At 51.6% G+C, this 117,938-nt stretch overlaps 1 protein-coding gene and 1 long non-coding RNA gene across 2 annotated transcripts; one reads left to right on the top strand and one right to left on the bottom strand.

Moving 5' to 3' along the window:
- Positions 1-16,692: 16,692 nt before the first annotated feature.
- LOC311195145 lies at positions 16,693-20,169 on the bottom strand. The gene is made up of 3 exons (XR_014617485.1): positions 20,088-20,169; positions 19,914-19,989; positions 16,693-16,968 (listed from the first exon to the last, which is right to left on the bottom strand). It is a non-coding gene; the product is annotated as an uncharacterized lncRNA (long non-coding RNA).
- Positions 18,967-96,980, top strand: JADE2 (jade family PHD finger 2). Its single transcript, XM_084268494.1, has 12 exons — positions 18,967-18,975; positions 25,851-25,908; positions 28,882-28,967; positions 40,103-40,260; positions 58,374-58,543; positions 69,237-69,448; positions 73,734-73,901; positions 74,385-74,501; positions 80,796-81,257; positions 86,467-86,584; positions 92,584-92,712; positions 94,639-96,980. Exons 2-12 carry the CDS (start codon positions 25,851-25,853, stop codon positions 95,514-95,516), a joined length of 2,556 nt encoding a protein of 851 aa, XP_084124620.1. The 5' UTR covers positions 18,967-18,975; the 3' UTR covers positions 95,517-96,980.
- The last annotated feature ends 20,958 nt before the right edge of the window (positions 96,981-117,938 follow it).

Genomic DNA, 117,938 nt, shown 5'->3' on the forward strand with positions numbered 1-117,938 from the left:
ACAGTAAATGCTAATAACTTAAATTGCAAACCTGTTTCTTTTGGTTATTTGCTGAATAATGGCTATGCAAAGCTCCCTGTAAAGCATCTACAGAATCACAAACCTCAGCCCTGTGCCACATGTACAGGGTGGGCAGTGATACCCTGCCCAGCTCTTCAGTCAAACAGCATCATCCCTAGTGCTGCAGCAGGGCTGCTTCAAAGAGCCCTCCAAAGCCTGTAACATAAAAAGCTTTAAAATAAATTTAAAATATTTAAAAAAAAAGTATTAACTCTTCCATCCCAATTCCTTTTGTGGATAGGTTTAAGGATTGGCTAAGGAAGTGTGCCTGTTTGCAAGGTGCTGGTATCTCTGAGATCTAAATGGGATAGTTCAAAGAACACACACACGTGAGTTAAGTAGCTTAGCCTTTAATTTTATTCACACTGGAGTAAGCCATCATGAAGTATTTTCAGGGAGCTAACAGAAGGAAAGCAATGGCTTTATTTAGCTGAGTCCAGTGGATGGGAAGTTTCAAAGGTGTAAAGTTCTAAAGGGCTGAAAACAGTTGAAAATAATGGGTTGGTTTTTCCATATCTCAATGCCTTCTTATTTTTTTCTATTAATTTTGCTCCTATAATGTGTGATGGTGACTCAGTGTGAAAGGTCTGTAACAATGTTTTGTAGCTGTGAAGTGACCAGATAACCAGTATTCATCCTCTGCTCTAACCTGGTTATAAATGTTCAGCACATAGCCAGAGATGGGCTGGAATTGATAGAGTAAAATAAGAGATGGAGAGAGGGCTAAAATCATGTCCTGAGGAATGATACACCCAGAAAACGCTGCACCAGATTTAATGGAAATTGGAAATGGTGTGTAATAGTCCAGTGATGTGTGGAGCTATTTAATGGGATAGCTGGAACCCCATCAGCATGCTTCTGCACTTCCCCTGTCCATGTAATTGCACCTGCTCACAGGTATAATGTGAATATTTTTGGGATCTTGCTTAGCCCCAAACCATTTCTGACACTTCTCAGTTGTCAAAATAGGGCTCAGGCTTTAAAACAGCGGGGCTGTGAGCGTGCTCAAGTGGCAAGTCTGGTTTCCTCTCTTAGCAGGGACCTCTGAGGACCAGATTATAAAACTTGATGTCTCTACTTACAATAATAAACCTATTGACTCAGGGCATCTGGGGGCATAAATGCAATAAATTTGCCTTCCACTCAACAGCATTGGCCACATCACCTCTTGCTAAAAGGAAAAACCTTCTGAAGCAACCAGGAGCCCAAAAAGCAGCAAAGTGGAGAATGTACATAAAAAATCGCTGGCTTGACAGTATCATGCAGCCCTGTCCCCATCTGTACCCAGTTCTCAGCTATTCTCCACCTTCAGCCAATGGTAAAGTCATATTTATTTACTCAGTTCTGCTGTGTTAATGAAAAAGCCACTTAAAACAAATAGAAGGAAGGACATTTGCAACCAATTACCGTATTGCTGATCAGTCAAACTGTGCTGGAAATTACACGTTGAAGCTCAGCCCAGGCAGCTGATCAATGACCTGGTAGCTTGGCACCAGTGCACGCTATCAACTTACTAAATCAATGTAATTTGGGTTGCTATGCCAGAATATATATATGCCTATTCAATATGACATCAATATTATATAATGATGGTTAGAAACCTAGGGCCAAACACTGCTCTCTTACCTCCTGTGCAGCTCTGCTGGAGCCCACTGGTGCTCGGCAGACAGGCAGGGTGGAATTTGGCTAGCTATTCTTTAAATATACCCTGAGGCATCATTTAAAATCATGTTTTTTAAAGCCTTTCTGTCTCTTTTTTTTTTTTTTTTTTTTTTTGCAACCACAAAGGAAGTTAGTCCTCCAGTGTATAATTCAGGGTTGACCAAATTGCCAGCCAGCGATGTGCTTCTAGGGGGAAGACTCGCTGCACACGCCGGGCGCTGGAGGGGGTGGTGGAGAACGGGTGCTTTCTCCTTTGGTGGCAGATGCACATCTTGGCTGGTTTATGCCCAGCTTCCTCTTCTTAATTAGTCCTGACATTTTAGCTACTGTAGTAGAGGTTTGGTTTAGAAGTGGATGCAGAAAGCAGTGGGGTTTTGCTGAAAACAGAGTTTGCCTTGAGTACAGGGGAAACCGGGTCACTTCTAACCTCCTGGAGACTTTGCAGGGGGCTGGAGCACGGAAATACAGGGAACTTCTGGAAGTGTTGGTGGTCACCAGCTTCCACACCTGACATCAACAGTTTCTGTGCTTTCATCTCTGGCTCTTGTCCAGTGAGTCTGATCTCTCATCGCCCTCTCGTTCTGGGTCTGAAGTTCTGCAGGCACTAATAACCACAAGCACACAACATACAAACACATATATATTTGAGGCAAGGATCCTTCTTTCGTAGTGTGATTTGGTTTGGCTCAGGTTTAGCTGGGAGCAGTGGGAGGGAACAAGGAAAGGAGGAAAGAAAATCTTAGTTCATCAGTTGGCCGGCTGTAGCCATAGGTGGGTTTGGTAGGGTTTTTTGGCAGAAGTGAGTTGTAAGGATAGTTTTGAAGGGGAAGGATAGTTTTGAAGGAGGAGAGAAGGAGTGGCTGTTCAGATTTTATCAGGAAGGTTTTTCTCAGGCTTGAGAGAGGCTGCGCTTAGGGAAGAAGCTGACAGATGGGTTATAGAGGCTGGTGGGGCAAAGGTTATGGGCTGGCTGTATGGTAGGTAGGCTATCGGTTCAGCGAGGTAAGAGGAGATGTGGAAAGGTAACAGGAATAAAGAGGAGAAGGCAAGAAGCTTGTAAATTATGTAAACGAGGGACCAGAATGATTGCTGAGTGAATTGATGTGGTCTTGAGGGCAGCTGCTAAAAGTGAATATTGCAGTAGGTGATGTGGGAGGAGAAAGGCTGGGAGGAGAGTGGGGGTTTTAAAGGAGAGAAAAGGCTTCAGAGATGTTAAGGGGAAAAAAATAAAAAAGGGGGAAAAAAAGAGCAGGTTTGAGATGCTATTCCAAAGAAATCCAGCCTGTGCATGTGGTAGATGAGACTGTGGGCCTGTGTGAGTGGGAGGATGGAATATCACCTGGGTGAGAAGGGAAGGGGGATGAGAGGGCGGATAACACCAAGCCACCTACACCTGCTTACCGGGATGGGAGGCAAGCACAGAGCTGGGCTGATCTACATGGCTGTTGCAACTCTTTTTGGAGTTATTTCAGTATTTTTCCAGTTTATTCTATGAATAACAGTGCTTTATTTTTGTATCAGTGCTGATTCTGGGAACTTGCCCAGCATCACAAAGTGTAGGTGACTGCGGGTGGCTGTCCCAGCTCTTCAGTCAGCCTGATTCTCCATCGTCTGACACCAACTTCATGCAAACAAGGAACCATTTGCTATTTCCAGAAGTTCGTGGCAGAAAAATACTCTCGAGAAAATTTTGTCCTGTGGTGGTTTATCCTTTCTAGCTCTGGCCATCACTCAAATAAAAAAAAGGCAGTGGTCTGTGGAAAAATGAGAAATAATTAAAAAATAGATGCTTGCTTCTCTTTTTCCAAATCACCAGACCAGTTTACCCATTCCTGAGAAACGATGCAATCAAGTAGTGCTTCCCTTCATGTCCGCATGCAGAATAATGCCCAGCTGATTTTTTTTCAAATCATATAGTTTTGTATTTGTCCTGTCAAATGCAGAGGATAATCAGCTATTTTCTTTCCCCCACCTCAAATATCTAGAAACGTTAAGTAGATTCGTTTTCCTTTATTCATTCATTTAGTTGGGAAAAAAAATCCTGTTTATATTGATTTTTCAGGGTTTTTTCAGTGCAAAGCCAGGGTGTGAAATAGTTGAATGTGGGTGAGGGATTATGTCAGCATATATGACCAGTTAGACTTGGAGAGCACCGTATCCCAGCATGGGATGATGAAAAGAAGGTGGAAATCCTGGATCTAGAGACATCAGCAGCAATACTTCCTTTAACTTTCATTTCTTTTATTAGATGGGAGTAAAAGAGTAATTCCAAGAGCAAACACTGATGTCTCCAAAGTGAGTTGCTCCTTGCTTTATGATCATCTTCAAATTGGAAGCCATCTTACTCTGGTTTAACTCACCCACACCAACAATAAATGCATTTCTGTGGAGGAACCTTCCTCCCAACTCAAGCTATGAACTGTGTTGGATTTCCATGAGGAGTTCCCACACTGTGGATGAGGTGGGATAGCAAGGAGCAGCACTCTGCTCTGCTAGCAAGGATCTCTGTGAGGTGATGCTCTGGATCACCCCTGTGCTCGTGTGGCCCAGCTGTTGGGGAGGGACAGCTCTCTGTGCTAGAGGCATCTCCTCCCACAACTCTAAGGCAGCTGTGGAGCCAGGAGCTCTCCCAAGGCTTGGCAGAAGCATCCATGTATGGACACCTATGTGCTGCCAGCCACTGCTTACAGTCGATGATGAGGGTGAAGCAATGCAGCCTCAGACTTGGATACCCACCAGCTCCTGATGCTGTAACATGGGAAGACCTGCAGGAAGGTGATCTGCTGAGGAATACAGGTGATCTGCTGAGGAATACAGCCCCAAATGGGCCCTGCGACTGGTCTTTGGACTTGGATGACACGGGAGGATGGGCATCTCCAGCCTCCTCACCTCCTGCTATCCCAAGTGAGGTGGTAGCATGCTTGCATAAGCAGCAGCTGGGTGAGTAATACCTGCCTCTGCAGACATCAAATGCTGCGAGTATTTTGTGGTAAACCTGTTGCTGCTCTGGGCGGGGAGGATGCACTTTACTCCGCAAGCAAGGGATGAAAAGCCTCTGTGGCAAGGGCTGGGCTTTGAAAGCAACTGAGCCCCATCTTCTGCACAAGCAACTGTTTTATTATCAAAATAACTGATCTCCCAAAGCACTTAATGCCACTGCCAGCAACAGAACGGGGCTGGTGCACGCTGCAGCCTTTTGCTGGTGCTGCTGGGTACCTTGATCTTGCTCCACCGGTGTATTACCATTAATTGCAATAAAAGGGACTCACCTGTCTAGTTTGCTTGTTCAGGTGGGCTCAGGGTGAAAAAATAACCCCCATCAGGCACCTACCCTGTATATATGTGACCTGGAACAGCTCTATGTGCCCAGGTACTAAGCTAAAGCTGTGACGTGGAACTGTGGTTGTCAGCACAGAACTGAGCCAAAGAATAAACTCGACTTGCACCTCGAAGATCCGTTTCTAGACAAGACCATTACTTCAGAGCTGGGCGGCGGATATAGCTGTGGGTGGACCATGAACCTGGGTGCTGGGTTATTCCTGGCTTTTGCCTTGGCCACCTTTATCATCGTGTGCTTCTGTTTCCTTATCTGGAGATAAGGACACCCGTGCCTGGATTAGAAGTGTTATTAAGGAGCTACATTATGATTATAATTATTATTTTACAGGCTGAGCAGTATGTGGAAGATGGCAGTGCTGCTGCTGAGCTTCCTGTAGGAATGTGAGTGTTTGCAAAAGGGGTGAAGGAACCACACAGGGGGAGTGTTTTCCTCATTCATAAGCCGAGGAAATGGATTATCTGTGAAACAGCCAACAGTTTTTATTTACTGTGAGAATCTGGATCTTGCTCTCAATTTCCCATCAAGATAAAACGCAGGCATTTGGTTAAAATGGTAACTTAATGCTCCAGAGGTTTAATTACCACTGCTCTATAATCAGAAAGAACACAGTGCAGTCTGCAGCTCCCGACTTCGATGGGGAACGCAGCCCCGCACAAGGCAGGCAGTGAAAGGGAGATATATCGCCTGTGCTTGGACTTTGTGGTGCTTCCCATTGCTGAACTGGCAAATCTGCTAGTGCCAAGAATTTTCTTTCAAACCTCAAGTTCTCCCTTTGCTATTACCAAACTCTGGAGCTCTTTATTACTGGGTTTGAACTTTCCCTGTGTGTAAGACCTATAGATGTAGTACAGGATTAAGGGAGTTCACAATGCTGGAAACTCAATGTCTGGGTTTTTTTTTTCCCCTCTAACAGCAGAAAGCACTGGTTTGATCTGGTCTCCATAATGGGCATTATTGAAACTTTATAAGGTTGGAGGAAGTGTGAAGAAGACCAATGTATTTTCTGGACTGCAGCTGATGCGATCGCTGTCATGGGATGAAGCATCCTCGTTCCCCCATGGCAGATCTGGGTGCTTTTCATCTTCAAAGACCTCAGGACCAGGTCAGACACAGGGCCAGCCTGGCTCTTACTCTGTACTGTTTTCCCTTTGCAAACCAAGATTTCTTGTCTCCAGGGCGTTTTCTGAGCGAGGTCATGTGGCTGTGCCAACTGCTGCTGGTCCCTGTGAAAGCCCCACGTGTGCTCTATCTCACCTGTTACTTTCCAAGTCGGGTTTTCACCCAGTGAAGCCTTTACCTGTGCTGCTGCCTGGCACCAAGGTGGCTGTATCCAAGTAAATCCAGCCAGCACAGGACCACAGCTGCATTGCCAGCAGTACCTCTGTCTCTTGCCCAGGGCTGAGCCTTGGCTTTACACCTCAGGATGCTCCTGAGCTCCTTCCACAAAAGCCACAGTAGCAACCACAGAAGTTGCTCTCAAAACTAAACTTTGCTACAACTTCTGCTCTCTCTACGTGAGGGTTAATTTTTCTCATCATCACCAGCCCCTTATAAAAAGCACATTTTGTATCCTGCCCTTACTGACCTGTAGAAAGAAGAGATGCCCTATTAGCAATCCTTGTCCAAACAAAGCTCTGGCATGGTTGCTGCCAGCACTTTCCAGCCCAGTACTTGTTTTTCCACGCTCTTAATCTTAGAAATTGAATTGAGTTTTGATAAAAGTGACTTCCTGGATATTGCATAACAGTTTGGGTCTGGCAGGAGGGAAGACAAACAAACCTGACCTTGAACTTGGGAAATTTCCTCCCAGCAGGTAGGAGCTACCGAAAGTCTGTGCTCATCTGGGAAATGCTGGAGGGGACTCTGGTTTCCCTGCTGCCCTGGGACAGCTGCAAAGCTTCCCTGCCACAGCTACCCTCTGCCCAAAAGAAAAAAAGCTTTGGAAAATGCTTTGGATCCTGCCCTGGGGAATGGAGAATCCCCTCAAGGAGCTGCAGCAGGGAGACAGTGGCGTGTTCTTCCTTCAGAAAGGAGGCAGAGGAGGAATCCTGTCCATATCTGGCATGGTTTAGCCTCCAGGGATTAATTAAAGGCTTTTTCAGGGTTTTTTTTTCTTTCAAACCTCACAACATGTGTCTCTGCCTTGCCGAGTAGGGAGAAGGGAGAGGCATCTTCCCTGGTGAATCACTGGCCTGTTTCAGTTCTCAGGTTTTACACTGCAGTAATATTTTTTCCTAAGGGAATACCACAGGAAGGGCAAACCTCTGGCTTCTCACTGTTGGAGCATTACATCATCAATACAAGCTGGTGCTCTGAGTGGTAGGAAAACAAATTTTCCCTGGATTTAGCAATCCTCCCCCTTTCCTTGGTGCTTCTGCCCCCTTTTCCCTGCCCATGGGTAAGGCAGGTGAAGGGGGTGGTGGAGCCAGTGCAGGGTGGGGGATCAGGGGACTGGGAGCCTGTGTGATGCTCCAGGAGCAGGGAGATATCCTGCATCTTCTGAGCTGCTGGCAGTTCTGGGACTGCAGAGTGATGGGGCTCTGAGGCAGCAAAACCCTTTCTTTTATGACTCAGGCTTGTGGTGATGGATGCAATGGGGAGGCAGGAACTACCTGGCTCTTGGGGCCCCATGTGAAACGTGGGGTGGGGTGTCATTCACACAGGTTTCCCAGTGCCAGAGAAGCATGGGATGGGGGAGACTGTTTTTTGGGCAGCATCCTGGAGAAGCACCACAGCTTGTGGGGCAGCCTGCCCCAAATGTGCACGTGGTGCCCCATCCCTGGGGTCCTGCAGCCCCTCCGGCTGTGCCCTGGCTGCAGTGTTTGTTTTCTGACCCCATTACCTATTCCAGTTGGGATTTCAGCTGCTTAGGCTTGATTATTTTAAACCCCCTCTATCTGATTATCAGCAGCCCAGCCAGGCCAGATATGAAGATTCCTGGGGGATCCCCAGCAGCATCGCAGGAGGATAATTTGCCTCTCATTTATGCTCTGGGAGGGGTGGGGGAAGCAGCAGGGCGGGGGAGGGAAGAGTTACAGGGGCAGCACAAGATGGGGAAGGCAGCTCCCCCCACAGCCCCTGTGCTACAGCCTCACAAATCTGAGAAACTTTGCTGCAGGACTGGTTACTTTGCAGGGTGATGAGCTCTAGTAGGTGCCCACCACCGCCGGGAGGTATCGTGACAGGTACTATAGCACGTGCTCACCTGCATCAGCACATGAGGATGCTTCTGAAAGCAGAGCTGGCAACATGGCAAGGTGCTGCAGATTGGTACTGGAGCAGGAGTCAGGCAGCCTCTTGCAGCCTTCCCAGAGCTGTCTTGCTTTTGCTTTCTGTTATTTTTTCTATTGTTATCCTGAAGCTGTCCTCCTCCTCCTCCTCCCCCCAGCAGGATGAAGAAGCCTCCAGCTGGCCTAGGAGGCTTATCAGCTCTGTCTGGCTGGGTGTTAGCAGTCTATTTGCATAAGTACCTGTCCCCGTCATATGCCACTTGCCTTTGTGACTCACTGTATTTGTTTATTTTTCCTCCAGCAGCCAGGCTCGCTGCTCCCCGAGGTACCCCAGGGCAGATGCCACCACCCCCAGGCACTGCAGGATGCCCTGAGTGCTTGGGCCAGGGTGGACACCCTCCCTGCTGCACCCTGTCCTTCTGCCCTGCGGGACCAGCTTGGGAATTAAATGTGTAACTCCTTTTCTCCTGGCTGTCAAGATAAAATTAAACTGGTGCACACACATACCCACACCTCCCCATCCCTTTCACACCTCAGCAGCTGTCCCTGGCTGGGGACAGAGCAAGGCGTCCCCTGGGACTGCAGCCCCAGCTGGTGTTCCAGGGAAGGACGATGCATCAGGATGTGTTGCTGTGTCATGGGTAACTTTCATCCCCATGTGAGCTGGGATCCTTAAAGTCCTTCCTGAACTCAGGTCCTAGCTCCCAAGGCAGAGGTGGTGGAGCCGACCTGACCTTCTCTTCTGGATCTGCTGTGCTGATGGAAGTCACGCTACAGCTCCCTTCCAAGTGTTGGTGGTGACCGTGGAGTCACCTCCTCAGGTAGGAGCTAAGTGGTCTTGTTTCTGCTCATTAGCTCTGAAAGGCTTTCCAGCCATAATCAGAAAGTCATTAAACTTCCCCTGCCAGGTACAATTGATTTGAAGATTGCTCCACTACAGAGGGGGGGGGTGTTGTATATACAGTGTCCTAAAGTCCTGGCATGTGGGAATTGTTGCTCCCAGGTAGGAGAGGTCTGTTTTCAAGTGGAAAAGGTACATTCAAATCAATATCTGGTGCATCTTCTGTGGTGGGGCTCTCATCTTGCCCGAGGAGATGATGGTCCCTCTCTTGTTGCTGTGAGACTTCATGAATATGATGCTCAGCCTTGAGGTCCTCTGTGCTCAATGTGAGATCCCCTCTGCACAGAGCTACTGCAGTATTTTCTTCTGAATGTGGCCCAGAAGCCTGTCCTGTGGTGTGTCATGCTTCCCTCCACAGCTGGTGAGCCAGCAAATCAGCTGTCCATCCATCCATTCATCCATCCAGCCATTTCTTCTATGTGAAAGGTATTTTAGACACTTATTTCTGGCATTCATCATATCATTCCTTGTGTAACGTGCTTCTGACAATGCAGCAGTTGAGCTGTGCCAGGTATGCATTGCTCCCCTGCCTGGGACAGTGGATGGAGGCAGGTGGGTGAGAAGAATGAGGGATTTGGCCTTGGTTTTGGCTGTGTCTGCCTGGGTGTGATGCTACGGGGCAGGCTGAAGCGTGCTCTGCCATGGAGAGGGATGGGCAAGCATGGAAAGGTGGATAACCAGCAATGCAGTGAGAATATAATCACAGAACTTTACAGAATTTTGGGGGTTGGAAGGGACCTCCAGAGATCATCCAGTCCAAACCCCCCCCCAAATCGCTGATGGGGAGTCAACAGACTGGATCACCTGAAGAACAATGCAGTGTGCATCAGGGGGAGGAACAAGCAGCCTATACAGCACCTGAGCGAACCAAGAAGGGGCTAGAAGAGGAGCAGAGCCACAAAAGGATGAATTCCTGAAGCCAGGAGAGGACTGTGGGAATCTCGTTCCTCCCTTTAGAAGAACCATGCCCAAGCTGTGGGCTAGCGCTGCTCTCGGAGGCGTTTGGGGGTGCTGAACCCACTCTGGCTTTCCCAGCCAGCCAGAACAGTATCTGGTTTGTGACCAAAATTCAGGTGCTCCCAATTCCCCCACCTCCCCAGCACCAATGCCTGCATGCCCATGGACTAGAGAGGTCACTGGGGCTTTATGGAATAAATGTTGTAGCTGCAGCTCTCTTGAAGTCACAGGCAGACTTTGCTCCTAACACTACAGCTTAAAATGGGTTGAAAATTACAAATCCCATAAAATGTGGATTACCTGGCTACGTCAAACCCAGGATAACAGAAATGAAATTAGCAGGATTACTACCTGGGCGTTGGATGAGGTGGCTGCTCCTCCTCCTCTTCCCCATCCATCCATCCATCCATCCATCCATCCATCCATCCATCCATCCATCCATCCTCCTCCTTCAGGAATCCCACTTCAGCAGGGAGGCAGTTCATGTGGTGGGTCCCAGTTGTGTTGGAGTGGTGTTTTTCCTGTCCTGGCAATGCCAGCAAAAGGGGTGGTGGTGTGAAAAGCGCATGGGATAGGATGGCATGGCATGGCATGGCATGGGATAGAATGGGACCCAGCTGCCTACGTGGTGTGCATCTTGCTCAGCAAAGCACACAGTCCATCTGCATGAATGGCAGCCTGAGCCTCATTTTTTTTAGTAGATGAAAAGACTAGATCAATGTCTTCAAATTTCAGAGGAGCAGAAGGTGGAGTTCTGGGATCCGAAATCTTATTTACCATCCCTCTCCCACAGCCCTTTGTACCTTATGCTAATAAACAGTGCTGCACATGCACAGCTTGATCCAAACCCCACGGAAATCAATAGCAGCTGCCAGGTGCTCCATCCTTTAAAATCAGATCAGATCATGAATTTAGGACTAAAACAGAGCTTCTGGAGCTGGCTTTCAGATCCCATTTTCAAAAGCTGCTATTCACGCATCCTGTGTCGGGTCCATAATCAGACCTGATGAACTTTCTTGAAATATTGTGTGAAATATCCCAAGAAACCCCCCAGTTTCCATCTTGATCTCTTTGTCCTCAACCAATGAGCCTCATTAGCAGCTCACTTCTCCTTCTGGCTACTCTTGGATCTTTCCAAACTCTCAGGGCCCATCCCATGTGCCACCCACTCTGCCTGCAGCATCCAGGCTAAGTTGGCTGCTTAGGAACATCACTCAGGTGATGGAGTGTCCATGTCAGCCCCCCCCCTCCAATAGTTAAAACCAACCCCGTAAAGCAAACCCTCATCATTTTATTTATGACTTTTGGATGAGATAATGGTTTCCCACTTTGAAAAGAAAGCTTTCTACTTCAACATTTATTTTCTATAAATGCCTTGGCATTTATATTGCAACAGAAGACTATTCAGTGACATTATCTGATAAATACCACATTATACAGCTGCAATTTACAATGCATATATTTTTAACAGTGCTTCTAAGCTAAATTAAATGCTCCTAAAATATGGTACTTATGGAAAACAAATGTCTGTTCTAGCAATTTTGTTTTTCAGGGTGCACTATTTTTTTTGAAGCCAGATACCATCTTTATCCTGTCAGGCACTAAATTATGCACTTGCACTTTCATAAACTCTCCCCTTGGGAACTTAGTCAATGAAATGGAAATGTCTTTTTCACACCCTCCAACTCCAGAGAAATACAGGGAAATAGCCAACTCGGTTATAAACTGAATGTCTAGAGGGATTCCATATAAAATATGGATTAATGCAGGCTGGATGCATGCATTGTTTAGCATGTGTACCGTCCCCTCACGTGGCACGTTGAATTGTGACTCATCTTTAATGTCTCCTCTTTTTTTTTTTCTTAATTGGGAGAGTAATTGCATGTTCTGTGGTGGGATCTGCAGGTGGGATCAGACACCCAGCTGTTAACCTCCTTGGTGGGAGGAGGAGAGCTCTCCTGGCCTCCTCAGGGGAGTAAAACACAACTGATTTTACACCTAGGCGGATCCTTCCCTGGGTTGCGAGGTGGGAATGGGCAGGACAAGGGCTTGCACTGGCATGTCCTGGCTTTGGGGTAGCCCTTCACATGGAGGTGGGGGGAAGAGATACTTAGGCAGCTGGACTAGGTGATGCTTGTAGGTCTCTTCTAACTGAACTCTTCTAAATCCATGATTTTCATCCTCTGTCACCCAGAACTAGAGACTTTGCCCACAAGCTCTGAGGAGCCACATTATCCCATCACCCCATCGAACATGGACACCTGGAAATGCCAACAAGAAGGGAGCAAAGGAAAGCAGGTGGGGAAGTGTGCTGCTGCGGAGTCTGCCATGGTGCCCAAGGATATGTCCAAAGCCAAAGGAGCTTCAACAGGCCTCTGGCACAGGAGCACCACTGAAGCCATTCAGCTACCCACCGATGGTCCTTATTTCCCCACATCTACCCTTTAGGGCCCTCTGAAAGCCCCAGTTCTTCCAGTCTGGGGTCTGCATGAAATGTGTGATGTATCAGATGCGCTTTGCAACAGGAGTGAACTTAAACAGAGAAAACAAGAGCAGCAGCAACAAGAAGGCATCTTGAAACTTGGCAGAAAAAAATTCAGTGCACAAAACCCACAAGAACATCAGCATCTTTGCACAAAACCACTTACAGATGCATTCCTTCAAGGTAATCCTTTCAGACAGAGGCAGGCTGCCATTTCTTTGAAAGATATTAAAGCAGCTGTTGCTAGAACATAGAGAATTTTTGAGCTATCCATCAAGGGATGGACATATGTAATGCTCTATTTTTTTTTGTTTGTTTACAGTTTATTTTGATACCAAATTTCCAGCTCCTGAAGGTAATTGAGACTGCAAACAAAATCTCGCTATCCGCTGATCTGCCAAATCAAATTTTCTTCTCCTCTAAGTATAGCCTTTTTCCCTGGCTTCAGAGAGGAAGAGAATTATGCAGAATGAATGAGAAAGAAAAGGGATTAGTTGGTATAATGGCCATAGCGGCCATCTCTCCCTTGATCTTCCTGGGGTAGTTCGTTCTTGAAGATGGGAGTGATTATCATTGTGGTTTAGGATGGAGCTTGTTCTTTCTCCTTCTACTGCACCTGCTTACCACCTCCCAAATCAACATGTATTTTAATAAATCTAAGTACCCTGATTACAGCTGGGATATTGGACAGCCCTACTTGGGATAAGGTTTTCATCACCTCTGGGTTCCCTCCCTGGAATGGCCATGTACTGCTCTGGTCTTTATTAGAAATAAAAGTAGCTGTGAGGTGGTTTTGACTTCTCCTGGCTCCCAGAGGGCTCAGAAGAGGAAAATAGGAGACACGTGTCTCCTGCACTGTTTTCCAGTCATGGGATGCTTCTGAGCATCTCCCTGCCCACTGAAAGACTGGTGGTCTTCCAGTGCCCAGCATCACGGCCAGGTGGGTATCGCAGCAGCAACAGGCTGAGGGAGATGAGCTGCCCTCATGATTCCTCACTAGTTAACATGAGTAAATAGATCATTTCTAAAGGTCTTCAACATCACATTGGATTTTCATTGTGTTTGGGGACTGCTCACACTCCCTTGGACCTGTCCTACCCATGGCTGGTGGTAACGTACTGCGGTAATCAAATGTGATGCCAACCAGGTAACTGAGTCTGAATCTTCCTCTCCCAGGAGATCTGTCTGCACAGAGGCTTTTCACTGGTCTCGGATCTCCTTGAGAAGTTTTATCAAACCCAAGTGTTGGGAGATGAGCTATTCCATGTTGCAGAATGGCTTGAGGAGCAAGGCCATGAGCCTATGGAGCAGTTGTCCAAGCAGTCGCCTGTGTAGTTTAGCAAGACTAGACCCCACACTGTCTTGGTGAGAACAGAAGGGTCAACAATCGGTCAGCGTATTCTTGTGCATCGTGCAGCAAGGCCACAAGATGTGGGAGCAGGAGGTGTGATAAGGATTCAGTGTTCCTGGGGCTGAGAAAGAGACATGATTCACAGGCTACCAGATGGGTGGAGTATGTAAATGTAACCTTTAGTTAAGAGCCAATTAGTATACAACAGGTATAACACGTGGTAGGAATAGTATAAAAGGAAGTGTGTGCTTGCAATAAAGTTGAAGCTTGCTTTATCAACCACACTGGCTGGCTGCATTCTTCCCTCTCGTGGCAATTTCACACCCTTATTCTCCCAAAGTTGCTCTAACAGTTGTGTAATCACCGCTCTGGGGTGAGCCAATGCACCCCTAAAACCAAGAGACTCCCACCCAGCGTGGGAGCAGCCCCAAGGCAGTGGAATTGATGGGTCTGTGGCACTTTTTGGGGGGACAACTCACATTTAACGATGGGATTTAACTCCTCCAAACTCACACACAGCTCATAAAGACTCCATCCTCCACTCAACATCATCCATTAACTCCACCTCTGTGCTCCTCATCGAAAGGTTGCCTATCTTTTTCTTCTAGGTTTGCAAAAATCAGCTCTGGTGAAGGAAGATGAAAGGGAAACGATGCTGGTTCCTTCCCTGGAGAGCGTATTTCTTACTTGTTGCATAACTGCTTATTTTAGCATCAATCAGCCGAGCCTTTGTTGTGTAGACAATTCTGTCCTTTTAGAGGATTTGTGTCGTATTATTTCTTCCAAAATGTGCTTTTTTTGTTGTTGTTGTTGTTTTTATTATTAGATTTATCTCTTCTCTTAGTGAATGTCAACTGACAACACCCTGTCAGAGCCCTCCCTAAGCGTTACACAGATGCCCTGGTATGTAAACCATGCCTCATATGCATCATACATGACATGACCTCTCTGTAGAGCCACCCATCAGGTGTTCTCTCTGTGCATTTCAGATGTATGTGTTACTTACACAGGTAGGCAAGCTTTGTGTAAGTGTGCATAGATGGTAGCCAAACACCTACTGCTCCTGCCCAGTGAAGTACTCAGAATGAAGACATGGCCCAAATTTTCTCCATCTGTGCCCTTTTGTTGCAGCAGAATGAGGTTTTTAATTGCAGGTTCAGATACTATACACACCATGGTGTACAGTGTGGGAGATGGGCAGCCAGGGGCTCGGCGATGCCGGCTCGTCCCTAGTGTTCAGCACGTGATCCTAGGCCTCAGCTCAGCACATTATTCACATGTCTGGCCACTTTGGGATTTCCCAGCAAGAGGAAATACAGCTCAGGTATCTCCATGTGCAGATTTCAAAGCAGGACGAGGTGCTCATCTTTGGGATGGCAAAAATGCATCTGGGTTTGGTCTAGGGGTGCTTGGGACCTGCCAAGCACAACCCACCCACACCAAGGAACTGAGCTTCACCTTTGAGGAAAGAAGCCTGAGAGGGGATCTTATTAATGTTTATCAATATCTGAAGGGTGGGACACAGGGGGAAATGGCCATCCTCTTCTCAGTGTCTGTGGGGACAGGACAAGGGGCGATGGCCTCAGGTTGGAGCACAGGGACTTCCAGCACCAACATGCGGAAGGACTTCTTCCCGGTGAGGGAGCCCTGGGACAGGCTGCCCAGGGGGTGTGGAGTCTCCTTCTCTGGAGAGATTCCAGCCCTGTCTGGACACCGACCTGTGTGCCCTGTCCTAGGGACCCTGCTTTGGCAGGGGGTTGGACCCACTGATCTCTGGAGGTCCCTTCAAACCCCTATGATTCTGTGATCCTGTGGTTCTGTGAGCTGCAGACTGGACTGGGACTCACTGTGACATCCTTTAGAGGTGGTGCCCAGGAACCCTGGAGAAACAGCCCAGCGGGTTGGAAGGCTGTAATCTGCTCTTCAGGACCAGAGCAGGGACGTTGGCAGGTTCCTCTGCAGACAGAATAATTCATTTCCTCGTGGCTTTTTCCTACGGCGCTTTCCACTACACTGCATCAGTGCTCCAGCACCTTCATTAATCCTCCCCAAACACCCGTTATGAAGATGGGTCAGGGTGACACCGTGGATGGATTAAGGTCAGTTTTGACTAATTCAGGGTACTCCATCTGAGAGGAGTGGAACGCCCGCTCTCTCAGAGCATTTAACATGATACAGCACTTCATACATGCAAGCGCAGCACCCTCTGCTTCCAGCTGTACAAAGATGGATGTCAGCAATTCAGGCTAAAGGTTTTGAGCTGCACACTCGAAATGTGGGCAATACAACCAACCATCAGCATCCAAAAGTTTGGCTTAATGACTTTGTTAGCGTTACAAAGCCTGTGGCAAGGGCAAGGAGAGAATCTTCCTCCTTGGGAGAGTTTTATCCTGTGCCACAGTCAGACTGTGGCCACATCCCGCATCCCGCAGCCCTTGCATCGCTCCCCAGGCAGTTTTTGGTTCTGCAGATAAGACCTGGCCAAAATTTGTTTCCTTTTTGACTTCCAGAGCTGGTAGGTGACATGCAGGTGCTCCATGGAAAGCAGACTCTTGACTATAATTAAGAACTGAATTAGAATATGTGTGCAAAAGGAAGTCTCCCTAAATCGGTGCAGTGTGCCTCCCGTTGGGTGTTTCTGATGTTCTCACCAGGTAACGAGGCAGTGACCTTCCAAATATCCCTGAATGCAGCCTGAGGGGTTAGATGGGGTGGGATCCATAGGTTCTGGCAATAAATGTGACTGTGTGCCAGAGCAGGTGAGGTACCTGGGGCTGGTGGGGACCAATGGAAAGGGGACATGCTCATGTATCCCAATGCTCTTTTACTATGAGGAAAGGCTTTGTAACTGGGAACTGAAGTTTCTCATTCCTTGGGGGGATGCTGAGTGGGCTCTGAGCAGCAGGTGCCCCAAGAGCAGCTTCCTCAGCCATTTCAGCAGCCGGAATCAGGCATGTTTTCTGCTGCATGTTGCGAGCTGCTCTCCTGCAAAGAAGACATGGCTAAGTTGGGTGGGTTTATCTAAGAGGTTACAAAAAGCCACGTTATGCCAGATTTCAAGACCCCACTTCCAGAATTGCAGTCCCAAAACAAACCCACAGTAAACCCAAGAATGACCAAAGTGATGCTCCTCTCCTCCTCCTTCATCCTTGGAAGAGTCAAAGGACTCAGAGAGTTTGGAAAACGTCCAGCACTGGCTGCCAAGGCAGAAAGTTGCAGCCTAAGTCATTCAAGTTTGGGAAATTATTGAAAGCTAGAACCGGGATGTAGAGCAGGGAGCATCCCACCACCTTCGCTGTGGTGGTTCTTGCTGTGGTCCCGATGCCTTTAACAACTGGTAACTCAGAGTTTTAGAGCTGACAAGCTTCACCAGGTTTAAGAGATGAGTTTAAGTCACAGCTTGCGACTGAAAGACTCAGGTTTAACCTGAATTTTCATCTTCTGTAGCAATGGTTTGAAGCAGCACAAAGCAACTCCTGCAATTGCTTTTACAGCAAAGGCCTCGGGGAGGTTGTTAAGCTGCACCCACTGCAGCCCCTCGCTTGTTACCGATTTAATCTGAGGCACCGTTTCTATTGCCACGGCCACACTGCCGCTGGTTTTAATCCTGGGGAGAACAGCCAAGCACCCCTGAGCCCACAGTTCCCCTTTGGAGAGCACATGGCGGGGTCACCCCGGGGCGGGGGGTGCCGCTCCGCCCCTCTCCGCGGCAACTCTGCAAAGTTTGTTGGGGGTTTGTTGGTTTTGTTTAGGGTTTTTATTTTGGGGGGTGTGATCCCCTCACACCGCACCCTCAACCCCTCGCGGGGAGGGGGGGGGGCTTTGCTGGTGCCGCCGCATCCCCAATCCCACCCGCCGCTCTCCCTTACGCGGGCGCTGCGCGCCTCTCTAAAGCGGCCGCGTGTACCAGCGCGGCCCGCGTAACCTTATCCGCGGAGCAGCGCGGACTCCCCGCGGCCCTCCCCGGCAATTCCCACGCCGCCCGCCCCGCGGCCGCGGAAGTTTACTACGCGAAGGGGGGGGATGGGGAAGGGGGGGAAGAAGGAGGGGGTGTGTGGGGGGGAGAGAGCGGCTCCGCACCGCGGCCCCCACCCGCTCCGCGATGGGCAAGAACCGTCTTTTTGACGCAGGAGAAATGGCAAATTTTAAGTACGTCATTAATATGGCGCCAAAAGGGTGGTTTTCTTTTTTTTTTTTTTTTAAGTATAAGCTTATTTTTTTTTTAAGGTTGCAGAGCCGCGTCCCCGCGTACGCGTGTGCGCAGCGCGGAGAGGGGGCGCGGAGCGGGGAACGGGGAGAGGAGGGAAAAGAGTGTGTGTGTGTGTGTATCTGTCTGTGTGTGTGCAGGGCCAGCGGTGCCGGCGGGACGCCTGCGGGGCGAGCGGGCTCCGGGCGTGCGGCGCTGGGGCTCCGGGCAGCGCCATGGGGCCCCGGCGACCGGCGGGGGGGTGAGGAGCGGGGCGGGCGGGCAGCGGCGGCGCGGCCCGGGATGGGACCCGCGCTGGCCGCACCTGGCCCTGCTGCCGCTGCGCCTCGGGAAGGGAGAAGGCGCAGGAGGGAAAGAAATTGAAGATTTGGGGCGGCCGGCGAGGAGGGAAGGGGGGGTGGGGGGGGGTGGAAGCGCCGCCACCATTATCCGTCCCCGCTCCGAAAGTCGCTTCCCCGCCTCCCTGCCGGAGCCCGAGCGGCGGCGGGGCGAGGAGAGCCTGAGGAAGTGCGGGGTAAAAAAGAAAGAGAAACAGGCGGGCAAGGGCTCGCCCGGCCGCCGCGGAGCGGCCATCTCGGCTGGGAGCGGGGCCGCATCCATGGAGTTACCGGGCGGCCGCTCCTGAAGAGGGCCCGGCCGGCGCGGCCCCGGCAATGACACCGGATTGAGCCGGCGAGGGGGCTCTCCCGGCCGGGGACTGCGGGAGCATCCCCCGCCCCCCGCCTCCTCCCCGCCCGTAACCCGAGAGACAGCCTCAACTCTTGGAGGACACTCTCCTGGCAAAGGTAAAGGCTCGGCGGGGCTGGCGTCGGGAACGGGCTTATTTTGCAGTGGATGGTTATTTTGCAGCTCCCCCTGCTTTGCTTGTATTTATTTTATTTTTTAATTTTTTCTGCCCTCCCTCCCCCCCCCCTCCTCCTCCTCCTCCTCCTCCTCCCCCCCTCCCCGGGCTGCGAGGCGGGGGATGTGCAGCATTTCCAGGGGTGGATTGCGCATGTTGGTCACTCTTGTTTTAAAGTGTAACGAGGGAGGCAGCGGGAATGTAAACAAGAACTTTTAAAGGGTCGGGCTCGCAGCTTCGCCTTTTTTTTTATTTTCCCAAATTAATGACTGCGGCAGAGGCTGCCCCGCGCCCTGCCCGCCTTGGGGGGGAGGGGGCGCGAACCCGCGGCTCCTCGGGGCGATGTGCCGGGCCGGGGACGGGGGGGAGCTCCACGGGTACCGGGGCTCCGTGCCCGGGCAGCGCTGCTGGCTTTGGGGCTGGGGAGCGGCGGGCCCGCGGGCGCGGAGAGCTGCGCGGGGCCGGGATGGCGGTGCCCGGGGGCGTGGCGGCTGCCGGCTCCCGCCTGCCCTCTCTCCCTCCCTCCCCTCCTCTTCGCCGCTCCCGGCCGCGTCGCCTCGGGGCTTTCCCCGCCGCCTTCCCCCCTCCCTCCCCGCCCCGCCGCACCGCGCTGCTAGGTCGCCGGGCCCGGGTGGCGGCCGCCGCCCCCCTCTCCTGCATCGCCCGGGCCCAAAAACATCCCTCGGCCGCTCCCCCCCGCCGTGGCCCTGCTGGGCGTCCCGCGGGGCGCTTATCCCCTCCCTCCCTCCTCCCCGAACCGGCCACCTGCCCCTTCCTCCGGGCTCCCTCCCTCGGCGGGGGACGCGGCGGCGGCCGGTCCTGCCCCTTCCCCACCTGCGGAGCGGGGCAGCCTAAAAGGATGCTGGGCTGGGAGCGCCTTACCTGCCGCCCTGTTCCCCTCCCACCCCTCCTGTTCCGCGCCGGGGGATGGAGGCAGCGACCTGGAAGTTGGGATGCGCTGCAAAGGCAAGGGAGGGGGGATGTGCTGGATTGTCAAGCTCGGGTGCAATTTTGGGGGGGGGGGGCGGGGGGGGGGGAATAGGCGTATCTCCATACCTGTACATCCCGAGCGCTTTTTGAGAGGGAAGAAGGGAAGGAGGGCATTCAGGGGGGAAGATTCCCAGCTCCTTCTCTCAGCACCCACAGTGAAAATTGTTTACTTTCGGGTCTGAACCTGGACCCTCCTACCGCTGGGACATGTCTAAGAGGGGATTTTGCTTGGGAAAAAAAAATCAATGATCTCAGCCTTTCTCCCAGGGGTGAGGAGCCCGGCTCTTAGGAATGGTATTTGACCTTTAAGCATTTATTGGCTACTGAGGTTAAAATAAGCTTGAGATGGGAGTAAAAATAGCTTGCAGAAAGGTTAAATCAAAGGTTAAATTTGTTTTTCTTAGGAAAATTGAGGCTGGTGTCAGAAAATGAAGGCTTGGAGCAAAGGATGGGAGAGTACCCGTTAGGTCTGTAGGCAGGGAGATGCAATTAGTTTGAAGTATTGCTGGCTGCTGATAGTGTTTGACACCGAGTTCTGGAAGTCGGTGGACAGGTGGTCCTCAAACGAAGGTGTTTTAAATAAGGTCTGGTCTTTGCCTTCCTCTGGGTGTTTGGTACAAAGACCCGAGTGCCCGGAGCTCCTGTTGATTTTCCTACGAGTTGAGGATGCTCAGAGACCTGCAGGATGGGGCAGCGGCATGCGGGCAGGGAGCCGTGTCCCTGCCCTTGTCCCGTGTCCCTGCCGTTGCCCTGTGTCCCTGCCCGTGTCCCTGCCTGCTCCCTCCTGCCCAAAGGCAGGGGTGGCCTCGAGTGCCCGCACTAACCTTTCTGATTACCTGTGCTCTGTCTGGGCTTGTTGAAGAGAGAGAATGGATAATTAGAGGGTAACAAGTCAGAAGAGGCAAGGAAAGTTATAAATGTGAGTAGTAAGGGAAAAAAATGATCTTGTAGATGCAGAAAAAGGCAAAGCACAGGAAGTAAAGGAGGGCTTGTTTTGTTTTAAATTTAAATGTGATTGAATTTTGCCTCAGGGGAGCCAAGACAGCAAGCAGAGTGGCAGTGGAGAAGAGCAATGGCTCTCTCTTCACCTGGGCAGCTGAGTTTTTGCTTAAGACGTGGGAGCTGACAGCATCCTGCGGAGCAGTGGGAGGGCAGGCGAGCAGGGACAGGCTCCCGCTGCCCGGAAAGTGAGTGTTCCTGGGTACCAACAGCATCTCGCCTTTCTGGATTTACGCTTCGCGGGGTCACCAGGGCATCCTGGCTTTCTGGCTCCCCACTTCGCAGGGTTGCCAGGGGAGGTTAAGGGAAGAGCAGCACGCCTTCCCTTGGGGGTGCAAGGGGCTGTGCACCGAGCTGTGCTAACTGTCTCCTGGCACGGTCCATCCGCATCTTCGGTTGAAAAGTTTGCTTTTCTGTTATTGTGAAATTGGGGCCGTGCCTGCGTCTGGGAGGGGGGGGGGGGGGTGGGGAGGGGGGAGATGGGGATGCTGCTGCTCTCTTAGAACCTCCTGTAACAACGCTTCGCTCCCAAATTGTTAATGAGAGCAGGCAGTCTGATGAGGACAACCCTCCTACGGTATGAAAGCTGGGACCTTCCAGCTCTCCACCCTTCTTCTACTTTCTAACAACCTGCTGGTATTCCTAGACAGAGCAAAGAAACAGTTAACGCGGGGTGTGTGTGTGGGAAGAATTGAGAGCAGCCCCCCGACTCTGCATCACCCATCCGCGCACAGGCGGTGGGACAGGGAGGTCGGTGCTCGGGGGGGGTGGGGTGGGGGGGAGTCCCCGGGAGCTGAGGGGGTCCGGGCTGGCCGGAGCGGTGCGGGTGCCGCTGGGGGCACTCGTTTCTGTTTGTGTTCCTATTTCTGTGCTGGAAGAACAAACAGGGAAGTGGTTTTTTTCTGCAGTCTCATTGCAGCTCGCAAACAGCACAGAATTCAGCCGGTGTTGCTCAACTGTCACAGCGTCAGAGGTGACGGCGCGGGGGGGGGGACCGAGCGCGGCGCATCCTTAATGTGCGGATGCTGGGAAGAGGTGATGCCCAAATACTTCTTATTTTTCGATTTATTTATGATTTTTTTACGGCAACTTCTGCAGGTTTCTGTGCCCTGCGTGCCACAGGCGTGCCTGCATTTCCCTGGTTCTCTTGCTGCAATCTGGAATGGTTCGTTCTCGCAAACAGCCCCTTGCACATGGTGCTGTGATGCCACCAAGAGCTCCAAATCCCACGTGGACTTGGATATTTGCGGGGAGCTGGGAAACGGCGGTGGATTCCCCAGAGCCCAGGGATCCTAGAGGGGTTTGCAGAGGGCGAGGGGTTCACCCGAAGCGGTTTGTTGGCTGAAGGGCTGGATTGAGGCATTTTGGTTCATCACTGAGGGATGTCCAGGTGGGACAGGAGCTCAGGATCCGGGCACATGCATCTCTCTGTGTGCTGAAGACTACTTTTGCCTCCAAGTCTCCCACGTTACTTGTGCTGGACAAAATTGCATCTTCAAAAGCTCCTCTTCATCCCTCCCCTACTGGGAGGCAGGACCAGGCAGCCTGAGGCCATCATCTCAATTTTATCCCTCAGCTCATTTGTCCAAGGGCCTAGTGATTTACATTTGTTTAGGCTGATGGAGGGCCATCATCTTCCTCGGTTTAGCATTTATCTGCCTTTCTCAGCTTGAACAAAGGCAATGCTGAACATGTGTTAGTTTGCAAGCAATTCTGTTTCTGGGTTTCCAGGCATTAGCACAGGGCTATGCCTGCGGATTTGAGTTGCAGACACTTCAGGGGGATGTTCATTTGTTTATAAAAGAAACCCACATCTGTTTCTGTTTGAATTTTGTAAAGCAGGCTCACATAGAGATCTTTCTCTTGGCTTCTGGCACTCTAAAAGCTAGATTTTGGGCCAACTTCGACCTAACAGTGACCTTTTCAAAGTATTAAAATTATTAATTTTTATTTGTTTATGACTCTAATAATGATGCCATGCAGAAAATGGCTCAGTTAAAGGTGAAATTACCTTCTAACGTTAAAGAAAACTGATTAATTTTGGAGCAGAGGCTGTATTTTGTGAAGACTTTACATTGCTTAGCACCACCCCAGCTGAACTGCTCCTGAGAGCTTGCTCCGGGCGAGGCTTGTTGGGGCCCTGGGAGCAGAGGGACGGGTGTCGGGTTTATAGCCCTGCTTCAGCTGGGGAAATGACCCAATTACCCTTCATCTTCAGTAAATTCCTCTGCAGACTACCGGGCAGTTTACTACTGTTTGGCTGCTCAGGAGGACGAGTCCCTCAGGAAACAACAACATCTCCTTAGGAAACAGCATCTCATCTCCTTGGTGCTGCCCGGAAGTTTACCGTCTTCAGAAGAGATCTGGTGGAGTTCTGTGGTTTTGGCCCCAAATTTTCCTTCCTTCGGGCTCACAGTGTCTGTGCCATCCCCTCCCCAGGCAGTTGCCTTTCCCTGTTCAGAGATGTCTGCATCTTGCTCAAGCCAGGAGTTCATTCAGAGCGATTTAATGCAGTTGGGTTCAGAGGATGCTCTCTTGGGTTCAGAGGATGCTCTCTTGGGTCCCACCATACAGCAGTGAAATGATTTCCTGGCGCAGGGCTGCTGTTTTACCCACAGTGTGAACCACTCTCTATACGTATATAAACTCCTATGGTTGCATATTGAGCAGGGGGAGGTGTGGTGTGTAGGGAGGAGTAGGACAGGGACCAAGTTCAACTGAAGGGATGATCGGTGCGTTGTTCTCAGCACTGAAACCAGCCCCAGTGTCCTGACACCTGTGCTGTGTGTTACTCATACACCTTTCTCCCTTGCTTGGAGGGAGATTGATAGCAAGGAACTCTGTCCAGCAGTAAAGGCAAGGGTGGGAATCGCTGGGAATCCCACTGGCTATCAGCATTCCTTTACTTCAGCTCACGGGTTTCTTTTCCCCATTGATTTTGATTTACTTAATCTCTGACTAGTAACTCCAGAATCAATAAAAGCACAGGTCCAGCTTTGTGCTCTGAAAGCCCATTACCACTTCAGACCACTATAAGCCAGCTTAAAAGGTTCAGGTAGAATTTCCACTAAAAGTAAGCAAACTGCAGTTAGGGCTGTCTCCAGCATCATTTCCCTCCCAGCAAAATCTAATGGCTACTTGGATCAAGGCTGTTTTAATAACATCTGTTTTCCCCTTGAGTCACTGGGGGGAAAGTATTGATATTGCCATATTCTCCAGGAACATTTTTAATCATGTTTTGACAGGGCAGTGCCTTAACCACAACACGGATAGTTGGAATGTTTACGGTACTTTGTAGTATTATCCCTTAAAACAGTGCCATAAAACATGAGTATATATTGTCAGATACAGGTGTTGCAAAGGGTTTGTATGCTTATATGGAAGTTTTCCTGCTGTTGGTGAGCAAAAGCTGTCCTGTCTGTGCTGCTAGTACCTGCTGTGGCCAAACTGGTGTATTATTGTCATTCCCACTTGCATTTGCAGCACCAGGAGTATAATGTGCCATGTTAACACCTTTAGATTCTTACAACATCCCTCAGAAAGTACTGGGGAGATATCTATGGGATTAACGTTGTTTCCTGTGGGTGTATTTTAACTCCCAGTCTGTGGGTAGCCCTTTCCATCTAGAGCTCCCCAAACCCTGTATCGGGGGCCACCAGCAGACACAGGGGTGTTCAAAAGTTCAAATACCTTTTTGCTTTCCTTGTCCTTTCTTTTTTTAGTCTTTTTTTTTTCTTTTTTTTTTTTTTAAGTACCTCATGGTGCAGGGACTTGATTTCCAGCTCCGAGCGCTCGGTTCCTGAGGGCTGAGTTCAGGACAACCTGCTGATTTCAAGCAGTAGTTCCGTGGCTTCTTCAAAGTCACAAAGCGAATCAGCACCAGAGCTTGAAACGGGTCTTCCACCCTCCTAATCGGTGTGGAGGTACCTGCTGCCGTGGCTCTGTCTCTGAGAGGATGGAGAAGTTATGGCAGCTGCACAGAAGCCGCTTGCTCACACTCCACCCCCTGGGAGCTGTGGTGCTGGTGGGGGGCTGCAGGACCGTGCCGGAGCAGGCAGAGCAGCGCTGGGTGATGGGAAGTGTGCTTTGGGCTTGGCTAGCACACGCTGGCTGTGTGACAGATACATCAGAAGCCTTAAAAGAAATAGGGACCGCCTGAGTGGGAAGATGAGTCAGAGGGTAAAACCCAGGTCTCTTCGGACGTGGGGGTCCTCTTCAGCGCAGCGGTACTCGGACTTCCCCAGCAGACATACTGAGAGTGCACAGAGTTTCCATTCTTCTATCTTCATTTCTTAAATTTACAGCCCGGGGGGATGGGGGAAGGTGTGTGTGGGGGTGTTTGCAGGTTGGTTTTTGTCCAGGAGTTTTGTGGTCCGTGGTGAGGCATCCTCTGCCATGGGGCATCCTCCCATCTGCTCTGGGGCATCCTCTGCCTTGGGACATCCTCTGCTGCAGGGCATCCTCTGCGGTGGGGCATCCTCTCGCATGCACCCTCCCCTGTGATGCTCTTGCAGAGGGAGAACCGTTTGGTGCGAATCCCTCCTAGGCAAATTGCCATGCAGGGCTGAGCGATCCAGCCATACTCACTGGACCTCCTGGGAGTGGGAAGAGCTGGTAGAGAAGCACAGCACCCTGAAAGTTTTTTAAAAAGCCCTGTGAGGATTGTTTTCTTCCTTTTTTATTAAGCCCCTGGGTGGCTGTCTGCGGTGAGGGTAAGTACTGCCTGGTGCTGGGGTACCGCTGTGTGCAGATAGTTGGAGATAAGAGTGATTTGGTGCTGAGATGAGCTTCCTGGGCATTAAGTGTAATGTTCAATTTCTTTTGTTACAGATGGAAGAAAAACGGCGCAAGTACTCGATCAGCAGTGATAACTCAGACACCACTGACAGTAAGACCTTTAATTCAAGGCTTTGAAGGAGATAACTAAGCGATTCACCTCCAGCAGGGAAAACGCTTGAATAATTACTTTGCAAAGAGTGGAGGAAACTGCATTTACTGGGAAGTCTCCTGCACAATGAATGGTGTGCTGGGGCTGGGTTTGTCAGAGATGCAGCAACAAGCTGATATCAATTTAAAACGCCCGGCTGTGGCTCCTCTTAACTGATGAGAGTGTCTCCCTCGTGTGAGGAGTCTGGGTGAGGGAGAGCTGCTGATTGCAAATCTGCTAACGAAGCAAACACCCTTTTATAGAGAAGTTGCCCTTTCTTGTGAGCTACAGCCTGGGGCTGGTGTTAGCTCTTGAGGGGGAAAGGGATGTTTCTTCTAGAGTCGGGGTAAAACCAGAGCGTTCCCTTCTTGCAGGCTGTGGGAAAAAGAGGGATGAGGCTCAAGCCAGCAAAGCTTGCAAGCCCACGCTTGCTTTTCAGCATCTACCTCACTTCATCCTCATTCAGGAAAGCACAGAAGCATGTGCTCAACAATAAACATGTGCGAATGTGCTGAGTTTTGGCTATAAATAGAGTGCTTTCCCACTTACTCCAGGGTTTCACCCACTGCAGACATACCGCAGTGCCTCAGCGTTTGGTACCCTCGAGGCACCGGTCTAATCCCTTGTCTGGGCTCCAGAGGTTCCTACTAGTTGCTCTTGGTTTCTTCCTGATGTCACAGTAATTTCATCTGGGCCGTGCTGGGAATTTGCTCTCCACACTTTACAGGATCTGGCTGCTGGATATCTGAGAAGGAAAGGGACTTTGCTTAAAGACACTCAACTTCTGGGCCTTTTCCTAACAGGATGATGGGGAGATTACAGGGGGTTATGGAAAGGCTGATCTTGCTGGGGTTTGGCAGCCGTTCCCACAGCTTTAGCCAAAAAAAATTGTCAGCATGAGCGAAGTTCGTGCTGCTACAGCCGACGGGAACCTGCTGTTTGGCTGTTGGGGGGGGGGGGGGGGGCACCTCCTGCTAGAACCCCAGGGTGGTGACTTGGGGGGCTTGAGCTGTGCCTACAGAAAGTGTGTTGGACTCTCTGTCAACACATCTCACTTCTTGTACAGCACAACATCTCTCACACAGAACGGGGTTTGTTTTGGAAGCCGGGCTCCCAACTTCCATCTCCTAATCCCCAGGTGCTCAAAGGCTTAGGGAGCCGAGCTGTGCTAGCTGCCTTCTCTGCCTGTCGGGGCTAAGGCGTCTGTAATCACAGCATTAAACAACATGGGCCTTATCTCTATTGGGCTGGGATATTTATGCTGCAGGTGATATCTAAGCTGTTGACAAATGCTCTCCTGCAGGATAATTGTGAACAAAGGGATGACCTTCTTTTTTTACTCCTCTGCCAGGAAAGGATGGTAGTGGCATGTTATCTGAGTCTACGTAGTTGTTGTAGCACCACCACCACCACCGTGCTGTAGCTTGAGCAGAGGGGGTAAGGTGGAAATTAGTGACTCAGTCTCTCAGTGTAAACTGTGGATCCGCCGCTGGAATGCTTTGAGCGGCGTGCCAAGTATAGAGTGGTGTTTCCCAGCAGCTGCAGGGACCGCTGCTGTGGGCTTTGCCTACGCAGTCCCGTTACATCCCGAGATGATAAAAGCAATGGGTTTATGTGGAGCCCACTTTTCGTGGCATCTGGCTTGATGCCAGGGTCAGAAAAACAGCTGTCGCTCAGCAGTGACCGATGCCACCTGATCTGCTCCTCAGTTTGTGAAGTACAGGAAAGTTTGTCAAGTAAAGAGTGCAGGGTGAACCAGTGCCTCTTCCCCTGAGAGGTTTGTCTGGGCTCATGAGGGATTCCCATTGCTTGAGCTGGCAGAGGGAGGGATGTTTCCCATCCCTGGGACCTGTTGTCCCAGGTGGTACCGCACCTGGGACAGCCCCATACCTGGGACAGCTTCGGTCCCTCCTGCCAGCCTAGCTCCTGGTCAGAGCCCTTCCTGAAATCCTCCTGTGCGTGGCTGCATTGTGTTTGGCAGTTGCTGTGTGCATGACAGTGTTGCCTCCTATTCAGCCATCCAAGGATAAAATCAGTGTTAAATAGGCCTATCGGTAGTTAATTTGTTGCACCCCCACAAAAACATGCATATAGTGGAATTTGGAGGGCTCCTGCTATGCAGCAGAGCCAACTGTCGTCATTCTTATTAAAATAGAAATCTAATAATTAGTTTATTATTACCCAACACATACAGTGTTGGGGTTTTTTAAGTGACAGTAACACCTCTGGGTTGGAACTAAAGAGTAGTAGCTTAATAGTCCCAGCACATCTCAAGCTTTGGCTGCCCTTGGCTTGTGGTGGTCCTGCTCCAAGATGATGAGAGTCCATTCATAATACTTCTAAAATAATGCTGAATCCCAAAACAAACACGCTCTTACTACTGAGAAGTGTAAAGTGCCTTCCTGCAGTGTGTCCTCTTGTGTAGCTCCCACTGGAACTGCACAGATGTGGAAGTTACTAGTCCTGGCATGGGCAGGGGAGTTTTACCTGCTTCAGGCAGCATTTTTGACTACGGGGTCTGAAGTCCTTGAGCAGTTCAGATGCTCATCTTTAAGCAGCATTGTTAGAAAATATTGGTCTTATCTCCTTAATTCCCAATTCCAGGAGTGCTAGCCCTGGCTTCTTCTCCCCTAGAAGCTGTTCTTACTCATGGCTTTGGCTTTGTAATTCTGACGTCTGCATTTGACAGCAGTAGTGTTAAATCTCAGAGGTGTCTCTTTCGTCATCTCCAGCAGCAGGAGGGCGATGTTAATCTGTTCTGGTGAAGTAGGCCAGGATGTGCACAAAAATAATGCCATGTCAAGGTATTATCGCCCCTTAGTGCTGACCCAAAGTGCTGGTTGAGGGTGTAGTAGTGGCAGTGGGTCTGGTGACAGAGATAGGATGAGACTTAGTTGCTTTTCCAGGTGACACATCTCTGTTGTCTCATTGCAGGTCACACCACATCTGCCTCCAGATGCTCCAAAATCCCAAATACCAAATCCCCCTGGTCACGGCAGAAGGAGAAGAAGCCCTCTGAGGTACGTGAGCTTTTAGGCTTTTGCCAAAGGAGAGTTGTGCCCCGGGGGGCTTTACTTGCCCAGATGTGGTGGCAGGCAGCATGGTCACAGCTGGCTGTGGGCAGAGGGTGCCAGGATGGGGCGTCCTCTGAGAAGCCACATCCCCACGCTGTGAAGCCACAGCTCCCACCGGCTGAAGGACGGTGACAGCTTCATGCTCAGCTCTGCCAGGAGGGAGCTAGCGGAGGTACCTGGCGGGCATCTCGGATGAAGGGTGGGAGGCCCTTGTCCCTGCTCCATCCCTGCTGATGCAAGTGGGAGGAGGCTGATTTTGTTGGGTTGGGAGGTCCTGCAGTACCGAGGTGCCTCTGTGCTCAGGGTCCCCATCCAGATGTCCTTTCCTTGATGGCACAGGGCACAGCGCTGGTGCTGGGGCAGGTGGCTTGGTGGCATGAAAGCTCCTCCCTGTGAGTCAGTGGGAGGTGTCCAGAGCCATGAAATGAGAGACAGCACAGCTGAGTTGGAGGTTATGTCCTGTTGGGTCCCTCCTGTCACGAGGCTCAAGGGCATTAAGGTGTTTGACCTTGCTGCAGCAGTTCCCTTCGCTCCAGGTTGGTATGGGCAGCACTGCCCACCCTGGGGAGCATTGCTCTGGCTGCCCTTGCCAGCTCTGCGGTCCATGCTGCTGGGTGGGATCAGGAAGAGCTGTGTTTCTCCAGGATCGTGCTGGAAGGGGCGATGCTGTGCCCTGCTTTCCCTCACATGCCTCAGATGCATTTCCACTAGACGTGGAAGCTATATCAGGCACGAGCTGCTGTTGTAGCAACTGCCGTGTTTGCTTTTGGTGGTCATCTCTGTTTCAAGAGCAGTGTGAGCAAAGCCAGAGGGACATTGTTCCCGCATTCCCTCCCCTCTGGACCTGGGTCACCAGTCAGACAGAGCTAAGTTTAGAAGCAGGTGAAGCTGGCCAGGCTAACGCCTGCTCCCTGGCTCACAGCTCCTGTCCAAACCCCCATGTTGCTCCTTTCCTGAGGCTGTGGCCCAGCGAGCACAAACCTCTTGAGCATCCTCCCTTGGCGTCAAGGTGAACAGAGATTTTGCGGTTTTCCTGTGGTCACTGTGTGTAGTTGTTATTGCTGTGACGGATTTACGTTGATAGATCTAACATGGTGACAGTGGACAGGGACTTTAACAGCTCGAGCCCCTTGTGCCTTGGGTAGGGAGGGGCTGAGGAGCTGTTACTGGTAACTGGAAACACACCAGAGACCAAAGAACCAGGGATGTGGGTGTCACTGGCTGCTGACAAGGCTGTTAAGTGCTGGTGGTGGCATTTTTTTTTCATTATGGATGTGTCTCTTGCAAGGGGTGAGGGGGTGTGTCTGGCACCTGGATCCCCTGTTGAAAAAGCAAAGCATTTTCGGGTGTCTCCTCCTCCTGGGATGCTGCTACCCACCCTCTGACATAGCTGCCTGTGCCAATGTGTCTGAGATGTCAGATTAGCTGTGTCGGTGCCTCCTGCATAGGATTCCCACAGAGATGCCTGCCCAGCATTAGACCTGGTTAGATGGGTGAGGATGTGACTCATGCGTCACCAACAGTGCCATATGTGCCATCCTGCTGCTGCCCAGTAAAATCCTCCCCTAGAAGAGCCTGTGTTGGGACTTTTCTTTCTGCATCACTGGTACAGACGCACTTTTCCATCTTTAATATGAATTAGCTCTATCAGCCAGCTGAGAGTTTGCCTGCCTGCTTGTGAAGTTCCTGGATGGAAGTCCAAGCCAAGACTCCCAAGTGAAAATGCTTCTGTGCTTTGTGAGGGATGCACAGACCCAGATGTGAGCTTTGCTGCACTGCAACAGCTGGAGTGAAAACTAGATCTTGGTCCATGACACCCAGGGAGACGTCAGATGTGGGACCGTGGAGGCCAGGCTCGTCCCTCTGCTTCACTCTTTTGTTATGCCCAGAGGATGGTTCTCAGTGAAATGTAGCTCTGGAACAAATGAAGTGGAGCAAAAGCTTAACAGTGCTGGGCTTAGCAACGGTTGGGACAGAAAGTGAACCCTGGTAACATGTCTCAACTCAGACTCTGGGGGAATTTGGGGAGGTGGTGTGTAATTACTCAAGCTGGAGTTTGGCCAGGGTGCTCAAGCTGATAAACCATCTTTTACAGAAGTGTGGTGGGAACCTGAGCAGATCGGGCTGGTCCAGGTCTCAGCTTTGCTCCCCTTACCCAGTGTCTGTCCCGTGGCTGCTGGGATCTGGGGCTGTTTGAATCCAGCTCCAGGAGAAACCCTGGAGAGGGTGGACTGGCCCTGAGCTTGGATGTAGGTTTGCTCCACATGTAAGGTCCAAGACCTGTATGTAATGGTTTGGAGATCGCTCTGGGCAGTGCTGGCTTATGGATCTCCTCAACGACAGCATCTTCCACACTTTTTCACGAGTGGCTTTTACAGTGAGCACCCAGGAACTCGCCTGGTCCCTGTGTGGGATCCACTGCCTGTCATCTGTGAAACGCAGCAGGGCTTGGCATGTCCCAGGAATGTCTCGCAGAGGCACTGGAGGATGTCTGGCACAGACTGGGATGGGCATCAGATCCTACTGGAGTGAGCATCGAGGAGTGTAAAACACAAACCACACTGCTGCCAAGCTGCTTCACATGGGACGGCCAAGTACCTTTCTCTTTGCTATCCCACCTAGGATGGACACTACAGGAAGGCAACAGGGAGGGCACGATGACTGTGTTATCAGGTGTTGAAACCCCCATCCCCACCCCAAGCAGCCTGCCTTCATTTTGGAGCTGGAGAAGCCTTTTCAAGCAGTAACTCAAACTCCAGGTTTACATGTGGCTTGTAGGTTTATGAAGAGCAGAGCTGTCCAGGTGCAGAGGGTCTGAGCATGTCCCAAGGGGCAGCGATGCTTGAGGACAGGCTGGGGGATCGGGGGGTTGTGTGTGGGGGGAACTGCCAAGCCCTCCTGCCCCTCTCAAAGTCACGTCCCTGTTTTCTCTGTGAGCTGCTGTCTGCAGCGTTACTGTTCCATAGTTATTAGCCGGGTCAGGGGGTGATGTTTGTTATGAAAGACTCTGTGAGAAGGGATTAACTATACACATTAAAAACCACCCGATACAAGGCATCTGGAAAAACAAGCTTCTTAACATGGAAAAGTACTGAGCTGTTTGTAAACATCCACCAAGGGGGCCACTGCCAGGGAGGGTGATTATATTTATCTGTCCCTGTCACGGGGCTCTGCCCGGGCTCTTTCCTGACGTGTCCCAGGCACCAGCCCTCTGTCTCACTGCCTCTCTTACAGAGGTGACACTTGTCCCACTGAGATCTCAGGGCTGGTGGTGCTTATGGTGCCCCAGGCTCTCCTACCTTGCCCTTACCCGGAGGCAGAGGATGGATGTGGGTGGCTGCCTGACACCTTCTTGCATCTACAGTGATAGCAGTCTACCAATCTGGTCATTTTAATTAATCTCATTAGAGCTATCGTTTGTTTCTGAACCTGGCCTCAAATGGAGCGTGGTGGCTGGTACCCATCCCTGGGCACCGGCGGCTCGCAGGAGATGCTCCAGCAGCCAGAGGAAGGAGGAGGCTGCAGGGAGGTGGATGCTTGCTCAGGTCCTCCCTTGTCTTGGATGCTGAATCTGCAGCGGGGAATAAGATGTGCCTGAAGTAGGGATTTCTGCAGCTTTTAGTGGCGCATTAGTGCAATCCTGCCCCTGGCTATGGGCTGCTGGGGATATGAGCGCAAGCCTCGCTGCTTAGACTGCAGTCATCAAGCCCTCTCTCCTGTTTCTGACAGGGAACAGTTGTCAGTGTCTAAGGAGAGAATATAAGAACAAGGCAAGTGTGTAATGATAGTCGCCGGCTCTATCTGCCAGCTCCCAGCCATCAGCAGCCCGGGGACTCCCTCGGATGCTGCCTGAGTCACTCACTGCCTGAGCTGCTGTGTTAGTCATTAGCTCCTGAGTATATCGGGGATCCAAACCCCCCCTGCAATGGGTCGCACTGCCAGAATATATTGGGGGGTGTGTGTGGGGGGAAGCAACACTACTTTTTTTGAGCGGAACCCCCTTCCAGCTGTTCCTTCCCAAAGCTGAAGAGCCTGGTGCTCAGCTCCCCCATGGGTGCTGCTCGTCTCACCGGACATCCTCATCGCCTTTCTCCCTGGGTCCAGGCGAGGGGACTGCAGCTGCAGGCAGGGTTCAAGATGAAGGGGAAACCACAAGTTTATACAGTTTACGTTATTTTCTGCTGGCCTTGTTTAGATATTACTTCCGTGTTTTGAAAGATGGCTTTTTATATCCCTCCAGAAGAATTTAACCCTTTCAACAAGCTTCCTCATCAGTTCCCTTCTAAAAAATACTCCTTACTGTGTTAGATCTTGGGTTTTTTTTTTTTTCCCTGATGGCCCAGTTTGATGTGAATTTAGTCCCTGGGCTCTCTGTGCCTGGGGAAGGGCTTTTATGAGTATGGCCAAGCAAGACTGGACATGCTTCTGCTGGGCTGGATGAGGAGAAAATCCATCTCTGTTGAAAGATTTGACTGCAGTGGCTTTGTCACTTTTCCCAAGCCAGCATGGGGATAGCAGATTAATGCCATTGTCTTCTGAATGCTGAGAAGGGCCAGACAAAAATGCTTCTTGTTCCTATTTTAAATTCTGTTGTTCATTGAATCTTTAACATTCAGCATTTCGAGAGGAAACGAGACTAGATGAAGAGATAGCAGGCTGGCTCCCAAACAAACACCAGAGTAAGTCTTTTTTTCCCCACAGGCAGATAATACCCCTGCTTACAAACACACACTGGGCATTGCTGTGTTTCACAGCCTTGCTCCCAACTGTTGCCGCTCCTCTCAGTTGGGAAAAGGCTGGAAAACTGTGATATAACATCAAGGAAATGGGGCTTGAGGAGCAGGGCTGGGCAGCAAAGGTTGTGTCTGTTGAGGTGCCAGCTCAAGCTGATATGAAGACAGTTTGTACAACCAAAAAACTATTCCCAGGGCTCCCATTATTCCTGTTGTTTTCTCTTTCTCTAAAAATCCTTGTGACTCATGAGCTACAACAAACAATTTTATGCTTGAGAGGGTGAAGGGCTAATAGCGCTGGCTGGAAATGAGAGGGGAGCCCTGCAGACAGAGCAGCTGGAGGCTCCTTTGGTCCTGGTGTGGGTGGAGGAAGAAAAGGGGGGGCATGACTGGGGGTTGTACGTGGGATGTGGCTGCCAGGATGGCAGTTGGAGGAGGAAAAGGGTGTTGAACCAAAACCTGAGGAAACATGGTACCTTGGTGTCAAAAAGCACTTGTACATCCTTCATGTGGTGACCTGCTGGTGCTCGGAGTGGTGCTCAGAGTGATGCTCAGAGGTTGCCCATGCAGCATCACACATCACTGTGTCAGGGGAGGATTGCAGATTTGTTGGGCTATAAGAGGGAGCAGACTCTGGATGCAGGCTGTGGCCAGTCCCTGCCCAGCTCTCCCATCCATCCGCTCCCTGCCCACTGGTGCCCAGTTTTGAGTGATGGGCGCAATTCCTCATCCACTTCATACCAGTGCTTTGTGTGTGGAGTGCTTCAGAAAGGGTTTTGTTGTTGTTGTTAAAACTCCTCAGGGATACAGATGTTTTTGTGTATACACACAACTGCATCCCATGCCAGGAGCAGGGCTGGAGCTTGTCCCTCTGCCCCCAGAGCAACGTTTAAAAGCCCCAGGGCCAGCTGGGTGCAGATGCAGGGAGAAGTGTGTAGCACAGCTCCTGCTGGCTCAGAAAGCTTCATGCATGGGGTGCTGGCCCCTGTCTGTGTTTGGCTGAGCTGTGTGGTCCCTCTGGAGCTCGTTTTCACTCAGGCTGGTTGGCAGCAGGCACTTGAAGCCAGCACCCACATTGGGTGATGCCGAAGCCGTACTGGGTGCGATCATCCACACTGGGTCCTGCACAGCAGTCCCTGGGCTGGCTGCTGGTTTAGGAGCTAATTAAAACCAGTGCTAGACGAGTGTTTCTTCTCGTTTTGATTTAAAGCCCAAAACAGATACAGCTTTCTGGCTCTCACCCAGGAGCTGGTTTCCTACAAGTGGAAAGTCGTTACTGTGGGGTCTGAATCCGGTGTTTTCGCATCGGTATTTGGGGCTGAGGGGATCATTGTCAGGCTCAGACCCATGGAGCAGCAAGTTGAGAAGCCAGGCCCTTGGCAGAGCACGTAAAGTGGGAGCTGAAGAGCAGTGAGATTGCTGGGCTACTCAGAGGGGTTTGTGGGTGAGTGAAAGAATCTGGGAATCAATATGAGGATTTTGCAGAAAGGTGGTGGAGAGGCTTAGAGAGGGGCTCGTCAGCCATGGAGGAGAGATGGAGGAGGAGGAGGAGCCAGGGGAGACCACTGCTGCAAAGTCCTTCGTTAACCACAACATTTCCAGTGGCCAGGTGTCTCTTTCTGAGGTTGTCCAAGTGTTGGAGAAATCAATGCTGGTCCATGGGAGAGCTCCTGGAGATGCCCAGCACCCGTCTCAGGGGTGTGAGGAACCTGGTGGGTCTGGTGGGTGAAGCAGCAGATCATCTGCAAGTGGACATGGCTGATGCATGAGGTACCCAAATCCACCTCCTGCCTTGTGGGTCTCTGCCACAACCACAGGAGCATCTTCCCCATGCCAGGCTGGAGTGGAGTGCAGGGTTAGGATGGAAGATGGGGAAGATGGGTTACATTTTGTTAGCTCAGGGCCATTTTTTAATTTTTTTTTTCTCTGGGAGAGAGAAAATTGATGCAGCTTTTGCTTCACAACAGCAAATTACAGAAATAGCAAAAAATATTGATGTATTGTTGAGGAATGTGATGCCTTTGGTGTGCCAGTGACTTGTCGTGTTCCTGGACCACCGAGACCATCTGTCCTGGGGACGACAGTCTGTCCAGTCAATTCAAACTGGTGGATTAAAAGGATGGGGAAGTAGCAGACACTGGTAATACAGGGTTAGCTGGCTGGTGAGATGTAACTGGCCATGAGTAAGTTAAAAGCTTTGTGGACCTTGGAAATGGAGCTGTCCCAGAGCAGCTGGACCCAGAGGACCAGGCTGTGGCTGGCAGCGGTGGTGCTGGGACAGGAGGGGTGAGCTTGACTCCATGACTGTCCAGTAGTTCTTTGGTCCAGGAAGCAACAGTCACCTGGAAATTGTTTCCTACACAAAAAGATCTGGATGGGACCGTGCGTGTGATCAGACAGGTTGTCGATGTGGCTGGTGGGACAGCAGGAGCAGCAGGACCTCTGTGGTGGTGGCCTGGGTTGCTGGGGACAGGTCAGTGTCCTCCTTGGGTGTTAGAGCCTGGTCCATGACATGAGGTTGATGTGGTCGCACTGGGGATTAACCTCATGTGTGGATGTGAGCTGGGAAAGCCAACTGGGAAGCCACGGCATGGGGCTGGTGTGCAGAGGAAGCTGCTGCATCACTTGCTGCTTTTATGCTGTATCTGATGGGTTTATCCATGGCATAATATCCCTGGACTCCAGCAATCCCCTGCTCTGTGGGCTGCACAGGAAGGCAGAGGTGGGTGCGGTGGGACCTGTGGTAGGGTGCTGGCATGGTCCTGCCATGGGTGCCAGGCCTGGTGATAGGGAGCAGGAGGTGGATTCACCTCCTTGCTGCATCTCCCAGGGGGATGTGTGGTGCCTCCCTCTTTTCCTCCTCACTGTGAAACCCTCCTTTGTTCACCTGAGTGGCTGTCAGGTCAGCCGGGACTGAGAGGGAGTGTGTCTCCATGTGCCTTTCTTCTGCCTGGGGTCTGAAACTGGATAAGCACCCTGACTCCACCTCTCCTGCCTTTTGCTTGGATGTACAAAGGCAAAAAAATCTCAGGATTTTGCAAGTCCATCTTCTTTTTCCCCATCTTTAAAGCTGACACTAGCACGGGGCGAGGCCGGTCCCTGGGCATCGGTGGGGCGATGCGTCTGTGAGCATCACTGAAACCTGCTGGAGGTTTCCAAGCAAGCAGAGGTGATAAAGTCTACGTCTCAGTTTGGCCTTCCCTGTCGCCAGCAGATCGATCAGCAATAATCCAGGTCCTGCTGCCAAGCTGGGAAGGGGATGACAGAGCCTGGCTAGGGCTGTGGCGGTGACGGGGGGAGCAGGGAGCGGGGCAGCCTGGTCTGGGAGACAATTTGTCAGCTCCTGAGGATGGGGAGAAACAGTAAACACTCCTATTGAGGGAAAATTGCTTGTTTTCTAGTACCCAACTTTCTGTTCACCACCAGGTCCTCGGTTCATCAGTGCCCAATTTATCCTTTATTTGGTTTTCATAAATAATTCAGAGGAGTTTGAGTAGAATAATTGAGTCTTTTCCCAACCCTAATCCCAGACAATTCAAAACAAAAAGACATTTAGATTACAATTTGAGCGTATTAGCTGTTGGGAGATTTCCAGACAACTGATCTGCTTTCCTTTTTTACAATTTCTGTGCTGTTCTATCGTTTCTGAAGTGTTCAGCTTTGATAGTTAATAATTTGAGCATTTCCAGTTCTTCATGAAAAGACAGAGGCATCTCTGCGATAAAGCGCGGGCGTGCGTGGGGGGCTCTTGGATGGGCGAGCTTATCTGTTTTCCAAGAAGGACTAAATAAATGAAGTACTGAGATTGCAAATCCAGCCTGCCATGTGCCTTTATCATCTTCAGGGAAATAGATACAATCGTGCTTATTGGGCTTAAAATTAAAATTTAAGCTTCTATGCTGATGTGAGGCTGAAAAGCCAGAAGGGATGAGTTTGGGGAAGACTTAATGCAGGGAAAACACGAGCCTGGGATCCACACCGTGCAGAGAGGGGAGGAATTGTACTCCAGGCTGGTCCCATTGCTGTGTTTTCCAATGCAGAGGCTGCAGGATGCACGCAACTGTTTGCTGGAGATGTGCTAAAGATGTTGGGAAGCACTGGTGGGGCTGGTCCTGATGGTTCGGAGCGGTGGTGAGCAGCACGGGATGCACAGCCAGCTCTGCCCATGGCATGCATCAACCACAGCAAACAGCCCTGAGAAATGACGGATGTAATAGCTGTCAGGAAAGCGAAATCCATTCAGTTTCTGACGTGAGAATCAGATGGAGCCGGTTTATTTCCTGCTTCTGGATGGCAGCTCTTGGGGGGTGTGTCTGAAACAGTGTTTGCTGTGTCAGTTCTGCAGGCGGGGCAGAGTAGAGGTGCCTCTGTGCTCCTGCCCCAGTGCTGGCAGCTGCAGCAGGGAGGTGACACCAGCCCCTGATGCTGCCCTTGGCCACGTGTGGTCCAGACATGGGGGAGCATCTTGTTCACCACAGCAAAGGGGTTGGAGGTGGGAGGGCTCATTTGGGCATGTGTTGTCCTCATTGGAGGTGGGCATCAGAACCAGGAAACAGAGATGCCGTTTGACATCTCACATCTTTGACATCTCTTGTTTAATAACAGCTGTATTTTTCCCTCTTTTTTCCCTTATTTTTTTTAATTTCTCATGCTGGCAGCGAACTTAAAGGTTCCTGTGGCATCTGTAACCATTCCTTTGTAGCACACAGACACTTAAAGGAAATTGATCTTTCTCAAACTGAGCCTAATTCTGACTGTAATATGTAGGTTGTTAAATTATGTTTATTGAAGGATGCGCTGAGCCTGCATCTGGCCAACTCAAATCAGGTTTATATAGATGTAATGAAAAATATCTCCAAGCAGATACACTGGGAGGGAAGTACCAGTAAAATTCAGAGAGGTCCCAACATAAGAAAAGTTGTTTATGTATTGTATTTAGCTGTAATTGGATTAGCAGCTGAGACTCTTGAGGATTAAGCAAACTGACCTAAATACTGGTCTCAGTGGTCTTAGTTAATGCCTGGTTTCCTGCATCTCAGCTGCTCAGGTTTCCCAAATACCCTGCAAAGCGTGTTATCTTCGTATCAAAAGTGTAAAACCATATTGTAACGTTTGGTGTGGGTCTGGAGAAGCAGTACTCACTTGGAGAATAAATAGACTCTGCAAACAGATAAGTGGTGTCTGACAGACACACCTGATCCACCCCAGCCCCATGGACGGTACCGCCGAAGTCGTGGGATGGAGTTGGGCAGCACGTGATGGTGTCCAGGTGTGATTGCTGGCACTGTGCGTGATTGCTCTGGCTAATAGATGGTAGAGAGGAGAAATCATCCATTCTCATTTAGCCTTTATTGTTGTGCTGCGAGAGGCAGAATTGCTTGAGTCGTGGGTGACAGGAAACCCTCTGGATGGAAAACCTTATTTACTGTGAGGGGGTTTTGGGTTTTTTCCAGTGAGTTTTTTCACTGTAGTATGTCAGGGGAAGGCTGTGCGGGGCCAGAAGTGAGATAGAGAATGAGCCCAACCGCTGTCCAAGGGGCTGGAGGATTTTCATAGAGGAGGGGTCCAGTGTCGATCTCACAGGAGCTTTATTGGGTCAGGGTAAATCTGACTGTGGGTGTGCAGGCAGGCACCTAGGTCATCAGTTAGCTGGGTGTTTTCCAGCTCTTATGTGACCCTTCCTGGCTTTGTTTCACCTTTCACTCCTTGGCGTGCAGGCGCCACTGGAGCAGTCGAGCCCTGATGGGATACCTGCTGCTTTTGGCTGTCCCTGCTTGGGGTGGTGAGGTGACATGATGGGGACATGACGGTGCTGGGGGCAGGGAAGTGGATCTGTGTTTCCTGCAGCGTCACTCAGGTCAAGCATCACTTCCCCCGGTGAGGCTGCATGTGGAGAAGCCCTGGCACCGCACATCCCATGCGTGTTAACACACCGATTCCCTAAGAGAAAGCAGCTTGTTATTTGTTTAGTTTAATGCTAATTTTTGGTCCCTGTCTTGGCCAGGCTTGCACCCTGTGGCTGGATTTCATGCCTGGTTACCAGACCTCGGAGGGGGTTGCAGCTGTGGGGGGCTTGAGCTCTCAGGGCTGCCTGGCCAAGCGTGGGTCATGCCTGTCTGCACACCTTGTTATCCCCAAATCCTGCCCCAGCTTCACCACAGAGGTGACATAAAGTGACACCCTGTAGCTGCATTGTTTGGGACGCAGGCACCTGCCATGCTGTCCCTTGGGGACCCTTTCCCCAGGGCACCCTCCCCGGGCGCGCGCGCACCCGGCACCTGCCTGTCCCCTTCACCCTGCCTGTCCCCTTCACCCTGCCTGTTGGATGTTTGGTTGTCCCCAATGCAGGTTTTCCGGACGGATCTGATAACGGCCATGAAGATCCCAGACTCCTTCCAGCTCAGCCCTGACGAGTACTATGTCCTGGCCGATCCCTGGAGGCAGGAGTGGGAGAAAGGTGTCCAGGTACCAGCAAGCGCTGAGGCCATCCCCGAGCCCGTGGTCAGGTAAGTTGAGTGGGGTCCCTTCCGTGGGCTCTCCTCCATGGGGTCCCCTCTGCCTGGCAGGGTGCACACCACCTTGGATGCACAGCACTCCGGGCTTGCACAGGGATGCTCAGGGACCTCATGCCACACCCTGCCATGGCAGTTGATTTCTCAAAGTCCCCCTTTACCTGCCTGGCTTTTCTTGGGTGCCAGCAAGGAGCTATGCCAGGTGGGCCAGCTCCTCCTTGTCTCTTGGTCGGGGAGTTTTAAAAAGATAAAGGGAGAAAAAACATCCCAAACCAGCAGATAACAACCCAGAACGTCTGGTTGCTGCATCTCCCTCCAGAAACATGTGGCTGTGCTGCTGGTATTTCACAGCAGGGGTGCAGGTGTCAGCCCTTACATTAAAAACTTCCCTCTTTACCACGTGAGCTGTTTGTGCGTGTTGGAAACGTGATGGGTGTGCTGAGATTTGGGGCTTGGGAACCCAGCGTGTAGACAGGCACCTCCGAGACCACGTGGAGATAGTGTCTGTTGGCCTAGATCAGCGTCTCATTAGCTGGTTTAAAATAGGGAACTGAGTTTTAAAATAGACACTTAAACAGCTGCTCTGGCAAAAAAAGAAACTTGCGGGAGCTGCTGCTTGTTTCCTGTATAGGGGGGATTATCCCAGGGCAGTGGCCATGGGGGGAAAGTGGTGCTGTGAGTGGGGAGCTGGCTGGGACCCCAAAACTTGCAGAATCAGGCCCAAAACCTCACAGGGTTTGGGGGAGCTTTGCAGCTCTCCTGATGCACACCACGAAGCGAGCATCCCCGGGCACGCGTCCCGTGAAAGCATCGTGATGCCGGGGCTGTGCGTGGGAGCTGTGGGGGGTGTTGTGAAGGGTTTTGGGCAGGGTGTGAAACCCAGTGGAGGTTCCCCCTTGTCCAACAAAAGTTTCCTTCAGCAGCAGGGTCGGCAGCTGCGACCGCAGCTGCCGACCCTGCTGCTGAAGTAAACTTTTGTGTACGCTCCCCGTCCTCCCCCCTGGGGAAAACAGAGAAAGAAATGAAACTTTAATGAGTCTGAAGACATCAAAAGGGAAGTTGTAAAGGGGGCTGTTGAGTTGATTTAATCCTTGGGAAGAAATAAAAAAAGAAGAAGGGGAAAAAAAGGTGGGGGGGGTGTGGAAACACCCCCACCACCCCCCCAGATTTGTGTGGAATATCTTTTTATAGTTGTCTTTGATAGCTAACTGCAGTCTGGACTTGCCAAACGCTCTGCTCCCCAGCTAAGGATTCACATCGGTGCTGTTGCCAGCCAAAAAGTGATAGCCTGGGGTTGGTGGTGCCCCTGTGATGCCAGCCTGAAGAGCAGGGTGCCCACGGGTGCTGCTCCCCGATGTGCTGTGCAATGGGGCTTTGCACCCTGGATCTCTGAGCCGGGGGGCTGCCAGGGCAGCTGCAGATGTGTCCCTCTGCTGTTCTCCAAGCCCTTGTTTTTGGGGGGTCTCGCCTCTTGCCACGCACTGGTGCATGTCATCCCTCCCAGGTGCCCATCCCACCCTGTCCCAGCCCGGCACCAGCCCTTTCCTAGCATCTTCCATGGTTTTTTTGACCATCTCTGTGTCTCCTCTACACCAACTGGCTCCAGTCATTTTAAGCTTCCATCAAAGGCTGTGTTTTCTGCAGTTGTGAACGTTTTCTTCACCATCTTCTAGGCTTCCCCTGGTTTTGGCCCTGTCACCACAGGGACATGCCCACAGGCTTTGGAGGGGACATCAGACACCACACCGCAGCCTGGCGCTGCCCACTCACCTTGAGCTCAGGTTTCACTTCCACCATCAGATCCCTCTCTGAAGAGCTGCCTAATTCCTGGGGTTATTTTGCTCATTGGATTATTTTCAAGCTCAGCGCCCTTCCATGACCCTTGATGAATTGCCCTTCTCAGGATTTCCAGCTCTTTCTTCAACTCCTCAACACCATTTTGAGTCCAAACCTTGCTCTCCAAAGAGTTTGTGACTTCCCCTTCATTGGAGTTCCACTCAGCATGCTAAGCAAGCCTACCCCCATTGTCTGTGTGAAGAAACCCAGCCCCACAGAGCTCTTGGCACACCCCATGGACACTGGGGAGCATCTCCTGATAGGGAGTTGAAGTCAAGGTGGGTCCTCCCTTGCTTCTCTCCTGTCCACCCACCGCAGAGGTCCCAGCCCATGTCAGGTGGTCCTTATTCCATGTTATTTTCTGCCTGTGTTCATACAGATCACTTAGTTACATGTTACAGTGTTTTTTTCCCCCAGCTTTGTTTGGAAAGGTGGACAACACATGCCATCATCTTCTGGTCTTTGGAAATCTGGCCCACTCTTTGTGACCTCTCAGAGACCCTCGTTAGCGGCTCCATCACTCTCAGCTAACTCCTGGTTTCTGCAGCCCTTCTGGGGTTGCGACGTGCCGCACACACCTCAGGCTGCTCCTCCCAGGCCACTCTGGCATTCCTGCTGCTTACCCACAGCAGCAGCTTCCTCAGAGGTGTTTCTTCTCTTGTTGCTCCATCTGTCCATCCTGCACCGCGTCTCATCTGCCTGAGCCATCCCTCTTTGCTGGCAAAGCATGGCCTCAAGGATTTTGTCCTCAAACTGAAGCCTCTTCAGGATATTTTGCCTTCTCTGGTGTGATGTGAGTAGTAGGAACAGCTCCTTTTACCGCAGCTTCAATGGTTCCACCTGGCTTGTGGCCGTGATGCGCATCCCAAGGGGACAAACGGTGACACTGCCAGATCTTTTTAAATCAGGACAGCATCTCTCCACACAGACGCCAGAAGGCACAGCAGAGGTGGGTAGGCTCCTCCCAAGCAGTTCTCCCTGCCCTCAGTGTTTTCCCACTTGGGTCACAGAGGCGAGAGTCAGGGCGGGAGGGAGCTGGTTTGGGCTGCCAAGGACAGATGAGGATTGCAGTCCCTTTTGTACCTCTGGTGTCAGACACCTCCCCTTGCCCTCCTTTGGAGACATGTCAAGTATTTCTTCACAAGAGATGACTATATTTCATCTGCCTAATGAGAGCAGCCTCAAAAGGCCCTTACAACTCCATTAACCTCCCTAATTTAATCGCTTTAGTTTACCCCATCACCATCCTGGCTGTACCTCGCTGGTCCCACCCACGCTGCTGCTGTCCCTGCTGCCCTGTGCCTCCCACTCCCAAACTTTCCTACACAACCAAAACCATCACGTGAACCTGCTGAGTCCTCCCTGGGTCAGATATGGGCAATCCAAATTCCTTCCTCTGCTGAAAGAAGTAAAGCCCAGTGCTGATACTTTCCATAGACTGGGAAATTCAGAGCCCCAGAAGCTGTCCCTTGCTGTCGTGGGGTTTTGCTTTTCCCAGAGGTGTTACATGTGGGTGTGATGGACAGTCCTGCCCTGGTGTTTGCAGCAGCAGGGGATGGATGCCCATGGTAATCCTGTCCTAATGGTGGCACTCCTGACAGGCATTTCCATCTGAAATTCCTAGAGGGATGCAGGGAGGGGGGAAGAGAAGCCTCTAAAGCCTGGAGAGCTAGAGAGCAGGCAGGCATTGCCTGCAAAATAATCTTCATCCCATGACCCCCCAGGGTTCTGATTCCTGGGCTGAGCAATCAGGTTTTTGCCATGGAGGGTGTGAGAGAGTCACTTCCCACTCCAGAGCTGGAGCTCACCCCCCAAAAGGTGCTTTGTATGCAGCCGCTGCTGCTCTTTTCATCTCCCGCCTGGGCGCTTGGAAACCAGCTCTCCCTACCCTCAGCCTGCCTCTGGGTTTTGTGCCTCCAAAGCTGAAAATTAGATGGGTTTTTTTCAAATATTTTATTTTTTTAGGGTTTTTTGGTTGGGTTTTTTTTTTTTCCTGGAGCTCCAAAATGTCAAAAGCTGGGGGGGAGGCAGGAGGAAGGAGTTGGGTTTTAAGGAATGCTCTCCCCAGAAGGCTGCCATCTCAAAATGCCTCCACAAAGAGCCACCTTAAACTCGAGGGTCCTTTCTAGGTTAGCAGAAATCGCAGTGCAGTTGTGAGGAAGGTGGTGGGGGAAGAAGAGGTGCAACATCTCCGGGCTCTGTGTTGTCCTGGGAGGCAGGGATGCAGCTGATGACCACACCGGGCAGTGCAGGAGATGGGCTGTTTCTTCTCCACAATCATTTCTGGCTCATTGCTGCTGAAAAGGGGTTTAGTTTGTACAATAATGTGCCTGAGAATCGCCCAAAGCTTTAGGGGCTCCAGTGTGGTGAGAGAAGCTGCTGGCAGCAGGGTGAGAGCAGGGGAATGAGGAGTCGGGGTGTGTTCCCTCCCCGTGTGTTGAAGGGGGACTGGCATCCTTGGCCTGCATGTCTCCAGGTCACCCACCCTGGGATGTGGAGGGTGATGACACTGCGCCCCGGTGATGACACCACATCCAGGTGATGACGGTACGTCCCACCTCTGCTTGAACCTGTGGCCAAAGGATCTCAGGCTTTCCAGAACCAGAGATCACAGCCTTACAGCTCCATGTGACCTCTGCAGTTATTTTACAAATGGGTAAACTGAGGCACAGAGATATCTACCATGAGTCACTGGTAGAGCCAGGTATGGGATTGCTGGTTGGTGCAGGGGTACAGCTGGGTGCTGGATGCAGTATTGGAGCATCTTGGCACAGCTTGAGTGTAAGGATTACACCAGGTGAAGTAGCAGAATGAGTTATCACAAGGGTCTTGGAGCACTGGGGCTGCGGGTACCACTCCTGTTGTGAATGGGAAAGAGCAGCTTTAGATGAGTTTTGTCTTCCCGATCACACCATGATACACCCAGGAGGGAAGCAGGCCTTGCTGGTTTCCTGCTGGTGCTGGTAGGAGACTCTGGAGTCTGTTTCACAGAGTGGGTGTGAAGGGACCCAGCCGGGCTCATCCCTACCCTCAGGCGGCAACACCGGTACCGTGCACGGTGCCGTGTTGAGCTCACTCAGCAGAGAGCATCACTCATAAAGCCGTGGCACCTACACGTGATTTCCTCCACCTGTAGAGGCTTTAATTTCTCCTTTATTTACTGATTTAACATTTTTGGCACGCGGCTCCTTCCCGGGGCTGACAGGGATGCAGGCAGGATCTCGAGGTGCCTCTTGGATCTCGCATCGGAGCCACATTAGTATGTGCTGTAGATTCTGTTCCCTGCGAATTTGCACACAGCGGGAGGACGAGCAGGAAGGCTGCTTCTTGCTGGCAGGCTTCCCAGATATTCTTGGCACCGCAGATCCCTACTTGCAGCGTGGCTGCGGCCCTGTTTGAAGGGAAAACAGAAAGTGCTGCGGCAACACCAAGGCACAACCTCTGCGAGTACCAGCTCGGCGATGGCGGTGGCACCGGCGCCGTCTGCCACGTCGGCACGGTGGTTGTGGCACAGTCGTGTCCTCCTCCCTCAGGTCCCTCCCCAGCCCCTCTCCACCAGCGCAGGTAAAGCAGCTCCTGGCTGTGCCCGGGTTGTGATGTGGAACTACCCCATGTCCACCTCCTCGGAGCTGTCTTGTGTTTCGGTCAACTCCAGTCCCACCAGGAGCTGCCCCAACATCTCCAGTGGTTCTTTGGGAGGGGTGCAGGGTCATCGTTTGTGTCGTGGTGTTGCGATACCGGCTTTATCGCGACAGGGAGTGAGAGGAGGCACGTGGAGAGGGTCTGCTCACAGGGAGCAGCGTTGGAGAAGAGCATACCAGGGTGGGGAGGAGAATTAACTGGAGCACCAGTAATGGGTGTTAGGAGCGGGACACGTCCATGCCCATTTTGCCTCCTGCTCCCAGTGAGCGGACAGCTTGGCTCGTCCCAACGAGCTGGATGCTGCGTGCAGAACACCCAGCACAGGGAGGAAGCAGTTCCAGCAAAGGGCAGGGGGGAATAACGCCAGGAGCGATGGTGTGCCATGGTGGTACTGCTGAGGTACCTGGCAGTGGGGTGGCACAGTGCAAATGTCTCAGCAATGCCTGGACGTCACCTCTCCCTCTTCCTCTGCGTGCGGCGGGAGCCCTGGATGGCGTCCAGGCTGTATCCTTGCAGCAGCACAGCTCCCAGCCCGGGCAGGGCTTTCTGAGGCTTGGTTCTCAGCGTGTACCGTATGAACCAGCACACTTTGTTCTCGAGTGTTGAGATTGGACTTCCTTTCCTCGGTCGGCGATGCAGGATGGCTGTTGACTCATCAGCAGCTTCCCTTGGGCTTTGCTGCAGAAGGGGCAGGCAGAATTCTGCAGCAGTTTGTGTATCTTTTGGAGCAGAGCTTATTTTTTTTTAACATGATCTGTCTCTTCCTTTTTTTTCCTTTCTCTTTTTTTTTCTCTTTCTTTTTGTTTCAGGGGTTTTTTTTCTCCCCTTTCCCTCCAGTTCATCATGAAAAAACATGTGAGTGTTTGGGGCTTGCAGATGGCACGCTGGCAGTTTTACAGAGCACTGTTTCTTGGGTCAGTTATCCCTGTTCTGTGGCTGCCTGCCCTTAAATAAGCCTGGAGTTGTGGTACGCTTCAGAAATAGAGATCTGAGACTCTGCTCTGATCAAAAGCAGTACAGATCCTGGCTGCCCTAGGCCTGAACGTTTAGATCACAAGCCCAGGGACATGGGAGCACAGGGAGAGGAATGCTTGCTGCCCACATGCTCTGCCCGCTCCCGGGGACCCCCGGCGTGATGCCTGCCCAGGGGTAGGATGGGCTTGTTGTTGGCACTGATGGGGGACAGCAAAAAAACCCCCACATGATATAATACCAGTGAGTTCCCTTTACAGCTTGGCTACTGGGAAAGCAAGGTTTCCAGTCGCATCTGCGCAGGCAGCCCTTGTCTCTGCAAGTGTGGCAAAGGGATGGGTTGTTTTCAGGGTGGTCTGTCCTGCTGGTCTTTTGGAGGTCCGATGGGGTGAATTGCCTCTGTAGCAGCGGCCGGTCACTGGCTCACAGGGTCTGGGCAGTGCAAAAGGTGGTATCAGTGCTGCAGAGGGTGGCTGGTTCGTGCCCCGTGCCTGTGAGCACCTTGCAGAGGTGTTTTACTTGGTTACTTTGATGATTTCTGGGTTACAGTCTGCTCGACAAGGTCTGGTGTGGGCTTCCAGTGAGCCATCACCTTTTTAGTTTGCTCTGGGAAGTGTTTTAATCCAGGCTGGGCTGACCTAGTACCGAGCCACTTGGACTTGGGTTTTAAATGTTTGCTAATCCTCCCAGTGGGTGCCTGTGGTTTATACTGGATCAAGCACACAGAGAGCCAAGTCTTTCAGCAGTAAATGTACAGAACGAGGGGGCTTGATTCCCTCTGCTCCGTAACCAGGTTCGTGGCTCAGGAGCCTTTGCATCTTGCTTCATCACCTCTGCTCTCCATCACCCCACTCTCCATCTCGAACCGGGAATGTAGGTTGGCAAACAGCAGTGGGTCTCCTGGCCGCTAATTACATCATCTCTTGGGAATTAAGTGCACCTCGTGTCCCCTGTTGAACAAGACAAGAAACTATTACTCTTAAGTGCCCTTCAGAGTGATGGGAGGACCAGGACAGCCCGGCAGCGATGAGAGCTGCTCGGTCCTTGGCTGGCTGTGGATAACGCTGTTGAATTTAGTTGAAGCCTGTGTTGCTGGCAGGTGAGCTTTACCGTGTTCCTGGGACCTTGGTGTGGTGGAGCAGAGCTGGTAGGTGGGTTTTTTCTCATTGTGCTTGAAAAAGAACTGGAAAACATACCAAGACCAGTGTAGCTGCACAGCAGGACAGTGCAGGGGGCAGCCGGATCCTCCTGGTTTTGTGGGATGGGCTTCAAGTAACAGCATCAACACCCTTCTCACGTGTCTCAGCGTTAGTGCTGTGATCCAGAACACGTTAAAAAAGGCTGGGTGCTGCCTGTTCAGATTCCTTGAAGCTTTGCTTCCATGGGGTTGGGTTTTGTGCAAGGAGACCTGTGTGATGGCACTGTGCTAGTCTCAGGAGTAATGGTCTTTGTCCCCTTGCCTGTGTTTGGAGCTTTGGGATGCTCGGCTCTGTTAGCAGCAGGGTTGGGGGGATTTGAGCAATTCCTGAACCACTGTGACTCGTGCCTGCAGCCCTCGCTCAGAGCATGGCAGGTGCAGAGCTGCTGCCTCCTCTGTCTCTGGTCCCCGTTAGTAGGTTGATAGAAACACAAGTGGAGCAGTTTGCATCGCTGAAGTAATAGTGGAAACATTATCTGGCTGAGATAATTAATTCCAGATGCTTTAACATTAGTAGCTTGGCTTAAGTTACATGAAGAAGCAACGTTTTTCGCATTTTTATATCCAGAAAACATACGCTCAAGTGTCCCTGGCTTCCCTAGCAGCAATTCCAAGATACATGTTGTGTAAATGGAAATGAGCAGAATGCTAGCAGCACGCTGGCTGGGTTTGCAGGGGGTTGGCATGCAGCGTGGGTCCCCAAAGGGCCACCGAGCAGGTCCGCAGTGTTCTGGGAGGTGAATAGCACCCATGGGTGATGGTGCTGGCTTTGTCCTGCTCGCTGATGGGGAGATGCTGCTTGAGCATCCTCTGCAGCTGCCCTGGGATTGGGAGCTGCTGTGTTTTGCTGGATTTTGGAGTCAGGAGAGCAGCACAGGCTGTGTGTCTCCTCCCAAGCACTGGTCAGTCCTCTCTGGCTGCCTCCCATGCTGCTGTCAAAGCTGAATGGCACCGAGGGGAGAGGAATATGAAGAAGCTCCTTGCACAGCATCCGCAGCGTGCCATTTGCTCACAGCCCAGACGCTCCTTTTGTCTGCTCAGCCAGGAGAACATCTGCGTGTTGTTGTTCCAGCCAGCCCACCAGCAAACCACTGCCTGGCCAGCGCTGCCGGTCCCTGCAGCTGAGGGGTTTGTTCTGCACAGAAGTTCTGCAGATGAACCCCACCATGAAACGGTGCCTATCCTCTCCTCCCCAGACACCACTCTGCAGCTTCCCAGCTCCACACCCCAGGCATTCCCTTACCAGGTCCCTTCTCCAAACTGCATCAGGGTGATTTTCTGGGCAGTGAATCAGGGTTGAGAGAAATAATTAATTTGTTGAGCTGAATCTCAGTGAGATTTCAGCTGGAATATAAATGGGAGAAAGAGAAGGGACATCAGTGCTCCCAGTCTGTATCTAGTCTGCTGAGTATCGGGCTTTTTATATGGTGATAAACAGCTCAGAGACAAAATTGGAAAAGCTGTCTGGGTTTAACAAGATGGCTGTTTAGTGCCTCCTGTTCACTTGTTTTCCTCTTTTTATCACATCAAAGAAGAGTGAATCACTTTCTCCTTAGAGGATTACATTATTCCAGAGGCCTGGAAGGACCCATTCTGGTTACAAGCTGTTACTGGAGGAGGTACTACTTGGAGAGGGGAGAATGGAGCATTTTTCTTACTCCACCTGTTAATTGCAATTTGCAGCTTCAGCTACATGTCTGTAAAACTTCCAGAGCCTGCCTTGATATAAACCATCAAGTGCCAGCACACGCTAGGGGCCACCCCACTCTGTCCTTGACATTTTGCACAGGAATGGAATCGTCACGGGGCGGGAAGGGGGGGGATTTCCAAACCCAAACAGTGAGACCCTGGATGGTCCCGGAACCAGAAGGAATTTCCCAGCTGAGACGTGGGCACGGTGTTGGGAACTGTGGGTGGTGAGGCTGTGCCAGGGCTGTGCCCTGTGGAGCTGCCTGCTACTGGTAGCTGTAGGCTCCAGGTAGCTGAGGGTGTTTATGAAGCTGGTAATGATCATTTCTAATAGTCGCTGCTCGAAAAGCACCGAGGGTCTGGGGTTTGGCTGGAAAAAAACAGCAGCTAAAGGGAAGGCGGGTGGAGCTGAGCCGCGCTGTCCTGAGACAGTCCCTGCCTGGCAGAGGATGCTGTGGCCCCTGACACATCCCGGGGTCCCTCACACATCCCAAGATCCCCGACACATTTTGGGACCTGCAGCACATCTCGGGGTCCCTGATGCATCCCGGGATCCTGGATGGACACATCTGCAGCGCAGGAGGGATGGGGTGGGCAGCCTGCGCAGCCACCCAGGCATTACGTCACCTGGAGCCACACTCACTGGCTGCTGGTACCCGGAGGGCAGGACACTGCTGCAAGCAGCCTTAACCCCTTCCTGAGCATCCTGCGTGCCTCTTGGGGAACACAAAGGGACATTCACCGGGCTGAGCGTTGGCTGTCGGTGTTTGGGCAGGTGGGGGTTGCCTTCTGTGCACGGGTGCTCCTGACCCAGGAGCTTGGTGGATCCTCCAGAGGCCACATCCAGCTGCTTTGTTCTCTGCAGGAAACTGAACTGGGAGCTTCAGAGCTGAACTGGGTGTTTACCAACTGCTAAGGGAGCCGTTACTGAAGGTTTAGGTCATAGCAGGGGTGGTGCCACCCCCGACCCAGTCTGTCACAGCCATTAGGAGTGGTGCTGAGCCCTGCAGTGACACTGGGATGCTGGCTTCAGCGTGGACATACATGGGAAGGGTTGGTGTTACATTAGCTCCATCAGCTATTTTTCCTAGAAACGTGCTTGTTCCAGCCCCTGGCACAAGGATAGCCTATGGATGGCATGAAGCAGGGTGGCAGGCCAGGCCACCAGACTGGACAGCCACTGCAGGTCCCCCTGCCCCCTCTTTGACCCCCAGGCTCAGCCCTGCACCTGCAGCCGCTGTTACATGCATATGGATTCCTGGGAATTCGCACAGGCTGTTGCCAAGTCTTGAGGGCTCTTGGCTTCAGCAGCCAGTAAGGAAATACTGCAAATTCTTACTTTCCAGAACAATGCAGGCCCAGCAGTGCCCACTAAAACTAGGGATTTAATTCTGTGGAGGTTCTTGTTTGTTTTCAAGACAAGGGCTTGGTGCTGGGGGCCTGCCCACATGCACCCCCGTGTCCCTGCTCTCCTCCCTGGACCAGCCACCTCCATCCTTGCCACTGCTCCGTCATGCAGGAGGATGTGCTGACAGGTACTGGGTGCCAGTGATCCCTCCCATGGTGTCCCAGGTCTCTTGTTTTGGGTCTTCTGCTAGTGGCTTGTTCTACGGGTGAGGGCATGATGCCCATAGTCCTGTGAGCTCTTGAGGTGGCAACTGGGATGTCCCCAATGCTACCTGGAGCATCTTCGGTCCGGGAAGGGAGTGGCAAAGCACACGGCACCCCCTAGCACCAGGATACCTTTAGGCTCATCCAGCTGCTCTAGCCAGCTTTCATACCGGTCTAAACATCTGGCCAGTTAATTTTAAACCTAACCCATTTAATATCTTCTTGGCATTCCCTTTCTTCTTCAAACCCAGCTTTGGGAGTATGGTTTTTGGCTGATGGTTTTACAGACCTTCATAGGAGCCATAAAAGTGAAGTAAGTAGGTGTGATGTGGTCAGTAAGTGTGGACCTGCACTGAGGGTCACAAAATCTTGTTTGTGGGTTGCAGCTCATTACTGTGACCATCCACCATGCCTGCAACCCCATCCTTCACCCTTATGCCACCAGGCTCTCTTTTCCTAACATCTTAAATTCCGCTCTGCTGTTGAGAAGCAATAGTGCCTATAAAAATCTATTAGCTTAAGTTCATAAGAAGATTGGGCATCTGGTCCGAATGGCCTGCTAGATACTATTGTAATAAACAGAAAATGAAAATCATCCCTTTAAATTGCCTTTTTAAAGTCGTTGTGGGCCACAGAAGAATTCCCCTGTGAGTGGAGCTGGCAGTAAGAGCAGTATCAGCATCCATGGAAGGTTGCTGCCAGAGTTATCTTTCCACTGACTTTCCTAAGCTGATTTATTTATGGACACTGGACAGGACTAATTTAGCCTGGGATGCAGGTAAAGAAGGGATGGCTGGGTAAAGCCTTCCTTGTAATAAAATTAAGTATTTTCAGGATAAACTAGGCAGGATTAATTATTTCTATCAAGTATATTAAAAGGGAGCATGTAGAAAGAAATGCCTTCTCCCTTCAGCCAAGTGAAGCGTTCAGTTTACAGAGATGATTAACCATGGGAATTTGCTGAGTAGATTTTACTACTGCGTAATCTTCTCCAGGGAGAGATGTGATCCTCAAGAGTGTTGGGGTCCACTTACTCCTTCTCCCCGAGTGCCCTTGAGACCCACTCTCAGACTAATGGCCTCAGGTTTGTTGTGCTTTTCAGGCTGATCCCAGTTTTCAGCCCTTTGCTGAAATAAGCCCTCGACTGATACAAATATGTATTTTTAAATGCTGTGTCTCTGGCTGGCTGGATAAATACAGGAGTAAACACTCCTCTGGTGTAACTGAGCTGCTGCAAATGGTTCGGTGCTTGGTAGAGGCTTTACCTCTGTGATGCTTTGCCATGATGGAGAGCTGCAGCATCTCGGTGGTGGCATGTCCCCAGCAAACACCAGTATTGGTCACTGTGATGGGAAGACATGTGGTCCCACCATCAGAGCCCTGCCTGGAAAATGAGGTGTCTCAGTAGTGTGCTGTGCAGTGAGGGCACGCATTGGCCTGGTCCCCAGGTGCTGGGGACTGCACTGAGGTGCTAATGGGAAGCCACCTTGCTGGAGTGCTCTAGCTAAGGACAACCAAACCCAGTGATGAGGAGTGACTTAGCTCGTGGCCAGGACCATGCTGAGATGCAGGTAAAGCCATTGTGCCACCACAAAGCCGGGCAGGTCCTTCCTTCCCAGCGCTGCATCCTCCATCGTAAGGGGCTGAAGGGGGCAAGCAGGACTTCAGGGGTCACTTGGGGGGTGGAGGGATGGTGTGGAAGGCGGAGGGCCAAAGCATCTCATTGCTCTGAGCAGTTTGGTGGCATAGCTGAGGAGCAGTTGCTCAGGGCTGTGTTTTTGACCCACGAATGGCATCATTTGGGGAGCGTGGTGCATGCTGTGCTCTTCAGCAGCACGGTTTCCTCTTTACTTTCAGTACAAGGGGCATTTTACCTGGCTCAAACATCAGGGTCCAGCAAAGGTGTTTCTGTGTGATGCTCTAACTGCATCACAACCCTCTGTAACGCACCTGTGTTGTACTAATGAACTTCCAGGCTGTGCCATTAGCTTCTGTAGTGCTCTCATTTCCCACCTGGCCATGATTCATCCTCTGCCACCTGCCTGTGACGGTGTGTTTGAGACATGCCCCATTGAGGTATGAGCCACCCCAGCCTCATGACAGACACTGTCCCTGACCCAGGGTCACACTCGAGACTTTCTCTTCTCTCAACACCCCCTGCACATCGCAGAGCCTTGGGAGATCTCGCCTTGTCCACGTGCCTCATCACCCATTGCATACTACCCAAGACTCTTTTTGCTCTGGTTTAGGTTTCAGAGAGATGGTTTGGGGCTTTTTGGAGCTTGTTCTTGCTTTTTGTGCATACCCCCTCTGGTAGGGGGTTGCATGGACATGCTGTGCAGGGGTCTGCTGCCATAGGAAGTTGCCAAGGATGCTCGTGTGTCACCATCATCATTTATCTGGAGCATGCCAGGGCTGATAGAACTTGGGGCTGAGCATGTCTGACCGTCTTTGGTCCAAGTCTCAGCCTCATGAGGGTCCCTCTCACTGCTTTGCTCTTCACCTGGATGCTTCTGCTTTGAAAAAAGGAGGAGATTTTCTACAGAAGCCAAGGGAAGCCCTTCGGTACCGATAAAGGGAAAGAGGAAAAGTGGTAATTGAGGTAATTAAGAGCTTGACTCTCGATTTCTCACCAAGAAAGGAAAAAATCAATGGAGTGCCTGGGTGGCCACGTTAATGCCTTCGGCAGGAGGGGGTGTGGGTGCTCTCCCAAGCAGAGACAGATGCCAGGACGCAGCACAGCCACACCACTGGCTCTCGCTGGGGATGAGGAATGGGTGTTTTTGCCAGTCCTTGAGCATGTAGCTGCATATTGCCAGACCCTTCTGGGCACCTGCTGCCCAGCACAGCCCCAGGAGAACGCTGGGCATCCCTTACCTCCCACATGCCACACCATGGGCAATGTCTTGTCATCCTGAAGCAGGTAGGAAGTCCTACATCTTCCCCGCCACTGGAGGCTGGAATAGGAGAGGAGAACTGGAAAGCAAGACCAGAAATGAGGAAGGCTTGGTTCCTGTGGGATCATCCTATGGGATGCCGGAACCCAGGGCATGAAGAATATTAGCACATAATGCAAAATTCACCATAAAAATGGTGTAGACATCCACACCACCCAGCCAGGGTTTTTCTTCCATGGAGCAGCTATTTGGAAGCTCGGATGTTCCAGAAGGGAGTAAGCCCTGACCCTGCACACAGGGGAAGCCCTGACGATGTCTCTGCCAGCCCCAGTGCTCGCATCCCAGTGGGAGATGGGCAGGAGATGCTGGTGAGGGGCAGCCTCCACTGTTTGTTCCCTTTTTCTATCTGTTCCTGCATTGTGGAGCACAAAGCAGCACAAAGCTTATGGCTTTCCAGGCTCCAGATTCCTTGATGTTATTGTAGGTGAGGAGGGGTGCACAGCATGGTCTGCCCTCTGTTTCTGCTGTAAAGCCAGGCATGAGTTTTTCCAAAGGATTCCTCTCTTGTGTTAAACTGCAGGCTCTCTTCCTTCCCCTATTCCTGCTAGCCCAAGGCAACTGTCTCTGCAGTCATTGATCTTCATGTCTGAACGGGGAGAAGCAGTTTGCAGGTGTGTTAGCGTGTGTCTAGAAACATCATTGTACTCACTAAAGCGAATCCGGGAGTCGTGGGGAGGCTGTGCACCTCCACACATCACATCCTGCTCGGGTTTCCCAGAAGGATATAATGCCTATGAATATGTAAAGGGGCAGAGTCAGGAGGATGGAGCCAGGCTCTTCTACGGCAGCGATAGGACTCAGGGCAATGGGTGCAAACTGGCACAGAGGAAGTTCTGTTGGAATGTCAGGAGGAACTTTGTCCCTGTGAGGGTGACAGAGCCCTGGGACAGGCTGCCCAGAGAGGCTGTGGAGTTTCCTTCTCTGGAGACATCCAAATCCACCTGGATGTGTTCCTGTGGGATTGAGTCTGAGTGATCCTGCTCTGGCACGGGGTGGGACTGGATGAGCTTTCGAGGTCCCTTCCAATTTTTAACGCTCGGTGATTCCGTGAAGCTCAGGGTGTTCTGGGTGAGCCCCTGGCAGCCTCCTGCACCCCTCAGGGTGGGAAGGACAGTGGTATGGACAGGCAGAGCTGCTTGGCATGGGTCTGGATCGTTTGCAGGTCATGACAGCCTCATGTATGAGTGCCGCAGGTGAGGCCGGGGTTTGATCTGGAACAGGCTTCCAGCAGGTCTCTGTAGGGTTATACAAGCTGTTGGCTGTATCAAAAAGAATGCAGTTATCTCCAAGGCAGCAGGTGTGGGAGTCACAGCCTGGGGCCTCCCGAGTGGGCAGCGTCCCCAAGAAAGGCACTGCTGTCCATATGGGGGTGCAGACCCGGCGCTGGAGTCACTGGTGCAGATCAGGTGTAGGTACACTGAAGTCCTAAAGCTCAATAGAAATGTGTCAGTAGAAAGTGAGCCCAAGAGGAGCAGGAGAGCCTGCCCAAACACATCAGGGCTGCCAGGCACAGGTGTCCCACGTGCTGGCAGTGTGTCGGCTCGGCTCTTAGAGCAGCTGCTCAAACTGACAGCAGAGACTTCTCCTCTGTCATGAACAAACCAGTTTGGAGGGGTGGCTGGCCATCACCTCGGTCATAGGATAGTGTGCATGGTGCTAGAGATAACCCACAGAGATCTCTGCAGTCACCAGCAGCGCCCTTATCAGACTTAAGTGTGTTTCTGTGGCTGCCAGTACAGCGAGTGACCTGCTCAGGCTGCTCCTTTGATGTGTACACAGAGCATTAATCTTTCCACTTCTATATCAGGCTGAAAATAGCATCTCCTTTCTCCTGCTGTCCTGAGCATCCCTGGCTGGCCCTGGGTCAGACTGTCACCTGTTGCAGTGGACTCTTCAGTGAGCAGCTTGTGTAACTCGGCTTAACAAAGGTTTATGCACAGTCCCCAGCTCTTTCCAATGGGAACGTTCATCGTGGTTGGAGGAATTTACTTGGTTTTCCTCAAGAGCTTTGAGCTTTCTCCTGTAAGGCCACTGTGCCAAGTCCACTGCTGATCCACCAAGGGCCTGGGGCTTTGCAAAGCTGAGCTGGGCCTGGGCTGGTGGGAAGGGGAGGTTCAGCCCTTGGACCAACACATGTTGCACCAGGGACTTGGCATATTTTAAGGGGCTGGGAGCTCCTGAAGCCTGACCAGAGCATGCCTCTAGCTTCAGTGTTATTACTGCTGTCTGCTTTAAGTACAGACATTTCTGAATCCCCAAGCTCTGTCCTAGATTACAGTGAGCTTGTTTCAAAATCCAGGGACTCTCCAAGAGCTCTTTTTTCATGGGGTTATTTTCAGATCCTGAACTCAAATTTGGAGATGTCCTCAGAGCAGTGGGGCACATCTTTATTTTTGATTTACTGGTGGGGAAAGTAAGGCAAAGGAGGCAAAACGATCCCATCCCCTTCCTTGATGTTTCCTTTTCTGAGCAGTCAAATTACCGCTTCTCCTGCTGGTGGCTCTGGAAGTTCCTCTAATGGTTGTGACTGCAGGGGACAGCAATTCAACCACGTGTCTGGGTCTGGAGAAACTCCAGGTTCATTGTCCGACCCTTCCACGGGTTTCCTTTCCGACCTGGGGCAAGGCAGGCTCCAGACCTTGGAGCACCTGATGCCACAATTCAGCTGGTTACGTGGTAGATGTGATGCCCTTGCCACGGACATATCACAGAGCACGAGGCACTCGATGCTCTGACATTCCCTTGCCTGTCGGGACACAGGGGAGACACAAGCCTTGCAGGGACCTGTGGGCTTCCCAGCTGGTGCAGGAGCAGGGTTGTATGCTCAGGCTTTGCATGGCAGCGGAGCTGTTGGAAGGGGGTGATGTGCTGCAGCCGGTTGTTGTTGGCTTGGTTGTTTCTTTGCGGTATCTTTCAGTGTTGACAGGCATGCTGGGAGGTGGTATTCCAGGGGGGAAATGTGAGCTGCACGGATCTGCAGCAGGCTCCAGCTCCCAGCTTTGCAGAGATCTGTCAGCTGGCACCACAGCCCGCTCTTGCTTGCGTGTCATCACATGTGACACTGTTGACGTGCACATGGCGAGTGTCACGCGTATTGCGGCAGAGCTGCCAAGGGAAGGCCGAGTAGCTGACGGCGAGCGCCTGTTTCTGTGCTGAGGGGAGTTTGCAGCAGATGAGGCAGCTCCTCTCTCTCCCTGCACCCGTGGTTGTGATCAGAGAGCGCTCAGAGCAAACCTCACAGACCACTGTGGGACATTCTCCGTCACTGAGCCCGCTCAAGCGCTGCCCAGCACGGTGTGAATGCGACACCGAAGTCCACGTCCCGCTGAAGGTGTCCCCTGGCAGCCTGTCTCAATGTGGGGATCAGTCCCAGGGGCTTGGCTGGAGGATGTTTTAAGTCGGGGTCACTCTGCCTGCACGGGATGCCCTAAGGAGTGGATACCTGTGCAGAGTGAGTTGAGCATCTTCTCTGACCAGATCAGGACCAGGATCTGATCTCTGTTGTGCCTCAGTAAATTAGCAGTAATTGCTTCTGAGGAGTTCCTGGTTGGAGGAGTCACTGTTGCTGTCAGTATTTGGACCAGCGTATCTACTGGATCTCATTTTCCTTGTGTAAGGAGTTGGTTTATGTAGCACTTGCTGTAGGTCCAGGCAAGGTGCCATGGACCTGTCCTGGGACCAGTTCTCATCATGAGCCCATGGGCCAACTTTGGTGCAGTGGGGCTGGAAGCAGCAAGCCCAGCCAAGACTGCCCTCATCGTCAGGGAGAGGTCAGCAAGCGAAGCTGGGCATCTTCTGGTTTCCAGACTGTAACAACTCATTTTTCCTGCCATCAGGTCCCAAAGCACGGGCAGCCCGGTGGGGTTGGAGCTGCCCTCCAGCAGGATGCGGGCTGGTCCTCAGCAACGGGCATGATGCTGGAGCCATGCTGCCTACCCGGGACACTTTTTGCTGGGGGACTAGGAAGACCACAAGCTCCCAAGATGGGGAGCTGGCAGCAGGGGTGTGCGCAGCATCTTCTGCTGCCCAAGTCAAACCATCACATAATGTGACCAAACCAGCAGTCTCTGGGAGCGTACTTGTGTCCAAGTGGGGGTCCTCTGAGCATCTGAGGCACAGGAGATAACACCAAGCCCACAGCAAGAAATCAGATGCTTTTGTGAGTTGTAGCTCTTCCTCAGCCTGTCCTTCTTTTCTTTCAGGATCATACCCCAGCTGGAGACCTCCCCTTCACAGGTTTCACCGAGCAGCCTGCCTGGCTCCGAGATTTCAGAAGCTACGAGAACTTACTTGCAAGGAATGAGCCGCTATGACCTGGACGAGCTTGATGCTTGCTGGTTGGAACTTGTTAACATGGAGCTCAAGGAGATGGGTGAGTACTGCTGTTGGTTTTCTCCTCTTCTGGGCATCCCAGAGTGGGCATTCAGGCTTTTTCAGTAATCGTATGGAACAGAAGTCCCTGAGGAAGAAATCTTTATTAAGGCTCTCCAAAAGAGATTGTGTGGATTGCTGCATGTAGGGTCTTCAGTGTGTCTTAGTGCTTCTTGCTCACATAGGGGTTTTGGGACATGGTGCAAGAAGAACAGTGCAAACTGAGTGATGGTAGGACCAGAGCAGTGTGTGCCCTGTGGAGCAGGGGTGTGACCTGCAGAAGAACTGATAGATCCAGATGACACAGGACTGTGCTCTGATCACGTGGCCATCGTCATCTCCCTGATCCCTGCAGCAGCATCTGTACTGCAGGAGGAGGTGTTGGTTGAGACGGGTGTGTTGAGCCCGACTCCTTTTCTTTTGGCCACATCTGAAAGCATTTCCCCAGCGCTTCTCCAGCTATAACCAGGCAGATGGAGTCAGAGGGAGGAGGATTTCCTAGCCATGTAATTCTCAGGAATGCTGGTCCTGGTTTGTCTCTCCCAGGTGTCTCTAAATATCCCAGCGTCATGTTGCCTCCATCCCTGTGGTTATGTCACTGCACATTTCTTAGGGGCCATCGGTGCATTTCGACTGAGTGCACCTGGAATGTGACCGCTGGCACTAGTGCTTCTCATGGTCTGCTGGGCACAGTGGTTGGCACCAACACATGGGTGTGTAGCCCTGCCAGGCCGTGGAGGGATTTTCCAGTCCTTGTTAGGTAAGGGCTGTTGTGGTGTGGGTGCTGCTACGCAGGTAAGGAGTAACACCACAATAAACATTCACCTTGTGAGGTCAGTGACAGCCAAAGCGTGCCTATGTGAAGCATTACTCCCTGTTGCAAAGGTCTTTCAAGGGTGGGACAAAATATGTTATTGAGTGCCTGAGCAGACAGGCCACATGGGAGGGTTGGGCAGAGTCGGGCTGGCTCAGTGCTTCAGTGAGCATCAGTGAAGTCATGGTAGGATTGACTTCACAGAGCATCAGTGGGCACTGTCGGCTGGTCTTGGTTGCAGAAGTCACACAGGGAGTTGTAGGGGTTGGAAGGGACCTCAAGGCATCATCGAGTCCAACCCCGGAAGTCCTCTGTTCCTCTGATGTACTCGTGATTTACTACCAGGACCTTGAGAACCTTGTAGAGGCTGCTTTCAGAGTTTGACTAATGGTCTGTTACACATTCTGTATACTGGGCTCCCCACAGTCCTGGTGGTGTGGCCTCTGTACTGTCACTAGTGAATCGCTGTCAGCTTTGCCCTCGTTAATGGGCCCTGCATTAGCACCCTCAGCTCTGTCATTAGCACACGCTGGTTTTGATGTGCTGGCAGCTACAGCCAAGTCCTTGGGCAGATCTGAGTGGCTTGGTCCCACTTGGGTGCCTTGTGGAGGGTCCATCCTTCCTCACAACGCTAAGCACAGCTGCCCTTACTGCATCAGGAGAACAGCTTGCACAGCACTGGGCATCCTTCCGACTGCACTGTGCTCCCACTGTGACTTCCCTTGCTGTCTCCACAGCTGGGCAACCATCAAAGGTGTCTCTGGACTCCAGAGAAGGGGTGTCTGTATTTCCACTTCCCCCTGTTATGTATTTCATAAGACTTTAGGAAAGGCAGCGGGCAGAGGCTTGGCTTGTCCGGCTCAGTTGGGTTAAATTTGGCTCAGTTTATTTCTTCTTACAAATGTGATGTCTGCAATGGCTTTCAGATGTGGGGCTCTCATGCTGCTGGATAACTGGAACGCTGAGGTGATGGTTGGGGTGTAGATGGAGGCATGTTGGGGCAGAGAGGTGCCTTCACCAGCTGCCTTCTGACCGTTCCAGCAGCGTGGGGGCTAGTGCGTTTTTTCCAGTGACTTGTAAGGGAAAAACATGTGGCATCAATGAATAGCCCATCCCTGGCACTGTGGGGAGCTGGGGTCTGGCAGGTGGGGAGCAGGATGGGTGCCATGGGCTGAGGGACCACAGTTGCGTCACCCGCCCTGGCTGCGACAGCAGCAGAGGCTGTGGGGTGTTGGGGCTGCTTGGGCTGCAGGTTCCTTGGTCAGGGGCTGGCAGTGGGAGGGATGCATTTTCCTCCATGCTGGGATTCGGGTGCTGTTGGATCAGGTCTGTCTGCTCACTTCCTGGGCTCTGCTCCTGCTGATTCCCATGTGGGAGAAGCCAGCTGCTGGGAGCAGCAAGGAGGTGAAATTTGGGTGCTCTTCAGGGCTAAGCTCAGAGGATTGCTGCCTGCTTGGGTTGATCTGAAGGCAGACAGTCCATAAAAAGCCCATTTCTCACAGAAGCCCTCCTCAGATTGAGATATCCAAACCTGCTGTGCTAATCTCTGAGATCATTAACATGACTTGACTGGAGAGTCGCAGCCTCTCCTCCTGGGCGTTATCTCCCAGCCTCAAGAGATACGCAGAGGTTTAAATTCCTCCCTGGGTGTTGAGCTGAGCTGTTGTCACTGGGCAGTCCAGGGGCACAGTATGTCATTCTCAAAATATTTAATGACAAAGAAGGAGCCTGATCTCTGACTGGCTCTTTGAGGAGCCACGGGGAGGGGAGCTGGAAAACACCTATGAGATCATCCATCTCGCTTCGCCCTGTTGATCCACGTAGCACATGGCTTTTCCAGTCCTTTTTAGGTCACCCCAGGGATGGAATTTTATCACCGAGATCAGATAAACCTCCAGATAGCTCCAGCTCTTCTCTCTGCCACCTCCTCTCCCAGTTAGGTGAATCTGCTCCGAAAACCACAAGTTTTTCTATGTGTAAAACCAGGTTTAAATAGTTAAATAGTTTTAAACCCCCCCCAGAAAGGTCCCTTGGTAGCTGTTGCTTTCCACGCTCTGTAGAAATGTGCTGTTTAAGGAACTTCTGCGTGCTGGGGATGAAATCAATATTTAAGCATGCCTAAATGTTTTATTTGTTGTTGCTGCTGCAATATGAGACAGTGAAAAAAAAAACCCAACCCAGGGTCTGAATGAAACCCTGAAGCAGATTTCTGTGTAGGCCATGCCGGGCAGCACAGGTCTCTCCTTTTAGAGGAAAATCTGTGGTTTTATATTAACGTTTTATGCCATATTTTGTGATCTCCACTAAATCCAAAGCTATTGTAAGAGCTGGGCTTGAGAGACTTCAAAGACCAAGGCTGAAAGATCCCTTTGTGGTGATCAGCACTTCATAAACACACGGAAAATCCTCCAGAAATTGCTAAAAACGGTGCCGGAATCAATTTTGCTGAAGGCAGAGGCGAAGTTTCTAAGCATTCCCTTGACTTAATCCATATGGTGTATGCTGCTCACATATGCCCACCACAGCTTCTATCTTGGGAGCTGGAGGTGTTCCTGGTATTTTATGGCAGGAACATGCAAAGGTCACATTTATTGCTTTTGAAGCTCCGGGGGGAATTCATCACTGCATACTTGAGATATGTCTGTGTACTAATGAGATGATACCTCCCCCGGCGGAGGTGAGAGTGGTCAAGTAGACGTGGAATAAACTGAAGGTGGTGGAGTAACCCCGGGGATGATGTGCTCAATGGAGCAGAGGCTGCCGGTAAACGTACGCCTTGGAGAGCAGCTGCATGCCACCCAGCAGTGTTGAGAGTCCTTGTCCGAGGCTACCCCCATCCTACCACATCCTTTTGGGATTTGGGGAGCCCCCGTTTTGCCCAGAGGTGGCACGTTGGTGTTCCCCAGGCAGAGCTTGTCCCCATGTGTCTTACCACCCAACCCACGGGCGCCCATCACCCCACGTGGGCAGGGACATCCCGATAGCCTCATTGGAAGCTCCCTGTTATTTTTATATCTCTGAGTGCCATTCTCTGCTGTGCTGAGGTGGCAGAGGCACAGCCCCTTTCTGCCCTGATGGTGCGGCTGGCCGGAGGGAGCCCTGCCATGGGGACCACTGCCCCCCAGCGCGGGCAATTCAGGGGCTGCCACCCCCCTGCAGGGACGCACTCCAGCCCAGGAGCATCTATCCTTTGTGTAGTGGGATCTGTTTCCTTTAACCACTGTCCTGGCTTCCCCTTTTCAAGCATCTTTCCCCTCCTCCCAGCCATACCCCTGCTCACTTCCACCCACTTCCCCACCGCACCCCCACACCTGGGCTCACTCTGCTTGCCACTTGTCACTTGGGAAAGCTTAGCTCATTAATACTTCAGGGTCTGTTTGTTTGGAATTTGGGTTTTTTTACTTGTTTTGGAGAAATCTTGCCAGTTTTGAGCTGGTTCATAACATGGGTGTGCTGAAGCCCACAGCAAACACCCGCACATAGCCTAAAATACTGGTTCTCCAACAAGATCCTCAGCAGGTTTGGTGCCTGAACAGATGAATTGGAAGATCTTCCACTACCTGGTGGCACATTACAAGCAAGGGGTTAGTTTAATAGACAGCGCAGAAGTATCTTGGGAACTGATTTAGGGCTGGAAGCTGTACATCACCGTTGATCTGGATTGATGCTGGTGGTATCAATGGAAGGAGGATTCACCTGAGCTTGCACATCCCAGCAGCTTGTTGCTCTTAATGTAAGGATCAGTAACGCTGATTTAATATCAGTGCAGAACTCACCTAGTAAACAGGCAAGTTGTGGTGAAGGGGTACAGAAACAGTGGCGATCAGAAGTGGTGAAGGTGAGAGCCTGCTCTGGCTTGCCCATGGAGAGTTGCCAAGCAGCACAAGGTGGGTCTTGGAGAGCTGGAGGTGGGTGTATAGGGCATCTGGTCTTCTCCTGGATAAAGAGCATCCTCCCTGCAACCACCGACACCAGGATGCTCCTGACCAAGTGAGGATGGGGTGAGAGGCAGCAGTTTGCCAGGGTGCCACGACATGGGGTGGCTGAAGGGAAGGGAGGAAGAAGAATCACAGAACTGTAGGGGTTGGAAGGGACCTCAAGAGATCATCGAGTCCAAACCCCCGCCAAAGCAGGTTCCCAGCAAAGAAAGAAGAAGAACCCAGCAAATAATCCAGGCTCATTTTGTGTGAAAATAGCCCCAACTTTTAAGCTTATCTTTAAGCAAGGAAATCCAGAAATAATGGGGGGGTGGGAGAGGGGCAGCTCCTTAAATTGTTGGAGAAAACACCACAAACATCTGGAAGGGGAAACCAGGCTTAATGTAATTCCATATAGAAACAGATACCACAAGAAAGCCACGTCTGGATTCATGTATTAATTGTGTATAGGTTGTGTGTTAATGTATAGATGAGCATGGTGGGGGATCGGCGTGGGGAAACTGAGACATCTTGCCCCTCCGCGTTGTTCAGCGTGACTGGTTTGTACGTCAAGTTGTCTTTTTGCTGCTTCCATAAATTCTTCACTGTAATTACAGTAGTTTCCAGCAATATTCAGAGGTTTTGCTGCTGGATGGAGCTAGAGGAGGCTTTTATCAGAAAGTGCTCCAGGACAGCTCTGTCAGCGCTGGGGAGAGCAGCTTATAAAGTGGCTTCTAAAACATTTTGTCATCATCTTGAATTTGAGCAGTAATTGATGTCGGTGGGTGGCAGAAAGGGGTGATAATTGGTTCCTGTAAATCCTTTAAGTGCATTAGCGGGTGGTGTTTGTAGCAAACTATCTGGAAGTTTCACCCTGGATGCTCAGCTCGTGCAGGTTGGGTGTCACTGTGGGTCTTGGTGGTCACGCTTCACCTTCAGGGTTTGTTTCTGAGCTGATAGAAGAGGAAGGTACATGGCAGCGTCTCCCTTAGCACTGTGTGTCTGCAGGGGATGAGGGAGAGGTGCTGGAGCTGACCCAGCTGGTCTGTGTGGTGTTGGGGTGGTTGCCTGCCATCCCCTGACCTTGGGAAAGGATGCTTGGGACAGGACCTGGGATGCACCCAACCGTGGGGTGTGGGTGACTGGTGACCCCATGGATGCCTTGAGTGTGTGGGTGCTCAGCTTTTGGCATTACTCAGTGGCAAATTGCACTTCTCCCAAAGTGTCCTGGTGCCTATGCTCAGTGTTAGCATCTAGCCAGTAGGGTTATTTTTTCTCAGATTGCTTCCATTGTCTTGGCCTCGGAGGGGTGAAGGGTCCTCAGCTGTTTCAGAGGCAGCACCTGAAGCTGGCAGATTGGAAGTGGCTCATCCAGGTGAGCTGAAGGGACAGGAGACCTCAGGAGCCCATGGTCCCAGTGCTATATGTGAACCCCTGTCTATCCCATCAGGGAGCTGGCATCCTTTCATTGAGTTTTCCAAAGATACCAAGAGACAAGCCTACATCATCTCAGGAGTACTTTCCTTCTTTCTTTTTATTTTTTATTATTATTTAAAAAACAGAAAAAAAACCCAAAACAGTACTTTTGCTTGTTTATAAGTGGTTTTACTGAAAAGTAGGCTTCGAGGATTCCAGCCTGTGAATCAGCTAATGGCACAGCCTGCAGCCCTGATGCCTGTTTGTTCACGAGCTGGTTTGTCTCCAGGTATCCTCCTCAGGGTGAAAGGATTTATTGTTTCAGTAAATTGATTTTAGTGGAGCACAGTTTAGTCAGAAATAGGTCTTGGGTTTGTGAAAGCTATTTTTGGGGGCTGGGGGGGCTCTCTCCCAACGCAATGAGTCGGCTCACACCATGATAAGGAGTAGCCAGGAATTCATTTAGCAGGAGAATATTGCTCCTTCACGCCACATAAATTATGATATTACAGAAATAATTGTAATGGAGAGTGGCACTGTGTAAAGGAATGTGCCTGGTGATTGTCCCAGACCTGGCGCTGTGGGTTTGGTGCCAGCCCAGCAATCCCAGCTCCTTGGGGATAAAAATACTTCAGCTGCACCGTGGGCTGGGCGGCTGCGGAGCCGTAGGGATCGTGGCAGAGATAGAGGGAAGAGATTTCTGCCCTGAGCAGAGTTCAAACAGAAGGCTGGGTTCCTACATGTTTTCCCTTCCTGAATCAGATCTGGAGACCTCCTGTTAGTGCATCATTGTCTGGCACCTCTGCTCCTCCTCCACTTCTGAAGCAAAGTCCCCCTTCTCCTCCCTGGGGGTGGAGGGGGGGGATGCTTTCTTTGGCTGGGTGCGTGCTGCCCACCCGCATCCTGCTCTGGGATGGGAGAGAGTAGCATTTCCCTGACTGGGAGACAGTGGGAGGTGATGTTGGGGAGGGGGTTGCATTCCAGGGTGGCCACAACAAAACCCATCCTCATTAATGCTCCTGATATTAACGGGGAGAGGAGACGGGTGGGCTTCTGGAAGGGGGTGATGGGACGTGGAGCCTTTTACCCCCATGTCAGTGTTCTGAACCCCATGTCAGTGTTCTGAACCTGTCTCCAAATCACTGGGGATTATATTAGTGTGAGGGTGGACTCTCCCTTCTGGCTGCATCCCTCCAGACAGAAACTATGGAGAAGTTTGCAGCTACACTGCTCTTCCCTGCAGATGCTCAATAGGCTTCATTTTCTCCCCACCTTTCAGACCAGGCCCTGTCATACCTTACACAGGTAAAACCGCCTTTCTCCTGGTCAGCAGGTGATGGTCTCCAGTGTGACACTCCCTGGATGACGGTGGGTTTATTCCTTGGAGCCAAGATCTGGGTCTTTGCTTTTCCTTCCCCGGGGACAGTGTCACTGGTGGATGCACGTGGGGAGCAGTTTTGGTGGAGTAATTTTTGGAGGGGGGAGGGTGTTTGCTATTGAGCTGTCCACAATCCATACAGATAGTGGTTTTTGCAGCCAGAAAGATGACAATTTTATGAATGGAGTTTAATGGCACAAACTTTATCTGATGCAGAAGGAGATAAATGGAGCACGAATGGAAAAAGCACTTCACCCCCCAGGCCCCATTGTTTAGCGTTTCATAAGCAATTAATCGCTTCATCCCCATCAAGTGCAATTGTCAATGCAATAGGCTCCGAGGTATTTTGAATGGTGCTTGGCAAACGAATTCCTAATGTAATTACACCGAAATGGAGTGTGAGAGCCTGTGTGTGCCTATAGAGAGATCTATATGTGTAGAGAGAGATCTATATTTTTCAGTGTAACGGTGTAACAATCTCACTGCTGGTAAGGAAACCTCGCTGGGGTGCTGCTTGTGCCCCAGCGTGGGAGTTTTGGGAGCAGTGGGGACTTTGTGCCCGGGGTTAAGCTAGTGATGCTGGTACATCACTGGGGGTGGAAGATGCAGGGGGTGGGATGCGAGCTGGGTCTTTACACTCAAGGTGAAATGAGAATGATGGTGATGCTGGCACCATCCTGGCGATGCCAGCGTGATCCCAGCCCTGTGGGCAGGTCAGGGTCATGATTCCTGTGGAAAACCCACTCCCTTTCCTTCCTTGTGCTGCCTGCAGCTACCGGCACTCTGCCTGCCCTCTGCCTGGAGCACGTGGCAGCTCTAGAAAGCATGTTGGGAAAAGCACTGGGAACACTTCAGTAATAATTTTTCTTTCCAGAAGAGCAAAGAGAGCTTGAAATGTTTGGAGGAAGGAGGTAACTCCAGGGTGACACTCTGGTGACTGGGACGGATGCAGACCTGAAGCGCTGACCAGGAGTATGTTCTTCCTGGGCTTCCCTGATGCTTGTGTAGCACCCTGGCTTGCAGCTCCTCATAGAGTGAATGCAGCTCAGATGGTGTGTTTATAAAGGGATGCTGTTGAAGCAAAACTAAAGCTCTGGCTTTGTAACCCCTTGCCCCATTGCCTCCGATCGGCACGATGCCGAGAGCGGGCTGGCAGCTCTGTCCCAGCCCCAGCACATGGTGCTCACTGTGCCACCGTGCCAGCACAGGATGCTTCACGTTGCTAAGCCCCAGCAGCTCATCTCCTGGGCTGCTCAGTAATCAAACAGGTACTGTCAGGTTCCTCGGCATGTTGTGGCACAGCAGCCCCAGCGTGTGGAAGGGCCCCGATAGGGAACAGCCTTGTCTGGCTTAGATGGTATCTCAGACACAGACGTGTAAAATGCCAGGCTAGGATGTTTGCAGAGACTTGTCAAGCTAAGGGGAACGGTGCCAGCATGAAACATTGGGAAAGAGCTTTAAAAAAGCAGACAATGGTGTTTGCTTGCTGGGCTCACCTACGGGCTGCTTTCCCCCTTGGCAGAGTTTTTTCAGCTGGTCCCTGGCTGTTGGGGGAAAGTGCAGCCTGTGCTAGCATCATCAAGCCAGAGGGGATGGGAATGCTGCCTAGGACCCCCACAGCCATGTCTCTCCCCAGCTTCTCAGGGTCCCAGAGCTCATCTGGGACAGGGACATCACACTGCAGCTTGAGAGCTGCTCACGATGGTAGATTTCTCACTGAACATTTACTTAACTGGTTGATAGCAGTACTTCCTCAAGCCACTTTTCCCCACTTCTCTGCTCATAAATGAGATCCTTCCTTTGCAGCAGAGCAGACAGCAGCGTGGGTCAGGCTCCTCTGCTGTCTGGTGCTTTCTGGAGCATCTTGGCCATCATCAATGCATAACACATACAAATGAAATACGAAGATTAAATGGTTTATATTGCATCCTGCTGGACTCTCCATCCACATCTCTGTGCCTTTCCCGTGATGAAACAGTGCACGTGGGGTGCGGGGGGGGGCTTTGCTCTGCCTCTTACACCTCACAGAGACCCTCCTTCCTGCTGCTGCCAGACTTTTTCCTTCTTTTTTTTTTCCTTCCTTGGAATGACCTCACATTGCATTTGTGGCACTGGGATCTTTGGGGGGGACGGGGGGAGGCAGAACTTTGGGCTTTCAGTAAGAGCAGGTGGGTATCCTCCTGCACTGAAAAAGCCTCTCCTGGTTATTGGCTTCATATTCCGTGTTGTCACTCAGGAAATCTCTGGTAAAGTATCTCTGTCACTTCTTTCCACTAAAGATCCTGGTAACAGGGGGAATAAAACACAGCCCAGCAGTGCCTGACCTTCTGATTCCACTAAACCCAACCAGGAAAAAAAACCCTTACTTGTCCTCAACTTCAGCCTTTGGCTTCGGTTTTACAGTTCCATTTAATTGGCCTTCAAAGGGTCAATTTTCAGCCCTACCAATTAAAGCATCGACTTTGTGTAGCCAAAGCTTGTCTGAGCCTTCGCTGCAGAAAGCATCCTTGCAAAACTTGTCTCCTGGAACATTTAAACTGTCAGCCCTAATTATCCGCATTGCTTCAGCTCAATGGGTTTCTTTCCTCTCAGCCAGCAGCGATATTTTGTTACTGTCTGTGAAACATAAACTGCATCCTGGGTTAGAAGCGGCCGGCTTTCTGAATCGCCGCTCTTCCTATCACCCTGGATTTGCCTCTGGAGTTGTGATCTGAAACGCTCAGCCCCTTGCAAAACACTCCCAGAAGGCGGGTGGGCTCCTGCGCTGGAGCTGCATCCATGTCCTCTCCTGCATCCGTGTCCTCTCCTGCATCTGTGTCCTCTCCTGCATCTGTGTCCTCTTCTGCATCTGTGACCTCTCCTGTATCTGTGTCCTCTCCTGTGTCTGTCCTCTCCTGCGTCTGTGTTCTCTCCTGCATCCGTGTCCTCTCCTGCATCCGTGTCCTCTCCTGCATCTGTGTCCTTTCCTGTATCTGTGTCCTCTTCTGCGTCTGTGTCCTCTTCTGCATCCGTGTCCTCCTCTGCATCAGTGTCCTGCATCCATGTTCTCTTCTGCATCCGTGTCCTCTCCTGTGTCCATGTCCTCTCTACATCAGTGTCCTCTTCTGCATCCATGTCCTCCTCTTCATCCGTGTCCTCCTCTGCATCAGTGTCCTCTTCTGCCTTGCAGAAAAGCCCGAGCTGGATGAGATCACCTTGGAACGAGTGCTGGAGGAGCTGGAGACCATGTGCTATGAGAACATGAACATCGCCATCGAAACGGAGGAAGGCTTGGGCATCGAGTATGACGAGGACGTGGTGTGCGACGTCTGCCGCTCGCCGGAGGGAGAGGACGGCAACGAGATGGTGTTCTGCGACAAGTGCAACGTCTGTGTGCACCAGGTGAGCCCCCACTGCGGGGAGGGAGGGCAGGTTTTGGCTGCCTACAACTCACACTCCTCTACCCTCCACCAGCTTCACTCCATCCCCACCATTGTCCTTTCCCCAAGCCGCTCTAAAGCCCTGCTAAGGTCTCTAAACCTCCCACGAGGTTGCTGTGCCTCTCCTCACTCTCTGGTCTATGTGATGTTTTATTTTATACCACTTATTCCATTAATGTGCTTATTTTTCTTCCTTACTGCATCTTTCTTTATTAACCTGCAGCTGTGGGACCTTCAGCACCCAGGGGTGACCAGCACTGGTGGGCTGGGAGGGATGCCGGTCCTCGATGGAGGGATAGGCTTGCATGGTCCTCCAGCCTCCCGGGGCTGGTGGGACCTTCCAGCTCTGGTCCCAGCTTCCCTGCTGTACAAGCACAAGATTTCTCTTTATTTTGCTGCCTGGAGGAAAATTATTTTATTTTTAGAACTGGATGCAAATGCTTCAAATCCTCCTGGAGGGGGGGAAGGTCCGTGGGCTCCTGTGCTTGGTGCTCAAAGCAGGGACGAGGAGAAAGCAGCCATACGAGGGTCTCATGGGCTCTCTGTGTGGTCCAGGGAGGTTTTGCTGGTTGTGCTTGGAGGGGAGGTGCTGTGCGGTGCTGCGATGGCAGCGGCAGCTCCCGGACTTTGCCCTCCATGTGAAGAGGTGTTGGGTTGGGTTGGGTTTTTTCTCCCTTCCAAGAGAGCCATTTGCTCATCCTTTGGGCAGCTTTTCCATCAACGCTTCCTGGAGGTGGGAGCGCGCTGGAGATATCTATAGTCACAGGAGGTGGGTGTTTTGAATGGTTTCCATCAGTGAATCAGCTTCCACAAAATACCAGGACGGTTCAGGGCTGGGGTTGGCAGGATCTTTTGTGTGCTGGGTTTTCTTTCTCAACAAGCCCAAGGGGCAACGTTGGGCTGGGACCTGACACATGCTGGTGGGCAGGGGTTGGGGGGAGGCAGGTCAGTGTGTCCCGGGCTGCTGTGGGGATGTACAGACCCCAGCTGTGCCTACCATGGGCTGTAGTACCCTGTGGGCTCTGTGTTCGGCTGCGGCCACGGTGCTGGTAGCAGAGCATTGCTGCAGGAGGGATGTGTTGGGCTGGATTTCCAGGGTGCTGAAAGAAAAGAGAGATTCTCCGTTGTTTGCAGGGAGCAGAGTCCAGCCCTAAGCCCCATGCCAGCCTGTAAGCTGCCTGTGATATAATCTCTGCCTCAATTTACACCCCAAACCACAAAGTCCAGAGCCACAGTGCGGGGTCTTACGTGGCACAGTGTTTCTTATCTAACCTCCCCCCTGCCTTTGCCTTTGCCAGCCCCATGTGCCATGGACGATGCTTTTCTGCAGGGAACTGGGTGCCAGGCTTTGAGTATTCAGGCAGTGGTGGAGGGGAGCTGGGGTCCTACAGGACACAGACAGAGATGCCTCATCCTCCTGCATCCCAGCAGGAAGGGGCAGAGGCAGAGTCGTGCTCAGTCACGTTGGTGGGTTGTGGTGCTGGAAAGAATCATTGTAATCATCTCATCTGCATAACACAAGCCGTGGGACTTGCTATTAATTAATTCCTATGAAGCGTAGCTTTTAGAAAACACATGCAGTCTTCATTTGAAAATTTCCAGCAAAGAGGAATCTTCTTCCCCCCTCCTCCTGCTGCTAAATCGTTGTGGTTCATCGCTCCCGTGGTGGCAATGTCGCGCTTCTGTTCAGCGCGGGAATGATCCGTCTCCAGCTTCCAGCCGTGGTCCCATCATTACCCAGTTCCCCTTGCCTGGCGTGGGAACACGGCTGAGCCCTCCCTCTGTTACGTGGGCCACACCAAGCTGCTACATGGACCACACCAAGCTTCTCCGTGGCTCAGCATCCTCCCTGCTTTTTCGACATCCCCTTCTTGGTCATGATGTGCAGCGATAAAATAGCTGCTCTGCTCCTACTCAGCATTGCTCTGGTTCTGTGTTCACAGAGCATCTTCTGTCTGGCCCAAACTGGGAGAGTGCATTTAGCTGATAAACCAACTCATATCTGGAGCTGCTCCTTGTCCGGGACAAACACCCTGTAGTATGTACACCAAGGAGCAGAATTGCACCTTCAGCTGCTCTAAAACCTCCAGGAATAAAAGCCAGGGAGCTGGGACACTGCTAGAGGTTTACAACCGGTTATAATTCCTGTTTCCCCTTGGATTTTGAGATCATACTGGCAGTTCATTCTCCTGGTAGCATGTATCAGGCTGGGTTTTTGTCTGGTGATGAATCAGATGTTTTGTCAAACTCCATTACAGAACTGATGTATCTGTCAGGCTTGGAGACACTGTGAAACAGGCAGTTAAGTCCCTCTGAACCACGTAGACTCACAGCAGTAACATTACCTCCCTGAATTCCTTGTTATCCCAATCATCCGTTCATGAAGTGGGATTTTTCCTCTTGCCAGAGTCAGCCTGTACTTTGGGGCACCCTAAAGCTGTGTTGTAAAGTTTGTTCTTGGTGAGTAAAGGCTGAGGATGCTCTTTTCCCACATGTGAGCACCTCCATGTGCTCCCTCTGCCCATATCCCCGCCCCAGGGCGAACACTGCGGGCGGGGATATGGGCAAAGGGGACACATGGGGCTGTGACCTGCAGCACTGGGGAAAAAGGGGTTTTTGGGGGGGATTAAACTTCAAAAAGTGGAATTGACAAATGCCTGGGTTCAGCTTCCAGCCAACAGCGCCGGTACGGAGCCAGTACGGAGCCCCAGCGCTGCCTGCCTGCCTTCTGGAGGGATGTCAGAGCAGCCAGATCCAGGATTACATCACCTGGCTATTTTAAAGCAGTGGCACAGCCCCACGTTCACACCCCAAATAGTTGTTTGCTGGTCTCTGAAAACCCTTTTAAGCACGAGTTGTCCAGACCTGGCAGTTAAAAGCTGGCTGGGTTTAGTAGTAGCTGTTTAATATGGTCATAAGTTATGGCCAAAGTGGAGAGTGGAAAGTATTTTATCATCATCATGGTGTGATAGGGCTTATCTCTTGGCTCTTCCCCAAGTGCGGAAGAGGAGTATTTATGGAACGCTTTGGCTTCTCTGCATCCTGCACTCTCACAGCAGGGCAGGGAGCTCCATGGGCAATCCAGGTCACAGAGTCACAGAATCGTAGGGGTTGGAAGGGACCTCCAGAGCCTATCAGGTCCAACCCCCCTGCCAAAGCAGGGTCCCTAGGACAGGTCGCACAGGTCGGCGCCCAGATGGGGCTGGAATATCTCCAGGGAAGGAGACTCCACACCCCCTGGGCAGCCTGTCCCAGGGCTCCCTCACGCTCACCAGGAAGAAGTTCATCTTTGTATTACCGCAGAACTTCCTGTGCTCCAACTTGAGGCCATCGCCCCTTGTCCTGTCCCCACAGACCACTGAGAAGAGGCTGCCCATGTCCCCCTGTGTCCCACCCTTCAGATATTGATAACCATTGATCAGATCCCCTCTCAGTCTTCTCTTCCCAAGGCTGAACAGTCCCAGTTCACTCAGCCTTTCCTCACAGGGGAGATGCTCCAGGCCCTTAATCATCTCCGTAGCCTCCTCTGGGCTCTCTCCAGGAGATCCCTGTCTTTTTCATACCAGGAGTCCTTTAGCTGTCTTTGCTGGAGACTTGTCCTTGCCTCCTTTAGATTGATATCCTTTCAATTCATCATCCTTTCGATTCATGATCCTATTGATGTATCATCCCTTACGGTTCCTCCCTTCTGATTTATATTCATCACTTAATGGGTTTCCCCTTTTTATGTCTCTGTAGTTATTTCACTTCCCCTTTGGGCTGCGTCGGGTATGTAACCAGTGTGGTCATCTTTCTCAATCGTGGGGTTGTGGCTTTTCAGCCCTCAGCTACCTCAGGAGGGTTTTCTCAGCATTTCTTCCTTTGAACTGCCTCAGGCTGGGTCACTGGTTGGAGACGGGCAGGAGATGGGTGGGCAGATGTCAGCACCGTGGGGCTGCCAGCGGTGGGGGCTCTGATGGAGCAGCCGGATCGCTTCCTCCCCTCTCAGCTCAGCCAGCAGATGCTTGGTGTGATGGACCAAACCTGGGACGTACTGATCTGGTGTGAAAATAAGGAAGATAGAAAGGAAGGAAGAGATTCACTCTGCTCTCTGCAGGGCTGTTCTACACCTGCTGTTTACTCCTGCCATGCCCAGCTGCGGTGGCTGTAAGCCAGCAGTAGTGGGAAAGGTGGGAGTGGAGGAGATGTCGTGGAGGATGCTCTTCCTGGGCTGTTAGGGCTAACCCATCTCTGTCGTGTCTGTGCAGGCGTGTTACGGCATCCTGAAGGTCCCCATCGGGAGCTGGCTGTGCCGGACCTGCGCCCTCGGGGTTCAGCCAAAGTGTCTTCTGTGCCCGAAGAGAGGGGGAGCGCTGAAGCCCACCAGGAGCGGGACAAAATGGGTCCACGTTAGCTGTGCCTTATGGATACCTGAAGTAAGTTCTTTTCCAACCTCCTCTTCATGCGTGGGTGGGCACAGACCTGGTTTCCAGGTTCTGGTGCTGGGTGTTCATTAATGGTCTGAATAGCAAGTCCAGTTTGGTTTGTCAAGCTGTGCTGAGGTGGTGCCAGTTGGTCATGGGGCTGGGACACCCCATTAAGAGGGGACACAGAGTGGGGTGTAAGGGTGCAGAGGTGGGGGACATTCTTAGGACCTGCCTGGGCAGGGTAGAGCTGATTTCTCGTGCCCATCTGAGATACACAGCAACATCCAGATGAGGAATTAGTTCAGAGGAAACGCTGACTTAAGCTTTTCCTTCCACTTCATCCAGGGCTTTTTCCTGAGTTTTGGGTTTTTCTTTCCAAATCACAAAAATAACAAAGAAAAAAAATCCTCTTCCCTGTTCAGACTGCCGCAGACCAGGAGGAGATGTGGGATGGTAGCCAGTATTTACAGCTTGTCTCTGTTTTGTGACCAGGTTAGCATTGGATGTCCTGAAAAAATGGAACCCATTACGAAGATCTCACATATCCCAGCAAGCAGATGGGCTTTGTCCTGCAGCCTCTGCAAGGAGTGCACGGGTACATGTATCCAGGTATGTAACTTGGTGCCAAGGAAACTCAGACCTCTGGGGTTGTGCCTGTAATGTCCACTGGAGAGTCTCCAGACGTTGGCAGACATGATCTGGCCGAGGTTTATGCCTGCTCTGAGTAAACCTAATGACAGGGAGCATGACCGTGCCCACCAGACATCATCAGATGTTGTTTGCCATCATTTGATGTATTGAGTGCTAGGAATCTAGATTAACTTTCTTTGCATAACACGGTGGTGTTGCTGTAGTGACACTAATTACCGGGACTGCAAATGACCTTGGTTGGAGGGCAGGAACTTCAGCAGAAAGGCTTGGCATAGCTGCTGGAGAAGCGCGATACACATGAGATACACAGCCCAAGTATGTCACAAACCAGGGAGGGGATTGGCTGGGAAGGCTTTCTTTTGGGGGGGATATCAGGAAATCCTGTGCTTAGGTAGTCCTCACTAGCCTGCTGAGCCATGCATGGCATTCCCATGTTTTCTCCAAACTGAAACGAAGCCCCACAAGACATTGGTCACCTGCTGCCCCCACAGCAGCAGCTTGCTGAAGAAGAGGAGAGACAGAGGTGGGCGATGGTCTCTTCAGCCAGGGGACAGGAGACGGGACAAGGGGAAATGGCCTCAAGCTGCCCCAGGGCAGGGTCAGCTCAGATGGGAGGGAAAAGTTCTTCCCTGAAAGAGTTGTGGGGCTGTGGCACAGGCTGCCCAGGGAGGGGGCTGAGTCCCTGCCCCTGGGTGTGTTTAACAGACGGGTAGATGAGGTGCTCAGGGATCTGGTTTAGCACAGGACAGGAATGGTTGGACTTGATGATCTGAAAGGTCTTTTCCAACCTGGTGATTCTGTGATTCTCCTTTCAGACCAAAAGCAGGATGCTCTGGGCTTTCCCATTACGGAACTGGGACAGAGCATCCCAGGTCATGGGGGATCTTCCTAGAAAGCAAAGAGCAGAAGCCCCCATCCAAAATGCAGCACACTGGGTGTCAGAGTGTTTGGGGAGCCTTGCTGCATCCAACGATTCCTTCTGCTTCCCCTCCCTGCTCCATCAGTATCACATCCCAGTGGTCCCTGGGGATGGGTTGGGGAAACTGCTGCTCTGTGGTGCTGATTGCTGTCGTTAGCTCGGAAGCAGCCTTGGCTTTTGGGGAGGGCTGGAATGGACATTAACCTTTGAAAAACTGGGGGGAAGTTTGGGGTGTGCACCAGTCCTGACTGGTGAGCTCCTGGGCAGCCACAGGAGCTGCTCCTTGGAGGCTGGTGTAGGAAGCAGCGGTGACTTGGGAACCAGGAGTAAATGGCTGGTTGCAGAGCAGTGATAGGAATAGGAGGCCTGCAGGCTCTGCTGCATTCGTGCCACTGCCTTGGGCTTAATACTTTAAAGGGAGCTATTTAAAAGCAATCCCCTTAGCTTGAAATGAAATCTCACAATACTTCTTTAAATCTCTAACGTCGACTCACTTCTCTTTTGATGGCTCTGGGTGGATCTGCTTATTCACCCTGCCAGATGGAGATACTGTGTCATAACAGCAACTGCTTTCAAAGAACGGAAGGGCAGGGAAGGAGGCAAACAGACTTGGCAGCATCAAAAAGAATTCAGCTTCTCTGAGGCTTCATCCTCTTAGTGCCGACATGGCACGGGAGCTGTGAGATCGCTGGGACTCAATGGATTTGCATTAAAGGTCACCTGAGATGGAACAGGAGCTTTATTGTCCCCCGTGTCGGCAGCTCAGGGTTTGTAAGTCTCACAAGACTGTCACCGGCGCATTTGCCAAGGCCACCCCAGCGTGCTCTGGATGGGTTTGCTTGAAGGAAAAGGGCAAGAAGAAGGACAAAAAAAAGGGGGGGAAAAAACCCCAAGCAAGCAGGCAGGGCCTTTATTTCAGAATTTATGGGGGAAATCAGCATGTTCATCCATGGAAAAACAAACACTCTCCATGCTCATCGACGGCACGGAGCTCTGTTTTGAAAGCTTGTGTTTACAGAGCATATTTCTGATCAGAGCCTGTGTCTGCAGGTGTAATCCAGCTGCCTTTGTTGGTGTTTCAGGTTTATGGCCCGGGCTGTTTGCTGTTAAAGCACTGAGCTTTTCTTCTTGGCAGCGGGAATCAGGTGCTCCAGGTGGGACAGGGATAGTGAAGGAAGGGCCTTGCTTCCAGGAAACACTTTTCCATGGCCCAGGTAGCTGCTGGAACTGGGCTTAGCTGATGAGGGATGCAAAATCCTTACGGCAGACTGGAGGAGCAGAGGGCTGTCATGCCAGAGGGGCACTGTGATGCTCAGAGGCAGTGCTTGAGGAAACACCCACTGTGGCCGCATTTACAGGGACCGATGTGGGTTATTTTTGCTTAGGCATCTCTGTGCATTGGGGTATTTTTGCCCCATCCAGATTTGACCGTCAAAAGGGACACAAACCCAGAGGAAGGGCTCCCCACTGCTCTCTACGCCTCTGACCTTGCTCCTTGCATGTAGTGACTTCCCTTGCTTTGCTGGTGCAGAGCTGTGATCCCAGTGTAACTTGGCGTGGCTGGATGCTGGGCAGGGATGCAGCCCTGGAGGCACACAGCCCCTGCCTTCTCTTAAGTGGAAATCATGACTTCATGGTGGTTCTTGTGGTCAGATGTCAGGAGATGCCAAAGGGAGCTCAGTATCCAACAGCAATTTTCTCATTTGGATTGCTGAGATGGAAAAGAGAGCACTAGGAGCCAGGCTCCAGCACTGCCCAAGTCCCATGGCACTCGCTTGGGACCCGGCTTCCTCCTCACCAATCTCCTCATCACTTCTCAGAGCAACTGGAAGAGCTCATCAAGGCCTTTCAGCGCTGCGCAGAATGTCAAATTTCTGGTCATTGCTGGCAGGCTTCCCCAAAGGGCACGATCTTCTGCTGTCATCACCTTCCAGCTTGCTCTTGATGGTGTTTTTTAGGAGAAAAAGCCCTGGGAAGCGTCCTCCACCACTTGTTATTATTGCATTGTACTCAGCATTGGTGAGGCTGCACCTTGAGTGCTGGGTCCAGTTCTGGGCTCCTCACCATAAGAAGGACATTGAGGTCCTTGAGCATGTCCAGATAAGGGCAACCAGGCTGGGGAAGGGGCTGGAGGGCAAATCCTATGAGGAGCAGCTGAGGGAGCTGGGGGTGTTCAGCCAGGAGAAGAGGAGGCTGAAGGGAGACCTTATCACCGCCTACACTGCCCTGACAGGAGGGTGCAGAGAGGTGGGTGGTAGTCTCTTCAGACAGGTGACAGGATAAAGGAGAATGGCTGTTGTGCCACTGGTCCCCATCCAGTGGGATAACTGGTGTGGTGGTTCCCAGAGCTGTTGTTCAGTGTGTCTGTACCCTGAAAACATACAGCTCAACCTCAGGAGAAGAGCAGTGGGTGCACCCTGTGCAGCTCCCACGCCATCCTCCACCTCACCCCCCTCCATCCCCTGAGGATGTGCTGCTGAAATTGCCCATTTCAGCTGAGGAGCACTACCAGGATCCAAACCATCTGTGGTCACTAAAAATCACGCGGTGGTGTTTTGGGGAGGATGCAGAAGTGTCTCTGCTGATGGCTTGGCTGGAGTTCAGCACCGGTAATGAATTTTTCCTTCCTGAGCTCCCCTCACAGCTCTGTTGGAGGAGCCGCTTCCTTCCCCCCCGGCCCCAAACCCCCACCTCCCTGAGCTGGGAAACTTCTGCTTGCACTTCCAAATAAACCCATCCCTCTTGTTCCTTCCTAGTAAGACTGGTGGGACCACTGATGGAACAGCCCCCATTAGCATGGTTTCCACCCTCTCTCAGAATTCTGTTTGGGGATGGATTCCCCTCAGCAAAGCACACCGAAATCCTGGGGTGAAAGGTGCTAACGAAGCAGGGCCAGTAGCGAAGCAGACTTGGCAACTACAACGGTCTTTTGAGCCTGATTTGTTCTGCGTGGCACATCCTTCCCTCCCACGGCCATCAGCTTCGTCCCAGCGCCGTTCTCAGATGGATCCATATGTTTTATTGTCAGTTTATGCAGGGTCCCTGGGCAGCCGTGGCCGAGCAGGTATGTGTCTTTGTTGCCCTCTCAGCCAAGCTGCGTAATTATTTTCTGTTTGCCTTTTGGGCACAGTTTCTGCCCACTGCTGCTTGCCATCTGTCTGAGCAGAGATCCAGGCTGGGCAACAATGGGTTGTTTTTTTATTCCTAGGGAGGAGAGATGGTCATTCCCGTTAGTGGGACGTTGTCCTGGCAGAAGCCACAGTAGTTTCGCTAATACCATTGTTAGCAGTGGTGATGGGAGAACAGGCTGCCCAGAGAGGGGGTGGATGCCCCGTCCCTGGGGGTGTTCAAGGCCAGGTTGGATGGGGCCCTGGGCAACCTTGATCCAGGCCTGGAGATTGGTGGCCCTGCCTGTGGCAGGGGTTTGAAACTCTGTGACCCTTGGGGTCCCTTCCAACCCAGACAAGTCTGTGATTCTATGATTCTATGATTCTGTGTTGGGAGGAAGGGGACCTGAGAAGGAATGGGATGTCAGGAGGAAGGGGACATCGCTCTGCATCTTCCTTTATCTCACGTGGTCCACCAGCAACAGCAGGTTCGCGGTGTCTGCTTTCTCTACATGTGTAACAGCACTAAGGGATGCTGCAGGATGAAGCACCCCAGGTGTTACAGCGGGGATGGAGGGTATGTACATCAGGAGTATACCAGGAGTACATCGGGAGTATACCAGGAGTACTTCAGGAGCTCTGTAGCTCCATGTGGTACTGGCATCATCTTGGCTCCCAGAAAAGCAAGCTCAGTCACGGGAACCTTGTGGTGGGGCTGCATCCAGCCCTTCCCACTGGTTTCATCAGCTTTGGAGCAGGACCTGGTAGAGCCCTGGAAGTGGAAGCGGAGTACTGGGACACCACTTGCCTACACTTTTCTTGGCCCTGGCAGCTGTGTGAGTCTCTTGCTTTCATAAGTACCAGCAGATTCATAAACAAAGTCAAGGGAAAATATCTAAAAGCAGCAAGGTCAGAGGTTCACATGCTGGGTGACCGAGCAGGAATTCAGGGCTGATGGGACGAAGATAAAAAGAGCCATAAAACTTCTGTTCCTCGACTACTACCAGAATGTTAGATTGGTTTTCTTCTTCTTTTTGAGAATTAAAATGCAGCAAAGCCCCAGCAAAACTGTGCAGCGTCCCTATCAGTCGGTCATCAACATCTAGGAAATTCCACGTGCCTCTGCCTGGTCCTCCAAGGTCACAACAGCATCTTCATCCCCTACTGGAACGACTCTGCCACCCCTGCCAAAGCAGGTTCCCAAAACACGGTGCCTACAGTAACAGCCCACTTAAAGTGTCCCCTGATTGCAGTTTAACTGGTCATTAGCAGCAGGAATAGACTGATTTCTTATGGGTTATGGTTGAAATAATTACCTGACATTCTGAGCCATTAAAAACCAGTTAATGAGTAGAGGGGGAGAAGGTGCTGAGCTGGACACGGGCATTGCACTGGCTGGAGGGTGGTTCCTGTCTCTGAACCAGGCTGAGGTTTGTTGCCTGTGGGATATGAAGTAATTTAAGCCTGAGGTAAACTAGGGAAATCATTACAAAATTAATCTGGTAGAAGTTTGACAGCAAGACTGGCTACTGTATCAGTTCCCAAAAGTTCATTTCATGATGTGTTACTCTGTATATGCTGAGTCGTCTTTTTTTAATTCTTTCTTAATGGAGCTAATTAGAGGCTGTGTGATTTCCAGAGGAGAACAGCGTCGTGCTCCAGGAGCACTGGCTGCTTTTGAGATGCCATGTTCACTCATAAATCTTGACATGTTCTGTATGCTTCCAATAAAAATGATGTATGAGCTTTAGATGTGGTAAGAGACTGGAGTGGTTCAAGGGTGAAACACAGATGAAAATTTCTCCATCAGGAGAAATGCACTGATGGTCTTGGAGCATCCCTCTTGGCCCATGCCATTGGCTTTGGGTGCTGATGTGTTGTGTTGAAGAACTTGTTTATGGTAGGTCAAGGATGGGCAGGGTCTGTGACAGAGAAGGATTAAAGCAGGTAAGGTGGGAAGATGCCTGCTGGTATCTACTGAACCCTGGATTTCTTCTGCTTGGGTCTGTGGTGTCTGGCTCAGAGATGTGTAGGACTTGGGCAAGGCAGGTGTCCTTGCATAGGGAGTACCTGTAGTGGAGCATCCATCACTTGATGATGGGTGTTGTCACTCAGGTGGGTGTCACTGGGTTTGGATTAAGCACTTGTGGTCCCATTGCACTGGTAAGCGTCCCCCATCACCGTGGTGCATTGTCCTGCCCCTGAGCTCTGTCCTTCTCCCCACAGTGCTCCATGCCCGCCTGCGTCACCGCGTTCCACGTCACCTGCGCCTTCGACCACAACCTCGACATGCGGACTATTCTGGCAGACAACGACGAAGTGAAGTTCAAGTCCTTCTGCCTTGAGCACAGCACCGGTGCCACCAAGCTGCCCGAGGAGGCACGGACAGAGCCTGACCAAGCCCAGCTGGACTTGGAGAAGGTCACGCTGCGGAAGCAGAAGCTCCAGCAGCTGGAGGAGGACTTCTATGAACTCGTGAAGCCCTCAGAGGTGGCAGAGAACCTTGACCTAAGCGAATCGCTGGTGGATTTTGTCTACCAGTACTGGAAGCTGAAGAGGAAAGCCAATTCCAACAAACCGCTGCTGACACCAAAAACAGATGAGGTGGACAACTTGGCCCAGCAAGAACAGGACGTTCTCTACCGACGCTTAAAGCTCTTCATGCACCTCAGGCAAGACCTGGAGAGGGTGAGTACAGCTTTTCCTTTGCCGGTGGTACCCCTGTGCTCCACCAGCACTGTTTCAGTGTGTGCTGGCAGCTACGGACAGCACAAGTTTGGTCCCCCCTTGGCTCAGTTCGACTCCCCACCCCGTTGTGTCCCTTCATCTCCAGCACGATTCGGTGCTCAGCGTGTGTCATTCACCAGTGAAGTAAGTTAGTGGCAGTCTCAGCTGGGGGCTCAGAGGAGCAGATGTCTGCAGGGAGAGGTGCCTCAACGGGGCCGGGTGCCTGGGAGGCAGATGATGCTGCCGCTTAATATCCACAAGATCTTAATAGTCTTCAGACCACAGAACTATCCGGTGCTGCCCCTCAGATGCTCTCCAGCAGCAAGGCGCAGGAACGATTCATTATTTACTCACATTAAACATCAAAGGCGGGTGGATGGCAGGAGTGAGCATCAGGGCCAGGGGGACGCAGCGTTCCCTGCCCTGCTGCAGCCAAAAGTGGGTCGGGTCCTCAGGGAGCGGAGGCAGAGCCATGCCCGGAGGATGCAGCTGGAGGATGCAGGCACCAGGCACCGGTGGTATGGAGCATCCTTGCATGGGAGGGGAAGCAGCAGCCTCCACGGCAGGGTTTTTTTTGGGGAGAACAAATGTTGATGGAGCAGCAATAGCAAAGTGGTGCCAGAGCCCCCCCGGGGCTGTGCCTGCAGTTGCACCCTGCTGCCTGCCTGAGGGTTCGACTGTCATGGTTGCATGGGGGGAGGGAGCGGGGATGGGGCAGGCTGGGATGAGGAGGAGTGCTGAAGGTGAGGGATGGAAGCATAGGGGGAGAAGTGCTGGGGGAACACGGGCACAGCACAGGGCAGTAGTGTAATGGGGTGGGCAGAGCTGCCAATCTGGCAGGCAGGGGCCAAGCTCTCATTCCTCCTGTGCTTAAAACCTAAGTCCTGCCTGGTCCCCTCTCTCCTCTCCAGAAGGGTGAATCCATGACCCCTCCTGACAGCCCACCTGGGGTGCAGAAGCCATGGAAGGGCTCAGGATGTCACTGGGAACAGGTGGGGAAGGAGGAAAGCAGGAAAATAGCACTGCTTTGACCCAGTGCCCTGAGCTGGGGAGCGGGCAGAGGGTGCTGCTGGGGACATGCTGTTCCCTGGGAGGTGAAGGTGACAGTGATGCTGCCCCTGCTTATCCCTGAACCCTCTCTCCAGGCTTCTGTGGGTCCGTGGCACTGTTTAGCCCCTGGGGAGAAAGGCAGTGTGGGTGAGCAGGGTGTTTGTGTCCAGGTGGGGTTTCAGCTCTGGACCAGCCCATCCTGGGCCCTCACTGCACTTTCCTGTGCGAGTCTTGGACCCTGAGCCCCTTCTGTGTAGGGATTTCATGGTACCAGTCTCTTGTCTGTGGCTGAAGTGTCTCCTGTCCCTATGTCCGTCATTGCCATTGCTCTGTCCATCTGTCCGTCTGTCCCTCCTTAGCTCCTGCCTTTACTGCACCGTGTTTCCACCCCTTTCTTGGGCTGGTGCCACCGCTGATGGGTCTCCAGCACCAAGCCGTAGGCAACAGGCTGAGGGCGACAAGTTCAGCTCACTTTAACCTCCACCCCCTTCATCTGCTTCTCTATATTGTAAATCTAAACCAGGCTGCTCCACCTCCCTCTGCTTCCACTTGCTCCCAGCTTGACTCTCCCGGCTGCAGCGACCCGCTGTGCATCCTGAGGTATAGTGCTTTGCCCCAGGAGCTGCCCAAATTCAAAGATGCCACAAGGCAGCTCCCACTTTGATTTCTTCATGTCAAAACTACAGGGTTTTTCCCAGATTTCTCATTTTCCAGGGTTGTTTCCAGGCTTCACGGCGTCACTCCCCCTTGGCATTCAGCCCCTGCTTAGCAACTCCCTGCCAGGTTTGGCTGCCTGGCCCTGGAAGAGCTGTTTGTTTGCTCTTCTTCTAAGAGGGGGAACAATAAACACTGTCTGGATCAAAGTCCAGTGCTCAGACGGGTGACACAGGTTTAAATCCCATTGCTGCATGCTGGGGATCTGACCCTCCCTGTCACAGCCACCCCATTTCACTTGCAGACAGTGAAGCATCACATCAGATCAGGGTTGGGAGAAGAGCAACCAGCTGGGGTGGCTTTCAGAAGGTGTCCCCGGGGCATCATGTTGCTGTTAATTGTTTTCAGCAATTAATCTGTCAGGAATGGTTGGGATTTGGGGGCATCTGGATCCAAGAGGTGGGGAGGCAGAAGCAGCAGGGCAGATCTGGGGGCCCCAGTACAAGAAAGATGTGGAACTATTGGAGAGGGTTCAGAGGAGCCATGGAGATGATCTAAGGGCTGGAGTACTTTCCCTACGAAGAGAGGCTGAGGGAGCTGGGCTTGTTCAGCCTGGAGAAGAGAAGGCTGTGGGGGGACTTCACTGCATCTTTCCCATCCCTGAAGGGAGCAGAGGAACAGGAGGGGAATCAGCTTTTTAAAAGGGTAGAGACTGGCAGGACAAGGGGGATGGAGTGAAGCTGAAGGAGGGAAGGGTTAGATGAGATACTAGGGGGAAGTTCTTTACAGAGAGAGTGGTGAGGGGCTGGAACAGGCTGCCCAGAGAGGGGGTGGGTGCCCCATCCCTGGGGGTGTTCAAGGCCAGGTTGGATGGGGCCCTGGGCAACCTTGTGTAGCTCCAGGCCTGGAGGTTGGTGGCCCTGCCTGTGACAGGGGAGTTGGAGCTCTGTGATCCTTGGGGTCCCCTCCAACCTAGACCAGTCTATGATTCTATGATGCATCAACAGCCAGGGTGACAGTGACAGCCAGGATGATGGTGACACCAGGCCAGGATGATGGCATTTCCCTGTCATCTCTCAACCACTGCTGTTTCTGCGCTTTGCAGTGTCAGCAAATTAAATCTCTTGCCACTGAATCCTAACACAATGCCCCCCACCCTTTTCATTTCAGCCTCTTTTAACCCTCTTCAGCTCATGGGGTTTCTTTCCCAAGGGCTGGTTGTTTAAGTTCAGCTTTAACAACAAGCGACTTTCCAGGCTTCCACACCAGCATCTAAGCTTGGCTTAGAGAAGCAGTGCTGTGCAGTGCTCAGCTGTGTAAGTGTGTGTAAATACCAGCAGTCTCTAAGCAGCACACAAGTAGTGTTTTCTTCCAGGAATATGGAATCATAGAGGAGAGATGCCACTAAACACACTGGGATGCAGGTTGCCAGAGGCGGTTGTTTTCCCCATCAGGAAATTTTAGTTCAGTAGTTTCTCCAATCCAGAACAAAACAAACCAGAAGATAATGTAGTAAAATACCCAGCAGATAGCTTGCTGCTCTTATTTTTATTTATTTGGTTTTTAGTTTATTTTCAGCTGAAGGATTCATCAGAAAAAAAAGAGGAGCTTTTTCTCCTGTATTCCCAAGCGTTTCCAAGCTGTCCTTAGATCAGAACAGTGCCATCAGAGGATGGCCACGGTCACCCTGCTGCCTTCACAGCCTTTGGTGGCAGGCATTCGGTGAGCGTGGGGTGAGGTCCTGGCTTGCTGTGTCTCTCTGAGAGGCACAAAGACCATGTAGGGACAGTCCCCTGAGCCTGGAAATACCCCAGCCTTCCTCTGCAGAGATGGTTTTGAGGATAAGGAGGGGAGGAATTCGAGACATCAGGGTCACACATGAGTGTGGACATACCCACAGACGTTACTGCACGTGTCTGGCGTTGGGGCCAGCCCCTCCTTACCTTGCTGCGGGCAGTTTTGCTCTCTCAGAGCATCAGGAAGCTGAGCAAACGCTGTCAAACCCTGGTAGCTGCCATGAGCCTTTTCTGTATCGCAGCCCAAACCCTCCGTTTCCTCCGAAAGCCGCGCTGCCTGCCGCAGCCATGGTGACAGAGCCGGGCTCTCCAGCCGCCCTTGCAGCACAGCACTGAAATCCATCACCAGGCAGATGCCAGCGGGTATCACACAGCAGCTCTATCATTTTATCAGCCCCCCCAGGTGCTGAGCAGTGTTTAACCCCTGCTGCAGTACCTTGCATGAGCCAGGGGGGTGTTTTATTGGCATTTAGGGGCTTGGTTAATCAAATTTCTTGTACTAGGACAGAATGCACCAGAGATTTGCAGGTAGGAAGCATGACTAACCCTGCAGAGGGGAGGATGCTGCCCAGATCTGGAGCAGGGGACCCTCACCAGTACACAGCCAGCACCACCTGCGTGGTTTTGCTGTATCTTTCTCTCCTCTGTCCTGGCGTTTGCTTTAGGGTGACAGGCAGTTTTGTAAGGCTCTGACATCGAACACCCAGCGTGGTCTGTGTGGGTAAGATCACAGAATGATTTACCTGTTTCTCCTGGCTCTGTTCCTGTGTTGTGGGTCTCAGTCGCTGTGTGTGAACAGAGTTAAAGGATGTGCTGCAACAAGTGCTGGAAGTTAATCCTGACTAATCAGAGCAGATTAGTGTCAGCTCTGCCCTGTTTGACTCCCTGCTGTGTCACTCAGGTTGAATTTGTGCCCTCAAAAGCTCTGATGCCAAAGTGCAGAAGAAGTTAAAGATGAACTTGCCTGTTGTTTAAGCTTGGAAGAGGACAGGAGAGGGACAGACTCCCCTGCATGCATCACCCTACACGGACCCCTGCTTGGGGGGGAAGGCTTTAGACTCTGGGCTGCCCCAGCCCCTTAGGCAGGACAGGATGTTCCCAGCTTGGAGCTGCCGTGAGCACTGGGAGAGGTGGTGGCCAAGCTGTCCCTTGTGCCACAGCAGAGGCTGGTGGAGCTGTGGTTGGGCTTTCCAAGGCACCTGCTCAGGTTTGGGGTGGATGCTCCAGGCAGGTATCCATGGGGCTTTGGGGGGGGACTTGATGCTGCAAGAGACATGCTGTTGGGATCCACAGAGCCATGTTCCTGGAGATACCGTGCTGCTGTATGGCTTCTGTGTGGCCAGTGCGTGTGCTGGAGGAGGCAACCAGCCCTCCTTGCCCCCACCCCTCCCCCGGGATCCTGGGTGTCAGAGCCACAACAGAGACATGGAGGCTTTGAATCATTCCCTGCCTGGTTTTTCCTGTACATACCCTGCAGTTTGGATCAAGACCTCTTGCCTCTAGTCCTGCCACATCTAAAGTGCCCTCCTAGGAGTTTTGGTGATGGTGAGATGAAGGTGACTGAATCCCAGAGAGTGGGGATTTCCCTGTGCAGCAGAAGCACCCTCACAGGTTGAGGGGACCCGCTCTGACCCTGCCTAAACCAGACGCTGTTTCCTGTGTTTCTGTAGGTTAGAAATCTCTGCTACATGGTGACGAGACGGGAGAAGATGAAACACACCATTTGCAAACTCCAGGAGCAGATCTTCCATCTCCAGATGAAGCTTATTGAGAAAGATCTTTACCCAGGTCAGTACCACATACCGGAGGTTATTCTCACAGATGCTGTCCCTGCCATCCTCTGAAACCAAAGACTGCTGCCCAAGCCTCAGCCCCCACCCCAGGGAAGCCAGAGCTGCCCCTTCCCATGCAGTGTTATTTAAGCACAGCTCCTCTGGTTTTGCTCAGAAACACACAATAAAGCCACACCCTGCGTGACCGGAGCATCAGAGCTCCTTGTTCTCACAGATCCCTCTTGATCCTCCCTCCTCTCTGCAGGAATCGGTCAGAAAGACCAAAACATGTGGTTAGGTGGGGATGCTGAGGTGGAGATGGAGCTATTTGGGAGGAGATGGCACATCCCAGGCATGGGGCTGCTGACGCTGGGGATGGTCCAGGGCAGCTGGCTCCCTGGCACAGGTCAGCAGCCGATGCTTGGGAGTCTCTGCAGATGCTGCTGTCAGGTATCAGAGGTTGAGCTACAAGGGGAATGTCTGTTACCCCTAAAGCCCAGCTCCTCCAGCTCTGCCAGGTATAGTTCTCTGCTCCATATCCTGATTACTGGGGAGCATCACGCCCACTGCATGCAAACCCTCTGGCTCCTTTTATTAAGAACTGAAATAAAGTTGGTTTCCTTCTGTCCTATTTTTTCCCCCTTTTTTGCAAGTGGTGCTGGAGCCCAGAGCTCCTGCTCCCTCCTCCTTTCCTCCTTCCCCTTCGGTGGCAGCACACACCAGACCCCATGGCTGCAGCACAGTTTTTCCAGCAGCAGCATCTGGTGTTTTGGCAGGCAATTCCAACGGTTGTTGTGTTTGTGGCTTTGGAGTTGTGTTTGAAGCCATCACGTGGTGGGGTTCCTTCAGGAACTGCCTGGGCTGAGCTTTCCTTGACAAAAGTTTCCTTTGACTGAAGTTTTGGAGGCTGAGACCTGTGGAGGTTGGGATGGTTGTGACTCGGAGGCTGCGCAGATCGCTCTCCATGACTAGAGGCAGATGTCTGTGTGGGGCAGGGGTGCTGGAGACCCCCAAGGTGTGCTCTGGGGGGATGTGGGTCCTGTAAATCTCTGTCCCCATGGCCCAGGTCGGTGACACTGTGTGTTGCATCATACATCCTCGATGAACCAGTGATGTGGGTCCCCAGCCTGGGCATTGTTCCTGGTGTTCCTGGTTGTTCCCTGTGATGGGTGACCCCACACTGCACATCCCAGGAGCCATTCCCTGTCTCCCAGGGGTTCAGTGCTGGGCTCTGCTCCCAGCAGTGATGCTGCTGGCTGGGCAGTGAAGTGGGAGGTCCAACTCAGGAATAACAGGTGGATAAAAGACAAGAGTGACAAGCTGAGATCCGGATGGCAGTTGCCATGCAGTGTCACTGCCAGGCTCTGTGGGAACAGGGCAGGAATCATCCAGGGAGTGCTGTTTGGGGGAGGGGGGGGGGGGGGGGAGGCGTGTCACAGGGGACTTGTGATACTCTTCAGTTTGGCTGGTTGAGCCTAGTTTAGGATTTGCAGCTCTCGGAAGGAGACAGGTGCAGGCTGGTTTGCCAGAAAGGCTTTTGGAGCTCAGCTCCCTTGCAAATGCAGTGTTAGAGGGCTGGAAATGCCCCTGGGGACCTGCGTTCCCCAAAATGCCTTGGGGACTCTGACCTCCAGTGCATGCCCAACCCTCTCTAGTACAGCAGTGGGGCAGGAGCCAGCAGCAAGTCCCAGGAGGAAAAGGGGGGTGCTGGCTGGTGCAGGACCCTCCCTGGCAGGGTGGGGATGCTGACTGGTGAGGGGGAGCTGTGCCAGGGCTCTGCTGTTCACGTTCTGGGGCTGTGTGCCCCGCAGAGTGCTGGTGCTGTGCAACTGCCCTTCCTGATGTCATTACACATGTACTCAGAGAACAGCACAACTGCAACTGCTGTGATGTTTGTTCTGCCCCAGGGTGAGCGCGCGCTGAGGGACAGACCCGTGGTGGGAGGCTGGGGGTCACTTTGTACGCTGTGGTGCTGATGTTCTTCTCTCCTGCCCCAAATGGTTGGCGTTTTGCAGTCCAGGTTCTGCTCTGAACCAGCAGAGCCGAGCTGGTTGTCTCTCCCAGGATGGGCTGTTCAGCTCAGCCTGAGCAGGGGCTGCTGTCCCTGGGATGCGGCTCCCAGGATTTGGTCCTGGGATCTCTGGGTGGTTTGGGTACCTGTGTCCTTCCCAAGCCAGGGGGACATTAGGGACTCAAGTGCCTTTCAGCATCGGTGCATAGGGTCTCCTGAGGATGGGAGGAGTTGCCTCGCTGGGAGGTAGCGTCAGGCCGTAAGTTGTGATCCCAGGTGTGGGAAGGGAGGACGGCTGGGTTAGCAGTGACAGTCGAGGTCCAGGTAGGAGCACAGCATCAGTACACAGCCCTCATGCTGATCTCCAGGGCCGTCGGTGTGAAGGATGTCAGAGAAGGGCTCAGCCTCTGGTCACACTTCCCATGGGAGCTGTACAGCCCTGCCCCACACGGGGCTTCGCAGAGCCACAGAAAGTGGTTTCGTGCCTATTTGCTGTTTCAGCTCCTAATGTCCCGTCCCAGTTGCACCCCAAACACAAACCATTACAGACCCTGGTCCTACCACATGCTCCCAGTACCTGCGCATTCGCTCAGTGTCCTTGATGCCCATTAGAGCTGAAGATGCTCAGCACCAACGCTATGGATAACTCACTGCTGCGTTTTGCATCAGTACAAAGCAGTAACTGGTTTGAAAGCAGGGGGACTGATCCTGCAGCATCATCCCCTTGGCACAGCTCCTGAGCAGCCTGCCCTGTGTGCCCAGGGTTTCCTGGGCAAAGGATAAAACCAAAATCAGCTTTATTTTGCCTGGATGAGGATGGTTTTTAACCACTGCTACAGTAGTCATCAACCAAAATCTGTTGGGTTTATTCCAAAGATGGTTTTGGCAGCAAGGCTTTTTTTGGAATGGCTCCCACATAAAGCTCAGAAGTGGAGGGGTTTCTTTTCCCCACTGACAAATGATGGTTTAAGGAGGAGGTTTTGAATAAAATCAGGTGAGAGCTGCGTGTGTAAAGTGAAGCCACCCCTCTCCCCTGTGTTTTTCTTGCATGGGGTGGAAAGGAAAACCTGTCTGGCTTTGGGTTGTTTTGACAGGTTCCTCTTCAAAAAGCACTGCTCAGGTTTCTCCTCAGCCCCATCGTGCTGTTCAAAGGTCAATTTTTGTTTTGTAAGCAAAGTGCAAACCCTGTCTGTGTCTCTGCTGCGTTGTGGGTTGGACTCGATGATCCCTGGAGGTCCCTTCAAACCCCTCCAGTTCTGGGATTTGTTGGGAACATTGCAAATTCCACTTTTGCTTTTGCTTTTCTTTCTTTCAGCAGGTCCTTTGGGCAGGAGGGGTTCCTGGCTTGGCAAGCCCAAGGCTGTAAATCCTCTGTCACTCCAGACTCAGGCAGGGGTGATGCCCCTACTCACCCAGGACATTTCCCTGGGTGTAGTGAGGGGAGAGCAGAGGTTATTCCCTCTGACCCATCCTGCCTGCAGCCTCTCTGGTGTCTTGTCTCTTAAAATCACTGCTCTCACAGCTGCAGGTTGAACCTATGGGACAGGCTCTGAAGAACCACCTGTCTCACCTCCACATCCATCAGCCTCTCACATTTTGGGGCAATATCCTTCCCCTCCTCCAAAAATAAAGAGGAATTTTAGCATTCAATATGGTTTTACCACGGGGAAGTCATGTTTGACTAATCTAACAGCCTTTTATGATGTTATAATCAGGTGGATGGATGATGCAGTAGATGTGGTCTGCCCTGACCTCAGTAAAGCATTTGACACTGTCTCCCACAGCATCCTTGTGGCTAAACTGAGGAAGTGTGGTCTGGAATGTTGAGTGGTGAGGTGGATTAAGAGCTGGTTGAGTGAGTTTTGATCAGTGGGACAGAATCTAACTAGAGGCCTGTATCTGGTGGGGTCCCTCCAGAGTCGGTACTGGGACCTGTGCTATTCAATATATTCCTTGATGAGGGAATAGAGTGTCCAGTTGGGAAGTTTGCTGATGACACAACCCTGGGAGGGGTGGCTGACACCCCAGAAGGCTGTGCTGTCATTCAGCAAGGCTTAGAGAGGCTGGAGAGCTGGGCAGGGAGAAGCTCCATGAAATGTAACAAGGGCAAGGGTAGGGTCTGGCATCTAGGGAAGAACAACCACAGGTACCAGTATAGGTTGGGGACTGGCCTGCTGGAGAGCAGTGTAGGGGAAAGGGACCTGGGGGTCCTGGGGAGTGACTATGACCAGCAGTGTGTCCTCATGCCTAAGAAGGCCAGTGGCATCCTGGGGTGTGTTAGAAGGGAGGTGGTTAGTAGGTCAAGAGAGGTCCTTCTCCCACTCTGCTCTGCCCTGGTGAGACCCCACCTGGAATATTGTGTCCAGTTCTGGGCCCCTCATTTCGAGAAGGACACAGAACTCCTTGAAAGAGCCCAGCACAGGGACACCAAGGTGATGGAGGGAGTAGAACACCTTCGTGATGAGGAGAGGCTGAGGGAGACATGGCTCTTCAGCCTGGGGAAGAGGAAACTGAGGGGTGACCTTATTAATGTTTGTGAATATGTAAAGAGCAGAGTCAGGAGGCTGGAGCCAGGCTCTTCTCAGGGATGGCAGTGACAGGACAAGGGGCAATGGGTGTGAGCTGGAGCAGAGGAAGTTCTGTGTGACTATAAGGGCAAACTTTGTCCCTGTGAGGGTGCCAGAACCCTGGGACAGGCTGCCCAGAGAGGCTGTGGAGTCTCCTTCTCTGGAGACATTCAAACCCACCTGGATGTGTTCCTGTGGGATTTAGTCTGGGTGATCCTGCTCTGGCAGGGGGTGGGACTGGATGAGCTTTTGAGGTCCCTTCCAGCTCCAAACGCTCGGTGACTCTGTGACTTCTTTGGGAGAATGACTTAACAGAGTAAGTAAAAGCTGTTGGGAGTATTTCACTTGGCAATGTGAGTTGTAATTTTATAGGGTATTTGGCCTGTTTGCCCGAGAGGAATAAATCCAGTAAAAGTTCAAAGTCGTTTAGGAAATATTGATTTTTAGCTGAATATCTCCATAGCCCAGAGTTACACCCCTGGCTTTCCACAGGCAGTGCTGGGCATCTTTCCTACTCCATTTACTTATGTTCAATACTCTGCTTAAGTTTATAGCTTTGGCGGGATGTTTCACCCCTGCAGTGTGTGAGTGCAAGCAGTTACTGTCGCCAGAAGGTCAAATCAAATCAAGGGCTGCTTTAAAACCCTGCTGCTCCCATTGCTGTCAAACTGGCTTTGCAGCTGAATCCCTCCTGGAGATGCTCTTGTTGGTGATGGGTGACACGCCAGTGGGTTTGGAGGTCCCTGTGTCTCCCAGAAGGTGACTGGGCAGGGTTTGTGGTTACTCCCACAGGTCCTCCCCAAAAAGTGCCAGTCCAGGAGGACACTGCCTGAAGGGAGCAGAGAAACAGGAGAGGAATCAGCTTTTTAAAAGGGCAGACAGTGGCAGGACAAGGGGGAATGGATTAAACCTAAAGTGGGAAGTTCTTTACAGAGAGAGTGGTGAGGGGCTGGAACAGGCTGCCCAGAGAGGGGGTGTTCAAGGCCAGGTTGGATGGGGCCCTGGGCAACCTTGTGTAGCTCCAGGCCTGGAGGTCGGTGGCCCTGCCTGTGGCAGGGGAGTGGGAGCTCTGTGATCCTCGGGGTCCCTTCCAACCCAGACCAGTATGGGATTCTATGACACGTTGGTTGTTGTAGGTCTCCAGTGAGCCCCCTGCTTTCAGTGGGACTGTTCCTGCAGCTGTGTTATGTTCACAGCCAAGGTCCAAACCTCTTTTTTGTATAACCTACAGGATTCAGATTTCCTGAAATTACAGAGACTTCAGCCCTGCAGCTGGCCAAAAAGTGGCCAGTGTTCTCTCTCCCTTTGGTGTGCAGGTGTTTGCAGGTCTGGTCCATGTCTCCATGCCAGGGTTGTACCCCAGAGAATCTGGCTCACTGCAGCATCCCCAGTGCCTCCTCTCACATGGAGTTTTCCTTTTTTTCTAAAAAATGCCAGAACAAACTGGGAAGAAGACAAAGGGTAAGAAAAATGACCCAAGAAGGAAAGGAAGAGATGGTAGAAAAAATAGTCCTGAGAAGAAAGAGAAAAGGAAATCAGTCAACGAAACTGTGTTGGGACAAATGGGTAAGTCTGATTTTATGGGTGCAGAGTTGACCCATGCTGCTGGAGGCTCCTTGTTTCAGGGAGCAGGGTTGAGAGTCCCAGCCCTTGATCCCTCCTGCATGTGAAGTTACACCAGAGAGCCTCTTCCATCTCTCCCATGTGAGAATTATCAAGGTCCTATGGGAGGGACCACACCAGAGACATGATCCCCAGTGGGGCTGGGTTTGCATCCAGATTGGGAGAACGTGTTACAAACCCTGAAGAGTGATTTCACTTTCCAGTGATAAAATCAGACTTACTCACCCCACAACAGGACTAATGCCCACGTACCGATGGCAAGTGCAGCTGTCTGTTTTCATGGCATGTACTGTCCAGGACTGTGTGGTCATGCTGGTGGTCTGGGAGCATCCAGGAGGCAGGCACAAAGCATGGCTGCTCTCTTGAATTTGCTTGTGGGGCAAGGGGATGCAGGCTGGCACTGCGGATGCTTCACCCACCTTTGGCTCTTCCCCATCAGCTGCAACCTGCAGCAGATGAGGCTTGAGGGAGCAGGGGAGGCGTAAGCCAGAGCAACAGGGTCTTTTTTGGCAATATCCTTGGCAGCTGCACATGGGTTTTGCATGGAATTTGGGTTTTGGTCTTCCTTTGATGCTCTCTCCTCTGCCAGCATGCAGGGCAGGAGGTGATGAGTTCACACGTGCTCAGCTGCGCCACGTGTGCACGTGGGGTGCACCGGTCTTGTGGGTGTTTTGGATGGGCTGAGGGTGCTCTAAAACCCTCCTGAGGGTACAGAGAGTTTCTGTGGGATGCCTGGGGACCTGGGTCCCCCTGCCTTGCTTTGCTTTGCCCACTGCTGGCCCTGACTCTGCTGCTTTCTGTTCATCTCAAAGCCATTGGGTTTTGGGCAGAGGCCCCTTCAGAAATGGGGCTTTTACTGTCACCCCATCTCTGTCTGCACTGTTTGCTACAGAAACTTTGTGTTTTCTGGGGCAAATTTGTCAAATGCTGGAGGGCTGGGGCATCTCCAAGGAAAACTGCACTGCCTGGGAAACCAGGCAGCTGACACAGAGCTTCACCAGGGCTGTGTAACCCCCGGGATGTTGTTAAGGGCTTGGCGCATCACTTGGAGCTGCTGTCATGAGAGAGGGGCTGGGCAAAGGTGGCCTTGGCAGTGTCCTTGCAGGCAAGTCCTTGGGCTGTTTGGTGCCTGGGTACCACACGATGCTCTAAACTCGTCCCTGCTCCTGCTTCCCTTCCCCTGCACTGGGAGGTGACCTGCCGAGAGGTGTGGAATGGCCACCTCAGTGGTGGCACTTCCAGCTGGATGGACCTCCCTAGTCCTGCCCTTGAGCAGCCCTGGCATTGCTCAGGGTGTTTCAGTTGTCCCTCTATGGTGGCTGCTCATCCACACAGCACAGAGGGGTGACAGTCTGTGTCACTGCTCACAGGGCAGGGTGATGTGAAGCTGTAATTGAGACAAGCAAACACCATGGACCTGAGTTGCAGTTTCCATCTTCTGTGGCTAGACTGGCTGCTTTCCTGTGGCTAGACTGGCTGCTTTCAAAGGAAAGCTCTCACCTGAAATCAAAGATATTCTTCCTCCATCCAGAAGACCAGCTCCAAAGTGGAGCCCCCATGGGGTTTCTGCTGTGTGGGGGTTAAGAGTGGGTGTGCTTGGGTAGGTATGTGCCTTTCCAGTTGCTCATTGGAGCCAGCCCAGCCCATAATGCTCACCCTTGCTCTCAGACATAATTATCAGGGAGTTTTTCAGCTTTTTCCATTCCATCTCTGCTCCTCCTCTTGGGTATTTGCAGATGTTCCCAGACTTGCCCCCCCTCCCCTCCTTTGCCCACAGATCTCACACCAGTTCATTTCGCAGCTGCCAAAGGGCATTGTGGCTGTTTCTGGCTCCTGAGGCAATCTTCCACTTGTTGTTTTTCTTCCCAGGCTTATCAACCTCCTTCCCCATCGACGGGACCTTCTTCAACAGCTGGTTGGCGCAGTCGGTCCAGATCACGGCCGAGAACATGGCGATGAGCGAGTGGTCCCTCAACAACGCCCACCACGAGGACAGCACCCCCGGCCTCTCCGAGGAGCTCCTCCAGGACGAGGAGACCTTGCTGAGCTTCATGATGGACCATTCCCTCAGGTCCCCGTTCAAGCAGAGCGAGGCCACAAAGAAAGTGAAGAGCAAAACGAGAACGAACACTAAGAAAAAGCTGCCCAGGAGCAGCCCCCCTGCCGTGGGTGGGAGCCACCCAGAGAGCTCGGAGCCCTGGACTAACAACGCCAGCGACTTGTCGGATGATGCCACCAAGCCCTTCGCTCCCGATTCCAAACCGAGCAAGTCGGAGAAAGGGACAACAGCAAAGCTTCCCGCCGAGCGCAAAGGGACAGGCGAGGCGAGAAAGGCAGCCAGGAAGGGCTCCATCCCCAAAGCCGGCGAGCCTCACCCCCCAGCCGGGGCGAGGGGCTGCATCGGCAAAGAGGAGGAGGAGGAAGAGGAGGAGGAGGAGGAGACGCCGCGCTGCGCTCAGCCGGAGCCCAGCCCTGCGGCCAAAGTGCCTGACTCCGTAGGTAGCCCCAAAACCGTCGTGCGGTTCAAATTACCAAAGGAGAGCCGAGGGACTCGGCGGTCGCAGCCCCCCAAGCCCGACGGCGCTGGCGGAGCTCCCTTGCGTCGCTTCGACGCCGAGACGGACGGCTACTTCTCCGACGCAGAGATGAGCGACTCAGACGGGGAGTCCCGCGGCGGCAGGGCGCAGCGGGGCCAGCTGGATGCAGCCGGCGAGGACATCGTCAGGATGAGCATCCTGGCATCCTAACTCCTCCTGACCGTGCCGGCTCGACGGGGCCTCAAACCCAGTTACAACTGCCATGTCCAATTTCTGCCTGGTCTAGCAAGGGGGATTTTTAATATGTGTATATAGTTGGAAACTCGGCACTGTTGTCTTTCTCTTCTCTCTACGCCTGAGATACAGCTTCAGCTTCACCGACATCGATGACCGTGACAGTAGTGGTCCCTTCCCCAGCTCCCCGCCGGACCCCACTTCCCAGGAACGTGAGCCGGCGGCACCCGGCAGGATGGATGGTGCCAAGAGAGGGTGGAGGGTGCTGATACCCGTGCTTTCTGCAGTTTAATTAACGGGCATTATTTAACGAGGGGCAGGTTTCTGCCTTGGGACGGTTGCCCCCAGACCAGGGAGCGAGCAGAGGGTACGGTAGCAGCCGGCTGTGGGAGGGGCAGTACCTGCCTGCGCGGATGGGAGGAAGCAAAATAAGTGATACTAAAATAAATCATGACTAAAGCACAAAAGGCTCGTTGGAGGAAAGCGCTTGGGGTGGAAGAGAGCAATGTTATGTTTCTATTTTAGGGAAAAAACAAACAAAACCAACAACCCTTGGTTATTATTTCCCCACCCCCCCTCGCTGTTCCATCTGGTCAGGATCCGTCCAGGGACCAGGATGCAAAATTTCTCCCCATCTCTGCCCCGTGCGGCCGAGGTCGTTAGGAAAACTGATTTACTCAGGTGAATTGATGGGCTGGTAGCAAGCTGGAAGATGGAAACGTGAGGCAGGATGGAGGAGAAATAAAAAACACCACCCCATCCTTTAAAAACACGGTGGGGAGTCGGAGCTGGTTGAGCAAAGTTCTTCTGCCTGTGCTTCTCTCCGATGGCTGCCGGGGTCCCACCCTGCTGGGGCGACACATTTGAAATCCCCTTTGCACAAGGAAAACGCTTGGCCCCGAGGCCAAATGTACCCTCACTGGAGGGAGTGGGGGGGGAATGGAAACGCTTGCCTTCACCATTTTGTTTTCCTACTAAACGCTACAGTGGAAATGGTGAATTTATTCCTCCCCATCCTTTTCTTTTTATTATGATTATTCCTTAAATCCTGGTTACAAGCTGTTGACTCGTTGTGGGAGGGTGATTCACAGAAGCTGACATTATAAATATTACAATAATTTAATGCATAAAACGTCCCCAATAAGCCTTAAATGTTGTTTAAGAGCCCATGTTACCTACAAGTCAGGCGAATTTCCATGTTTGCACTTAATTGCACCATTACTTCGGTTTTGGCTTCAAAGGTCACAGTTAAGTCGTGCTACGTGTTTTATTGGAGTGACCCCAGTGTGAGCTCAGGGAACAAAAAAAAAACAAAAACAAAAAAACAAAAAAAAAAGGAATTCACTGAAACTTTTGTTGTTGTTGTTTTTTAAAAATAAAAAATGTTTAAAAAAAAAAACTTAAAAAAAAAAAAAAAAAAAACAAAACCAAACCACAAAACACCAAACCACAAAACACCACCAAACCTGGGACACTTCTGCAAACCGGTTAAACCCATCACCAAACAAAAAACCAAGCCCAAAACCTTGCAATTCTCAAACCAATCGGTCCAATAATTTTTGTGGATGCCAAAGAATATTTTGACAGTCAAGCAGCACAGCCAGAAACCAGAAACTTGTCGTTATGGATTTAACAAGCAACCAATAAATTGGAAGTTATTTAGCAACAAAGGACTAGAGACACACTCATACCACACCGCTGCGGCGTCAGGTTCCAAGCTTGCTCCGAGGGATGCTGCTGCTCCCAGACCGCATCCTGCCGTTTTGATTTCCAGTGCTTTTTGCTCATTTCACTGTGAGCTTGCTTTTTCAGGCTCTGAGACTCCTTCAATCGATGTTTTAGAGTAGATCATCTTTTATCAGCCTTCCAAAGTCCTTAGTATCGCTATAAAAAACTCACAGCAAAGATAAGCGATGACACAGCCTAACTCATCCCAGGCATGGGGAGCCCTGCGGGCTTCGGGTTGGATGCTGAGTGCGCAGACCCAGCCCTAGCTAAGCCCGGCACTAACCCAGCTGAGACTGACTGTGCCTGGGAGGAATCTTTCCTCTGATGGGAAAAAATGTTACACAAGTTATTAGTGGGGAAAAAAAAAACCCAGCAACCCCCACCAATCAAAAAATCCAATCAACACAATGGGAACCACCTTTGTTATAAATTAGCGTAATCCATCGAGGTTGGAAATGAAAATCTGCTCATTAATTAAGGCTCAGTACGTTCAGATAATGTTAAATACAGTAAATAGGACTTAGTTTATCTTATCAGGCTTGCTAGCTTTAGCTACAGTATCCTAGTATAAGAGTCATAACAATAATCAATATGCTGCCTTTTAATGAATCTTGCTTCCGTGTGCTTCACTTCAATTATGGTTAAACAAGAAAAGCAATCCACAAACTTCACTGTACACAGCTCCATTCATCAGCTTCTGCACTACTTTGTCTTCTCAGTACAGGAAAGCAAAAAGGGAGGGGGGAAGACTTTAAAGAACAACCAACCCAGCCACCAGCACCAGGCAATAAACCAGTTTGAGATGCTCCCAGAACATCGGGCACCGTGTTTCGCCATTGGGAGATGGTATTACGGGGGGGGGGGGGGAGCTAAGGGGGAATTGTGGGGCATGTCAGATCCAGGGAAAGGAACGGGGCAGGGGGAATAGAGAGGAGGAAAGGGGCTGTCGTGGGCTGAGCAAGGGCTGGACCGCAGGAGGATGGCTGCAGCCACCCGGGTGCATCCCCTGCCTGATGTTGTCCTTGCCATCACCTCGCCTCAGGGCAGGGGAGCCTGGTGTTCAGGAGAGAGAAAAATGCACAAATATTTTTGATGTTACTGTAAATGTATTTTGAGATGAATAGAAAGAAAAAAATAAAACAAATATAAGGGTCTATTTTAGTAGAGAAATGTTGTCTTTTAAGCCGTATAAACTGCAGGAATTGACATTTGCACTGTCAGAACGCCTGTTTCCTTGGAGAAGCAGAGATGAGGACGCAAATAGCATCCTGCCCTGCTCACCAACAGCCCCAACACCAACCCCAGCCCGATGGCTGCAGGAGTTTCTCAAGGACAGCTCCAGCTCCACACACCCATCCTCCCCACACCCATTTGTTAAAGCTTTTGGGTTCTTTTTCTTTTTTTTTTTTTTCCTTTTTTTTTAATTTAAAAAGGGGTTTGGATGCCTGCTGTCCCACAGAGCTCACCCCAAAGTGGGGTGCAGGACGGAGCAGGGAGGTGAGAGCCAGATGCGGGATGCAGCCACCAGCAGGAAGATGCTGCTGCTGCAGGACAGGGTGTGAGGTTTGGTTGTTCTTTAAGGGAATCCCTCCCCCCTGCCCCCCCCAGTTTGCACCATTCCACATACAAAACAGACCCACTTCACATCAGTTACAGGAAACGATATGAATGTCACAGGAGGAGAAACCCTTCTGTTTTCTTTGTTTCAAAGAACGTGATGTGCCATTTGTTAATATAAAAGAGAAATATTGAAAATATATTGAAAAGAGCAATTTTAAATTATTTTTGGCTTATGTTGCAATATTTATTTTCTTGTATTAGAAATTCCTTTGTAGAGAAGAAAAAAATGTATTTTTCATTAATGCAAAAACCTATTTCTCCTTTTTGTACATTTTCCATGTTAGTTAATCCTTAAAGCAATATAATGTTATCAAACTCGTTCTGTGTGAGACTGTATTATGCATGCTATTTGTGTTGCCTTGGAATAGCTCTGTCTGCCATTATTTTCATCCTGTTTAGATACAGTGTATGCTTTAATACACATTGGGACCATGGCCCATTGCTTATGGAAAAAAACCAACCCAACGAACCCCTTTGCATTCCTCAATGTGTTGGCAAATGCAGTCAATAAAGCAGTGTTTTCTGTGTTCCTCCGTGTCGGTGTAGTGAGCAGAGCAGGTTTAGCAGAGGGGTCCATGGAGCATCCCAAGGGATGCAGCTCTTGTGTGTGAGGACGCGGAGCTGGTCTGTCCCAGCTGATGCAGCTGCTGCCTGCCCATGAAAAGCCAATATCCAAGTTCCCAATTTCTGACTTCCCACTGCATTCCCAGCATCCATTGTGTTTCATTCCCATTGCCAGAGCTCAGTGGGGAGCATGGCTGGAGACAGGTTGTTGGTACTGGAGGGGAGAGCCCAAGTCAGAGGATGCTCACCAAGTCCCCAGTTTTTGTAGTCCAAGGTAACAACCTTTCTCACAGAGATTTTTTTGCCAGCAGGTCAAAGGAGGGGATCCTCCCTCTCTGCTCTGCCCTGGTCAGGCCCCACCTGGAGTGTTCTGTCCAGTTCTGGGCTCCCTGGGATAAAAAAGACAGGGATCTCCTGGAGAGAGTCCAGAGGAGGCTATGGAGACGGTGAAGGACCTGGAGCATCTCCCCTGTGAGGAAAGGCTGAGTGAGCTGGAACTGTTCAGCCTGGAGAAAAGATGCCTGAGAGGGGATCTGATCAATGGGTATCAATAGCCGAAGGGTGGGACACAGGGGGACATGGGCAGCCCCTTCTCAGTGTCTGTGGGGACAGGACAAGGGGCAATGGCCTCAAGTTGGAGCACAGGGAGTTCCACACCAATCTGGGGAAGAACTTCCCAGTGAGGGTGAAGGAGCCCTGGGACAGGCTGCCCAGGGGGTGTGGAGTCTCCTTCTCTGGAGAGATTCCAGTCCCTTCTGAATGCTGACCTGTGTGCCCTGTCCTAGGGACCCTGCTTTGGCAGGGGGTTGGACCCCATGGGCTCTGGAGGTCCCTTCCAACCCCTACAGCTCTGTGACTCTCTGAATCGGTGACCATTGGCTTTTCTGTCTCGGCTTTTCAGTGTTTCTTGGAATGTTTGTATCCTTTTCCCTCTAAGATTAACCCGGGTGCCCAGGCTGCTGAAGGAAACCAGGAGATTTAATGGACACACTTTGTTCACTTCATTACCACAGCGATTAATCAGGGAAATGGCGGTGCACAGTGAGGACCGTGCTAAACCCATCAATCTGAGATGGGCCTTCTGGGAGGTGGGGGAAGGAGAGGGGGAATTCCACCTTTAAACTACCACAGGCTTTTATTTTGCTGTTAATGATAAGGCAAAGGATGGGTTTATTGTGAACTGAGGATTTTATTACCGGGCTGTGCTGCTGCTTGCAGGCCCCGGGCACCCCAGTAATGAACTCAAACTCCTGGCTGGTCCACACAGCCCAGGCACGATGCCCTCAGCATCATGCATGAACCCATCTGTCCAGAGCAAGTGCAAGTCTTCTTTAGGTAAGTTTTTCACTTGTTCTAGGCAGGGAGATACTGCAGTTTGAGTTCATAAGGCAGGGAATGAGGCCAGATTTGGGAAAACCCCTTTGGTTTGGCTCCTCACCCCCAAGTCCCAGCAATGCCCCTGGGAGAGGCAGGGAGAGCCAGCCCCAAGGCACTGCAGCTCCGCCAGCAGCACTGTGACATCCTTCTCCAACAGCCCAGCCTGAGAAATATTTCCCCAATAAAGCTACAAAACCCTTTCTTACTCAAAAACACACCTTTATCAGCACAAAGGGTTTCCCTGGGATGCCTGCTTGGAGGTTGCCTATGGTGCCCTCACCACAGATGGTGCCAAATGCCTCGATCGGGAGCGAGCAGGAGAAGGATCATTTTGGTTTAATTGCAACATAAATGTTAGGCTCTCCCCTATATGCTCTGCATAAGGATTGCAAGTGCCACCATAAACGCTAATGGGGCAAATACGCCCCAGTGTCAGTAAATCACCATCAACGGATGTGAAATGAATTCATTTCCCTTCAACTTCCCCTGAAAGAATTGCAGTAAGACCTCGGTTTATTGTCTTTGATTAAGTGCTGGTGGCATAACATCATTTCCCCTAACCAGTACAAACCCTGCTGCTGCTGTACTTCTGCCTGAACGCCTCTAACGTGACGAGCTTGTAGTTAATATTTACTCTTACAAAGTTAAGACATTTAAGGGAGACATTTCCTGGGCTAAAAATAGTTCCTTGGTCCTGGATTTCCATGTAGGGCTGTGAAATGAATCTGCTGTGATTGCAACAGATTAATAATAATAACAATAATAATAAACCTTTAAAAAATAAGCAAACCTATGAGTAACCCACAAACCAAGGGAAAGGTCCTGGATTAGACAGGTTTCACAGCTTGCCCATCCCAAACTCCACTTAACAAACTCATCCCACGTTCATTTGATGCAGAAGTTAAAAATAAGACTCGTGTAACATGGGTGAGGGGATTAACCAGGAAGATTTTTTCCCCCAGGGATTAACATGGGGAAGTAGTAGGGATGAGACAGGGCTGGATCTGCTTGTAGGAGGCTCCTCCTGCTCCCATCACAGAATCACAGTACATTAGGAGTTAGAAAGGACCTCAAAAGAGACTTAGAAGTCTTCTCTCCAGAGGAGGAGACATTCACACCCACCTGGACACCTTCCTGTGGGATTTAGTCTGGGTGATCCTGCTTTGGCAGGGGGTTGGGATAGGTGAGCTTCTGAGGTCCCTTCTAACTCCTCATGTTCTCCCATGATAGCCCCATACTCCAGAGAGTATCCACAGAGTCGTGGTGGGGAGAGGCCCCCAGCTGAGTGTTTGAGGGAGCACAGGGTGAGCCCACAGCCTTGCTCACATCTGTCCATCACCTGCAAGAGGCAGCCACAGGCACTGATCCCACACCCTGTCTGCACAGGGGTGTAAATCACACAAACAGCAACCGATTCTCTGGGGAACTAGAAGAGGGTAGGAGGAACACACACCCCCCCTTCCAGTGTCAGGAGTCGGATGCTGGGGGTGGTGTTTGTGCTGTGGCTGCCCTGGGAAATGAGCCTGGGGGTGTGTGAGCTCTGCTGCCGTGTGCAGGGGTGGGATGGAGGATCCCAAAGCAGTGGGATGGAGTTTCCCAAGGCGGTGGGACGGCATTTCCCAGCCAGCCCCACTCTGCTGAGTAGCAGGTGCAGTGGTTTTGCTGAGGACTGGCTGCTCTACATTCAGATGTAATGAAGATTAAAATAATTGACTGCCTGTGCTTATATTGTGAGTGGTACTTTATAACATCAAACACTGGGAGAGAACGTGGAGGTTAAAATATTGCTGTTACAGCTTGGTCATTAGCAGCCCTGCAATGAGCTTGAAATGGTTGGATCAATGAAATGGAGCTTTTCCTGGGAGGCAGGCAGGTCAAAAAGCAAAATAACACATCTGCAGCCATAACTCCTGGGAAAATGACTCCCAGGAGGGAGATGCTGTGGGGATGTTTTTGGGATGCTGCTGCTATCAGAGCAGGACACCAGCCACCTGCAAGGGTCTGGACCTGGCAGATTCTCTGTCTCCATCCAAACATCACCCTGTGCAGCACTACAAGCAGCTCCAGGCATCCTGCAAGAGAGTTTCCTGTGGAAAACAGGGTGCTGAAACCCCTTCCAAGAACAGGCAGCTAAAAATAGGTGTTTGTTGTACGGGATACCACAAATAACCCTCCTGCTGCATGCAGGGCCTGGCAAGCGGGGGAGAAATTCCTGCCCTTAATAAGCAGGCAGGATCAATAAAGCCTTTCTAAAAGAGGGAAATCAGCAATTTTCATGGCTCCAGCTTTAAAATGACTGTTTGGGGGATAAAACATAGCACAAGGATGCCCATCCATGTGCCACACATTCCCAAAGACAGCGTGAGCCAGGTACCAGGCGGGGGGACACAGGAGTCCCTGACACCCAGAGACATCAGGTGCCCCTCTTTTGGAGACTCATAGGGAATAAGCTGAACCCAATCTGATTTTAAACCCACCATGCAGAGAGAACCTTCTGGAGCAGTGCAGAGAGCCAGGCAGCATCGCTGCACAGCCAGAGGTGGGATGGGGACAGCACATCCCCCCTACCCCAAGCATCATCTCCTCTGCACCAGGGAAAAGCACCCATGGGTGGTTTTTTAGGCTTTCTGAGGTGCAGGGTTATCAAAGTAAACAGTCAGGCCAGCATTTATCTGCATGGCAAGAGCCAGATGTGTGCCCAGCTGTGAGGGCTTTGGTCACTCCTCTGACCTGAAGCCTGCAAGCATCTCCCCAGCGTGTGCTAGAACATGGTCTCGCTCCACGCAACAGAAAACTGCTTCGTGTAACTACACCGGGAGGAAGCAGCACTGGGAGAACGGGCTGGGGGCGGTGTGGGCACGGTCCGGCACAACCAGAGGCGAGAGTGAGCCGAGACCGGCCGTGCCTCCCGCACAGCACCAGCAACCGCAGCCGCCTCTCCACACCCCGCCTGCCGCGCGTGTGCAAGAGTTTCCACCCCGAGCGCTGAGGGTGAAGTAACTGCCCCATCTGACACCAAGGGAGGTGTCACAGCCGCCCCCAGCCCCCAGCTGTCTTCTGTGGCTGGAAAACATGACCTGAGCTTTGAAGCTCAGAGGAGCTGGTCCTCCTGGGCACCGCAGGGGCAGCAGCTCTGGTGGGGAGTCCTTGGCAAAGGTGTTTCCATCCAGTTCCCTACAGGCAAAGTGACCGGCAACCTGCACGTGTTGCAGTGGGAACTGGATGTAATTATCCCTTGAAGACACCCTCAGGCTTGGGAAGAGACCCGACTGCAGTGCTGACAGATTATTCTCAGCATCACACAGTGGTTGTAGGTAAAATGAAAAACTCTTCAGAGCATGAAGTGTTCCTGTGGTGCCCAGCAAGAGCCGAGCGGGAGGTGGCTGCTTCAGCCATCACTTTCCCCAGGGAAGAAGAAGGAGATGCTCTGGGGAGGTGCTGGGGAAAAGCCCCTGAGCAGCACAGGGAGCAGCAACCAGCAACGATGCAAACCTGACACCCCACCAGGTGCCTCATGGGGGTCTGCAAGAGCCTGACAAGGATCTTCCCTATGAAGAAGTCACTTGTTCAGCCCATCCTTACAAACCTTCTTTGCTGAGCAGCTCTCTGAATGCTGCTTGGAGCAAAGCAAGGAGCAGAGATCTGCTCTGAGGGATGATCTCCTCTCCGAGCCTGGTCACACTGAGCTCCAGCTCCATGTACCTTTCAGCTCTTTAACAATGTGGTTAAATTAGTTTATTTACCTCTGGTCTTTCAAAGCTTCCCAGGTTGAGCAGGAACACCACGTTGTTCTTGCGGATCTCGTTGTCTTTTACCTAATATTTAGACTCTGAGTGATCCCTTAATTAACCACACCATCTTACCTGTGTGACACACATCTGCAGCTGTGACATTCCAGGGTTATCACCTTCACAGCATCAGGATGCAACAGAGGGATGGAAAATGTCAGCGTGTGTTGCCAAGGGAGGGGGTGTAAAAAAAGGTTTGATGCTCTAGCCCTCCCTGCCCACCTCCCCTCGGTGTCTTGGCAATGTTTCAGCTGGAAAAGAGCTGGTGAAATGCCAGGCACGGGATACCAAACCATCAGGAAAGGTCTGTGTGGACAGGTCCCTTGTGCAGCTCTGCTTCAAGGCGTCACTTGGGTTTGGTGGTAAATAACTGGAGAGTACCGGTAAACCGCCTGGCTCTCACGGTGGTTTTCTCTGCCCGTCTGCAAAGAGAAGGCAAATTTGGGCTAAGGCACCTTAAGAACAAACCGAAATGTGCTTCTGAAGGCTGCAAACTTCACCAACAGGCTTCTTGCGGCTGGGAACAGGGTGTGCAGCAGCAGCAGCAGGAAGCCCCGGGGTGGGACGGATGCTTTCACACCACCCGATGCCCCCATAGTCAGCAAAACAAAACCAGCTCCTGGACAAGGTGCTGGAACAATCTTTGGCCTGGATAAATCAATAGATTTAGTTTTTTTCTCACCCTGTTATTTCCTCTCTGGTTTTTTGTTCATCCTTGACGATGCTGGTCTCTGCCAGCAGCTCTTCTTTCCTTCCTGGGATCAGAGGGAAGAGACCAGCATGCCCAGCAGGACAGCATCTCACCCTTGGGATAGCTCAGCACCAGTGATAACCCCATCTGCACCACAATAACCCCATCTGCACCATAAGCCAAGCCTGGCTCCTCCAGGACAGAGGGATGCAGTGCTGGTGTCCGTTGTATTAATTGCAACACAGACTCTTTTATATTCCTACCCAAAATCCTGGTGCCTGGGGACTGTTAATCTTCAGGGAGTGCCTTGGGCCTGGCTGCTTTTATGGACTGCACATAGAGCAGCTTTATTTCCCGAATGAAATATTAACCTTGGAGTAACTCTCTGCTTTCTAATGGGACACGTAGGATGCCATTTACCAGCTTATGAGGCTGCTCGCTGGCTTCTTTTTATACTTCCATAAAATCTTTGGCATAGCTAAGGATTCCCATCTCTTACAATTAAGCAGACAACGCTGCCTGCTCCAGCAATTACCTTACACTAACGAACACATGGCCAAGCGAGCCCAAGGGCAGTGCTTCCCTCTAATCAGCAGGAGAAGCACTTGGACCCTCACAAAATTTGGGGTTGGGCTGGTTTCCCAGACTGGAGGTAGCATTTGCTGCCTGCTGGAGGAGATGGGATGGGATTCTGGAGGAGATGGGGTGGGATGCTGGAGGAGATGGGGTGGGATGCTGGCAGCAGCGAACTCATCCTGCATTTACAAACTCATTTTGGTTCCTGTATGTTCCAGTGAAAGGGATTTGCTGGAAATGGGGTCAGCCCAAGGATGCCCCCTTGAGCCGGTACGAGCAGGAACCCGGCTGCAGACAGCAGGTTCATCTATATTTTGCTCTGAGATTTTGACTCATCCCAACCCGAAAGTCAGAACAAAACTTAGGGTGGGGGGAGGAGGGAGCCTAAACCACCGAAACCTGGAGGAGGCTCAAACACACACCCAGGAGGCAGTGGGGAGGCCGCAGGGGCTGATGCCAGCTCTCTGCCTGGGACCTCCAACAGTCCCCTCTGCCCCTGAGCCCGGTCACCCGTGGGTGCTGCTGTCCCTCTTAGGATGGTCCCAGCCCCAGTCTGAGCAGGGAACTGAGAGGCTCCTGCAGGTTAATTTGCTCTTCATTCTGTGACACCATGAAACGTCACCCAAACGGAAAAGCCCGGAGTGAAACACCACTGTGGCTGATCCAGCCCCAGGTCTCTCCTCTAACTCCTGCCCCCAGCTCCCCAACGGCTTTACGTGAGCAGCTGAGCCCTGACGCAGCTCGGTGCAGCTCAGCAGGACAGGGGGGTGGTCCGGTTCCCGCACATACAATTATGCAGGCAGGGAACATCCTCTCCTTCCTAAGGGAGATGAGGAGCCCGCGGTACTGCCTGAGCAGCTGGGGCTCAGCCACGGCCTTTCCCTCCCCAGGGCCGTCGCGTCCCCTCGGTGCAGTTTTGGCACCTTCATCCGCAGAAGGGGAGGGAGGAGGGGGAAAGGCATCGCCGGGCGACGCCGAGAGCTTCAGCTTCCCCACAAAACGCATGAGTCATCTCCGCGCCACGCAGCCGTGTCAGCCCCAGACAGGCATCCCAGCGCTCTGCCCACACGCCGCTGAAGCCAGCCAGCCAAAATGAGCCTGTTTGGCTTCCCAGCAGCAGCGCCCGGCCCCCTCCTTCCTTCCTCCCTCCCTCCCTCCGCCGTCACCGCTTTCGGCAGCCACCAGCCCTGCTCGAGAGGATGCTGCTGCTCTGCAGAAGGTGCTTTTCTTTGGTCTTTTTTTTTAAATTTTGTGGTTGATCTGAGCCAGCTGGCTTCAGAAAGCAACCCCAGGGCTTCTGTCCCCATCCCCCCCCCTTCCCCGAGTTCCACGCAGCTCTCCAAGCAGTTTGTGTTGGGTCTGATGGTGGTGAAAGGGGGGGCTTTGCTCTGAGCTTCCCCTCGCTGCTGTACACACGCTGTGCTGGCAGCAAAGCTGCTTTTCCAACCCCAAACAGTGGGGATGGAGGAAGAGGATGGGGGACAGGGATGGGGGACAGGGATGGGGACCCCTGGAGGTACAACGTGCCTGAGGACCCTCAGCTTCTGCGTGTTCAGTGCTCTTTGCTTAATGTTGAAAGTGGTGTGAAGATGTTACCACAATTACCTCAGGGCTTCTCAAGTTTAATTTGATGGTGAAGTGGCTCCCCAGGCCCTCAGGCAGGAATTGGGTCGCAGACCATGCCAGAGCCGTCTCTGCTCCAGGTTGTCCCCGTGAGTCCCTCCTGGTAGCTCACTCCCCAGCAGGCCAAGAGGTGGGACCCAGGCTGGACCTGGCAGAATAAATCCATAAATAAATAAAACCCTCAGAAAAAAACCCAACACAGCAGGTAGCGTTTGCCCCAGCCCATTCCAGCCACCCCTGGGGTGGGGGGAGCAATCCAGAGAGCTGCAGGTCTGAGGAGCAGCTCAGGGGGCAGCAGCAGGGGAGGAATTGCTCTTTTCTGCAGGAATATGAGGCCCTGGATGAGGTCATGGGCTGGGTCCCTCGGCTGCAGCAAGGCTGGTGCTGCTGAGCATCAGTGACAGGATCCCTGACCAACCCCCTGTTATCCCAGGACCCTCCCTCTCCCTCCAGCACCTCAGATGCTGCATCTGGTTTGCTGATGCCTTGAAGACCAGTGTGACACAACCTTTGGTAACAGTCACCTCTCCTGCCTTGATCTGGGGAAGCTGAATTGCACCATTATGGCCTCAAGTCCAGACATATTGGTCGATGCCTTTGAGCATCATTAAACCGGGCTCAGGGTCTGTCCTAAGGAACATCATGCTGGTGCATGCTGCAGCCTGGGCACTGCCACCTCCAGGCAGACACCCCAGCACCAGGGGAAGCATCTTTTGGCAGCACAGCACTGCTGCTTGAAGCTGTTGGGAGGTTGCACCGAGCATCCACAGAGCATCTTCATCCCCCTGGGATAGCCCAAGAGCAGCTGAAGGAACCATCCCAACCGTGGTGCCTGGCACACACGTGGAGGGGCAGCTCCGCCGCAGCTCCCAGCATCAGCACTGTTATCGAGCACCACATTAACCAGCATTCAGTGAGCGATGCAGCAGACCGCAGGGGAAGGGTGGGAGGGCACCGAAATCTGCAGCACAAACCCTCTTACCTATGTGGTTTATGCAGAGAAATCGTAGGAATAGATATAAAGCAGCTGTAGGGCTAAAGATGGCGCCTAGACTGAGCATAACCCACCTGATGGGAGAAGGAGCACCCCTTCCAGCCGCCTAGCAGCTGTCCCCCCCACCCCAAAAAGCACTTTGAGGTCTTTTTCTGATTAAATCTGTGGACAGCTCGAGCCAGGGTGGGGGTAATGGGTGCTTTCCAAAAGGAGCTGAACTTCTGGAAGTAATTGCAGGCACTCAGGGTGCTGGAGCAGCAGGCACAGACGGAGCCCAGGAATAACCCAGTGCCAGCAGAAGGGGTTTCCATTAAGTGCCACGCTTAAACTGTAAATTTCCCCCAACAACCTGCAGTATCTCACCCTGGCTTTCCCAGCACAGATGTGAACCACAACGTGAAATGCCTTTAGAGCACAAACATGCCCTGACACCTGCTGTAACGTTTCCTACGCCGCTCTTGCTGAGAGGAAAGAAAACAACCCGGTGAAACAAGGGTGGGTGGCATCAACAGCCACCAAAAAGCAAAACCACGGTGAAGCCACCAGATGAAAGAGCATCTCCTTACACTGCTCCTGCCCATGGGTGCAGAAGCTCTTGGGGCATTAATGACTGAGCATCCCACCGGTGCCAGCATCAGCATCTACCTGGAAGGGTTTTTTAGCCTTAAACGATTACCTTAGAGGCAGGAGTATATCAAATATCCTATAGGAAAAACAGTATTTGTAGAATTTAAAGCTGAAAATTCCAATTCTACATGAAGAGACAGAGGCCTTTACTCATATCCTTAACAGTCCTGCCACGTGTCATCAGCTGTGGGACAGGGACCAACCTCTGAACTCTGCTCCAAGGATGTATGATGGTTACCAAGAAGCTAGGATATTCATCAGCGGTTTGAGTAGCGTGGATTTTGGGGTTTGCTGATATTCCTGGGTACTGGGAGCTCTCCTGAACAGGACCAGCAGAGTGATGGAGACAGAGGGTTTCCCCACCTTCCCACCTCGGGCAGACAGGACCATGGGGAGCCTGGGTCCAAGGACAGCCACCACCTGCATGGCAAATCCCCTGTATCCTCCTCAAATCAGCGTTTTATGCTACAGCAGATGCAGAACCACCCCTCTCACAGCTGTTCGACTTGAAAATCAAGTCCCCAGGCTGGTAGCTTGGGACAGGCTGCCCAGGGGGGTGCGATGCTGCGTTATATCATCGCAATGGAGCGGATCATTCTCCACATGCTGCTGGAGCAGGAGCAGCCAGCCCTGCCCTGAGCTCTCCCTGTGTCCCCTGCTTGCTTGGCGATGCCACCAGAGGGAAGGGAAGGGAAGGGAAGGGAAGGGAAGGGAAGGGAAGGGAAGGGAAGGGAAGGGAAGGGAAGGGAAGGGAAGGGAAGGGAAGGGAAGGGAAGGGAAGGGAAGGGAAGGGAAGGGAAGGGAAGGGCCCCAACCACAGGCAGGCCTGTAGGGAAAACACAAAAGTGAATCTGAGCAAAGCAGCTCAAATCTGCATCACAAACGTGACTCTGCCTGCTTAGCCTGTGCAAGAAGCCACTAACTACTTTAATTTTCCTGGGCCACTTGGCAGACAAAAATCAACGCTTCTTGCTAGGCTGTGTGGGCTCAAAATAAGGGTTCACCTGCCCTCCCTCACCACCGAGTTTGGCTTTCTGTTTGCATTCACAGAGCAATCCAGCCAAGGATGTTTTGTTCCTTGGAAATAACTCATTCTTCTTAGCCTATTCGCCAAAAGTTCTGGAGATCATTGCACAGCTCCCCCAGCTCTTCAGAAACATCAACGCTGGAGAGGTTAAAGATTTTAAAGCCTGCTGCCACCTATGGATGGAAAACAGAGAGAGCAGAGATGGAAAACCCATCAGATGTGTGCCCAGCTGCGGTGAAGACTTGGCCCCCCACATCAAAGCCATCAGTGGTGGGGAGATGCCAACAACCCTGGGAGAGACCTAAGCAGTCCCCAAAGTTCAGACAAACTCAACAAGGTGCAGGACACCAAGAGCTGAGGGAGGGCATTGGGAATTTCCATCCCATCACATGAATACCTGTAGTACAGGAAAGGAAATATGCTTTTTTGGGGATGGTCTTCCTTGAATTAATCAGATTATGGTGTTTTTACCTCATTGTTCTGCTGTAATGTAGATATTTGTGCTCAGCTGGCTAAGGTGAGGATTTCTGCAGTAAAACTCTGCAGAATACTTGCAATGGACTTTTGTAGGGCCACAGAAATTAGGGAGCAATGTATTCCACCCTCACCAGAGGAATCGGAGTTATCTGTAATGGAGAGGACACGCTATTTGTATCTCATCATACCTAATGGAGCTTGGAGCTCATGTTCAGGCCGTGGCAGGCTAAGGGGAGCAGTCAGGTGGTATTTTTGGTTTCTTCAGCAGATGTGGGACAGGAGCCCCAGCCATGCACAGCCCCGCTGCCCCAGGGCCATCTCCAGCCCTGAGAGCATCCTGCCCACGAGCTGGACCGAGCCCTCACTCCATGGGACCAATGGAAGGGGAGAGGGAGAACACTGCAGACAAATGACCACAATCTCATGCCGTTATGTGCATCATATTTAATGCTCACACACACGGTATTTAGGGTGTCCCCTCCCCCGGTTATCTGCATGCAGGTGTCAAAAGAGGGACACTAACTGCACACAGGCAGGCGCTGAACCCACTGGCCTCAGGCATCCACCAGGACCACTGCATGAATCTTCACAAAAAAGATGTGATACCAACAGAGGGTTAAAGACACCCTATTGTTTCATTCCTTTCTCTACTCTCATAAGCTTCAGCTTCTTGAAAAACCTGTTTTTCTTTTATCCAGAGTCATTTTTGCATGAAGCAACTATTGTTCTGTCCTGTGACTCACCAGTTTGCATCATCACTTTCCAAACCCTTCAGGGGCACACGGGCTTCGAAGCAGGCAATGGCAGCCAGCCTTTATTTACCAATAAATAGGCACTTCATCCCTGCATTGACTCATCCTATTTAAACCTCATTTTGTTCCTACTTCCCAACCATCCCTGAACCTGGAGTGATCATTCTGCTGGCTTTTGTAATCGCCTTGCTGCTCAATCTCCCCCTCTGCTCTGCCCTGGTCAGGCCCCACCTGGAGTATTGTGTCCAGTTCTGGGTTCCCTGGGTTAAAAAAGACAGGGATCTCCTGGAGAGAGTCCAGAGGAGGCTATGGAGATGATGGGCCTGGAGCATCTCCCCTGTGAGGAAAGGCTGAGTGAGCTGGGACTGTTCAGCCTGGAGAGAAGACGACTAACGGGGGACCTTACTAATGGTTATAAATATCTTAAGTATGGGAAGCAGGGGGAAATGGCCAGCCCCTTTTCAGTGCTCTGTGGAGACAGGACAAGGGGCAATGGCTGCAAGTTGGAGCACAGGGAGTTCCAGCACCAACATGTGGAAGAACTTTTACACAGTGAGGGTGAGGGAGCCCTGGGACAGGCTGCCCAGGGGGTGTGGAGTCTCCTTCTCTGGAGAGATTCCAGACCCATCTGGACACGGACCTGTGTGCCCTGTCCTAGGGACCCTGCTCTGGCAGGTGGGTTGGACCTGGTGAGCTCTGGAGGTCTCTTCCAACCCCTATGATTCTGTGATTCAAGTACAAAAACCTCATGAGGGGAGATGAGCAGCTAAATGCCTGTGCAGAAATACCTGGAAACAGCAAGTTTCCAGATGCCAGCCTGCCACAGGGCTGGAAACACAACTGCTCTGTACACAGGGATTCATGGGGGAAAGGAGGCTCCATGCAAATTATCCACTTCCCCAAAGCTCTTACACAGATCCCATTTGTGTATGTTTTTTGAAAACCCCAGTCAAAAGGAGCTGTTTTGAAGGTAGACTCTACCACCCAGACACACATCACCCCTGCCCAGCAAACAGCACCAGTGTGCAAGGGACCCATCAATTTTGCATGAGCGAAACCAAGGCTTTAGGGTTTACCAGCACACAGGAAAGAGGTGATCCTGCTTTTCCTAAGCACCTGGACCCCAGTCATTTCCCCTGTGTCCTTCTGCTGCTGAATAGGTATCAATAAAACAAAAGCAGCTGAGTTGGGCTGTGTTCTGTCTTCTAAATCCCACCGTTGTCAAGACTGAACGATACCCAGCACCTCACCCTAAATATATGATGCTGCACTTTCTTATGGGGACATAAATCACAGCTCAAACTTCCCAACGGTCTGAGGCAGAGAGAAGTGCAGGAACATCACTTGAAAGCCAGTGGGGAAAGATAGAGAGAACATCCAAATCTACAGCAATGCTGTTTTCTGTCACCTACCCCCAGAAGCGGGTTGCAGACCACGATGAGCTTGATGTGGGGGACATTCCTGGTTTTCTCTAACAGCAGGTAGGTTGCAGGGGTGAGATTTGCAGGGTTTAGGTTTTTCATACCTTTCTGTTCCTGCCCTTCACTTACCTTTATAAAGCTAACAGGAAAACCATCAGAAAGCCATCTCTAGCCAACAGTCCCCAGCACTTCAGTGCCGAAAGAGCTGCCCAGCCACACAATAAGGGTACTACCGTATTTTCATGGGGGAAGCAAGCTGAATTTGGGGTTTCAGGCTTTTATTTGGCTCTTGAGCAGGAATAACACCCTGGCCCCAGCTTCTGACTGACCCAATTTATTTATTTTTCCTTTTATTGTGGGTTGTTGCTTCTTCCACTTCACCAGGTTCTTATAACAAAGGGCTGAAGTGCTCGGGCACTTGCTGGAGTTTGATTGCCTCTCCTGTGAAAAGAGAAAACCAGGAATAAGGCAAATCCAGGATCCCAGTGGTCTTTCCCCCCCCCATGTTTGCTCTCCCTTCCTTGCACGACACTCACCCAGTCCCCAGAAGAGAGGCTGGTTTTCCTCCCACCCGCCAGCGCTGGCAGGATGGGACAGGACGGCTGCTGCATGTCCCAACGAGCCTGGTGCAACCCAGCACACAGCCCACTCCCAGCCCGCTCATTCCCCCTCCAGCAATGGGCTCTGGGTCCTGAGAAGCCGCCGAAGCCTCTGAGTACAGGTGCCAGGTGAGGAGATGCTGTGCTAGGACAAGGCTTGAGTTTGGAGGGAGGAATTCAGCATCAAGGGAGTGGAACACCTTTGCACCAGGGATGTGGGGAGCACTGGAGCTGACACAGAAGTGCCAGTGATGGTCCCAGCAGAAGGCTCAGGCAGGACCAGTTCCTTCCCCTCTGCAGCCTTGTACCCTGCCAGTCACTGCCAGCACCACCTGATGAGTGCAGAAGCAAAGCACACACGACCCATCATTGCTCCCACGTCCTTTTCTCCATCATCTGCAGCCTGGAGACATACTTGCTGGATTTTGCAGAAAGGACCCATCTGTTTTAATGAGTGTTTACTTCATATCTGGATGGTACAAAGAAAACATAGGGGTTTTGTTGATTTTTATGTGTGCCTAGCTGCTGCCCCTGTGAAGTGCTCCCACGTCCACAGGGCTTGTGGGATGTTATTGCAGAAACTCACAGCACCTGCCTCTTACCTGGTGACATACTAGGTGGATGCTGTGCTTTATCACTTGACCTACTTCCCTCTCACCAAACACCTTCCAGCAACACCATGTCCTCCTGACAAGTTCAACTTCCCTCTGCACCCCCGGAGAGGTGCAAGTCCAGCGCCAGTTGACCAGGTCAGACAAGGTCTTCACCAGCACCGTCTCCATGGAGCAGATTTCGTAATTCCGTGTTTACAGAGACATAAATAGGGTCCATCCCACAGTCACATGCACCAGGATCTGTTACACATTCCTCGCTGCAGGCAGGCTCGCAGCAGCTCTGTGAACATCAGCTAACCACGGCCGCTGTAACTGGTTTTGGTTTTCCTCAGTTCTCCCAAAATAACAACAGCCAACGACACGTGTACATCTTTTAGTGATTCTCTCTTGCCTTCTGCCTGGCAATGCCTCTGAAAATACAAACAGTTTCTTCTTAGATAGAAGGTCCCCTTAGAAATTTCTTCCCTGGGACTTTAAAATGAAACCCCCTCCCCACCTGCACAAACCAGCCCAGGGGACACAAGTTATATTGTTTTTTAAACTTAGGAAGGAATTCAAGGTATAAATTAGGAGGTGAATGGATATTAGAGAAGTGGTAACAGCAGATGGGAAGACTAGGAGAGCTAAAAAAAACCCCAACCCAACTATAAACCAAAAAGAAGTTCTCTTTTCAGTCAGGTTTTCAGGGACAGACATTCAATCAACACCACCACCCCTCCCCCTTTTGGGAGATGTTCCCTGGAGCCCTTCAGAGCCAGCTGCCACAAAGGGAGCAAGTGGAGGGGCCACCTTTTCTATAAAACACATGAGTACCCACCTCATTTCCTAGGAGCACCCAAACATCTCCTCTTCAATTACTCTAAGTGTCTCAGACACCAGTAACAAAGCCTGGGCTCTAAAAAGAAAGGCAAACTTCATTATTAGCTCTGCCTGAACACTGTTTCTCCAGGCAGCACCCAGAACTCCAGCCACTCTCCTACCACAGCCACACAGCTGGATTTCTCCCCCCACGTCTCCTGTGATTATTTAATTCACCAGTAAAGCAGAAGCTTTTACTTTTCTCAACTGCAAACTCCTGGTTGGTGGGTTTTTTTAAGCCTCTACAACCTACTACGAGCAGCATTTCCCTTAATGGCCTTGGCAATTTCATGCTAAACATCTCAGCAACAGTATCTTGAACAGATTTATTTTAAACCTCCTGTGCATGCACATCCATATATTTACATGTTATAGACACATACACAGCTCTTCTATTTCTCACTGCTCAGTGGCACACACAGGAGCCTGCCCTCCACAGGGCTGATTTATTTGAACCCAACCCAAGGCCCTGCTCCAAGGAGAAAACACACTCAGCACTGGGGCTGGGGCCCACAGCCTAGGCTGAGCTTGGAAACCCAGCTCTGGGTGCCAGCAGGCATGAGAAGGCTTAAAATACAGCTTTAAGTTGTGCAGCTCGTGCTTATCAGTGGTCAGAAGTCAAGCACATTAAAGAAGCGACCTCAGGTTTGTCCTTGGGGACCAGTGGCCCAAGGACCAGCACTTTTCAGTGACTTAGCAAAACGTGGCTTAACTGTAGGACACCATCTGGATTGCAGAATAACCTGACAGACATGGTGTTACCACAGCACGCACAGACTGACTGAATCCAGCCCCTTCCACTGCCCCATTTCTCTCTCCTCTTTGCTTGCACAAGCACCAGCATTTCCAAACGCCAGCCCTGGGGTCAGGCCACGAACAAGCTGTGGCAGAGCCATGGTAGGAGCCCTGTTCAGAATTGTTCTCCCTCTTAAATTGCTGGCAAGAGGACATTTTTCAACCCATTTAAGTTTTTCCCTGCCTCCTTCACACAGCCAGGGACCTGGTCAGGTATTTCCTAGCGATGCTCACACAACCCACGGGCTGACCCCCTCCTCCAGCATACTCATTGCCAGCCACTAGCAAAGGCTTTTGGTTTAACATAAATCCTTTAGCAAGGGTTTTAAACTAATTTAGACCAAATTCAGACTTTGCTCGAGAGCCACATCCTGACAAGCACGTTCCTTTGCTCAGAAACCTTGTGCCACAAAACCTGAACCCCCTCAGATCCTCTCACCAGGGTTAGATCAGGTTGCCTTGTTAGCTCGGCTCCTGCACATCCTCTTGCCAAGCACCAACCCCATTCTGTCCCAGAGCAGTGGCTTGACACAGTACACCCCTTCACAGTACACCCCTTCACAACAAACCAGCTGGATCTACTCCCAGGTTTGGGCATCACGAGGGTACTAAGATCAGGTCTCCAGCAGCTACTGCCAGGGTTTTGCTTCAGCTAACGCTGCTCCCAGGAGTTGATCAAGCCACTCCAACTGTCTTTATGGGGAGAAATCTCACCAAATAGTGTAAATTCTCATCTGCCTGTGCCAAAAGCAGGCATTTGGATACCAAAAGCATGCAGCTAAGTTTCCTCCTTTCACAAGGAGGAAATGCTGCATTTATTTACGTGGCACATTTGGGAAACAATCAGAACTGACAAGTAGATCCAAACTTTACACCAGCTCTACACCCTGCAAGTTTTTGTGTTGTTCTTTTAACTTACCTACTAAAGCCAGACACAGGTCCATGCTTGGAGTGAAGCATACAAGAGGAGGTGACACAGGCCACTACGGACTCACACATGGGCTGTGCAGCATCTTCAGGAGCACAGCACGAAGGCTTCTATCTTCTCTGCAGGACACCAACGAGCGGTGCCCAGGTTGGGGGACATCGCTTCAGTCCACATTCCTGGTGGTTACCACGCTGCTCTTCTCCCTCAGGCAGCAAGTAGGACCTAATCCCCACAGACCTCACTTTCTTCACGGGTGAGATGATGAGAACAGAAGCCCCTCTGCCTCCCAGGACATTGTACCAGCATTAGCAGGTGGAAACCTTCAAGACGCTGGAGTGAAAGGCATCAAAGGCTCTAAAATATTACAGGGTTCTTACTGCAGTGGGACATGTGCCAGGAGAAAAACAAGGGATAAGGGGATTTTTACTCATTAATTTTTATCATTGCTGCTCACCACCAAATAAATTTCTAATTCCAGTTCAAAAACAGTCAAGGAGGAAATAATCTTAAAGAGATAAATTAAAGGAGAACAGTTACTTAGCACTGGGAAAAAAGTGTCCTCTGTGGCAGTAGCTTAAACACCTTTTCCCCACAGGCTCTATCAAACAGGGCTTGATAAGCACCTAATTCAGTGGCAACCCCCTCCCACCCCAGTCCTTCTGACACTGTGAATCCCTGAGGGTAGCTGCCTTCCGAGACACTATCATCATTTGCCTGTAAGATCAGATGCTTCCACCTCATTTTAGACTGATTCAATGAAATGGAAGCATCTGATCAGAGTTTTCCAAATACAGGATTTGCTCCCTGCACAACAGGACAGAAACTCCAGCAAAGGGACTGGATTATTATCACACCCAGCTAAAAAATCCCAACCAACCGACCCAAACCAAACTCACTATTAGACCATGTATTACTCACACTCTTTTCCTGTGTTTGATAATCTGACAAGAACTACCTGTTTAAAACACCTTTTCTTCAAATTTCAAGCCAGCATTTTATTGTCACTTCCCAATGTTTAAGTGGGATAGGGTAACTAACACATTAAGAACATGCTTAAGAACACTTTCATCTTCAGGGGTGGGTTTTTTTGGTGCAGTTTATTATATAAATGATGCCTTTAGACATTCAGAGCACTCACATTTCCAAACAAGAGATGTTTAGATCCCCGCTGAGATACTAGTGCAAGAAGTGGTTTATGGAAGTGCAGGTAAGTCACACGGTCCCACCAGCAGATCAGGCTGTTTCCACAGGAACTCCTCGATCCATAACTCACAACAATGGTATCTACACTAAATCCAAGCATGTTGTAGTCAAGAGAAATACTGGACTCAGTAACAAC

The sequence above is a fragment of the Gallinula chloropus genome (assembly GCF_964237585.1).
Source record: "Gallinula chloropus genome assembly, chromosome: 10".
Classification (NCBI taxonomy): domain Eukaryota; kingdom Metazoa; phylum Chordata; class Aves; order Gruiformes; family Rallidae; genus Gallinula; species Gallinula chloropus.

What these genes read in the sequence shown, in the direction of transcription:
- JADE2 (XM_084268494.1), top strand. Translation starts at nt 25,851, where the DNA reads ATGGAAGAAAAACGGCGCAAGTACTCGATCAGCAGTGATAACTCAGAC. An exon ending in TAACTCAGACACCACTGACA is followed by an intron (nt 25,909 to 28,881) that starts GTAAGACCTTTA and finishes GTCTCATTGCAG; the next exon opens with GTCACACCACATCTGCCTCC. An exon ending in GCACGGGTACATGTATCCAG is followed by an intron (nt 74,502 to 80,795) that starts GTATGTAACTTG and finishes TTCTCCCCACAG; the next exon opens with TGCTCCATGCCCGCCTGCGT.